Below are 144,179 nucleotides of genomic sequence, written 5' to 3'. Positions count from 1 at the left end.
TTCACACTATGTTGTTCAAAATGCTGCCTTTTTGTGGCAGAACTTTGGTCAAAAACTCAGCTTTGCAGTGCAAAACCCAAATGGCAAAAACAATTGACATGTTGCTTCTTTGAAAAGCTGAGTTTTTGACCAAAGTTCTGCAACAAAAAGGCAGCATTTTGAACAACATAGTGTGAACAAGAAACCCAAATTCCCATAGACTTTGCTTGAATAGAAGAACACATCCATTTTGGCATTAAACAGCGCAGAAGAAAAAGCAGCAAAAAAGCAGGTAAAAAGCAGGTAAAAAGCAACGTGCGCACATACCCTTAGTCCCATCCATCTCTCTGACTACTCGTAAACTCGCCCCTTGCCACGCCCTTTTAACCCTCTCAGAAATATATGTGCTGAAGTTAACTTCTGGGCTTACATTCAACACAAAGGATAACCACTACTGTGATACATATCTCCCCTCCATGACGTGCCATCTTACAACATATATGCCTAAATTGCAAAAAATATTTAGCCACGTATATACAGTATGTTGGTCACCCATAGGCTAAACTGGGCAGCACATGGTAAAAAAATACCTAAATAAGGTTTCTTTTTTCTTTTTCTTGTCAATAAAAGACTGAAATGTGAATCAGTATGTTTTGATACAGCTATAACATATATGTTGTAATGAATTAGCGGGAATGAAAGGTGAAGTCCATCCATAAGGTTGGATCTGTCTAAAAGTTGACATAGTGTAGGTGGATGTGGCGCATGATTGTATGAATTAGGAAGCGTATGTCCAACACATACTCCATATCCCTGCAGATGTACAAAAATGATCCTAGCATAATACTTTCTCTCTGTGTTACCATATACAAGGGTAAAGACTAGGTTTGAAAACAGTTTACAGATTATTAAGATAAGAATAAAAAATATGCAGTAGAGATGAGCAAATCCATTCACAAGTCACTGGTCAGTATTTCATGGCCACTGGACAGGAACCCTGGGAATCACCTCCTATCTGATAACATCCGAGGTCCTTCTTGTGATTAGCTGGCATGCCATGACCTACAAACTAGGCCTCTTAATCAAAAGAGGAGCTGCAGATGCCAGGAGATAGGAGGCCGTTGCAGATGCCAGGAGATAGGAGGCCGTTGCGGATGCCAGGAGATAGGAGGCCGTTGCGGATGCCAGGAGATAGGAGGCCGTTGCAGATGCCAGGAGATAGGAGGCCGTTGCGGATGCCAGGAGATAGGAGGCTGTTTCCAGTGTTCCCATCCGGTGGCGGCTATGGAATACTGACCTGGTGTTATGAATTGATTCACTCATCTCTAGAACTCAGCTGCATTTCTCTTATATCTATGAAATACTGTTATCTGTGACACAAAACCTACAACAATACTGTAATCAGCGTCATTAGTATTTAAGGGAAAAAATATTGCAGTCTGATGAAGAATCTGTGCTGTAAAACACTGAGCAATGTTTCTGGGTAAAGAGCTTTAATCCTTAGGTTATACAAATACAGCCCCTGCTATCTGTGGAGCAACACAAAGGGAGCTCTACTGACCCTGTCTGTCTGGAATGTCCTTATGAAGAAATATTAGCTGACGTAGAGCTGATATTATAGGCAGTTTCTGCAGAGACACTCTATATGAACGTCACAGATCAGTTCATCTTTAGGGCTAATGTACTAATCAAAGCTAGAAATCCTTCTTGCAAGCCTTAAAGGGGTGGTCCAAAGTCAAACTAGACTTCATTCTAAATCCCTATTTATTTAGTGCCGTAATCTAAGCTATTTTCTAATATACTTGTATTAAAACATTCATAAGTGTGGTATGGTCTGATGTGATCTTGAGGCGATCTGGGATCAGAAGGTAACAACATATTGTGGATCGCAGATTCGCTTTAGTGTCCACTCCCCATTTACCCTGAGTATTGGGATATATTTATTTCCATCTGATATTGAAGGGGTTAAAGGTTCATCATTTCTATTCTTCAGTGATTTAACACGTAGTTATCTCAGGTGCATTCACTCCCTTTTTGCTGAGTATCCACTCCTCACTCCTTTCTTTAGCTCACTCGTTGGCTGTTCACTTGAAAGGAAGCAGTCTCTAGAGAAAGCTGAGGTGTCAATTCAGTTGCCCCTGAGAAGTTCCTGCCAGAGTTTTATTTGTTGCGTCTTTATCTTTCCTACCAGGTGTTGTCTTCTGTCAGTAGCGAGACTACAGTTTTGCTGGGCTGCACAGTCAGGGTGAAGTTCAGGGCCAGTAAAGGCCTAGGCACATAATTGGTGTATGGAGGAGAAAGACTCGTCTAGGGACATTAGGGAGCACAGCCTCAGATCAGTGTTAGGACATTACTGCTCTCCACTGTCCATAGTGCCAGTGCCAAACATTATATCGTGTTCCCAGTGTACTCTGTGTGTTGTGTCACTCGGTGGGAGTTCCCTTACACAGTACCTGGCAGAATCCCGGTAGTCACAAAAACTTCCCTACCCTTCCCTAACTCAATTATCTAACTGCTATTCTATTTTTTTCCCTATTTCTTGTGTGAGGGTACTTTGTTTTAGAATCTCAGTGCATGTTGGGATACTCTAACAAAGCATCATAAGAGCAGAGGCTGCAATTACTATCACAGCCTCCGATGCTTCCCTGAAACGAAGTGTCATCAGTGACACTTATTTCAGGGGCTGTGTTCATCCCTGCTGTGTCCCTCTCTACAAACTGTGCACTGTGCAATCTGTAGAGTTACAATGTCTGATCTGTTGTCAGCTCATATCAGTAATAATTATCAGCCGGCAAACTCTCTCACCTTGGGACAAATGATTAATCAACAAGAAGTAAGTGGCCAGCCGCAGTTCTCACGGTTGATTAATCATTTATCCGAAGGCGTGGAGAGAGTAGCTGGTGGTAATTGATGTGTCGCTTGACCGACGTCACAACCTCAAGTAAGCCAAAATAACGCGAGTGCCATCATGGGAGCTGTATATAAGCTCTTTTTATTTTTATGGAGCCAAACATAGGGAATGAGAAGGGTTTATCCAAGTAGTGGACAACCCCCTTAACACTAGAACTACTGGATTCGTGACACCTATATAGAAATACATAGTGCAAAGTAGTCAAAATGACTACCTCAGTAGTTCTAGTGTTAACCCCTTCACGACCGGCCGATTTTTCGCTTTCCGTTTTTTTTTTTCGCCATTCTTTTTCTGAGAGACGTAACTTTTTTATTTTTCAGTCAATATGGTCATGTGAGGGCTCATTTTTTGCGGAACGAGCTGTACTTTTAAATGAAACCATCAGTTTTACCATATTGTGTACTAGAAAATGGCAAAAAAATTCCAAATGCTGAAAAATTGCAAAAAAAGTGCGATAGCACTATGGTTTTTGAGATATTTTATTCACTGTGTTCACTATATGGTAAAACTGATGTGTGGGTGTGATGCCTCAGGTCAGTGCGAGTTCGTAGACACCAAACATGTATAGGTTTACTTTTATATAAGGGGTTAAAAAAAATCGGAAGTTTGTCCGAAAAAAGTGGCGCACGTTTTACGCCATATTCCGTGACCCGTAGCGTTCTCATTTTTCAGGATCTTAGGCTCAATGACGGCTTATTTTTTGCGTCTCGAGCTGACGTTTTTAACGGTACCATTTTTGCGCAGATGCTACGTTTTGATCGCCTCTTATTGCATTTTGCGCAAAAGTTGTGGCGACAAAAAAACGTCGTTTTGGCGTTTGGAATTTTTTTGCCGCTACGCCGTTTACTGATCAGATTAATTGATTTTATATTTTGATAGATCGGGCGTTTCTGAACGCGGCGATACCAAATGTGTGTATATTTTTTATTTTTTTAACCCTTTAATTTTCAATGGGGCGAATGGGGGGTGATTTGAACTTTTAGGTTTTTTTATTTTTTTTTAATTTTTTAAAACTTATTTTTTTACTTTTTTTTATTTTACTAGTCCCCCTAGGGGGCTATTGCGATCAGCATTCCGATCGCTCTGCAGTATCTGCTGATCACAGCTGGAAGGCTGTAAACAGCAGATACGCTGTCTTTCTCTTTTGCTGTGCCCCGGGCACAGCGAAAGTGAAACCAATTCATGTGTAGTACAGGAGTCATCACATGACCCTGTGCTACCATGACAACTATAGGGAGTCACGTGATCGCGTCACGTGACTTCCGGTTTCGGCGGTAAGTAAAACTTTACCGCGATCGCGCTTATAATGGCGCTGTCATGTATTGACAGCGCCATATAAGGGGTTAATCGGCACGAGCAGATAACGATTCTGCTCGTGCCTAGCAGGCACACATCTCAGCTGTGAAAATCAGCTGAGATGTGTGCCGATCGCGGCATGCTGCCGCCGGAGGACCGCGGGCAGTAAGATTATGTCATTTAGGACGTAATTTTACGGCCCGCGGTCGTTAAGGGGTTAAAGCCCTCTCTGTCATAAAATTCATACTATAAAAAAAAATAAAATAAAGGAATTCTCCATTTTGAGAATTCAGGGGTTGGGGAGGAGGCAAATTTAGTTTGTGTGAACGCCATTTTCTGGGCAAGGTGGTTGGCTCAAGAAGTACTTTTACTACAACACCATAGTGTTGGTGCAACACTGGTTGCAAGAAGCTTTATTATCTTTATACAGTGTGTCCACCCATATCCTGTCCACCGCCATTAACTTAAGAATGGCGGCAGCTATAGTCTAGGTATAGTAAAGTAGCCATGCGCTACACAATGAAACCACCTATAGTGCCAACAACAGGGAGATAAATAATCGACCGCAAACAGCTGCTATGCCAAACAAATTCTTTTTTATTCAAACGTTCTTTTCATCGGTGCAGATAAAATTGCGGGGGGTGGCTTGGATCCTTTGGAGGGACTCGCATCCAAGCCACCCCCCGCAATTTTATCTGCACCGATGAAAAGAACGTTTGAATAAAAAAGAATTTGTTTGGCATAGCAGCTGTTTGCGGTCGATTATTCATCTCCCTGTTGTTGGATCTCCTAGCTGCTCACTACCGACCAGCACGCTGCGCCTGCAACCAGCGCTATATGGCAATCATCAGCTTGTGAGCCACTGGACCTGGAGGTAATCTGAGGGCAGGCGGTGCAGGACTTGTTCACTTTTTGCTGCACCTATAGTGCCTCCTGGTGGAAAACAACGGTGTTAGCATTTTTATCTCGAAAATGGAACGAGATAGAGAAAAGTGTGAATTATAAAGTTGTAGGGTATCATCAATTCAATATGAATCGACACCTTGCATACAGAAATGCTATGATATGAAACCCATGACCCCCCCAAAACATTGAATGCTGGTCACACATATGGCGCTCATTTAACTTTGATGCTCAAAGCGGCCCCCGTCAGCTGCAATGCACATCTGGACTCTGGACAGCATACTGTATCTTGCTGCACGTTGTGCAATATGGTAGGTGACACGTTTGCACAAGCATCTGTGATACGTCGTCGTAGGTCCTGCAATGTTGGTGGAGGGGTCGCATATACCTGCTGTTTGATGTGACTTCACAGAAAGAAGTCCAGTGGGGTCAGGTCAGGTGAGCGTGGAGGCCACTCCATGCAGCCACCATACCCAATGACTTGTAGGAAGGTCTCCATGAGGTATTGCTTCACGTCCGCAGCCTTGTGAGTTTTACACTTTCTAACCATAGCATTTCTCTATGCAAGGTGTCAATTCGTATTGAATTGATGATGCCCTACAACTTTGTAATTCACTTTTTTCTCTATCTTGTTCCATTTTCGAGATAAAAATGCTAACTCCATTGTTTTCCCCCAGCTGGCACTATAGGTGGTTTCATTGCATAGCGCATGGCTACTTTACTATACCTAGACACCACTTCTATGCCTATAGCTGCCGCATTTCTCAAGTTAATGATGGTGGACAGGATATGGCTGTTGTACACACTGTATACAATGCATCACAGGACAAAAAGAAATCCTCAGCCATTAGGTCTCCATATAAACATGGCAGTTCTTAGGTATGCAGGTGTAAAAAATGTTGTACCCCACAATCACAACTCTCTTGGAAGAAAATTTTCATGGTCAATAATTCCTACATATTCCTGATAGCCTCTATATTGTGTACCTAAAGGCAAATTAGTTGTTGTCAGTGATGCAGGAGCAGGAGCTGCTGGGCCTAGAATAGAGCTGAAGTTACGGAGGCTTCAGATCCTTAGCCTAATTTTTTTATCAATTCATATGCCCATTCCTCAGTAACAGACTGGGCATGTACCAGTATTTCTGGGCTTGTATTTGAAAAAACTACATATGAATATAAAAAGTTTGTAATTTAAAATTCTGCTGACAAATTCCGTTTAGGTCTCATTCACATGTCTCATACATTCCACTCCTTACTTTTACTAACAAATACTGATAAAACACTGACGTGTGAATGGGGCATAAAGGTTAAGTTGTCTTAAAGAGAACCTGGCAGTTGATATATGCGGTTTGATCTATATGGGTAGCATGTATTGGACAGTGGCTTTATGATTTCAACTTTGTATGTTTATCTGAAATGCTGCGGTGTGTCAGAGAAAAACAGTTTTATAGCCGCTGGGGACTAAGCCGCATGGGCAGGGCCAGATTAAGGTTGGTGGGGGCCCCTGGGCAGAAAATCTGGTGGGGGCCCCATAACGTTAACATTTTTAGCCATAACAGTAGAGCACGAACTGTAGCATTTAGATATAAATCCAATGAACATTTATCTTATCCTGTTCTGCCACATTCAGATTTACAGCACTACAATACAGATACAGTCCAGGATAAATCACAGCTGTCCACTTACACACAGAAAGTAGAGTTAGGGCTGCTTTACACATTTCGATCTCGTATGCGATCGCACACGCCCCCATCGTATGTGCGGAACAGGCAATTTGTTGCCCGTGTCGCACAAACGATTAACCCCCGTCACACGTACTTACCTTCCAAATGACCTCGCTGTGGGCGGCGAACATCCACTTCCTGAAGTGAAAGGGACGTCACACAGCGGCTGGCCAATAGAAGCGGAGGGGCGGAGATGAGCGGGACGTAAACATCCCGCCCACCTCCTTCCTTCCGCATTGCCGGCGGGACGCAGGTAAGCTGCAGTTCATCGTTCCTGGGGTGTCACATGGAGCGATGTGTGCTGCCTCAAGAACGATGAACAAAGAGACGTTCAATTTTTAGAAAATGAACGACGTGTATGCAATCAACGTTTTAACGCACAATCAGGGTCGCACGTAGCTGTCACACACTACAATATCACTAACGATGCCGGATGTGCGTCACTTACGACGTGACCCCGCCGAGACATCGTTAGATATATTGTAGCGTGTAAAGCCCGCTTTTGTCACATATTTTTTATTGATCCCAATGTTAAGGCAGCCCGGGCCAGCTCCAGGGTTTTGTGGCCTCCGGGTGAAAGAGTCTCAGTGGACCCCATCCACACACAGACACGCACATACACATACAGGCATGCGTATATACATATTTGAAGACAAATTCAGAAAAATACATATAAACAGACAAATATATGCACAGTCATATACACTGACATACATGCAGACACAGACGCATTAGGGCTCGTGCGCACGTTGCGTAATTACATGCATTTACGAAGCGTATAGCACTGCAGTGTAAATGCATGCGTCCTGCGTCCCCTATACAATCTATGTATATTGTGCATGATACGTGCACCCATTGCTTTTATGAACGCAGCGATTTGGGTGCTAAAATGTTGACCCAAATCCGTGCGTTCATAAAATGAGCATGTCAATTATTCCGTGCGCTATGGATGCAGCTCCCGCTCTGTCTATGGTGGGGGCAGCAGCCAGAGCGCATGAAATCGGATTTTCTGTACAGAATAACTACATCCATTATGCAGTGTTTCTGCAGCGATTTGACGCGCACATGTGCTGTCAAATCGCTGCAGAATATTCAGCAGTTACGTGTGCATGAGCCTTTACAGGTATTAATATGGGGAAATCGCCAGCAGCCTCACTCACCTCTCCCGCTTGTTTCCGTCCAGCTCCTTCAGGACATGTGGCTGTGTTTCACGATGGCTGTCACTAACACACATGACTGCACACTGACAGCACTGCTGTATATACATCACAGGAGGGGCTGGGGGCTACGATATATACATTACAGGAGGGGCAGGGGGCATAGACGTTACTGGAGTGGCAAACTGCTCTGGTGGTGTACTCATCACTGCGATGGGTGACATAGCGCTCTGGGGAACCCATATAGTTCGGGGGGGGGGCGCACAGACTGCTCTAATTCATATATACACACACAGTACTGCTTCTTACACACACAGCTCTGACACACACACACACTACAATGCACCCCCCATCACCCCCCACACACACACACACACAATACAATGCACCCCCCATTACCCCTACACACACATGCACACACAATACAATGCACCCCCCATTACCCCTACACACACACGCACACACAATGCACCCCCCATTACCCCTACACACACACACACAATACAATGCACCCCCCATTACCCCTACACACAATACAACCCCCATTACCCCTACACACACACACACAATACACCCCCCATTACCACTACACGCACACACACACACACAATACAATGCACCCCCATTACCCCTACACAGACACACATAATACAATGCACCCCCCATTACCCCCCCCACACACACACAATACAATGCACCCCCCATTACCCCTACACACACACACAATACAATGCACCCCCCATTACCCCTACACACACACACACACACACACACACAATACAATGCACCCCCATTACCCCTACACACACACACACAATACAATGCACCCCCCATTACCCCTACAGACACACACACACACACACACACAATACAATGCACCCCCCATTACCCCTACACACACAATACAATGCACCCCCCATTACCCCTCCCCACACACAATACAATGCACCCCCCCATTACCCCTCCCCACACACACACACACACAATACACCCCCCATTACCCCTCCCCACACACACACACACACACAATACACCCCCCATTACCCCTCCCCACACACACACATAATACAATGCACCCCCCATTACCCCTCCCCCCACACACAATACAATGCACCCCCATTACCCCTCCCCCCACACACAATACAATGCACCCCCCATTACCCCTCTCCTCACACACAATACAATGCACCCCCCATTACCCCTCTCCCCACACACAATACAATGCACCCCCCATTACCCCTACACACACGCACACACAATACAATGCACCCCCCATTACCTCTCCCCACACACAATACAATGCACCCCCCATTACCCCTCCCCACACACAATACAATGCACCCCCCATTACCCCTCCCCACACACACAATGCAATGCACCCCCCATTACCCCTCCCCACACACAATACAATGCACCCCCCATTACCCCTCCACACACACACACACAATACACCCCCCATTACCCCTCCCCCTACACACACACACACACACAATACAATGCACCCTCCATTACCCCTCCCCCACACACAATACAGCCCTCATCACCCCCTACACACACAAATTACACTGCTCCATCCCTACACACTCCTGCCTCCCTCCCCCCCTCCCTCCCTCGGAATACAGTGCTCCTCCTCTGCCTGTCACAGAGCTGTGTTCCTTCACAAATGTTCCCCGTTGTGTCCTCTGCCCCTCCTCACTCATCCCCATTAATTACACCTGTCTCTTCAGCTCCTTCATGGAGCGCTCGCTTCCTCATGTCCCCAGTGTGGCGCCGGCAGCACTGTGATGATGTCAGCAAGGTGCTGATCTCATCACGTTGCTGCACGTCGGGGGCGGGGCCCAGTCCCGGCGCGCTGTTCAAATGTATTTACGTCTGAAAGATGCAAATACATTTGAATAGGAACGGAAACAGGAAGCTGCGGTCATCGGCTCTGCTGCGCTCCTCTGCAGTGTACATGCCGGCACACAGCAGAGCCGGCACACAGCAGAGCCGGCACACAGCAGAGCCGGCACACAGCAGAGCCGGCACAGCTCGCTGCCTCCTGCTCCTGCTAGTGTGCCTGGCATGTAAGGAGCGCAGCGGTGACAGCAGACAGCGGCCCACCACACCGTGCCCCTGCTTCTAGGTACGGCCGCAGCACATAGCAGGGAGCATTAGCACACCTCTGACCCCGGAAGTTCAAGCGGCCGCTGGTACTTCCGAGATCAATCAGCGTCCTGTGCCCGCAGTTTGTTTTTGCGTCTTAAAGACGCAGATGCAAATAAATAGCGGTGCCACCCCCCCCCCCCCCCCCCGAAAACACAGCTGATTTATTAGACTGTCTTTACGGAGGGGGAGAGGGTGTGAAAAAAAAAAATGCTGACAGGTGCCTAGTGCTAAGTATGGTGGGGGCCCCCTTAGAAGCTCTTTTGGTGGGGGCCCCTGGGCTCCAGCCCCGCCTGCCCCGCCTATAATCCGGCCCTGCGCATGGGTGACTAGTCGGAACAAGCGGGTCTCCCTCGCTTTATCCTCACATACTTCCCTTGAGTTATACTGTAGGTTTCCCCCTATAGATGAATGCAGGAAGAGACCTGTCACTCCTGGTCAACTAGTGAGGATGACGAGAACAGGGTACGAGGATGTAACGACGCAGACAATGGGGAGACAGAAGTGACTGAACCAACAATGGTTTATTAAATTCAAGAATAAGTGTTTTACAGTTAAATCAAGGGTATCACACAAGAATTTGCATTAAAATAGATTATTTCACAGTGAAAATATAAATGACACACAATACAGATTATAATCACAATATTACTGACACGTTATTATAATTAGCACTAACAGTCACCATTGGCGTTATTGTACTCTAAATCTCTCTACCAGGAGAACATTACTGTCACTCTATTCGTCCTGGTTATTGTCATTGTTTTATCTAAGTGATGCTAAATGGTACCCAGTCCCTGGCATGGTTGGACACGTTACTTTCTAAGCTGTATGGTATCTTCCTGCTTGGTACCGGCTGGCCACCTTTGTGCCTCGAAGCCTTAATACTATACGTCTACACAGGAAGCAATGAACCATGTACACTCAGGCTCTCCTTTAGGAGCTGTGGTCGATCCTCAGCAGTCAGTAATTAGCATTCTGCTTTTCGTGCTTGACCAACAAAGTCTGGTTTTTGGTATTCGGGTTCCTTCATAAGTCAGTATCCGGTAATAGGCTCCTACTAGCACGGGTCATGGATACCCCTCTCTGCTTATGTCACCAATCTTCCGCTCAGCTTGCGTCACATATCTTCCTGTTAGCTCAGGTCCTCTCCAGGATCTAAGATAAGCTTGAAAGTTCCACTCACTGTGAGATGCAGTAATGACCCAAAATGGTTTCTAGGTTTTCAACCACCTGTCAGCTGGGTGAACAAAGTAAATACTCTCTGGGATCTAACCGCTCTCGTACACTTTTATGGCAAGGGCAGCTATAAAACCGCTTTCCTGCCACACAACCTTCCTGGCACCAGATTCTGGTACCAACTTCTCCTCTAATCGGCCCTGCTAGACCTTTTATATTTTACATCTGCAACACAACTGTACATTTAGCGCCCCTGAAGCCATCAGGGTGCTACAAGGTTCTGCATCCCCACCAGGGTACAGGGCCTACCCCCTTAGGGACCCAGAACCCCAGTGTCGGTAACACCAAAAACCCAGGTAATCCCAGTTTTCCCCAACAATCACTCATACAATGGTACCTAGCTAGGGTGGGACCATGGATGGCCACCTAGAGGTGAAGCCACTCCAGTCCACTAGTTGACCAGGTGGGAGGGTCAGACTGTGGCCAGAGAGAACAGAGAAAGTCAGTAGTAGTCTAAGAGAGTTGTCAGAGAAGACGTCCTGACTCGGGTTAATGGTTTCCTGGTACCCAGGAGAGGTGGTTGCCAGTGGAGTATGGTGAAGTACTCCCGGAGCTACACACCGACAGGATACAGGACCCTAGGACAGGAAAGAGCTTCAAGCCGACCTGTTAACACCTGCACAGCAAAGGGGATCATCAAGGACCTTGCTGTCCCTAAAGAATCTGAAGACTCAGTAGAAACGAGAGAACGGGGAACAGGACCAGAGACTCCAACCCCACAGGGTTCACGCTACCGTCAGGTGGACAGAAGTGGACAAACCACAGAACAGGGACCCCCAGTGTTCCATACCATGGGGACCCACTTACCAGAGAGACAGGTGCAGGGGAAAAAGGAACCAGAGAAACCAGACTGGCACTGGGACGAAGGGAACCTGGAGGAGAAACCAGCCGGCCTCGAGCCCCCTAGTTACCATCTCAAGAAAGTGAGTAAACCATTTGCACTGAATATCTGTGTGGACTCCCTTCTTCTGACGCCCACTGAGCCATACACATGCTGGGGAAAAACCCTACTTGCAGAGGGACTATCATACTAGCTGCCAATACCACCAGCCCCAGTAGAGACATTCTGCAGCGGCGGCTCCCTACACTTAAGGTGGTGTCACACATAGTGACGACGACAACGACGTCGCTGCTAAGTCACCATTTTATGTGACGTAGCAGCGACGTCCCGTCGCTGTGTGTGACATCCAGCAACGACCTGGCCCCTGCTGTGAGGTCGCCGGTCGTTGCTGAATGTCCGGCTTCACTTTTTGGACGTTGCTCTCCCGCTGTGAAGCACACATTGCTGTGTGTGACAGCGAGAGAGCGACGAACTGAAGCGAGCAGGGAGCCGGCGTTTGGCAGCCTGCGGTAAGCTGTAACCACGGTAAACATCAGGTAACCAAGAAGCCCTTTCCTTGGTTACCCGATATTTACCTTAGTTACTAGCGTCCGCCGCTCTCACGCTGCCAGTGCCGGCTACCTGCTCCCTGCCTACGTAGCTGGAGTACACATCGGGTAATTAACCCGATGTGTACTCTGGCTAGGAGTGCAGGGAGCCAGCGCTAAGCGGTGTGCTCTCACGCTGCCAGTGCCGGCTCCCTGCTCTCTGCAAACGTAGCTGGAGTACACAATGGCTAGGAGTGCAGGGAACAGGGAGCCGGCACTGGCAGCGTGAGAGCGGGGGACGGTAGTAACTAAGGTAATATTTACCTTAGTTACGCTTCCACGCATCACTGCTGGCTGGGGGCTGGTCACTGGTGAGATCTGCCTGTTTGACAGCTCACCAGCAACCATGTAACGACGCAGCAGCGACCCTGATAAGGTCAGAACGCTGGTCGTGATCGCTGCTGCGTCGCTATGTGTGACACCACCTTTAGCCGCAACACTACAAGTGGCGACACGTATAATAAACTTTATTCAACAATCCTCTGTAAATATCCCCATTACAAAAAGGGCTCAGGGCACGGAACCAGGTAGCGGCCACCACTGTAACATTCCCAAGACGTACACTGCCCAGAACAGAGTACCCCATATCCCTGGGTGCTACATACACGTGATCTGGCATTTCCGCCAAACTCTTTCCACTAGGAAACACACTTTTCTATTTAGTTCCGGCCTACTGGCATTATCTTCTGCTCTTATTACTTTCGGCCAGCAGATGGTGATTTTTCCCCGCAGACACTAAAAGATGGGTTAGCTGAATGTGTCTTCTGCTTTTCTGACTCTCTTACAGGGAGAAGCTTAATAGTTAGTGAACTATATTTGTCTCTGAAACACCGCAGTATTTCAGAGTCAAACCTGGCTAAGATTATACAAGATTATACAAACCGTGCCTAATACATGCTACCCATGGATCAGGCATTACAGGAGTGGACATAATATTGGTGCAATCTATGCAGCTGCAGAGTGACTTAAGAGTTGAGGGGGCTTTTTAAATGCCATTGTCAGTGATTGACAGCGGCACATAAATGGTGAACAGCAGTTAACAGAACTTAGATGCTCGCTTAGTAACAGCCTCCATCTGCTGCATATGAAGGGGACTAAGTTCCTGAGCTTGTTCCATACACCATACACACATTAGAGACATATCATCCAAACTAATTTCAACAGCACTGGCCAACAATCTTATGTGTGACGCCCTGGACTAGCCAGGTAGTCACAGATAGACCCCCACACAACACCAGTCCCCTAACAAGGTGTCATCAGGCAACCATTAAAACCCTAGTCACCTCTCTCAGGCTTGATGGACACACCAGGGGGCGGAGCCAGGTGGTTGACCACGCCCACCGAGGAGTTCCGAGGGCCTGAGGCAGGAAAAACAGTCATTTGAGTTTAGTACAGTTGAGTTGCAGTAAGTAGAGAGAGGAGTCTGACAGGTGCCAGGGTTGGAGCCCGGGCACCTTAGGCTAGGAGGCGAACGGTGGCCTTAGTCTGCAGGAGCCGGGAAGACGGCTCGGTGTAACAGTGGTGGACCGGGACAGAATAGTGGCCCGCCGGTACCGACCCGGGGAACTGACTCGGAAACCGGAGCACACAGGGGGGTACTCAGACCCTGAAACGAGGTCCGGAATCCACTGGACTGAGATAATTAACTGATTGCGGTCTGGACTATAGGTCCTTTCCCACCCAAGTCCCGACTGAAGACAACAACCCAACGAGGGGGATAGAAAGCCACCGCACAGGCAAAGAGATCCCACGGGCCAGCATCTGCGGGCAAAGGGGCTCTCCCGGCATCCACGAAGCTGGGGAACGGACTCCCGTTGCTGAAGCGCAGGCAGCCCAAGTACACAACACGGTGCAGGAGAAAGGCCAAGACCACCAAACCGGGTGGGGGACTAGACGCAGCCGGCTGCAGGCATCGACCACCATCAACTTGGTTTACCAGAGACTTGTGTGTGTCAATAACAGTGAGTACAACAATGCCATCCGGCTGTGCACCGCCCTGCTCTGCCCAGCTACCCCCAACGGGTCCCGGGCCATCATCCCTGCCCACGGAGGGGTTAACAACTTGCTGCATAACATCTCCCCCGGGTGCCCCCGTAACTACAGCGGTGGTGTCTGCCTTCACCACATCCCGTGGGTGGCGTCACAAACTCAAGTGCGGCTCCGGCTGTGCATCTACCTAACCCCCACCAAAAGCTCCAGCATCCCCTTTCAGAGCAAAGTGACCCAGGGTCCGGAGGCACTCGAGCCACCCACCAACGAGCTCGGATCCGAGCGGCTTGGCTGCAGCCGAGCGCGGGGCGGTACATATGCATATATAGGCATCTTAAAGGGAACAAGTCAGATACAATATGCACCCAGAACCACGAGCAGTTCTGGGTGCATATTACTAATCCCTGCCTAACTGTCCCTGTATGTAGTAGCATAGCTAAAGAGATCTATAGAAAAAGTATATCTAAAAATCCTTTATCATATGCTAATGAAGACAGTGACTAGTCACAAGGGCGTTATGTTCCCCAACTAGGCCGCCCTCTTAGCATGTTGGCAGGCCCACAGGGGCGTGCTAACATGCTATGCAATGTGCATTGCCCAGCATCATCGGCTGTGACGTGCGTACCTGTGTCCATTAAAGATAAAAATATATGGTCTGCACTCAGACTGAAGTACTGGACGTGCCAGTGACAATGGGTAAATAATAGTGATGAGCGAGTATGCTTGTTACTACTCGGTACTCGCACGAGTATCACTGTACTCGGGCTACTCGGCGGGTACCGAGTAATTTTGCAATACTCGTGCTTTACTCGTGGTCTTCATCCCTGCATGTTGGCGCTCTTTTGAGAGCCAGCCCTCATGCAGGGATTGGCTGGCAGACCACTGCAATGCCACAGCCCTGTTAGTTGTGGAATTGCAGTGATTGGCTGGCCTGCACAGCGTGACCGAGCCTTTATACCGGCCGGCGCGCTGTGCTCTGTACACAGCCATCTCATATTCCCTGCTTTCCACGCCCACAGGCGCCTATGATTGGTTGCAGTGAGACACGCCCCCACGCTGAGTGACAGGTGTCACACTGCACCCAATCACAGCAGCCGGTGGGCGGGTCTATACTGTGCAGTAAAATAAATAAATAAATAATTAAAAAAAACGGCATGCGGTCCCCCCAATTTTAATACCAGCCAGATAAAGCCATACAGCTGAAGGCTGGTATTCTCAGGATGGGGAGCTCCACGTTATGGGGAGCCCCCCACCCTAACAATATCAGTCAGCAGCTGCCCAGAATTGCCGCATACATTATATGCGACAGTTCTGGGGCTGTACCCGGCTCTTCCCGATTTACCCTAGTGCGTTGGCAAATCGGGGTAATAAGGAGTTAATGGCAGCCCATAGCTGCCACTAAATCCTAGATTAATCATGTCAGGCGTCTCCCCGAGATTCCTTCCATGATTAATCTGTAAATTACAGTTAAAAAACACACACACCCGAAAAATCCTTTATTAGAAATAAAAAACACTAACAAAGTCCCTCATTACCAATTTATTAACCCCGACAAACCCTCCATGTCCGGCGTACTCCACGGACTCCGGCGTCGCGTCCAGCTCTGCTGCATGGAAGTGACAGGAGCTGCAGAAGACACCGCCGCTCCGGTCACCTCCACGCAGCTAATGAAGGGAATAGCGCGATCAGCTGCTGTCAGTCAGGTAACTCCCGGCCACCGCTGGATCCAGCGGTGGCCGCGATTAACCTCAGTGACAGCAGCTGATCGCTATACTCACCTCAGTTGGTGCATGGAGCTGAACGGAGCGGCGGTGAGTAGCGCGATCAGCTGAGCTGTCACTGAGGTTACCCGCGGCCACCGCTGCATCCACCGCTGGATCCAGGTAACCTCAGTGACAGCTCAGCTGATCGCTATACTCATCTCATTAGCTGCGTGGAGGTGACCGGAGCGGCGGTGTCTTCTGCAGCTCCTGTCACTTCCATGCAGCAGAGCTGGACGCGACGCTGGAGGACTGTGGAGTACGCCGGACATGGAGGGTTTATCGGGGTTAATAAATTGGTAATGAGGGACTTTGTTAGTGTTTTTTATTTCTAATAAAGGATTTTTCGGGTGTGTGTGTTTATTTACTGTAATTTACAGATTAATCATGGAAGGAATCTCGGGGAGACGCCTGACATGATTAATCTAGGATTTAGTGGCAGCTATGGGCTGCCATTAACTCCTTATTACCCCGATTTGCCAACGCACCAGGGTAAATCGGGAAGAGCCGGGTACAGCCCCAGAACTGTCGCATCTAATGTATGCGGCAATTCTGGGCGGCTGCTGACTGATATTGTTAGGGTGGGGGGCTCCCCATAACGTGGAGCTCCCCATCCTGAGAATACCAGCCTTCAGCCGTATGGCTTTATCTGGCTGGTATTAAAATTGGGGGGACCGCACGCCGTTTTTTTTAATTATTTAATTATTTATTTCACTGCACAGTATACACACACCGGCTGCTGTGATTGGGAGCAGTGAGACAGCTGTCACTCAGTGTGGGAGCGTGTCTCACTGCAACCAATCATAGGCGCCGAAAAGCAGGAAAGCAGGGAATAGGAGATTGATTAATGAGCGGCCGGCTTTTTCAAAAGAGGAAAAGCCACCGGAGTTTGAACAGCTGTGCAGCGCCGCGGCAGTGATCGGGGAACGGTAAGTAAGAGAGAGGGGGGGGAACTGACCGACAGACTGTGAGAGGGGGACAGACAAGACAGAGAGAGACAGACCGACGGACTGAGGGAGATAGAATAAAAAAAAAAATGACCGACATCGCTAGTAAAAAGCACAAAACGTGCGTTTTGGACATCGGAGTGCCACACAAGGTTTTCATGTAAAATCTTTCATGTATTAATCTCAAAAAGTAACATACACCAGCTCTATCTCACTATTGGGTATGTGCCCTTAACATTTCCGCCATGAAAAATCATTTTGGTGTCATTTTGGAAGGTTTTCTGGTGAGTCCGTAAAAATGGCGTAAAACTTGGACAAAATTGTTCACAGCTGTGACTTTGGAGTGATAAATGCTTCAAGGGGTCTTCCCCATGCTGATGCCATGTCATTTGAGCACTCTCCTGAGACTTTTGTGACATTTTTAGGGTTTCTACATGCTGCCGGGGGGTCATTTCACAAAAATACTCGGGTCTCCCATAGGATAACATTGGGCTCGTTGCTCGGGCCGAGTACACGAGTATCTTGGGAGGCTCGGCCCGAGCTTCGAGCACCCGAGCTTTTTAGTACTCGCTCATCACTAGTAAATAACCCTGCAGCTATAGGTTTAGAAAATCATAGCACTCTCAGAAAATGATGCAAAGGAGTGATTTATTTAGAGGAGCGACTGTCAATTCAATTCAACTCTCCTGGCTCTGAACACTGATAGCAACAGCGCTTGTGTGCTTGCCAATACATATTCTAGACCTATATCCTCAAGCGACTTTTGACTAAACGTCGAATTGAATAGACAGTTGCTCCTCCTCTAAATAAATCATTCCTTTTTGCATCATTTTCTGAGAATGCTGTGATTTTCTAAATATTATATACCCGAGTCTGTTGTCTCTGCCTCAGACACAGGGCTTAGGCTTAGGCTCAAAAGTCCCCAGCACTTACGGTCATGCGCACTAGTGTGCATGCTGGAAGTGCCAGGACTTCTGATCATGTGCACGGAGCCTAAACCTGGCATCTGAGGTGGTGACAACGGATACAGGTACGTGTGTCACCACCAATGATGTTGGGTAATGTGCATTGAATAGCATGTTAGCAAGTCCCTGTGGGCGTGCCAACATGCTAAAAGGCGGACTAGTCGAGGGACGCAACGTTCTTGCGACTAGTCCACGCGCTCTTTATCATCATAAAAAAACTTTAGAAATACTTTTTCTAAAGATTTCTTTATCTATGCTAGTGTATACAGGCACCGTTAGGCAGGGATTAGCAATATACACCCAGAACTGCTTGTGGTTATGGGTGCATATTGCTCCCGACAGATTCACTTTAACTCTTCAATCTCCTATCAGCAAAAAGAAGAATTGGATATGTTCAATTTGAATTCCGGATCCTTTTGTTCACAAGGAAAAATAGTTTCCTCCATCGTGTCTGTCAATGGCTTACTCTCCTCTCTACATTGTAAACTTACTTGGCAGCCAGACTGGCTTGCAAAGTCTCCTTAAGGAGAATAGTGTTCCCCCGTGGTCCCCACATAGCTTTCTCATGAGCCAGATCAGACACCCCCATACTTTGCACTGACGAGGGGCAAGCACCCCGAAACACCGTGTCTGCAAATTGGGATTCTGATCTGGCTTATATATCCTGAGTCATATTGCAAAGGATTGTTAAAAATCCACTTGTGACTTTTAGGATCGCTACTTCCAATAGGTGGCGCTGTGCTAGAGTTTGTCTCCTTTACTGGAGAGACAATTTGTACATTGTAAACAAGCACATTCAGCATAATCAAGCTAGGTGGAGGAACCTGGAAAAATCAACCATTAAAAAACAAACACTGCGAGGAAAGATCTGTAAATTAACGGGGGTTGTTTCATCACAGACTTCCCCCTATCAATAACATGTCCTTAAGCTACTTTCATATGGCAGCATTTTTGCTAGAGAAAGCCAGATGTGGGTACAAAACCCAGATGAGGCGTGAATCTGCTCCGAACACTGATGTAATCTAAAATGGGGTAGGCCTTAACCACACCAGTTACTCGAGAAGCCAACATTTATTGTACGTTTAGTTAAGAAGGAATTGCTAGCAAAGGGTTAATATTTCCTCCTCCTCACTTGCGTCCAGGAGAGCTGCTGGGAGTCCGTCTACATAGGAGACATGGTGCCGTGAATACCCATGACAAGGATAAAATCCAGATGTGTCCCATGCTCCCTCCGCCCCCAAAGCTCAGCCTTCACAAATCCTTTTTCATTTCCTTTTTTGGCTAAAATTACAGAGCTCCCAGTCCATTTCAGGAGCACCCTGAAGCCTGTTAGTAATAAACTTTGTAGTTACCAACATTGTTTTAACCCATTCTTAACGGCTTTACATCCACACTGTAAGCAGAACTGTATTTCTATACAGTATAAACTGCCAATGTATACATAAAAGAAATAGCAGGCAGGAATTATTGCAGCAGTAAGACGTACACAATTTCTTATTCACTGCAATTCAAGGATCTTTTCATAGACAATAAGATAATTTTATTAAAAGATGTAATATTTGGGAAGTAAAATAGTTCAGAATAGAAGAAATGTGCACTTCAGTGTACTGATGTATCATGCAAAAGCAGCAAAAATATGATTGTTTTGTTACAAAATTCACGACCAATTATGTTCATTTATCATTTGATAAATTATTTAATATGGGTTCTAGGGATGAGCAAACCCGAACTGTAAAGTGCAGGGTACATACAGGACAAAAGTAGCTTGTGGTGGTAGTCGAGGTCAGAGTTTTGATGCTTTTCGTATGCTGAATATCGTTTGTTGATTTGGCCAGCCAGATTACGTCATCGTATCTATAAAGGACCTAGTGACGCAATGCTCGGCACACATTGTGCTCTAGAAGTTGACAAAAGCAAACTTTGCTCCCTCCATATTGTACACTTGCACCCTTGAGTGCCTTTCATGGGACACTAAAGGGTGTTTTTAACCTTAACAAATAATTTATAAAAAAAAACCATAGGGTCCACCCCCCATTTATGATAACAAGCTAAGGTAAAGTAGACAGCTGGGGGCTGGTATTATCAGGCTGGGAAGGCCCATGGATATTTGGCCATTCCAAGCCTAAAAATACCAGCCCGCAGCTGCCCCATTACAAGCATCAAGTCTGGTGCTTCACCCCGGCTATTTCCGATAGCCCTAGTGCGGTGGTAAATGGAGTAATATTTTTAGGTTAATAGCTGTGAATTCACAGCTTGCATCAAGCCCAGGGGTTAGTAATGGAGAGGCGCTTATCAGACACCCCCATTATCAACCCGGTAAGTCTAAAGTAAAAAAGACACACACACACACACACACACACACACACACACACACACACACACACACACACACACACAAAATAGTTTATTTGAATAAAGACTCCCCTACACTCTCTCATTCACCAGTTTAATGTAATGTCCCACGCTGTACATTGAATCCTATAGAGCCTCATTCTCAACATGTAGCTCTTTCAAAAACAAGTCCAGTAATACCTTTACATGATCAGTCCATCACTGAGAAAGCAAGCAAAGCTGAATCCTGACATTGTAATATATTACACATTGTTAGGATTGGGCAAGCTATAGTGCTTAATGTTCTATTTAAAATGGGACATCCAGGTTTGTGACCACAGATTTCAGAATTCTCAAAGTACTGCACACTTTCAGTATTTTACCTTGCTGCCTGCAAAAGTGGACAGTCATGTGTATGCAAGTATGCAATTTACATACTTATAGCAACATTACAACTAGACGTGTCCGACCTCACTCAATTCAACTCAAGTGAGCAGCACGTCTAGTCAGCACATAAACGCATGTAGGTAAATCACATATTTGCGGTTTCATGACCTAACTGCTGGCACCAGAGAATCCTGACGGTGTGAAAATTGACATCTTTAATGCTTCTAACAAACAAAAACTTAACATGTCAAATAGAGATGAGCGATCCTGATCGGCCAAGATTGGAAAATGTTAAAATCGGATTGGATCGGACATCCGAACATTTACCGCAAAAGTTCTTTTCAAGGATCGGTAAATGTTCGGGTGGCAAAAAAACAAACAAACATTCTCTCCCTGCCATCACACCCATGTCAAGTATTGGCATGGCTGTGATTGGCCACTATAAAAAAAAAAAAATTAAGCAAAAGGATTAAAAGGGAACTAAACATTAGGATTTTCGTCTAAGGTAAAGCCAGTGCAGTATTGGCACTATCAGGCACAGGCTGTACATACCATTAGTGGGCAGCTCGGATGTTTAGGCTTTGAAATCCAAGTTTGTGAAGTTTAAAAATTCATGATCTTTATGACTGATAGTTGCACCTCTGCTGATAATATCCAGGTGGGTTATGCACATGATTCCCGCCCCCTCGCTGCCTGTTCCTCCCTCTTGCTGGCTCTATGCAAATGTTTCTGTTCAGTAGCATGGCATCGCCGTTGGCGCCTGCGCATAGCGCTTATCTAGGGCGCCATGTTTCTGCAGCCCGAATTACCTAGTCTTGTGCCTGAGATGGCAGCGCATGCGCCCTCGCTTCTTCAGATCTCGTCGTGACCACAGGAGCGCGAGTGGTCACAACAGGACTGGAGAACAGCTGATCTTACAGATTATCTGCAGCACACATCTGCTACGATATTGTCTGCTGCAGCTAATCAGTAAGATGAGCTGTTCTCCAGTCCTGTTGTGACCGCGCGCTCATGACGAGATCTGAAGAAGCGAGGAGCATGCACCATCCTCTCAGGCACAAGACTAGGTAATGTGGGCTTCAGAAACATGGCGCCGGAGATAAGAGCTATGCGCAGGCGCCAACTCCGACGCCATGTTACTGAATAGAAACATTTGCATAGAGCCAGCGAAAGGGAGGAACAGGCGACAAGGGGAGGGGGGGGGGAACATCATGTGCATAACCCGCTCGGATATTATCAGCAGAGGTGCAACTGTCAGTCAAAAAGGATGATTAACTTTAAAACTTCACAAACTTGGATTTCAAAGCCTAAACGTCAGAGCTGCCCACTAATGGTATGTACAGACTGTGACTGATAGTGCCAGTACTGCTCTGGCTTTACCTTATAGACAAAAATCCTGATGTTTGGTTCCCTTTAACCATCCTTCTAGACTTGACCTGTTGTTATCAAAACGGCACAGGTAATTATGCTTGGAAATGAACTGTTCACTTGGTTCCAAATAATATGCCACCGTTTCATATTGTAATTTGTAACTTAAATAATAGTATTCACGTCGTCACCTGTCAGTAATGTTACAGCTGATTGATGTATACCTCCGCTTTGTATTCATATCGGTGTGAAGATATATAATAAACTAAAACGATCACAAACCTATAAAAAAATTGTTTAAAAGAACAGAGAGTCCTCAGTGGTTGATACCTTTTAATGGCTAACTGAAAAGATGGTAATAATTGCAAGCTTTCGAGACTACTCAGGTCTCTTCATCAGGCATGGTATAACACAAAATCTGAAGAGTCACATATTTATACACAACAGGACTTAGAATAGTGCAGTAAAAAAAAAAAAAAAAAAAAAAAAAAAAAAAGAACAAGTTATATGAAACAGAACTATCTCTATGGCAGGGGGACAAGCTGTTCTAGCCATAAATTTCAGAAGTGTCTTTAGTTCCATAAAGATGCGGTACATTCTGGTATCCTCCATTTTGATACAAGTAAAATATATCTTTGTACCGTGTTAGCCAGTAGAGATAAAAAAATTGTTTAAAAGAACAGAGAGTCCTCAGTGGTTGATACCTTTTAATGGCTAACTGAAAAGATGGTAATAATTGCAAGCTTTCGAGACTACTCAGGTCTCTTCATCAGGCATGGTATAACACAAAATCTGAAGAGTCACATATTTATACACAACAGGACTTAGAATAGTGCAGTAAAAAAAAAAAAAAAAAAAAAAAAAAAAAAAAAGAACAAGTTATATGAAACAGAACTATCTCTATGGCAGGGGGACAAGCTGTTCTAGCCATAAATTTCAGAAGTGTCTTTAGTTCCATAAAGATGCGGTACATTCTGGTATCCTCCATTTTGATACAAGTAAAATATATCTTTGTACCGTGTTAGCCAGTAGAGATAAAAAAATTGTTTAAAAGAACAGAGAGTCCTCAGTGGTTGATACCTTTTAATGGCTAACTGAAAAGATGGTAATAATTGCAAGCTTTCGAGACTACTCAGGTCTCTTCATCAGGCATGGTATAACACAAAATCTGAAGAGTCACATATTTATACACAACAGGACTTAGAATAGTGCAGTAAAAAAAAAAAAAAAAAAAAAAAAAAAAAAAAAAGAACAAGTTATATGAAACAGAACTATCTCTATGGCAGGGGGACAAGCTGTTCTAGCCATAAATTTCAGAAGTGTCTTTAGTTCCATAAAGATGCGGTACATTCTGGTATCCTCCATTTTGATACAAGTAAAATATATCTTTGTACCGTGTTAGCCAGTAGAGATAAAAAAATTGTTTAAAAGAACAGAGAGTCCTCAGTGGTTGATACCTTTTAATGGCTAACTGAAAAGATGGTAATAATTGCAAGCTTTCGAGACTACTCAGGTCTCTTCATCAGGCATGGTATAACACAAAATCTGAAGAGTCACATATTTATACACAACAGGACTTAGAATAGTGCAGTAAAAAAAAAAAAAAAAAAAAAGAACAAGTTATATGAAACAGAACTATCTCTATGGCAGGGGGACAAGCTGTTCTAGCCATAAATTTCAGAAGTGTCTTTAGTTCCATAAAGATGCGGTACATTCTGGTATCCTCCATTTTGATACAAGTAAAATATATCTTTGTACCGTGTTAGCCAGTAGAGATAAAAAAATTGTTTAAAAGAACAGAGAGTCCTCAGTGGTTGATACCTTTTAATGGCTAACTGAAAAGATGGTAATAATTGCAAGCTTTCGAGACTACTCAGGTCTCTTCATCAGGCATGGTATAACACAAAATCTGAAGAGTCACATATTTATACACAACAGGACTTAGAATAGTGCAGTAAAAAAAAAAAAAAAAAAAAAAAAAAAAAAAAAAAAAGAACAAGTTATATGAAACAGAACTATCTCTATGGCAGGGGGACAAGCTGTTCTAGCCATAAATTTCAGAAGTGTCTTTAGTTCCATAAAGATGCGGTACATTCTGGTATCCTCCATTTTGATACAAGTAAAATATATCTTTGTACCGTGTTAGCCAGTAGAGATAAAAAATATGTGACTCTTCAGATTTTGTGTTATACCATGCCTGATGAAGAGACCTGAGTAGTCTCGAAAGCTTGCAATTATTACCATCTTTTCAGTTAGCCATTAAAAGGTATCAACCACTGAGGACTCTCTGTTCTTTTAAACAATTTTTTTATCTCTACTGGCTAACACGGTACAAAGATATATTTTACTTGTATCAAAATGGAGGATACCAGAATGTACCGCATCTTTATGGAACTAAAGACACTTCTGAAATTTATGGCTAGAACAGCTTGTCCCCCTGCCATAGAGATAGTTCTGTTTCATATAACTTGTTCTTTTTTTTTTTTTTTTTTTTTTTTTTTTTTTTTACTGCACTATTCTAAGTCCTGTTGTGTATAAATATGTGACTCTTCAGATTTTGTGTTATACCATGCCTGATGAAGAGACCTGAGTAGTCTCGAAAGCTTGCAATTATTACCATCTTTTCAGTTAGCCACAAACCTATATACAGTGCTGGCCGAAAGTATTGGCACCCCTGTAATTCTGTCAGATAATACTCAGTTTCTTCTTGAAAATGATTGCAATCACAAACTCTTTGGTATTATTATCTTCATTTAATTTGTCTTCAATGAAAAGAAAAAAAAATTGTCACAAATCCAAATTGGATATAATTCCACACCAAACATAAAAAAGGGGGTGGACAAAAGTATTGACACTGTTTGAAAAATCATGTGATCCTTCTCTAATTTGTGTAATTAACAGCACCTGTAACTTACCTGTGGCACCTAACAGATGTTGGCAATAACTAAATCACACTTGCAGCCAGTTGACATGGATTAAAGTTGACTCAACCTCTGGCCTGTGTCCTTGTGTGTACCACATTGAACATGGAGAAAAGAAAGAAGACCAAAGAACTGTCTGAGGACTTGAGAATCTAAATTGTGAGGAAGCATGAGCAATCTCAAGGCTACAAGTCCATCTCCAAAGACCTGAAAGTTCTTGTGTCTACGGTGCGCAGTGTCATCAAGACGTTTAAAGCCCATGGCACTGTGGCTAACCTCCCTAGATGTGGAAGGAAAAGAAAAATTGACGAGAGATTTCAATGCAAAATTGTGCGGATGGTGGATAAAGAACCTCGACTAACATCCAAGCAAGTTCAAGCTGCCCTGCAGTCCGAGGGTACACCAGTGTCAACCCGTACTATCAGTCAGCGTCTGAATGAAAAGGGACTGTATGGTAGGATACCCAGGAAGACCCCACTTCTTACCCCGAGACATAAAAAAGCCTGGCTGGAGTGTGCCAAAACTTACCTGAGAAAGCCTAAAACGTTTTGAAAGAATGTTCTCTGGTCAGATGAGACAAAAGTAGAGCTTTTTGGGAAAAGCCATCAACATAGAGTTTACAGGAAAAAAAAGAGGCAAAGAAAAAAAGAACACGGTCCCTACAGTCAAACATGGCGGAGGTGCCCTGATGTTTTGGGGTTGCTTTACTGCCTCTGCACTAGACTGCTTGACCGTGTGCATGGCATTATGAAGTCTGAAGACTACCAACAAATTTTGCAGCATAATGTAGGGCCCAGTGTGAGAAAGCTGGGTCTCCCTCAGAGGTCATGGGTCTTCCAGCAGGACAATGACCCAAAACACACTTCAAAAAGCACTAGAAAATGGTTTGAGAGAAAGCACTGGAGACTACTAAAGTGGCCAGCAATGAGTCCAGACCTGAATCCCATAGAACACCTGTGGAGAGATCTAAAAATGGCAGTTTGGAGAAGGCACCCTTCAAATCTCAGGGACCTGGAGCAGTTTGCCAAAGAAGAATGGTCTAAAATTCCAGCAGAGCATTGTAAGAAACTCACTGATGGTTACCGGAACCGGTTGTTCACAGTTATTTTGGCTAAAGGTTATGCAACCAAGTATAAGGCTAAGGGTGCCAATACTTTTGTCTGGCCCATTTTCAGAGTTTTGTGTGAAATGATCAATGATTTGATTTTTGTTTCATCCTCTTTTGTCTTTTTTCATTGCAAGTAAAATAAATGAAGATAATACCAAAGAATTTGTGATTGCAATCATTTTCAAGAAGAAACTGAGTATTATCTGACAGAATTGCAGGGGTGCCAATACTTTTGGCCAGCACTGTAGGTGAATCCAGCCTAAGACTGCAGTTTAAAATATCTATATCAGAGGTGCAAAACCTTTTTGGGTCTGGGGTCCAAGGGCCACATTGTCAAATTGAACCTATCCCATAGCCTGCAATACTGTCAAAGTATTAGCACGAGACACTTACTGCATATTGAAATATCTAATAGCTGCTGGTTTGATATGTAGGGCTCCCACTTATCAGAAAGTTCGAAGTATCTGACTCGCCCACCCCAGGGCTATGGGACACCCGGTGCCGGGCCGGACTAGTCCGGTGGTAGTCAGTGGTGGCTGGGCCCGGCTCGGTGGCCCTGGTGGGTGTCAGTAGAGTATGTGGCTTGAGTTAAAGTTTGTGTTCGTGACGCCACCTGTGGTCTGCGGCTATGGAGCCGCCGCTGCTGTGTGAGGCCTCCGGGGGATGTTATAGCAGCAATGGTGGTACTGCTCCCCACAGGTGGAGCAATGCACGGGGCACTGTTGGTGCTTGTGAGTGTCTATGCAGATTAAATAACAGAGGCAACTTCAAGGGTGCAGTTCAAGTTCTTTACTCACAATTTTTGTCGGGGCCCAGGGCCCTTGGACTGCTGGGACCACTGTCAGGGACCTCCGCCGTTTCTGGGTGATTCTGAGAGTAAAAGCCGGTACCCTTCTCTTTAGTGTCTCTATCTTCTGCTGTCTTCCTTAGCCTTGCCTTTGATAGGATAAACCTGGCTTGGCCTCCACTACAGCCTCCAGGCTGGGGGGGTCACCTGTCGGCTGATTACCCCTTTTCTGAAAGGTCTGCTATGGGTTCTGGCCCGGGGAGTTTACAACATTCCCTGGGCCTCGGTTTTTACTGTTTGGAGATGATCTTTGCACTCCTCCAGTCTCTAGGGACCGTCCCCTGTTGCAGCTTGATCCCTCCACCGATGTTCTTGTGGAACAGGCCACCACAGCTCTAAACTGCCCTGGGCAGCTCTACAGACTACCCGTGGCCCTGCGACTCCTTCTGTTCTCTGCGTGGTGTCACCTGGACCCTCAGAGTCCCAGGATCTTCACCAGGAAGCGTCTCTTTCTGTTTCTCAGCTCCTGACTGACTTGGAGCTCTTTCTTCTACTTCTCCTCCTTGCCTGCCTCCTGCAGACCTCTTCCTCCTTCCGCACTCTCTCTCAGACTTCTGTTGCTTTCTCTGTGCGGACACTCTGAGCTCACAGAGCTCCTTTCTCTTTCACAGCTACATGCTGGCTCCTCACTCTCTCACTCTCTGAGGTAAACTGAAACTAACTTGACCTTCCTTTCTCTATCTGCTCTCTGGTGGCTCCTCCCACCTCCCCAGTTGCTAAGCCACCACCCTATGGGAGCAGGGATGGGTCTTACGGCCCCTCTCAGCATGCAGCATGGGAGGGTTTTCTGCCACTATCCCTGGTCCCAGTGTGTTCCTAGCAATGGGTGTAGTGTGGATTTACCAGGGGACCGGTGTTCACTCCCTTCCTCACCCAGAATGAGGCTTCACAGCGCTGATTGGGTGCAATGACCTGTGGCGCCGGAAGCCTCAGTGGTGCCACATATCCTTCACACAAGTGTGCAGTACAGGAGAAGACCACGCATTCAGCCCTCTACATTGTAGTATATGCCTGATGTTCTCTCAGACTACAATTGAATATAACCGCACTCATGCATGGACACCTTCGCCTCAACTACTCCTTCTGTGTTACAGGAGTCAGGACTGACCGATTCTGCCAAAATATGGCTGGCCCACAAATTCTCACAACACACCATTTATAATTACTCATCCCTAGAGGTGCTACACGTCACCGGTCTTCTCCACAAATATGGAAACCACATGACCATACACTAGGCAGATGGCTTAAAGCGGTATAAAAAGGTATCACATGCCAGTGGTTGAGCATTCCTGATCTATAGTGAAATAACTACAATATACTGTTAAACAATATATCATAATTCTTTCATTATAGAACTTTGCTCACTCACTAGATAACATTAAAGGGGTTTTCTGGGCTCCACATGTATTTCTGCAGTCATTTTGTGAATTCATACACTACAGTTAAAAAGTTGAGTCCTAGATATTTCCTTATTTTTGAAAGAAAAGCACTTTTTTTTTTCAATGAACCCAACATTAAATGAAACAGAAATACACTCTATACATTGCTAATGTGGTAAAGGACTAGTCTAGCTACACACGTCTTTTTTAATGCAATATCTATATAGGTGTATAGAGGCCCATTTCCAACAACCACCACTCCAGTGTTCTAATGGAATATTATATTTGCTGTGTTAGAATGCAAATAGATGTTTAGAAATCTCTTGAGAACCCTTGTGCAAGTATGTTAGCACAGCCTACAACAGTTTTGCTGATTAGAGAAGCTATACAACTGACCTTCCTTTGAGCTAGTTGAGAATCTGGATCATTACATTTGTTGGTTCCATTAAACTCTCAAAATAGCCAGAAAAAGAGAACTTTCATGTGAAACTCAGTCTATTCTTATTCTTAGAAAGGAAGGATATTCCATGCAAGTAATTGCCAAGAAACAGAAGATTTCCTACAACGGTGTGTACTACCTTTAGAGGAGAGCACAAACAAGCTCTAACCAGAGTAGAAAGATGTGGGAGGCTCCAATGCACAACTGAACAACAAGAAAAGTACATTAGAGTCTCTAGTTTGAGAAATTGATGCCTCACAGGTCCTCAACTGGCAGCTTCATTACATAGTACCCGCAAAGCACCAGTGTCAATGTCTACAGTGAAGGTGACTCCAAGTTGCTGGCCTTCAGGGCAGAGTGGCAAAGAAAAAGCCATATCTGAGACTGGCTAATAAAAGGAAAAAGATTAATATGGCCAAAAGAACACAGACATTGCACAGAGGAAGATTGGAAAAAAGTGTTATGGACAGATGAATCGAAGTTTCAGGTGTTTGGATCACACAGAAGAACAATTGTGAGACGCAGAACAACTGAAAAGATGCTAGAAAAGTGCCTGACACCATCTGTCAAGAATCTGGGTCTGGGGTTGCTTTGGTGCTCGTAAAGTGGGAGATTTGTACAAGGTAGAAAGTATTTTAAATAAGGAAGGGTATCACTCCATTTTGCAACACCATGCCATAACCTGTGGACAGCGCTTGATTGGAGTCAATTTCATCCTACAACAGGACAATGACCCAAAGCACACCTCCAAGTTATACAATAACTATTTAGGGAAGAGGCAGGCAGCTGGTATTCTATGTGTAATGGAGTGGCCAGCCCAGTCACCAGATCTCAACCCTATTGAGCTGTTGTGGGAGCAGCTTGACGTATGGAATGCAAAAGGTGCCCATCAAGCCAATCCAACTTGTGGGAGGGGCTTCTGGAAGCATGGGGTGAAATATCTCCAGATTACCTCATCAAATTAACAGCTAGAATGCCAAAGGTCTGCAAAGCTATAATTGCTGCAAAGAAGCGTTCTGTGACAAAAGCAAAGTCTGAAAGAGAAAATTATTATTTCAAGTAAAAATCATTATTTCTACCCTCGTCAATGACTGGAATATATTTTCTATTCATTATACAACTCCTTTGATAAATAAAAGTATGATTTTTCATGGAAAAGAAAATTGTCTGGGTGACCCCAAACTTTTGAACTGTAGTGTAACTCTGAGATGACATTGTGCAATACAAATGCTATTGAGAGAAGTGAATGAGAATTTGGTCTGTGTATGACCACTAGTTTGCAAATTTATTACTTGCAGTCATAGGACTGCCCACTCATGCTGGAGGTAGAGGAGAATCCCAACAGCATGTGCATTGCACACGGTTGCCATTTGGCAGTTAACAAGTGACTGTAGAAATTTATTTTGAGCCTGGGAAACTCATTTAGCAAAATGTAGTATTTTTGCACCATTTCAGCTATGTGAAGACAGGAGAAAAAGAGTTGCTGTATATAGGGATCAACCAATGCGTTTTTGTTCAATTCAAAAAATTATTTTATTTGTACAAAAATTTGTGCATACATAGAATCCACACAAGACAGTGAAAGGGTTAAAAACATTTAAAATATGTATAATCAACGAACACCCCAATACATGGTTCCATTTCAGGAACCTGACACCGAAATTCCGAATACCACTATACTAGATGTACCATGCAATAATAAAACCAGGTGGGATACAGAGCATAAATGTCATCAGTTACTGCAATCATATACCCAATAGTACATATACAATGTATAGCATACTGACACCACCATTGTTAAATACAGTGTAATAATTATAGACCACCAGCAGGACAAAAAAAAAAAAAAAAAAGACCTTATATAAAGGAAATCAGCGTACAACAGACACCGATTTAAGTAAGGTAAAACACCAGCTAACCAAAGGAGTCCGAGATGAAACACCAGGTTATATTACCACCTGCTGAGGTCCAGATTTAAAGCAGTGCAAGGTCCCAGGATCGGTGTGGTTATGGGGTGATGCCCCACGATTTTTTTTTTTTTTTGGCCCTTGAAGCCACATTCTCTGTGGCGATACGCGTGGGGCAACACCCCATACCCACACCGATCCTAGGACCTTGCACTGCTTTAAATCTGGACCTCAGCAGGTGGTAATATAACCTGATGTTTCATCTCGGACTCCTTTGGTTAGCTGGTGTTTTACATTACTTAAATCAGTGTCTGTTGTACGCTGATTTCCTTTATATAAGGTCTTTTTTTTGTCCTGATGGTGGTCTATAATTATTACACTGTGTTTAACAATGGTGGTGTCAGATATTATGCTATACTTTTATGTATTATTGGGTATATGATTGCAGTAACTGATGACATTTATGCTCTGTATCCCAGCTGGATTTATTATTGCATGGTACATCTAGTATAGTGGTATTCGGAATTTCGGTGTGATCTTCCTGACAAGGAACCATGTATTGGGGTGTTCGTTGATTATACATATTTTAAATGTTTTTAACCCTTTCACTGTCTTGTGTGGATTCTATGTATGCACAAATTTTTGTACCAATAAAATTTTTTTTTGAATTGAACAAAAACGCATTGGTTGATCCCTATATACAGCAACTCTCTCTCCTGTCTTAATTTGCCCTAATTTTGCTGATGGTGATCCCAATAGGGAAAAGGTGCCCCCTTATTCTATAAATCATTTCAGCTTTGTGGGCACCACTGATCCTGGAGAGTGACAACAATGTTACGTGCGTCCTGCACCTAAAGAACGGCTGCTGTTTGACTACCAGGCAGATGTCTGCTTTGACAAAATCACACCACTCACCAACAGTGTCACTGACATCACTGGAACGGAATTGACCAAGTTTAAAACAGATATCTCCCAGTTTCCCCAGTTTTCCCACTAATCTGCTCCAACATGCATATGAAAATTGGGAGAAAAAGTGACAGTCGTAAATCAAATAAATGCAGGGTTTCACAAACTTAACCAAATGGTTTATTGCATATGGTTTTAACAAACATTGATATGATTACATGATTATGTGAACATTAAAAAAACAAAAACACTTGATTATTGCTCATCTTTAAACTCTGATATGCCCGCATCAAAGTTTGAATAACAAAATTACACATATATCAAAAAACATCCACTGGGCCAGGTTCACTGTGCAGTATATAAGTGTTTGTTTTTGCTATTTTTCCTCCCTAAGGCACCATTCCCGGAATAGTCATCAAAAATTGCTCAAATCTTCCCCATGTAAATTTGACCTGTAGGTCCTAAAAATATTGTTGTGCAATACCACATGGCTTCTAGCAGTAAACACAAGAGTAGGACACATGAAAACTGGTTTACATAGATCATTTAGGTTAAGTCTGATCAGGTGACTTAGTTAAAACGGTATTAGCACAGAGTAACTAGAAGCCATGGGGATTAGGTTCAGTTCATTGGAAGGGCAACCTCCTAGTTTTAGGATCGCTCACCCTTGGGGGTGCATTTGGCAACAAAAATTCTTTTTAATAAACAATTAAAAAATAAAGCACAGTTTTCTTTTCCACTTATCATAAATGTCTAAGTGAGTTAGAAAAGGAAAAAGAAGATGTAAGGGGGAAAAAAGGCACAGGTTATATATGACGCACATAGAGGATACCATTTCACTGTATAACGAAACTGAACAGGCATCACATATGGTTAAAGTGATTTAAAGATCTCAATACAAATAAATAAAATTACAAAAGGGCCTGATTCATCCAAGTGATTCTGGTAGAAATTGTCTTTAAAAGTCGCCAAATTTTTGAGCAATGCTGATTCACACAAAATTTTGCAAATTTTAGTGTTACACAAGTTTTGCCCAGCTCCACCAAAACAGGAGGAGTTAGGCATGACACCACAGCTTGACTAATTGATAACGACCTTACACCACAAATCTTATCCTAGTCCATGACTGGAGTAAAATGTGTGGTAAAACGCATACCACTTTTTAGACTTGACAGATTCATTTATAGGTCTGTGCCTCTTAATTAAGAGAGTGTTTGACTCCAACATGCCCCCTCATCAAGATCGGCATGATCACCATTCTCGATGAATCTGGGCCATAGTTTTCCTATTTCATTAATAGGTTGGCATGCTCAGATTCAAATTTTTACTTGTCAAATCATAAGTAGACTATGTAGTATCCAAATCATATCGTTATTAGCCAGGGGGAAGCACATCCATATGTGTTGTCAAGGGAATGTCAACCATGTAGCGTATGTGTGGTAAAGAATCTATAATATGTAAAAAGGGACTATCATATGGAGACTAGATGGTGTCCCGATTCTAACGCATCGGGTATTCTAGTTATATGGAGATAGTCAAGAGATTTCCCACTACTAATTTAACTCCCTTTCATATGTCCTGACTTTCCTAATAATAATTTTTCCAATATACTTCTATTACCTGCCCTTCTTCTGTAAGCTCTTGTCTGGCTGCTATATTCCATTGTCATGTTGCAGCCACAACTACCTCCAATCTGAAAACCTGAATCCAATGAATTGAGTAGACCATATCACTGGTGGGGATGAGGAGATGAGTGAGTGACAACAGTGTGGGGACGCATGCTCCGATCAGACTTCACTCTCCTCCTCTGCCTTGTAGCATGGTCCCTTCAGTTGATAAGCGCTGCGATGTACTGTAATTAGAAACAAGTCACAGAGCTTGTCAGCCAAAGGGACGGCACTTCAAAACTTCAGCAGGATCCAAGCAGAGGAGAAGAGTGAACCTTATCTGAGCTTGGTCATGCATGGTACAGACAGACTCTGCCGAGGTTTGAATTGCCGTCCTTTCAGCTGTTCCAGAGATTGGAAGTAGCAGTGGCGGCATCACAATACAGAGTACTATATGACCTACATATAGATGAGCTAACAGAAAAAGGACAAGTAATAGATGTATATTACAAAACTGATTATTAGGAAAAGTTTGGAAATATGAAAAGGGACTGAAATTAGTAGAGGAAAACCTCTAAAGAGATTGTCCAATACGAACATGTTGATGACCCAGCCATAAGATCGGTCATCAACATCAGATCTGTGGAAGTCCGACATCTGGCACCTTCATCAGCATCTGATAATGGCAGCAATATTGAGGACTTAACCAAAAGGACAAGTCATCAATATGTTAATCCTGGACAACCCCTTTAAATCATTCTATACATGACATGATGAACACACACAATGAATATAGTTTGGAAATGAAAGATACATATAATACATAAGTCAATATTTTATATATAAAAAAAAACAAAAAAAAAAAACAAAATAAAAAACACATGTATATAGTACAAGACTGGTTTGAAAGAAACAAAAATAAATGACTGGCCAAAAGGCAAAGAACTAAATTTTATACCAGTTATGCAAGTTGATTGTTTTACATTGTTGGATTTTATTTTTATATATGGGCCTAAGAATTTGCCTATTCTGCCTGGCGATGGTTTCAGCCTGCTCAGGTGCTCAGGGTAGTTACGGACTGCTCCTGCTGGTGATTACCCAGTTTCCGCTAACGTCATCAGAGAAGCTTCTTCTCTCTGGCTCCGCTCTGTTGATGGGTAGTCTCTGCCGATGTCATGCTGATTGACAGCCAAATTCCCTTAGTTAGGCAGGTAGGAGCCAGATGTCAATCAGCGTGGCATCCAATTGATAAAGCAATACAGTAGAGCTGCTGTGTTGATGAGAGATGAAATGAAGTAGGAGAATCGATGGCTGAAATTATCCCTGAGCAGAACAGGCAGGTAGTAACGAACTACCTGTCTGTTGGGTCTTAAGGCCACGTCTCACTAAGCGACATCGCTAGCGACATCACTGCTGAGTCACGTTTTTTGTGACGCAATAGCGATCTTGCTAGCGATGTTGCTGTGTGTGACATCCAACAACAACCTGGCCCCTGCTGCGAGGTTGCCGGTCGTTGCTGAATGTCCTGGACCATTTTTTGGTCGTTGCTCTCCTGCTGTGAAGCACACATCGCTGTGTTTGACAGCGAGAGAGCAACGATCTGAAAGTGCAGGGAGCCGGCTTCTGCGGACGAGGATAACGAAGGTAAATATCGGGTAAGCAAGCAAAACGCTTTGCTTGGTTACCCGATATTTACCTTGGTTACCAGCGCCCGCATCTTTTAGAAGCCGGCTCCCTACACACGTAGCCAAGGTACACATCGGGAAACTATACGCAAAGCGCTTTGCTTAGTAACCTGTGTACTATGGTTACGAAGCACAGTGTCATTACACGGGTCGCTGGTGGCTGATCTCTGATCACTGTGGAGATCTGCCTGATTGATAGCTCACCAGCGACCATGTAGCGACGCTCCAGTGATCTCTGCCAGGTCAGATCGCTGGTGGGATCGCTGGAGTGTCGCTTAGTGTGACTGTACCTTTAGCCCCATTAACAAATATAAAAGTCCTGAATAACCCCTTTAAAATCCAAGCATTGTACAGCTGCTTATGTCTTGCCAATAAGTTTTAAAGAGGCCACTGATTTTCCAAATCACAAGAGAATATACAATGACTTCACTCTTTCATAACAAATCCTCTTATACACAGCATAACAGGCCATAAAGTGCAACAATCATAATACTGTATTACTGCTACTACAATTGTTGTAGTTTTATCATTTATATTACAGTCTAGAAGTGTAAATTAAATCAATAAATTATGAAAGACCCATTACTTGACATCACTATTTTAGGAAACTTGCAAGCATTATAAAAGCACACTTGTCTAATAAATGCATGTGATGCAGAGGAGACATGACAAAAGATGGTTACTGCCCTCGAGGAGTTGTCCAAGTTGGATCATATCTCTAAATGTGCATGTGGTTTTATATAAAAGGGAACTGTTACTTACTGGAGTAGTAAAGAGGAGACTAATAGCCATGGATATAACATTTGTTAAATCAGATACATCACTCTACAAATCAAGTTTATTTTAATAGTAAACTTTATATATCATAGAAAATGTGTATTACCAAAAAGCTGTTTGAAATGTCAGCCTAAAGTCCTGATTTGTTTCATTATATAACCACTTTACTTTACATTTTTATATAATATTATTTCAGAATATATAAATTACAAAGCTAAAGGTTCTTTAACTATTGAGAAATATCTACTTTTTCCTGCAAAATCCAAACTGAACAAAGAAATTTACTTGAGCAACGGAAAAAGTAAGCAACGCAGACAAATAATGGAGTGTCAAGAGCTGACATAAGGACACAAAGTTATGGTGTAGTCCACAAGCGTGATTTTGGGGAAAATAGCCTACTGCTCTATAGGCTACTGTTGATTCCTGACAAAGGGGTACATGCTGGCACCCTCTTGGGAACTTTATAGGTCACTGTTGCAGTCACGGCACAGAATGTCCTCGTTATCTGGAAAAAATCCTTTTCCTACCAGGGAACATGAGCAACGGGAGCAGTTAAAGCAGCTGTGATGCCAGTGCTTGTCTTCAAAGGAGACATACTTGCCTCCTCCAAAACCTAAACCGAATGAAACAAGAAAAAGTATTAAAGAGACAAAAAATAAATCTTATACAAAGTCAAAAGGCATCTTGAACTTTTAATATTGGGTACATATGTTGTGATTTTACTTCAATTCTAAAAGCTCACTGAATTGCCAAAAGGGGGCTGTGGTCAGTTTTCTCTCCTTAGGCCGGTGTCACACTTGCAATTGCCTCACCTGTATCCCACGCGAGTTTCGCGGTGTATCACCCGGCACGGATAAACACTCTTCACAGGAGCGGGTCAGTTGCATACATTTCTATGCAGCTGAGACGCGCCTGTGAAGAGAGTGAGTGTGACGAGTGATGCACCGCGAAACTCGCGCAAGATACAGGCGAGGCAATTGCAAGTGTGACACCGGCCTAACTCCTTCATACACGTGAATGTTTGGCTGAGCTTTCTTGTTTTCTCAAGGAGTAAGAGAAGGTTGTAAGCCATTCCTGGAAAACTGGCAGCTTATCCCCAGAGGAAAAAAAAAAAAAAAAGGATCCATCTTGACATCTGAAAGGAAAAGAGAAAAGCCTTGAGGCACTCAGACAGTCAATCACGTGCTCCTACCAAAATTGGAAGATTCGGTTGACTTTCATATAATACGTTAGAGGGGTTTAGTGGTTGGTTTGACAGGCATATGAACAAAAACAGTCAGACACAGCTCAATCATTAAATTTTGGTTTTACCTTCAGTCTCATTGTCAGGCCTCTTTCACATGTCAGTGATTCTGGTACGTATGTTGCAGTTTTTATAAGTACCAGAATCACGGACATACGCAGACCCATTAAAATCAATGGATCTACGTACATATCAGTGATTTCTCACTGACCATGTGTCTGTGTGGTGTACACGGGTGTCCGTGTTTCCGCACGGAGCCATGTCAGTTTTTTCTGGCATCACTGATGTCCCACGGAACACACTATTGTGTGATCTGTGAAACACGTACCAAGAAAACACGTACAAATGAAAAGCTTTTTAAACTCACCCGTCTCCACCGATGCGGTCTCCGGATGCTACTTTCTGCGGCTTCCAAGCCGGCTCATTCTCATGCATATGCATTTATGCACCGCACAGCCGACCCGGAAGTATCTGCAACTGTGAGAGAGACAGCGGCCGGACACAGTATCCGGGTGACTTCAGCACCACGGACAGCAGGAGCAGGGCAAGTGAGTTTGTCTCCATGTGCTATCATGGATCACACATTGAGAACACACGTGTGCAGTGAAAAACGTCTGTTTTTCCCTGACATGTAAGACAGGCCTCACAGGTGGATAATATCCAGCATCTAGCTATGCAGTGTACCTTTACTAACATTTATGAGACATGGCTTTTTTTTCCTGAAGAGCTCAATGAATTGGAGTGAGGTAGTATAATAGCATATTACCATTGTAACAAGTCAGTTAGTGATATTTCTTACTTTATAAATATTCCATCAACTCACCCGAGTTTTATTACTTAAAGTGAAAGCAATTAAGAACCACAACAACTGGGCCACAAAGTGGAGACCATACAGTTACCAAGCGGGGTCATAAAAGGCACCAACACCTTACCGACTAGAGCTTCAGCTGCAGGCAAGCCTTAGAACACAAAGGACAAAGCCAAGTTTTGGATAGTGTTGTGTAGTATTCCGACTCTGGAGCAGGAGCAGTGGAGTGTCAAATCAGGCTTCTGTATCTGGCAGTCTGATGGACTAGTCTGGGTTTGTCAAATGATAGGAACATTACCTGCCTGATGGCATTGTGTAAACTATAAAGTTCGGTGGAGGAGGGATAATTATATGAAGCTTTTTTTCTTGAGTTGGCCTAAGCCCTTAGTTCCAGAATTATTTTGTAAATCAAGCCAGATTGGACAATTGTATACTTGCAACTTTGTGGGAACAGTTTTGGGGAAGGGCCTTTGTGTCAGCATGACTTTTCCCCAGTGCAAAAAGGAATCTTTGTAAACGCATGATTGCGAGAGTTTGATGTGGAAGAACTTGATGGGCCCACACAGATGCCTGACCTCAACCCCATCGAACGCCTTTGGGAAGAACTAAAAAGGAGATTGCGAGCCAGGCTCACTAGTCCAACAGCAGTGTCAGACCTCACAGATGTTCTTCTGAATAAAAGAGAAAAGATTCCCTTATTTACCTTCCAAAAACTTGTACAAAGTCTTCCCAAAAGGATTGAAGCTGCTTTAGCTGAAAAGGGGGGTGGGGTGGGGGACCTGCTCCATACTAATGCCTATAGATTTAGAATGGAAGTTCCTAAATACTGGTTTAGGTGTTCCAATACTTTTGACAATATGGTGTATTTAAAATGAAGTATACTTCGTTAACTGCTAGTAGTCATAACTATGGATACCTTAGCTATTGTAATGCCCTACACATGAGGAAAGTTACAAAGCTAAATCAGGAGAACTATACTACATTTCTAATTGGAGGTATTTGCTAATATTTATTACACCAACTACATAAGGGGGAGAAGATCTTGTAGATGGGAACATCTCCTTAAAGAGAATCTATCAGCAGGATTTTGCTACGGAATCTGAGTGCAGCATGATGTAGAGACTAAGAACCTGATTCCAGCAATATCACTTATCACAATATCACTGTGCTGCTTGGTGCATATGTGACGCATTGGCAAAACGAGGTAGTCACAAAAGTTGTCCACCCTCCTTGTTACCACCAAAAACCGGCACTACACACCGCCATTAAAGCCTAGCCACCCCCTCATGATTATAAGGACACCAGTGAATGGGATCAGGCGGATGAGAACGCCCACCTAGGGGTCCTGAGGTGTCAGAGGCGGGAACACAAAGAGAACATTTGAGCAGTTGAAGTTGACAGTTGAGTAGTTTAGTGAAGTGGTGACTGAGAAGCCAGGGGCCCCTGGACTACCTGGCTAGGTGGCAGACATTGAACAGGGCCACAGGCGACGGAGATCCGGTCGCGGGAGACCTTAAGTGGACCGGGGCAGGGTCGTAGCCCGCCGGTATCGACAGCGGTCCGGAGGCCATGCACAGACGGGGTGCCTGGACCCTAGGACAAGGAAGGTTGCATGCCCCTTGTTAACCAGCAGAGGACGAGGTTTTAGGCCTTGTTCTCCAGAAGCCCAGAGAGTGAAACGGAAGCCCAATGCGGGGGATAGGGTGTCCGTCAGAACCCACAGAGATTCCAAGGGTCAGATTTCGCGGGCCACAGCTCCCAAACATACACAGTACCAGGAGTGGACTTCTCCATTCCATGCGGAGTCGTCCGACAGAAGAAACAAACACAGAGTGCAGGAGGAAGGGACACCTGTTCACTAACCTGGGTGTGGGACCCAAATACATCCTCCAACGGCAGCCGGTCACTGGCAACTTTGTTTACCACTGGACTTGTGTGAGATTACTGAACCATTGACCCCCGGTCCAATCCGGCACGCCACCTCCAGCAGCCATCACTCCCGTGTACCGACCACGGGCCCCGGGACTACGCCTCCCCTACCTGTGGAAGGGATCTCATCTTGCTGCCCCGCTACACCAGCCCCGGGCGCCCCATCACCAGGGGGCGACGGTGTCACCATCCCTCGGGTGGCGTCACCGACACAACAAACCCACTGTAAATATTACCCTTTGACGGTTGTGAATACGGGCAGCCGTGCGAGCCTGGGTCCGGTCACCACTCGAGCTGTAGCAGCGAACCCGGATCCGAGCGGGCCCAGGGAAGCGGCAGCGGCCCCCCATCCGCAACACATATCATGCTGGTGACTCGCACAGGTGGTAAGCGCTGCGCTACTCACTGTGGTTATCGCTCTGCTCTCCCCAACCTCAGATGATCTTTGAGCTGCCACCTATAGCCTTTCCACACTGCTGCTGAGTCACACAAGCGTATTCAAAATCTGTCTCATTTTCATGCAGAAAAGTAGGACGATTTTTTTCTTACTTGTCATCCATGTGCTTTCCATTTTTTTTTCTCAGCCACCATTATTCATTTACGGTGTTCTATGCTGCAGAATGGTAATTGTATCCCTTAAAAACAGATGCTAATAGGATGATCCATGTGGCGTCAATTTTTTTTTTCTCGCACAGATTGACTTGTGTTGGCAAATCTCGCATGATTTCAGCATCCGTTCGCAGCATGCTGTGACTTTTTCCCTTCCAGGATCTGGATAGTACAAAAAAAAAAAAAAAACACAAAAAAACCCCCCAAAAAAACGGACCATCTGCTTTAACTCACTGACTAACATCGGTCCGAGTACAATGTGAGATTTTCTCTCATTGCACTTGTCCAATTCATACGCTTGTGTGAGCAAGGCCTTCTAGCGAGTTTACACCTGTTTATAGGGAGGCGAGGCCAGATTCTTCACAAATTTAACCCCACTGTGTCTGGCAGAGTTAAGGGTCCCTGGCCTATCCCCAAGCAGGAGGGAGTTTATTAGGCAGCTCCTCACCTGATCTTCCAGTTCAGTTTCTGTCTAGATTCCTGCAAGGTGCTTTCTGGTATGGTCTCTTCCATTTTCTGACCTGGCTTGCCTAGTCTTTTTCCAACCTCTGTGCTCCTGACTTCGGCTGCTTATATTGAACCTGTGCTATCTGCCCTGACCTTGCATAGCCAGACTACGCCTTTTGCCTTTGTCCACCTCTACCATGCACCAGTGTCTCTGACTCTCTGGTCAGCTGCTGCAATCCCGGAAACTGCCCTGGGAGTGGTACCTGATGACAACCGGCAGCCAAGCCTATCCTCACCATCAGAAGCTCTAGTGAATACCTAGTAGTCAGTTACGTCCATCCAGGATAAGCCATGCCCATGGCGCAGTGAGTCCACACACACCAGCGTTACAGTGCAGTTTTGATATAATCCCAGTTTTCCCTGCTGTAGATATAGCAATGGTCAAAATGCTGAGCTGTATATAACCCCACCAACAGAACTTCCTGTGTACACTTGTATACTGTCAGCAAGCTGTCAGTGGCGGGAGGTGGGTTCACAGATTAGCTGGACTATCTGGCACAAAACACCTAGTCCTGCACTGTTTTTTTTTCCTGCAAATAAAGACTGATTGTATAGATACTACAGCTGTGAAAGTGACACGTCCCTGCAATCAGGGTCTCTATCTATATAGTATTCTGCTTTCAGATTACGGTAAATAGCAAAACCCTGATGACATATGTAAAAACATCATATTCAACCATACATAATTTATCGTTTACATATTACAAAATCAAATTAAAATAATATACCTGTGATTGGTTTAGTGCATCCAAAGCATTTTTTGGCATATAAATTTCCAAAACACTTGATACAATAAGGCTTCTCCTCCTGCGAAGTAAACTGTTGACCAGCCAACTGGGTTTTACACCCAGTACAGACAAAACATTCTTTGTGCCACGGCTCATCCCGGTAGGTTACGCCTCCTTTGGTCAATGACTGCAAGGTAAAATGATTGCATTAATGAGTCTGGAGGCATTTACCAAGTGAGTCACAAAATCAATCCAGATAATCCCCGGGATTGGATATATTAGTACAGGACTGGTAGCAGGTCTGTGCGTGTGTCAGCTTCTCTTACCTTCTTACAATGTGTGCAGCGTGGGGCAAACTTGCTCTCGTAACATGGGATGCAGTAATGGGCCTGGTTATCAGGAATAAACGAGCGAGATCCGATGGGTTGCTTACAGCTATTACATATGAAGCAGTGCTCATGCCAAGTCTGTCCATTGTATTCCAATTTGCGAGATCCTGTAGGAAAAAAAAAAAAAATATCAAGATGTACTTTCAGGCTCACAAATATCTTTACAGACATAATTCATCAGTATGGCGACAAACTATAATGGAAACTCAGCTTAAATGTTTTTTTTAGTTCACTTCTGTATTTTTTTCTTTGCTCTTATGTAAACTAAGGTCAGGGAGGCATAATTATCTGTTTTCTAGGAAAAGTCCACATGGGCTTAAGGCATTTTAAATATTTATAGCCTGAAGAAGCCTTTAATCCTATTACTGTTGTCCCAAGAAGACTTGAGTCCTGAGCCAAGGCACACACTGAAGAACGTAGCAGCTACAAAGGAGCACGGGAAGACTAAGATGTGAAAGATCACAATGTCATTTAAAGTGTCAAACCAAACATGTCAACTAATCCTCCTAATAATGTAACCTAACAGATTTTACCCTGGCTATAGCTGGACAGACAACGGACAGATGTACCCTCTGCAAATGCAGAAAGGTTAAACTTGCAAATTAGTGTTTTGGGATGGAGTATAAAGGCACCGTCACACTAAACAACTTACCAGCGATCCCAACAACGATACAACCTGATAGGGATCGCTGGTAATTTGCTAGGAGGTTGCTGGTGAGAGGTCACACTGCGACGCTCCAGGGATCCCACCAGAAACCTGACCTGGCAAGGATCGCTGGAGTGTCGCAACATGGGTTGCTGGTGAGCGGTCACCAGCAACCAGTGACCAGCCCCCAGCGATGCACTGAAGCGATGCTGCGCTTGGTAACTAAGGTAAATATCGGGTAACCAACCCGATATTTACCTTGATTACCAGCGCACGCAGCTACACGTGCAGAGAGCAGGGAGCAGCGCACACCGCTTAGCGCTGGCTCCCTGCTCTCCTAGTTACAGTACACATTGGGTTAATTACCCGATGTGTGCTGCAGCTACATGTGCACAGAGCAGGGAGCCGCGCACACCGCTTAGCGCTGGCTCCTTGCTCTCCTAGCTACAGCACACATTGGGTTAATTACCCGATGTGTACTCTGCTACACGTGCAAGGAGCAGGAGCCGGCACTGACAGCTAGAGCGGCGGAGGCTGGTAACGAAGGTAAATATCGGGTAACCAAGGAAAGGGCTTCTTGGATACCTGATGTTTACCGTGGTTACCAGTGTCCGCAGAAGCTGGCTCCCTGCTGCCTGCACATTTAGTTGTTGCTCTGTCGCTGCCACACACAGCGATCTGTGCTTCACAGCGGGACAGCAACAACTAAAAAATGGCCCAGGACATTCAGCAACAACCAACGACCTCGCAGCAGGGGCCAGGTTGTTGCTGGATGTCACACACAACAACATCGCTAGCAACATCGCTGCTACGTCACAAAAGTTGTTTGTTAGCAGCGATGTTGCTTAGTGTGACGGGGCCTTTAAACTGAAGGTATAAATAAGAAGGTAAAAACAATCATAGAATTTTGGGAGGGATTGTCACACAGTTATGACAGTCATTGAGGCCGCCTTCACAAGTCTGTGTTTTTGGTACATGTGGCGTCCGTTTTCACACCTACCGGAGACACGGATTCACGTAGACCCATTAAAATCTATGGGCTTTTACACTTGTCTGTGTTTTGACATGGTCCCTGTGGAGCACACGCGTGTCCATGTGCTCCATATGGCGACACGTCAGTTTTTCTCTGGCAGCACGGGCGTCACACAGGCCGCACACTGATGTGATCCATGTGACACATGCCGGAGAAAACACGTATCTTTGAAATAAAATGATTTTCTATACTCACCTGTCTCCAGCAATGCTGTCATTTGCTTCTGGGCCTGCTCATTATGCTCATGAATATTCACTGCACCACAGACCCGGAAGCAGCAGTAGCGTCCGAGACAGGTGAGTATAGAAGTCAATGCTGTCAGTGTGCTATGCAGATGTCATTTGAATGCACACTTACAGCACAAGCTGAACACACACCTACACTATGGACTGTGAAACGTGTGTGTTTTGCACAGACGTGTGAAAGAGGCCTAAACGGTCAGAAAATCTTGGAGGAATTGATGGGCTCTGCTTACAGCACTAAAAATATTTTAATCACATCTTTATTCGTATACTCAGACATCGGTACAATGGCTTCTGTGGTTACATATGTTATTACATGGTTTCAAATTTAATGTACATCAGCATAAATAAAAAAAAAAACAAAAAAAAAAAAAAACATATACTAAAAAAGGAAATGCAAGAATAAAAGAAGAGCAAAAACTGGCCAATTTTCACCCGCAGACCGTATCTCTAAGTCATTAATGGTCATATTGAATTGGAAGGAAGTTCCAGGCATGTCAAACAAATGTCCAAACACTCTCAAACATTTGCCAACAGTTTGGCTCACACTACAAATGATCCTATGCCAAGGAATTCTGAACATTAATTTATTTCCTTTTTCTTGTGAATTTCCCCTGCGATTTCTATGGTTTGTATTTAAGTCAGATGCCAAGTAGTTTTCCAGCCCTTTCATGAAAAGTACTAGTAAAGAATATAATAATAGACAATAAAGACAAGAAAAATGTCAAGACTTTTCTATACATGTGAAAAAAGCACTGCAATGTATAAAGGAACAGTAGCTAAAACTAATATCCTGCGTTATGCCTAGCACAGAACCCGAGAGGAAGATCTGGGATAGATTACTAGATTAATCAAGGTTCATATTTGTCTGGACTAAATGGAGTAGTATGGTCATGAGTCACCCAGGGTAATGGGGTACTCGGTCCCGGGCTGTGTATAACTGGGGGATGTCACTTTGGTGGCCGTTGCCCGCTTCCGTGCCATGTGTGCTTTTTGAAAAGTGGAATATTTACAGGGGATTTTGAATAAAGTTCACACATGACGCCACTTGTAGTTTTGCAGCTATAGGGGTGGAGTCGCCGCTGTACAGTTTTCACTACTGGGGCTGGTGTTAGTGGCAGCCTGGATGTTAGACCCTCCGCAAGCAGGGCCAGGCCCCAGAGGATAGGTGATGTAGATGGGTGGTGAAAGAAGGTAGGCCACACAAGGGATTGCAGTGTAACTGGTTCCTTTACTCACAGTAAGCTGGTAACTGGTCACATGAGGCCGACTGGTCTCAACCGCAGGTCCCTTAGTCCCAGGGTCGGTTTAGTGACCTGGTGGCTTCTTTCCCCTGCACCAGTCTTTGGTTGGTGGGTCCTTATGGCTTAGAGTGGCTAGGTGTCCCCTCCTGGTTGTCTGTTACAGCAGTCCGTATGATGGTAGTGTGAACCCTGTGGGGTTGGAGTCTCTGGTCCTGTCCCCGGTTCTCCCGTTGCAACTGTGTCCCAAACTTCAAGGTCAGTGAGGTCCTTGATGGTCCCCTCACTGTGCAGATTTTAATCAGGTCTGCCTGGAGCGTTTGCCTGACCTAGGATACTGTACCACATTTGTGCATAGTTCCGGGAGTACTCCACTGGCAACTAATCGCCTGGGCCCTCAGGTCACTGTTACACTCTTGACAGTCCTTCAGCTCTCTCTCTGCCACCGACTCACTCACTGACCGTCTCTGTCCACTGTCTGCCCCTCCCACCTGGTCATCTAGTGCAGAGGTCCCCAACTCCAGTCCTCAAGGCCCACCAACAGTGCAGGTTTTTGGGATTTCCTTAGTGTTGCACAGGTGTTAATGTAATTACCTGCCCAGGTGCTGGTTCCAACAGCAGTGCAATGCTAAGGAAATCCTGAAAACATGCACTGTTGGTGGGCCTTGAGGACTGGAGTTGGGGAACCCTGATCTAGTGGACTGGATTGGCTCCACCTCTAAGCGGCCATCCATTGGTCCAACCCTAGTCTGGTACCAGTCTATGGGGAATTTGAGGAAAAACAGGGGATTAACTGGAGTGTTTGGTTGGTACCAGCACTAGTCTTCTGGGTCCCTAGGGGGTAGGCCCTGCATCCTGGTGGGGATGCAATACTTTGTAGCTCCCTGATGGCTTCAGGGTCGCTACAGTCACACATGACTGATGCCACTCCATTCAGGTCAACAGGTTTATAGGAGATCAACAAGCTATCTCCCACAATCCCATAGACAACAAGGTCATAGACTGCAGTCATTAAGGGCCATGCAACTCTACTCAATTCTGAACAAAGTGAGGGGATTGAGACCCAAAGAGAAAACCTTCAAAACAGACATTTCCCACGTATCTTGGTTTATAGAGTATAAACTATGGTAATTTTCCCATGAAAGACATGGAAGCAAGCACTCTGGCACTTTATTGCACATATGAGAACTCAAGCATTCTTTGTACACTGTGCTTGGGTAGAAAGCTGCCAATCAGTGATGGAAACTATTTTATACAGAGCTCAGGAATATAAAAAGACTACATTGACAGCAGATTAGTCCTTTAGTGATAACATCACTGTTTTATCAGCAGGAAATCAAAACTACAACAAGCAAACTAGTAAGTGACACTTTGCGGAAACCAGCATCTCTGTATCACGCTACTCTCAAATTCATTGGCAAAACACTGGTAACAGATTGATTCCCTTTAATGATGTATTCACATATCAAGAAATACCAAAAAATGTTAGATACATGCGACTGTGACCTGCAACCTTCTTGAGAATGAGGCCTATGCCAACACTGCAGAGAATGGCGGGGTGGCAGGTGGCTCTCTTTTCTTTTTGGACCTATTTAGATCAATTTCGAGACGTGAATGGAGAGAACATGGTATGCATGACCACCTCTCCTGTCGGAGATAGAAATACTCCTTAAGGCCGTGTGCGCACTGGAAAACGGCAGGGTCTGAAAGATTACCGCACCTACGGTAAAAAAAAAACGCGGCAAACCGCACCCGAAAACCGCATGCGGTTTGCTGTGGTTTTACCGCGGTATTGTTCGCGGTATTGCCACGGTTTTGCCGCATGCGGGTTGGTACATGTGCTTTAATGCATTCAATGCAATAAAGCACATTAAAAACAAATAAATAAATAATTTCCTTCTGAGATAGATAGACAGATAAATAGACCGATAGAGGGATCGATAGAGGGATCGATAGAGGGATCGATAGAGGGATCGATAGAGGGATCGATAGAGGGATCGATAGAGGGATCGATAGAGGGATCGATAGAGGGATCGATAGAGGGATCGATAGAGGGATCGATAGAGGGATCGATAGAGGGATCGATAGAGGGATCGATAGAGTCCCTGTGAGCACACGCTGCATTTCTCCCGGCGGTAGTGTGTTCACATTACCGGCCGTGGGAAATGCCGTGTGGTTACCTCTCTGCAGTCTGTTTCGTTGCGGGGCTGCATTCATTCAGCGCTGTGTGTCAGTCGCGGCTGGATGCAAGCATCGCAGGACGTGGATTACGCCGGAGCTGTGTGTTTCGGGGGGAGGGGGGTGGGTTAATAAAGGGGTGAACCAGAGGCTTTGTGTTTTATTTAAAATAAAGGTGTTTGTTTTTTCACTTTACTTACGGGTTGATCATGTCAGCTGTCTCAGACGCTGCCATGATCAAGCCTGCACTATGGCAGCGATCCGTTGTCATTTAACTCATTATTACCTGGATAGCCACCGCATCACGGCATCTGGAAGAGCCGGGGACACTCCGGGACTGCCGCATAATGGATGCGACAGTTCCAGGGCAGCTGCGGCTGATATTCTCAGCTGCGAGGTGGGGGGGGGCATTAACCCTGCCCCTCGCCCTCCCCAGCCTGAGAATACTGGGCCGCCGCTGTGTGCTTACCTCGGCTGGACGTTAAAAATACGGCGGAGCCCACCTGTTTTTTTTTCTATATGTCCATTTGATTTGTGTGTGTGTTCTATGTCTGTGTCTGTGTGTGATGTGTGTGCATTCTATATGTCTGTGTGTGAGTGTGAGGTGTGTGTGTTTACTCACTGCTCCGCTTCCTCTTCCTGTCATAATGACATCACTTCCCTGCAAACCGCAGGGCAGCGATGAACCTTACCGCAGGTAAACTGCGAAATACCAGAGGGAATAACGCAGGAAAACGCAATGAACCGCACAGAATTTGCTGCCTGCGTTATTCCCTGCGGGATTTCACAATTACATGGCAGTCAATGGAGTGAAATCCTGCAGCGACGTGCGGAAAAGAAGTGACATGCAATAGTTTTTGTTGCGGGAATCCCGCAGCAAAACATGCAGCTGTCAAAATCCGCATAGTGCGCACAGCATTTTTTTTTCCCATAGGTTTTGCTGGTGAATCACTGCAGAGATGTTATGAACATAACATGCAGCAAAACCGCAGGAAATCCACGGCAAAAACCGGCAAGTGCGCGAAGAGTCTAAAAGTGAACCACGAGCAGTTCTGGGTGCATATTGCTAATCCCTGCCTAAGCGCCCCTGTATACACTAGCATAGATAAAGAGATCTTTAGAAAAAGTATTTCTAAAGATTTTTTACCGTCTGCTAATGAGCGAGGGCAGTAGCCCCCTGGGCGTTAGGTCCTCGGTAAGTCGCCCCTCATTAGGTGTAGCATGCAGGGATATGGGGTACTCTGTTCCGGGCAACGTCTCTCTTGGGGATTTCACGGTGGTGGCAGTTACCCCGTTCCGTGCTTTGGGCCCTTTTTGTAATGGGAATATTTACAGGGGAGATTAGGATAATGTTCACTGTTGACGCCACTTGCGGTTTTGCGGCTAAGTGTAGGGAGCCGCCGCTTCAGAATGTCTCTACTGGAGCTGATAATATTGGAAGCTAGTATGGTAGTCCCTTCGCAAGTAGAGTTTTGTCCCAGAGGCTGTATGGTGCAGTGGGTGTCAGAAGAAGGTAGTCCACAGAGATGTTCAGTGCAACTGGTTTACTCACTTTCTGCAGAACATGATGTTAGGCTAAGTTCACACTTCCGTTGTGTTGCATCAGTCACAATCCGTAGCCTTGAGGAATTACGGAATCCTGCAAAATATTTTGCAGGAATCCAGTATTTCCCCATAGACTTCTATTAGTGACGGATTGCGACTGATGACCCTGTGTTGCATCCGCTGCGTCGCGGTCCGTCGTTTTTGACTGACCGCCGAGCGGGGAGCAACGCAAAACGTAACGTTTATCGGGCCGTCAAAATTTACACGCCGCGCAGGAAGCAGTCACCATCCGTCAAGCTTGTAATGTATGACTATGGTGCTGGATTCCGTCGTAATCCGTCTTACAATGGAATCCAGCGCAGGATTCCGTCATGCTCTAGTGAGCATGCCCAGCATGTTTGGCACACCCACTGGGCTGTCCCAAACACAAACGGATCCGTCAAAAAACGGACGCACAGCGGATGCAACGGATCAGTTTTTTCACAGGATTCCTGTGAGAGGAATCCTGTGAAAAACACATCCGTTGCATCAGTTGCCAACTAAAAAACGACTGATCCGTTGCTGACGGACCTGACAGATCTACAACAACGGAAGTGTGAACTTAGCCTTAACTGGTTACCCGAGGACGGCTGGTTTCGCCTCCAGGTCCCCTTCATTCCAGTGCCTGTCTAGTTCTCTGGTACCTTCTTCACCTCCACATGTCTCTGGTAAGTGCGTCTCAGTGGTATAGAACAACTGGGGGTCCTTGTTCTGTGGTTTGTCCACCTCTGTCCGCCTGACGATAGCGTGAACCCTGTGGGGTTGGAGTCTCTGATCCTGTCCCTGGTTCTCCCTTTGCTACTGAGTCTTCGGATTCTTTAGGGTCAGCAGGGTCCTTGATGGTCCCCTTGCTGAGCAGGTGTTAACAGGTCAGCTTGAAGCTCTTTACTGTCCTAGGGTCCTGTACCCAGTCGGTGTGTAGTTCTGGGAGTACTCCACCGGCAACCATTTCTCCTGGGTACCAGGTCACCGTTAACCCAAGTAAGGATGTCACTTACCTTCTACCTCCACACTCCTGCGGTCAGACACTCAACAGTCACTTACGTTCTGTATCCTGTCTTTCAGACTACTCTCCACAGTCTGCCCCTCCCACCTGGTCAACTAGGCGGCCATCCATTGGTCCCACCCTTGCTAAGTACCATTGTATGGAGGAATGTCGGGGAAAACTGGGATTACCTTTTTTTGGTGGTACCGGCACTGGGATTCTGGGTCCCTAAGGGGGTAGGCCCTGCATCCTGGTGGGGATGCAGAACCTTGTAGTACCCTGATGGTCTCAGGGGCACTGCATTAGCATGTTAGTACGTCCCTGTGGCTGTGCTAACATGCTAATGAATACGCAGCGTCAAAGGATGATCTCACTCACCTCTCCGCCGACATCGCTGGATTTCGGCTCAGTGCACATGACGGTGGAGTTTGGGTCATGCGCACTATGAAGTCGGATGTATACGTCCTGGATTCAAACTGAAGTAGTGCAAACGACCCAAACTCCGGGGTCATGCGCACTGAGACGAAATCCTGTGTCGGGCGGCGATGGCATCGGAGAGGTGAGAGATCATCCTGTGACACTGCACATTCATTAGCATGATAGCACACCCACAGGAACATACTAACATGCTAATGAAGGGCTACTAATGCCCAAGGGACAAGTCTCCTCGCTCATTAGCATACGGTAAAAGATCTTTGGAAATAATTTTTCTAAAGATCTCTATCTATGCTAGTGTATACAGGGACGGTTAGACAGGGATTACTAATATACACCCAAGACTGCTCGTGGTCCGGGGGGGGCATATTGCGCCTGACAAGTTCCCTTTAAGAGGCAATGTAGCCATCAGGCTGCTAAGAAAGCAATTGAAACAGACTTTCACAATTGCCTACTCTAATATATTTCTGATTACATTATTGGGGTTTAGCTGCTTACCGTATATACTGGCGTATAAGACGACTTTTTACCCCCTTAAAATAATGGCTACAGTGGGGGGGTCGTCTTATACGCCAGATATACAGCGGTGACTACAATATGTTACCAAAAACCGCAGATTCGGGGAGGAGGGGACCTGTTCCTGACCTTAGGAGGGATGGTGCCTCCTCCCCGGACCTACGGAGGCTGTGATTGGCTGACGAACGCCGCTCAACCAATCACAGCCACTGTAATGTTCCAGCCATTTAAAATGACTGAAACATTAAAATCCAGCCCTGGCCAGTGCAGCTGTAGCACTGGCCATTGGCTGGAGCTGGGTGACCTCACTGGATCACCCTCCCCCAGCTCCAATGCTCTGATTGGAGAGATCGGCCTTGTGACCGATTTCTCCAATCACAGTGGACCTGTTGCCGGTGACCGCCCCCGTCACCGTCCCTGCAGCACGCCAGCACACACAGTGAGTGTACACAGTGCACTTCAGCCCAGATCGAGCATCAGCTAGATCATGCACAGCGCATAAAATCATTACAGAATCAGTGTAATCAATGACATTCCAGAATCTGATGCACACACTGCGTTATTTGTGATCATACAGGTGGTAACTCAGGATCAGTAATGTATTCTACTCCAGAGCTACACTCACTATTCTGCTGGTGCAGTCACTGTGTACATACATTACTGATCCTGAGTTACCACCTGTATTATACTCCAGAGCTGCACTCACTATTCTGCTGGTGCAGTCACTGTGTACATACATTACATGACATCCTGTATTATACCACAGTGCAATGGCAGGGCGACAAGCTCCGGTCCCATGCTGTTATGAGACCGGAGCATGGGACCCGGAAGTTGCCGCGCTGCCATTGCACTGTACGAAAAGCATCCCGATCCGCCGCCGCCGCTGCCCTCCGCGATCTGCCACCTGTCTCCCCGATCTCCTGCCCGCACCCTCACCCCCACACCTCCCGATCCGCTGCCGCCCTCCATCTGCCACAGTGCCACCGCTCCCCCCAATCTGCTGCCCGGCCCCTCACCTCCGTGCAGCAGATCGGAGGGAGCGGTGGCACTATGACAGATGGACAGTGAGTATATCCCAAATTCTATATTTTTAGGGCAGAAGTTGGGGGTCGTCTTATACGCCCAGTCGTCTTATACGCCGGCATATACGGTAATTAGTAAAACCTCTTTGTACACATGTATTTTATCTTCAGTGCTAGAGAAAAGTGACTCATTCCCAAGTACCTGGCATGACTGTCTTTTCACAGCTGACACACTTGGAGGAAAATTCACTGCAGTAACAATCATTACACAGCAGTTCTTCATCTTGGCACGTGAAGGGCTCGTCAGCCAGTGATCGCTCACATCGGAAGCATCGGAAACAGTTTTCATGGTAATGACGATCTTCATAATAAAGCTCCTATAATTCATAGATATGATGCATGATTAGAATGCTGCATGGCACTAGAAAAATTTACAGTATCTGACATATAGTAGGGTGGCACAGTGGCTCAGTGGTTAGTACTGTAGTCGTGCAGCGCTGGGGTCCTGGGTTCAAATCCCACCAAGCACACCATCTGCAAGGAGTTTGTATGTTCTCCCAGTGTTTGTGTGGGTTTCCTCCGGGGTCTCCGGTTTCCTCCTACACTCCAAAAACATACTGATAGGGACCTTAGATTTTTAGCCCCAATGGGGACAGTGTTGCTGATATATGTAAAGCGCTATGGAATTAATAGCACTATATAAATAATGAAAAAAATAAAAAATATTATACCATAGAAAAACAGCAGGAAATGACAACTTATTTCAATTACTTATACTTTCATGTTAAATGGGATTAACGCTTTATTTTAAAAATTGTTGAAAAATCATTCCAAAGTTTTTGGTAGGAGTTTCACTTTATATTAAAGGAAAGTAGTCATATCCATTAACGCCATTAATCTACAGATTTGGAGTTAATGTGCAGGTTAATAGTGTTATGAAGATGACTGGCTGTCATTCTGAATATGCGGCACCCATTAGAAAAGATGGCCTTAACACACAAATTGACTGACAGTGAACTGTACACTGATGCACTGCAGAGTCGGCTGTCATTCAGTAAAGGGGTGTGCTTACAGCTGCTGCTCAGCACCGAAAGTGGTAACTAAGTTACGCCTGCATGACTGAAAGCCAGCAACTCCTGGGACAAAAACTTCATTTTCTCCCTGGTGCAGTCAGGTAAATTCGTAACGCTATTAACCTGCAGATTAACCCTACATGGGCAGGTTAACAGCATTTTTGAACCTGACAGGTTCTCTAACAAATTCCCAAAAAACAGTCCCCTTGGGGCTGTTTGAAGCTGTCCAGTTCAGGTCAAGAGACTAACGGCCGGTCTGGATGTGTGAATCAGGCCTAAGGCTGCAGTCAAATGTCTGAATTTTAGTATCCATATTATGAAAGCAAGATGAAGACTCCACTACTGTTATACTGAACTGAGCTTTGATTATAAGGTTCCGATAGTGATTGAAGATTCCATTCAGTTCCACTGAACCAGTCGATTGTAGAAATAAATCTGAGAATCTGGTGTCTGAACACTAAATGTCACTAAATTAGCTTGTGATTTAATGAAAATTTTCTTTTTTTATTGAATATCTAAAAAAGCCACTAAATATTTGTACCCCTAACGCTTTCTTCTGGAGGTAGTAGAGTATTCTGATATCATAAAAGTAAAGTCAATTTTTATTTTTTTTTTTTTTTAATCAGGTTGGACTTTAACTGGCTCTATTATTTATACACTCATTTCTATTGTCTGCTCCAATAGTGGTTTTCACTGTTTGAAAAATTAGCCCTCAAACATTTGCAGTCATGTAAAATAAGGCCAGAAAGTACTCACCCTTCCCTAGTCCAGCGGAAAAGTGCTATTCTCATCATGATAAATGGTAAAAATTGCAAAGAGTTTGTAAAAACAAGGAGCTTTGCAATTTACTTGTTATTACAAAATCTCTTGGTCAGTGTCAGCTTCTTGAGATCTGGCGCGTGCGCGCTTGCCATTCCCGCAGCCTTGTTATCCGGGTGCTTGTCGGCTTCAGAGTGCTCTGCGCATGGTCGGAACCGAATGAATCATCTTAGCATGCGCAGTGCGCGTCTGAAGCTGACAAGCAAGCACCAGGTTAACACGCGGGATCTCAAGGAGCTGACGATGACGTCGCTCATGTATATCCATGGTATCACACCCACAGGGGCGTGATACCACGGAAAGCATGCAAACCCCCATTGGGGCGATGAGACGCCCAGGGGACTAGAGCCCCTGATCATTTACATAGGGAACATTTTTTTTTTTTTTTTTTTTTATACATTCATATAACACACTATTACAACATAGGAATGGGTAGGAAGGGGTTACTAGGCCATACATCACCCTGCTTGTAGGTTAAAGCGCATAAGGGACCTGACAGGTTCCCTTTAAATGAACTGCAACGCTATGGCAGGAGACACAAGAAGACACCACTGCTGACACAGACATAAAAAAAGCTACACTGTAGTTTGCCAAAATGTACACAAGCCAACATCCTTTTGGGAAAACATCTTGAGGACAGACCAAGATGGCGCTTTTTGGTAAAGCATATCATTCTACAGTTTACGAAAATCGGAATGAGACCTACAAAGAATAGAATATAGTAACTACAGTCAAAAAAGGTGGGTGGAGATTCAAAGATGTTTTGGGGGTGTTTTGCTGCTTCTGGCAATGGGTGCCTTGACTGTGTAAGTAATCATGAAATCTGAAGATTAACAAAAAAAACCTCTTTTGGTCGGAAAGTAGTGGCCAGTGTCAGAAAGCTGGGTTTGCGTCATAGGTCATGGGTCTTCCAGCAGGACAATGACCCCAAGCATACTTCAAGAAGCACCAAGAAATGGATGGAAACAAAGCGCTGGAGCTTTGTGAAGCGGCAGCAATGAGTCCGGATCTAAATCCCATTGAACATCTGTGGAGAGATCTTAAAATTGCTGTTGGGAGAAGACCTTCAAATATGAGAGACCTGGAGCAGTTTACAAAAGATAAGTGCTCCAAAATTCCAGTTGAGAGGTGTAAGAAGCTTGTTGATGATTATAGGAAGAGATTGATTGCAGTTACAGTTATTTAAAAGGGTGTGCAGCAAAAATTAAAATTGAGGGTGCCAACAATTTTGTCCATCCCATTTTTGGAGTTTTGTGTGAAATTACATCCAATTTGCCTTTTTCCTCTGTGTTACAATACACGCAAAGGAAATAGGTCAATAACAAAAACATGTGTAATTGAAATAATTTTCTGGGAGAAATATATTTCATTTTCTGGAACAATTTCGAGGGTGCCAACACTTTCAGTCATGACTGTATACATCGTGAGATCTTGCAGTGAAAGCCTTTCTGCACAAATTTCCTATGAAAACACGAAATCTTAGATAGAAAATTAAACAACTTTTTTTTACAAGGTTGACTTACCCTTGAATCATGGCCAATAAGCTCTTTACACTCATCACATGTGTTGGCAAACAGGCTGTCATAGCACGGTATACAGTAAGGACCTTCTTCCATTTGGATATACTTCCTTCCATATAGAGACTCCTTACAGCTATCACAGTCAAATGGTTCACTCATTTTTGTGCGAGATTCTTGAAAAGAAGAAAAAAATAGCATGGTTAAAACTACCATATTTATTACACTAATTCATTATACAAAACACACACACACACACACACACACACACACACACACACACACACACACACACACACACACACACACACTGGAATCCATCACCAAGTTTTTGCTATGTAACCTGAAGACAGCATATAGGCATCCACGCACATGAAATTGAGTGATCTAAAACAAAAAAGTTGCACTGTACACAGGGGTGAGTATATAATATGACCCAAATAAAATTATTTTGTATGGCATATATACAGGCTGTAAACTTTGAGTTACCTTCAGGTTATACTTATGTATTTGCTCAATATACCATCTACAAGCTGCAAAAAGACATGTGTACATAACCTTTATTTTATTCCATTATTAACATGCCTAACTCTAAAAATGATATTCTATAATTTCCTTTAGTATTGACATCAGTTTATATTTGTGGGTTTATGTCACACGCATAAACATATGTAGTCTGCTGATGAGCTACAAGTGGTATTCCAATATTTATGTAATTAAAGTCCTATCTCTCTACCTTCTATGCATATGTTATTCCAGATCATATTATTGCCAACTCAACACTGACCGTTGCAATATAATGCCACACAGAGCACCCTTAATATGTTTCACTTACTCTGAGGTGTCATCAGAAGTATGGGGTTGGGAAAAAAAAACCAAAAGAGCAGATACAACATATGCACACAACGCACCACAACAAAACCTTTGATCTGATTTTGGAGAAGTGAGAATAGAAAATAAGCATGTGAGAAGGCCTTGCCTAATCACTGAGGAAATGGTGTAGAACAGGGAGGAAATACCATTTTTAACCAAGGGGCCACACAAGAGAACGTAACTGGTGTTGAGGGCCCAACCAATAGGTTGAAATGAATTTTGCTTAATATATGTCTAACAATTATCTCAATATTAATTGTATCACTTAATATTGAGCAGAATGAAGTACTGTATGCCGAAATCTCCCCGTATACGCATGGGCCCCCCACACAGCCCATCCATACAGTATGAGCCCCAACACAGCCCATCCATACAGTATGAGCACCCGACAAAGCCCATCTATACAGTATGACCCCTAATATACCCATTATATACAGTGTGAGCCCCCACATAGCCCCTCTAGATACAATGTGAGCCCCACAGCCCCCTACATATATACACACACACACACACACACACACACTTGACCCCCAATGCCTCCAATATACATTTCTGAGCCACAATATAACCCCCTATATACATTAGAGCCTCACAATGCCTCCTACAGACATCACATCGGCTGATTGGTGGAAGACGGAGCCACCAATGTGTTCACAGCTGACTGCATTCTGTAGATGCAAATAGCGGGGACATCGGGAAGTGGGTGGTGAAGGAGGGGCATGTTGAAGCCTGTGGCTCACTGTTTTCAGCATTTGTCCATCTCAGTCTATGGGCTCGATTGGAACAGCCAGAGGGCCGGATGTAGCCCACTGGCTGAATTTTGCCCAGCCCTGGTGTAAAAAGACAAGCATTGCTTACTTCAACTGTAGGTAGTCCAAGGTATATGATCTATATATAAAAGCTTGTTTGTAAAAATTTTATACTAATGGTTTTCATCTTCATTTCAGTCTATTCACTTCAATTATGAGGTTTCCCCAGTATAAAGTAAAGCCACCACCTTTTCTCCACTTTTACCACAGTACAGCAATCTGTATACAAGCTCTCAACTCTCCCTGCATATCCAAAGAATAATTTAATAATTCTCCTTTGCCGAATGTTAATTGGCACCTTCTGGTCTGATGTGCGTAGCAGGTCTTTACCTGGCACTTCCTCGATTCTTTATATACCAATCTAGGATACTTTAAAAGTAGATATTATCATGAAACCCTTCTTTCTCTCCCCCTCCCTCTTTCTCCTCTCTCCCCCGCCTGAGAGCGGAGGACGCTCGTAACCAAGGTAAAGATCGGGTAACCGCGGGCTTAGTTACCCGATGTTTACCTTGGTTGTGTGTGCAGGGAGCAGGCAGCCCTGCTCCTAGCAGCTGCAGACGCTCATAACCAAGGTAAATATCGGCTATCCAAGCAAGTTACCCGATGTTTACCTTGGTTACGAGCCTCCGCAGCTGTCAGCCCCCAGTCTCACGTTCAGTTCCCCTCACTCCCGATCACATGACTCCAATGCCTGCCCATAAACTTCAAGTGACAGGATCCTGCAAAATAACACATGCGTTTTTCTTCGCAAAAACAGGATCCGGTTTTTGCAGCAAAAAAACGTTCATGACGCATGCTAAAAAAAATGTAGTGTGAAAGCAGCCTTACTTGATGTGGATGACGTGTCCTACATCATCCACACAGTGCTGCAAATCTTACATCTTTGCAGTTGAAGAACAGGCCTGCGCGCACTTTGCTCTGCTCTACGACAGTCATGTAATGTGCACCTGCCGGTAGTACCGTAGCAGGGAAAAGTGGGCCTGCCCAGGCCTGGGCTTCAACTGTGCAGGCGCGAGCTTACAATGCTATGTGGATAAATGAAAGACATGTAATTTAGGAAAAAAAAAATAAAAAATAAAATATAAAATAAAAACAAAACAGTAAAACGCAATTGTGAGGTCAGAGGGGCCCAGAGAAATTACCTACAATGCCCATGGGACTGGGTCAGGCCAATTATACGTCACTGAATAATTGCAAAAGATATTTTGAGGCATGCAAGGGAAGACTTGTACGCAGATTGCTGTACAAGAGACGTTAAAAGGTATCTAATCTTATATTGGGAAAACCTACTGACAGGTTTTCTTTAAAGAGAATCTGTCATTTGAGTCATGCTGCCCAGAGAATGACTGCACGATTACCTGCAGACAGGTGTAGTTTTCTCTGAAACGCTTTGGCATTTTAGAGAGAACATAGTTTGAAGGAAACCTGTCAGGTGTAATATGCATCTAGAGCCACGAGCAGTTCTGGGTCCATATTGCTAATCCCTGCCTAACCATCCCTGTGTCTAGTAGCATACATAAAGAGGTCTTTCGAAAAAAGTATTTCTAAAAATCCTTTAGGCAGGGATTCGCAATATATACCCAGAAATCCTCATGGTTCTGGGTGCATATTGCACCTAAGAGGTTCCCTTTAAAGGATTTGGCCAGGAGACTGAGACCAGAGTAGTCCAGCACCACCCACCTGCAGGCTTCTCCCAGTACTGCTGCAAGTGATTGACAAGTCTCTCTAAATATGCATATGAGGGAAAGACCTGTAAATCACATAGTAACACTAGGAAAAGCCGGTCAGTTCTAGAGACAGATTTTTCAAGTCTCCAAATATGGTCCCTAGTTGGACTCTTAAGAAATCGGTTTTCAAGAAACAAAAAAAGGATACCTGTCTTCAGCCAGGCTCGGATGCCTACTACCCATAGTTTGAGCAGCATGAGTCAGATGTCTGGTTCCCTTTAAATAACCTTTGCTCTGCTGCTGACATATCTTTGTCATCATGGTGCACTGATTCACAGCTCTATCAGTGCAGTCTATCTTTACAAAAGGCTGAAAAAGGAGTCCATAAAAATATATCCATGCCTAATGTTATGCTTATAAACCAGAGCCTTCTCTGAAAGCACATCCCAGAAGCAAATCTGGAACTCAAACACACCTTGCTCCTTTCTCTCTTTGGTCAAACAGAATAAAAACCACTCCTTGCACAATAAAAGTCATGAGGATAAAGGTGAAAGCCAATATGGTTTTTCAGTTTGCCTTAAAGGGAACCTGTCAGCAGAAATTTCGCAATAAAACTAAAAGATTTCCCCTCTGCAGCTCCTGGGCTGCATTCTAGCAAGGTTCCTGTTTCTATTGTGCCCCCTTTGAGACCTAAATAAATACTTTATAAATTCTTACCTTTTTGTATGCAAATGTCTTTTTATGGTCACGGGGGCGGGCTGTCTTGCGTCCGTTAGTCAACCTCCTGCCGCTGTTCGCTGTCCCCCATTGCTCATTTACATACAAGAGGACGCCCTCATCATGTAACTGTCCTCCCGAGGTCTCGCGCATGCCCAGTGCCACTCTCGCAGGACTGATCACTGTGCAAAGTGTGACTGCTGGTGAGATGATTGCGCAGGTGCGAGATTATGGGCAGCGCTGTGATTGTCATCAGCAGCGTCATCCAAGTACCCGCCCATAATCTCGTGCCCGCGGTAATAGACATATACTAGCCTGAAGTCAAAGGGTTGTGCTGCAATACAGGCATCTGCATTCATAGAGAAATAGCAGTCCACACTTTGCATCCTGACTGCCTGCAGAAAGGTTCACCTCTGGACAGCCCCACCTGTTGATCAACATTTGGATTACTTTTGCATTCAGATTCCATGTGCCTGGTTGTACGATTTCGCTACTCAGGAAGTCCACCTGAATATTGGTGGAGTCTTTTAGATTGTGTGTGTGACACCCTGGCCTAGCCAGGTAGTCACAGACACAACAACATCATACACCCCCCCCTTCCCTGGACAGGTCACACCAGTCACACATTACATCCTTGTTGCCACCCTCCAGGGTTGATGTCCACACCAGGTGGGGTGGAGCCAGGCGGTTGACCTCGCCTACCGAGGAGTTCACAGGCCTGGAGGCGGGAAAACACAGTAGTCAGTCCAGTTGTGGTCAGTAGAGAGTGAGGAGTGAAACTGTTGGTGTCTGGGTTGGAGCCCAGGCACTTCCAGCAAGGTAGGCAGACGGTGGTGGCCGTCTGTAGGAGTTTGTGACGGTCAGCGGAACCGTAGGACCGTGGTTGGGCGTTGGCCCGCCGGTACCGAACCGGGGTGCCGATTGGAGCCAAGCACCAGGCAGGGTACTCAGACCCCGACTAGGCTTGAAGCCATCCTTTAGTCAAATTTACTGATTGCGGTCTGGACCTCAGGGGTTCATTCCCACTCAAGTCCCGATTGAAGGCAACAGCCCAACCGTTCCGGATAAGCGCCACCGCCAAGGGCCAGAGATCCATAGGGCCAGCGTCTGCGGGCAAACGGGCTCCTCCGACACGTATACGCCGGGGAGCGGACTACCGGTGCTCAGGCATTGGAATCAAGATACAAAACACAGGTGCAGGGAAACGACAGCCACCATCAACCCATCCAGGGAGAACACTGCAGCCAGCTGCGGGCCCCGTCCATCCAGCCGTTTGGTTTACCAGAGACTCTGTCCATCTGTGTCTGAGTGAGTACACCTGTGCTATCCGGCACCGCGCTGCACCGCAACACTGCACCCTGCAAACCCATCCTACGGAACCCTCCCTCCTACCGGGCCAACAGCCCCTCCCCACAGAGGGGTCAACACCTAGCTGCTCCCCACCATTGCTCCCGGGAACCCCGTCACAAGCAGCGGTGGTGCCCACCATCACCACAACCCGTGGGTGGCGTCACGAACTCTATATATCCAATTCCCCTTTTCACTCGTGGGCGAGGAGCGCTGCTCGAGCCCAGGGTCCGGCCCACTCGAGCCACCGAGGAGAAGGCACCGGATCCAAGCGCGATCTCCCCGAGCAGCCCCAGCGACGGGGAAACTGGCCCCCGCCCCCGACAAGTGCAGACAGAGAGAGATGTTATTCTGCAAAAAAGAAGAAGATCTCCAATGAGTGACTTTAAATCTTCGTATTATGTGCTCCCCTGATGATGGATGTGAGCTCCTGTGATTATGTTGTCGGAATAGATTTTTTACATGAGTACCTTGTATGAAGAGATACTGCAGCTTTGAGGCCCTCCACTACGCCCTTCTTCCTGTAATCAGAATTTCAGAGATGGATATCCTGAGTCCAAATCCCATGAAAATAAGGCTATGTGCACACGTTGAGTATTTGGTTGCAGAAATTTCTGCACAATTTTTTGGTAGGAAAAACGCAGTGCAAAAAAAACTTTCTTGCACGCTTTTTTTATTGCTTTCAAATGGTGAAAAAAAACAAAACAAAAAAAAACAGGCAAAAATGCTGAAAAAAATTGACATGCTGCAGATTATCTGCAAGGAAAAAAGTTCATGTGCATTATACTTCAAAGTTTCTCATTTACTTTGCTGGCATAAGGATTTGTTTGTAGTTTTGTGACAAAACTGCACAAAACCCCAAAAAACCGCATTAGAAATGCAATAAAAAACACTGCACACAGCCTAATTCTGGGAGAACATAGCTCCCCAACCTTTTTTGCTGGCATTCACAGTAATGGTCATGTGAGGAATCAATCCAGGATACTCCACTCATCTGGTGGCTCCAATCCTAGAACCTAAAGAGGGAAGACTTCACCCGAATAGGCAAGGAGATCTTTCTGTTTAGGGACCTGGGAGATCTGTCCCAATATATAAGTATAAATAAATGTCTGCACAATTCTCATACGCATCTGTGACCAGGGCACTGCCTGAATACAAGAGGTCATGAAACCAAGGACCGATCTTGCAAACCTTATTGATACGCCCTTCTGACTCCACAGAGCGGCTATTCTGGATTTTACTTGAATTTGTTTTTCTTCTGGTAGGAAGGATTCCTGCTTCTGAGAGTCCAGTAGGATTCTTCCAAGAAAGGTCTCTCTGAAAGAGGGGACAAAGTCTGATTTCTGATGGTTCACCAGCTACCCCAGAGATTTCAAAATCTGAAAGGTTTTTTTTGCAGCTGTTCTCCGAGTACCTATATGGAGGGAGCTATCACTAAGAAATCATCGAGATATGGATCTATGCAGATGATCGAATTTTTGATGTATGCCACTGCTTCTGCCATAATCTTGGTAAATACTCGTGGAGCCTCTGAGATTCCACAGGGCACAACATTAAATTTACATGTTGATCTTGGATGACAGCAAACCTTAAGACCTTCCTGTAGTTTACATTAATAAAAGGAAATTATAATAGACATCTTGAAGATCTATAGTCGCCATAACAAAATGTTGTCCTATCGGGGGGATGGTAGTGTATCGTCCAGGGTTATGGTGCGCACTGTCCCGGGCAGTGAATATCTGGGGAATATCACTTTGGTGGCCGTTACCCGGTTCCGTGCCCTGGGCAAATTTTGTAAAGGGGAAATATTTACAGTGGAATAGAATAGTGTTCACACGTGACGCCACTTGCGGTGTTGCGGCTACGTGGAGGGAGCCGCCGCTGCCCAATGTCCACTATTGGGGCTGGTGTTAATGGCAGCCTGGATGGTAGGCCCTCCGCAAGCAGCGCCGGGCCCCAGAAGGTAGGTGAAATGACGGGTGTCAGAAGAAGGTAGTCCACACAAGAGTTCAGTGTAACTGGTTCTTTACTCACTTTTGTCTGGTGGTAACTAACTGGTTACCCGAGGCCGTCTGGTTTCACCTTCAGGTCCCATTTGTCCCAGTGCCAGTTTAGTAATCTGGTACCTTCTTCCCCTGCACCTGTCTCTGGTTGGTGGGTCCCTGTGGCGTAGAGAAACTGGGGGTCCCAATCCGGTGGTTTTCCACTGCAGTCCGTATGATGGTAGCGTGAACCCTGTGGGGTTGGAGTCTAGTCCTGTCCCCAGTTCTCTCTTTGCTACTGAGTCTCGGATTTTTAAAGTCAGCGAGGTCCTTGATGGTCCCCTCACTGTGCAGGTGTTAACAGGCCTGCCTGGAGCTTCTGCCCGTCCTAGGGTCCTGTACCCAGTTGGTGCGTAGTTCCGGGAGTACTCCACCAGCAACTACCCTCGTGGGCACCAGGTTACTGCTCACTCCAAGTCAGCATGTCTGCTCCTGATTGTCTGTCCCTCCCACCTGGTTAACTATTGGACTGGAGTAGCTCCACCTCTAGGTGGCCATCAATTTGTCCAACCCTAGCCTTGTACCATTCTATGGGGGATTGTTAGGGAAAACTAGGATTTTGTGAAGTGTGTGTGTGACTGGCACTGGTCTTCAGGGGCCCCAAGTCCTGCTGAGGATGCAGAACCTTGTAGATCCCTGATGGCTTCAGGAGGTGCTACAGTAGATCTTATGGATTCTATTTTAAAGCTTTTGTAAACAATGTGCCAATTTATTGGTTTCAAAATTTATGATCATCCTGTACTGCATTTGATGTCACTTTCAGTCCTTTGCACACAGGAGGGGAGAGGGGAGGAAAAAGGCTGGGAAACTATAGAAGGACCTCGGCTTGGCAGCCATTCCACTTTACCACCAGGGTGCACGAGGAATGGCACTCATCCACAGGAGATGAGAGCGGCATCAGATGGAGAAGGAGCAGAGATAGTCTTTAGCCATACGATTAGGCTGGGGCCACATGGAGCACTACTGCGATGCTCGCATGAGACTCGGCTCGCGCTGGCAGCACAGCAGGAGCAGAGTGTCATACGAGTGTGCCTGCATCTGAGCTCCGATCATGTGAGAAGACCTCAGCTGCTTTGGGCGGGCTGGCTCTCAGGAGGGGAGGGAGGAATTTCTCTCCCTCTCTCCTCTGTAGCCGGCTATTGCCATTCTCGCACTGCACTGGCAGTATACCAGTGTACTGCGAGTGCAGTGCAATTTTTCTCTCGCCCGATTCACTTGAATGGGTGCGAGAGAAAGACAATCGCAGCATGCTGCGATTGTTTTCTCTTGTCAGATTAGGGCTGAGAAAATAAATCGCTCATGTGTGCTGACACACAGGCTAGAATTGGTCCGAGGGGAATGCGATGTTTTATCTAACTCCACTTGCACAGATTTTCTCGCCGTGTGGCTTAGGCCTTAGCAAGGTACTAGAAAGGCGTGTCCATCTCTAGCCACAAAGTCCCATAGGAGCACCTCTTCGTGTCCCATAGAGACAGGAAACACTCGAGATAGATGGTGGGGAGGGGAGACCACTTCCTGTAGTGCAGCTGTGGAAGGTGACTAGGTAAAATGTTGTTTTCATTTTTTTATCATTTGCATATCAACATGTCAATTCTTTGATTTCAATAAATCCTATGTTTCCTGCCTATGTTGTAATTTCAATGTTGAGTGTATGAACAAACTAATACTAGTTACATCATAAAAATTGGTGACAGAATTACCTTAAAGGGATTCTATCAGCAAAGAATGACTGTTCACACTAAGTACAGGATCTTGCGCATCATGGCGGGGCCAAATATTTAATTACACGCTCTCACCTGTTTTTCCTCTGACAGTTCTGGCTTCATAGAGCCAGAACTGGCTCTTCCTAAAGATAGGAGGAAAACAAGCTGGTGGGAAGGGGTATATAAATGATTAGCCCCGTTGATGACTGTTCAAACCGAGTCCCTTTAAACCATAACATTATCACATTGGTCTTCATCATATACAACAACAATGTGGCATAACAGGAAATGTCTACCAAATGACACAGAAGTTAAAAGTTAATGTCCCAATAGACTTCTAATGAGTTACTCCATTCGAGATATACAGTATATCTTAACGATATTCAGCTTTGTGTTATTGACAAATGCTCATCCCTACTTCATACATTCTGTTTATCTCATACAGGAATGACCAGATCAAATTCACAATGTTGGTGAAACAATACAATTCAATCATGTAATTTCTTATTACCTAGATAATCTGTCAGCAGGCTTTTTCTACCTTACCTGAGAGCAGCATAATGTATGGGTCCAGAGCCTGTGTCTAGCAATGTGACATTACTAGGGTGCTTGCTGTAGTTTTGAGAATCTCCTGCTAATTACTCTTATTACTAAAGAACGTGCTCTCATGTAGTCCTCTGTAGTCCAACAAAAACCTGGTGAGAGATGGCTTTTAATTTCATTTTTCCATAATTACCATGCAGTAGACAGTCTTCTCTAATAAATACTGATCAAAGGTGACGAGAAAAATGACAATACAGCATCAACCATAAACTGGCAAACTACTCACTTATAAGACATGTTCACCACATATTCTTACTGTAGATCTAAAAAGATTGATGATTTTACAAGACTAGAAACAAACATGACAGAAGCACTATGAAATGTGATACATTCGAAAATACATGGAAGGATGTACCCTACTGCATTCACATGTAAATGTATATATCCGATGCCAAATAAGCTGGAAGCAGCTCAATATTGGCTTTCATGTGCACAGCTAACCGTTGCAGAATATACTAGAATCCCAATACGGTTAGTGACAGATTTCAATTTCATGTTAGACAACAAGAAAAGGACAATTTTTCATAAAGTGTAAACTGTATAGGTTTTAAAGGGAATCTGTAGGCTAAACCCTCTGTCTATATGGGCATGAAGGTAAAAGAGATAAAATAGGGTTTAATATCAATGGGACAAACGCAGATCGATGAGAATCTGTGACTCCAGAACCTATTTTAAATCAGAGGAGGCATTACCAGTGTGAGACGTGTAATGACTGACAGTCTGCGCTCTTGCTCTACATGTCTCACACATGTCTCATCCTTTCATTTAAAATAAGCTCTGGAGGCAGATTTTCAGGGAGATTTAAGCCCCATGGGAGAAGTGGGGACCCAAAGATCTTAGCTCATCTGCATAAAAAAAATATGGATTTTTCTGGATTAATAAACTGGATTGTAGATATCAAGGTGTCATTTTATTTAGCTTCCTTTGACCTACATGCCCATATAGACAGCTTAGGAGGATTGATCCTGCTGAAAGATTCTCGAACATCTGCCCAAACAAGACAGAAAACAGACCAAAATGATGGGTGAACAGGATAGAGCAACGTTTATGGTTGTGTTGGCACAAGTTTATTTCCACATTCCAAAAACTGAAAGGAGATAAGCCTTCATGTAACAAATTAATATTAGACTGAGTCACACTGATTACATGTAGTGATAATATCCCGTATTCACTCAGAAGCTCAAGATGGCTATATGCATGTTTCAATATACGCAAATTTCACATAGCTGCAATATGTAGATGTCCTGCAGTTCATGAACTAGACCTAGATCACCGTAGAACAAACAGTGGAAGATCTATATATTGGGGCCAATTTAAGAAGCTGTATCAAACTGTTCTAGCAAGAGAAGAAGGTTGAGTATTAATTATGAGCGAGTTTCAAAATACTCAGTACTCGCTATGAGTATCGCGAATCTGTCTAATACTCGCGTATGCATTCCGAATAGTGTATGTAATGCAAGTCAATGGGGAATACTCACAATGTAACGAGAAAGACGAATTATATACATATACGCACATTATATATATATATATTATATATATATATATATATATATTATATATATATTATATATATATATATATATTTTTATATATATATATATATATATATATATATATATATATATATATATATATATATATATATATATATATATATATATATATATATATATATATATATATATATATATATATATATATATATATATATATATATATATATATATATATATATATATAAATAATCACAGACGCGCGCGCCACTATATCTATCTATATGTATTTATTACAGTACAAACCAAAAGTTTGGACACACCTCATCTCTAGAGGAACTGTTAAGAGGAGACTTTGTGCAGCAGGCCTTCATAGTAAAATAGCTGCTAGGAAACCACTGCTAAGAACAGGCAACAAGCAGAAGAGACTTGTTTGGGCTAAAGAACACAAGGAATGGACATTAGACCAGTGGAAATCTGTGCTTTGGTCTGATGAGTCCAAATTTGAGATCTTTGGATCCAACCACCGTGGCTTTGTAGAAAAGGTGAACGGATGGGCTCTACATGGCTGGTTCCCACCGTGAAGCATGGAGGACGAGGTGTGATGGTGTGGGGGTGCTTTGCTGGTGACACTGTTGGGGATTTATTCAAAATTGAAGTCATACTGAACCGGCATGCCTACCACAGCATCTTGCAGCGGCGTGCTATTCCATCCGGTTTCCGTTTAGTTGGACCATCATTTATTTTTCAACGGGACAATGATCCCAAACACACCTCCAGGCTGTGTAAGGGCTATTTGACTAAAAAGGAGAGTGATGGGGTACTACACCAGATGACCTGCTCTCCACAATCAGCAGACCTGAACCCAATCGAGATGGTTTGGAGTGAGCTGGACTGCAGAGTGAAAGCAAAAGGGCCAACAAGTGTTAAGCATCTCTGGGAACTCCTTCAAGACTGTTGGAAAACCATTTCCGGTGACTACCTCTTGAAGCTCATCAAGAGAATGCCAAGAGTGTGCAAAGTAGTAATGAAAGCAAAAAGGTGGTTACTTTGAAGAACCTAGAAAATAAGACATATTTTCAGCTGTTTCACACTTTAAGTATCTCACTCCATATGTTTTAATTAATAGTTTTGATGCCTTCAATATGAATCTACAATTTACAGAGTCCTGAAAGTAAAGAAAACTCTTTGAATGAGAAGGTGTGGCCAAACATTTGGTCTGTACTGTGTAAAATATAATATAATATAATATAATATAATATAAAATATATATATATATATATTAGTGTCTCTCTCTCCCTTTCTCTGTGTTCTGTTTGTGTCTCTCTCTTTGTCTCTCTTTCCATGGCTGTCTATTTCCCTGTCTGTCTTTTTCTGTCTCTCACTCACACATATGCTTCTTATACTAACAGTTTATTTTGTTCCTATAGCAACCACTGACATTTGCTATTAATAGCCTGTCTCTTCCAGCTCCATTCACATTAATGGAGGCAGGATTTTTGAGAGTAACTAAAGCGCGGGGTTAATTTTTCCCATCAAAACAGTATGACGTTCCCTGTGTCACATGGGGTGTCTGTGCAAAATTTCATGATTGTAACTGAGACGGTGCGGATTCCTTGAGAGAGCGAGAGCTATACATACATACACACACACACACACACACACAACCTATAAACAGGGTTGTCCCATCAAATAAAACCTAATAAGATACAAATGCCATGTTTGTCAACAGATTCCCCAGGTTCTACCTTCAGCATACAGGTGACTTTGCTGTGGAAGCCTTGGCCTGCCAGGCACTTCCCTTGAATGGCTTAAAATACAGAGATGACTTCACCACTTTCATAATTAGTGTTAAGCGGGCTTTACACGCTACAACATATCTAACGATGTGTCAGCGGGGTCACGTCGCAAGTGACGCACATCCGGCATCGTTAGTGGTGTTGTAGCGTGTGACAGCTACGTGCGACTGCGATTGAACGTAAAACCGTTCATTGTATACACGTCGTTCATTTCCTAAAAATTGCACGGCAGGTTGTTCAATGTTCCCGAGGCAGCACACATCGCAGTGTGTGACACCCCGGGAACGATGAACAGATCTTACCTGCGTTCCGCCGGTAATGTGGAAGGAAGGAGGTGGGCAGGATGTTTATGTCCCGCTTATCTCCGCCCCTCCGCTTCTATTGGCCGGCTGCCGTGTGACGCCGAACGTCCCTCCCACTCCAGGAAGTGGATGTTTGCCGCCCACATCGAGGTCGTATGGAAGGGTAAGTACGTGTGACAGCTTTTAATTGATTGTGCGACACTGTCAACAAATTGAACGTGCCGCACATACGATGGGGGCGTGTCACATCGCATACGATATCGTATGCTTAATTGAAAAGGTGTAAAGCGGGCTTTATTCATACAGACTGGATCTCTCTTTCAAGTCCATAAACAGTTACAGGCCATTTAAACAGCCTTAGCCTTTCAGAGGATAATGCAGAGCTTCATAATGTAAAATTAGGAAGATATGTGTGTGTTCGGTATGCATACCAGACCCCAGGTTATCACAGAACATGGCTAATTCATTACTGCTTTCATCAAATGGTAAAAAGAGAAGCATGATGTCACCATGCTGCAATTATACTCTGTTAGCATTCCTGACAGGTAAAAACAGCTCATCTAATGGTGTAACATGTGGACTGTAACAAATATATCAAGCTTTCCCCCCAAAACAATGAGGTCATACACACAACATGATCAGTCAGGCCAACTAATGTGCTGGTATACGCCTGTTTAAAGTCTATATTCTCTCATCCTTTTCAGCTACTATTACAATGGAGGCTGTCACCAGATTTGGTGACTATAAGCTTTGGCCACCACCAGTGGGCTCTTATATAGCATTCTAACATGCTGTATATAAGGCTACATGCGCACGCTGCTTCTTTTTCGTGTTCACAAACTGCAGCCAAAACTGCAGCCAAAACTGCACCTTGTCAGAGAGCCTGGAAATGTCACAAAAAATGTAGGTGCTTTTTGGTGTGTTTTTGCCGCAGTTTTGTCAACAATTGTTTCATGTATTTTTCAGTTCAAACAAGCCCATAATGCTTGTCTTGATCCGGCAAAATTTGCTTGTCCGGCGGCCGGATGGAACGTTGAGGGGAACGTTTTTGTACCCGGCAAAAATACAGATCTGGTGGGGTGTTTTATAATGATAGCCTATGGACGCCGGATCATATGCCGGAAGCGCCGGTTTAGTTTTTTGGGCATGCCCAGACTGTGTAAATAGTCTGTCGGTCAGTCTCTCCCTCCCTCCCTCGTTTATGCTCATCAATCACGGGCGCGGCGCTGCACGGTTGTCACACTGCTCTGGCGGCTTCTCTTTTGAAAATGCCGGCTGCTCATTATTCCATCACATTTTCCCTGCTTCCCCCGCCCACCGGCACCTATGATTGGTTGCAGTGAGACGCGCCCCCCCCCCCAGAGTGACAGGTGTCTCACTGCACCCAATCACAGCAGCCGGTGGGCATGTCACTATGGCGCATAGAAATAAATAAATTGAAAAAAACGGCGTGCGGTCACCCCCAATTTCAATGCCAGCCAGATAAAGCCATACGGCTGAAGGCTGGTATTCTCAGGATGGGGTGCTCCGCGTTATGGGGAGCCCCCCAGCCTAACAATATCAGTCAGCAGCCGCCCAGAATCCATTAGATGCGGCTGTTCTTGGACAGTATCCGGCTCTTCCCGATTTGCCCTGGTGCGTTGGCAAATCGGGGTAATAAGGAGTTATTGGCAGCCCATAGCTGCCAATAAGTCCTAGATTAATCATGTCAGGCATCTCCCCGAGATACCTTCCATGATTAATCTGTAAGTTACAGTAAATAAACAAACACTTGAAAAAATCCTTTATTAGAAATAAAAAACACTAACAAATTCCCTCGTTCTCCCATTTAATAAGCCCGACAAAGCCCTCCATGTCCAGTGTAATCCAGGATGGTCCAGCGTCGCTTCCAGCTCTGCTGCATGGAGGTGACCGGAGCAGCAGCAGACACCGCCGCTCCTGTCAGCTCCACGCAGCAAATTAAGACAGCCGCGCGATCAGCTGATGTCACTGAGGTTACCCGCGGCCACCGCCGAATCCAGCGGTGGCCGCGAGTAACCTCAGTGACAGCTCATCTGGTGGCTCTGGCAGCTGAAAACATTGATTTTCCCCTCTCGCTGCTGCCGCCGCTGATAGTGACTGATAGTGTCCTCCACATCCGGGGACAGCGGTACTTCGGGGAACACGTGGAGGACGGGACTATCAGTGGAAATTTTGGAAATATACTTACCAATTCAATCAGCTTCCTTACATTAATCTGCATACGTTGATACCAGGTCATGTCTTCTGCTGCACTCCAAAGTACTACTCCTACACTATTTAGCATGGAACAATGGGGTTTCCACTTGCCTGTTACCTCACTTCCTGACAAATCACCTGCATTTTTGGTACCAAAAACGCAGGTAAAACGCAGGTAAAACGCAGGTAAAACGCACCACTTTTGTTAGCATGCATTTTTCCTGCGTTTTTGATGCCCTCATTGATTTCAATGGGTGACAAATGTTGACAAAAACGCAGGAAGAATGAACATGCTGCATTTTTTTTGTCACAAACTTTTGACAAAAAAACGCTGACAAACTGCAATGTGCGCATGACAAGTCTGACTTCTCATAGACATTGCTGGGAAGTCAAATGTCAAAGTTCTGCTGACAAAACTGCAGCCAAAAAAAGCAGCAAAAAAAAAAAAAAAAAAAAAAAAAAAAAAAAAAAAAAAGCGTGCGCATGTAGCCTAAAATCACTTTATAATACTAACCTAAGGGGCGGTGTGGTGCAGACTGATCAAATGGGCGTTTGTTCTCCGGGTGCGGCGCTTATTCTTTTGGCCATCTTTGTAATCCTTTTTCTGAAGCCTGGGTGCATGACACGTCCCAAGTCATACACACCAGCCAGCATTGAGATCCCTAGCAGGCGCACTACAATACTTTGCTCTGCCCTGCTCAGGGCAGATCAAAGTGCGCCTGCGCAGGACCCCAGTCTCTACTTGTGTGGATGACGTAGGACGCGTCATGCACCCAGGCTTCAGAAGGAGGACAAAGATGGCCGAAAGAGGAGGCGCCAGTACCGGAGAACAGAGACACCCATATGACCAGTCTGCACCGTTAAACCCCTTAGGTGATTATAATAAAGTGATCACAATGTAGTGACATAATTCCGCTTGCTGCGCTGAGACGTCAGATGCAGAATGATGGAGGAGGGAGCCAATGGCTCGCTGTTCCATTACAGTTTTCAACTGTATCGGCACCCAGGGGATACATATACATTGGATCTGAGCAGGGGGGAGGTTAAAGGGCAATGCTGGTTCTGGGTTCCCCCGACTCAATGGCACCATAGTGGCAGCATGGTCTGCGCTGTAGGTGAACACCACAGCCACCCATTTCTTATTGGTTTATACTCGCCAATTTTCATTGTTCATGATCATATTGCAGTATGTATAAATGTCCCTTATGTGTTTGTCACTTAGATGCAAAGAACAGTGTTGTGTGCTGAGCTATTCTGCCAGTTAAAATCAGGCATCGGTTAAACTCGGACATGCATATTCTGGTGCTGAAATGTGAGGCTAAACCTTGCATTTGTGCTACAGATGTGCCATGGATTAGCAGTTTTCATTGCCATAGATTCACAGGAAAATTAGATGGGTCACACATTCTGTGCAGAATCTATAGGAAATAAATAGAAAAGGCCTCATTTCCATTGTGGATTTATATGCAGCACCAAAACAAGGGTCTGTGAAACTTTCCATTGCCTGGGAATGGGCTTACAAAAACCCTATTATATGCATGGGATGCAGAATTTACACAGATTGTCACATAAAATCAAACCAAAAATCAGTGAAACACTGAGGGCCATGTCGACCCTGTTCACTTTCACCAAGCCCACCCACTTATTGGCAAAGGCCCGCACATACACAGCAAAAAGTAAAAAAAAAAAAAAATGCGATTGTGCAAAAGTGAATGTTTGATATGTTGTTAAAGCCCTTGATGAATGCCCCCATTGTGCCTCTAGTCTAGGCAGATCGTGTTGCACGCAGGCATAGAGTGAAATGCTATCTCTGCATTGTCACAGGGTTTTCCTATTGTAGGTGAAAAAACACATTAACCCCATTGGAGCGTATATGGCTGATAATGGTAGCAGTCACACAACGTCCACCTCCAAGTAACCGAACGCAGAATCCCGGAATACGTAAAGCTGGGCTTACAGAAGAAATCTGCACAGGTAACAACAGGCACATTCTCATTGTTGGCGAGGGATGTACCAGTATTTTAGATAGGATTTATGCCTTTGCAGTAGGCAAGTACAAAATGAATCTCGGGCAAGTCTACAGGAAACAGTATACCGATCCATGAAGGGCATTAGCACTTAAGAAGTGAGCAGCAATACGAGCTACATATAAGACAGGTGCGGGGACACAAAGCTTGGTTTGGGATGTGGGAATTCTGAATAAATACACCTGTGTACAAGTTTACATTTGTAGAATTGGGATGCGGACAAAGAAATATAGGCTCTACCAAGTATTGAAAGCATCTGCAGGTAGAAAGACCCCCAGTTTAGGAGATTTTAGACCTGGGAAAAGCTGCAGCCAAGTGCAAATAACCCAGAGGGTCCATGAATCTTCCTGCAGCAGTGAAGTCTATTCTGGTTATCTGCCAAGAATATATTTTTCTTGGAGCCTCTTCTTGCCGCTAGTTCTAAAGGCGGATAGTGTTAGATGACGTAATGCAAACGTTATTGCTCTTTATTTTTATTACTATTAGATCAAGAATATCATGTTACTAGAGATACTTACAAGCCAACAGATACAAAACAAGTGAAGTGAATAGTCTCTTAAAGGGAATATCACCAGGTTTTTACCAGCTACGGTAATCAGAGAGCAGAGATTCCGATTCTAGCGATGTATCACTTTCTGGGCTGCTTAGTCTAGCTTTGGTAATCTACTGATTAAATCAGCAGTAGATCATCAGAGGATTACTTGAAGTGCCGCCAGGTTGTCCAGCATATTCATGAACTCCGTATAATCGCTAGATCTGCAGCAGAGAAAACATTGATTGTATCAAAATGACGGCAAACAGCTCAGTAAGTGACACATTACTGTAATCAGGGTCTCCCATCTCTACATTATACTGCTCTCAGATGGAGGAGCAAAAACCTGGTGACAGATTCCTTTAAGGCCCTGCAAACACATTATCCAATGTCAGCATCTTTGGCTGACTTTAGACTAAAGGGTACTTTACACGTTGCGACAGCTAGCGATGCCGAGCGCTATAGTACCCGCCCCCATCGCGCATGAGATATGTGGTGATTGCTGCCGTAGCGAACATTATCGCTACGGCAGCTTCACACGCACATACCTTGTCGGCGATGCCGATGTGACTGCCGAACTATCCCTCCTTCAAGGGGGAGGTGCGATTGGCGTCACAGCGACCTCAATCAGCCGGCCAATAGAAGCGGAGGTGCGAGGATAAGCGGGACATAACATCCCGCCCATCTTCTTCCTTCCGCATTGCCGTCGGGACGCAGGTAAGGAGATGTTTGTCGCTCCTGCGGGTTTACACACAGCGACGTGTGGAGCTGCAGGAACGACAAACAACATCGTAACGGCGGTCGACCCGACATTATGAAAATGAACGACACTACACAGATCACCGATTTTCGACGCTTTTGCGATAGTTTATCGGCGTATCTAGGATTTACACGTTGCAATGTCGTTACCGGCGCCGGATGTGTGTCACTAATGACGTGACCCCGACGATATTTCGGAAGCGATGTCGCAACGTGTAAAGCCCCCCTAAGTGTATAGAGTCTCCTGACTCTTCCCCCAACAAATAGTGAAGGGAAAGAAAAGGATGTTGGAATTTTGATGGCTGATCCTTTTGCACTGCACGGATAAAAAAAAAAAAAAAAAAAAAAAAAAAAAAAAAAAAAAAAAAAAATCGCCACCAGGAGTTTGGCAGTGGCTCTCACAACACAGGATCACTTGGCTGAGGGTAGCCTTTCCGTGTGGGGGAAAGATCGATGAAAAATTGTAATATGTATAGGGGGGAAATAACCTCCCAAAAAATACTTAGTTCCTTAGTATAATTAGTGTCACGTCTCCACCTGAGTTGACTTCTGCTTCAATCACCAGACGCCACCGCGTCACCACTGTGGGAGGCGCTGGGGACGGGGAGCAGTCAGTGGCTCTGTTGGGCGCATGCTCCGCTCATCTATTAGGCTGGGTTTCACTAGGACATGCAGTACCACTGGTTGACTGTGGTAGTGTGTGCCTTCCGGCTGAGTAGCTACCTTTCAGCTAGGGCCAATGGGAAGGCACCACACCCCTCTTATGCTTTCTCCCTTCTGCTGGCAGGTGCCAGATATAGTCCTGTAAATCCCTGCTAGTCTTGTTTGTATTCCCGTATATTGACCTTAGCTTGACTACTGGACAACTCTTCTGCCTGTCATTCCTGTACTTTGCTGCCAGCTCCGGTTTTGACCCTTAGCCCGATATTTGACCACTCTACTGCCTGATGATTTTTGTCCCTGTTCTACCTTCTGGATTTGACCCTGCCTGGTTACTGCTCTTTTCAGGACTGCAATCTTCCACAGGCAGCGATCACCTGGGCCGTGTCGTAATTCCAAATCCCTGTATAGGGGTTAAAGAGTTGTGGGGTCCAGGGTCCTGCTTTGTGGGTGGTTGCCTCTATTCACCTGTTTCACCAATCCTGAGTCCGTGGCTCCAGGCAGGCGTCACAATTAGTTTCCTATAGAATTGGCTCTAAATCGGAGATTAGTTTCCCATCAAGGACAGGGAATAATTATCTGTGTGCGGCACAGGAAATACATTTTACATTAATACTTTACTGTGAATCAATTTAGGATTCATCTTTTTCCAGAAGGGTTGGACAAACATTTAGTATTTTAATGGTGCCTTAAAAGGTTGTCCCTATTAAAGCCATTGCCATCACATTCTTCAGTCTTTTAATACATTCCTAATAAGTCTACTATATCACCCAGACAACACCGTAAAACCACAGTAAAATAAAACACAATCCCCCACAAAATAAACAAAAATTTTTTTATTTTTTTTTAAGATGTCAATTGCTACATTCTAATGAACACCAAGCAGTTTAAAGGGCTACTCCTAACCATGCACGGCTCCCCTCTCTGCCTTGCAATGCCGCCCCTCCATCTAAAAAGATTGTGGAGGAGGTCTCAGACTTCAACCAAAGACTCAGCAAAGCCTCACACCTGCTCAAGTTTGTTGGCTGGATACATCAGTCATGGGTGGAGGGGCAGACTTACAAGACAGCAAGGGGCTTGTTAGGAATGTAATACAAGGCTGAAATAAAAGTGGTGCCAAAAGCTTGATCGGGATAATCTCATAACCGGTTCCCTTTAAAGTAAAACATCCACATTAATAGCAAATAGTAACCATTGGTATGGCCAAGTGCACTGCAGTGCTTGAACGTTTGTGAACCTCCATAATTTTCTGTTTCTGCATAAATTTGTCCCCAAACTACAGTCCCTGACTAAAGTTCTGTCGCTTATTATTATTATCATTATCCATTGTATGTAAATAAAATATTATAACCCGACTTTAAATTCATCCATTGGTTTCATAAATTACTCTTTTGAAAGCTGAAACCCTCCCAAATTTGGTTAAGGTTATGAAAATAAAGTTGCTGAAATATTGATCATTTAATGAACACAGAAAGGTCAGATTTTGGCAAAACAAAGGTTTTGTCGCCCTGTCATAATGCACCCATTCTTAGTTTACATCCTCACCTGTGCTCACTAAATGATTGCTTAATTAGTGGGTATGTATAAAAAGAAACCCAGTACCCCAGACCTTCACTTGAACTGCAACTTGACCTCTGACAACATCCCAAAAATCCACCCTGCAACCAAAGCCTTGATTCACAAGAGGCTGAAGAACAGATCCACTGCAGAGGTGGCTGGCACCTTTAATGTGTCTCAGGGTCAAGTACAAAGAATTAAAAAAAGATTTGAAGAGACTGGAGACGTTTTTGACAAACCCAGGTCCAGCAGACCCCACAAGACAACTGTTCAGGAGGAACGTTTGTTGGTTAGAAAATCCAAAGCCAGCCCCTCTTCCACTGCAGCAAAGCTCCAAAAGGCCTGGTCACCTTAAGTCCCTGTGTCAACTAGAACAGTTTGTAGGTTTCTGTCTTGAAATGGCCTCCATGGTCAAATCAGTGCCCAGAAGCCAGCACTAAACAAAAGGCAATTAAAAAAACCATGTGGCATTTGCCAAATCCCACAGCCTGATAAACAAATGGATTCTGGGAAAGTGGCAGAAGGTGGATTTCTCTGATGAATCTTCAGTTATATTACACCTCAGCCGCCGAAAATACTGCAGAGACCTACTGAAGCCTGTATGGATTCAGAAAACAGTTAAGTTTGGTGGTGGCAAGATCATGGTCTGGGGTTACATTCAGTATGGGGGTGTGCGAAACATTTGCAAGGTGGAAGGCAATATCAATAGCCTAAAATATCAAGAAGTATTAGCTACCTCTTACACTCCCAATCATAAAAGGGGTCAAATTCTGCAGCAGGATGGTGCTCCATCTCATACATCCATCTCTACAACAAAGTTCCTCCTGGCAAAGAAGAAGATCAAGGTGCACAAGGACAGGCCACCCCAGTCACCAGACATGAACATCATTCAGCATTTTTGGGGTAGGATGAAAGAGAAAGCTTGGAAGACAAAACCATAGAATCTAGATGAACTCTGAGAGGCATGCAAGACTGCATTCTTTGCGATTCCTGATGACTTAATAAATTGTATGAATTATTGTTGAACCGCATGCATGCAGTCCTTCAAGCTCATGGAAATCGCACAAAATATTAAATATGGTTCTAATAGCACCTTTATTCAACAATGTTATGCAACATATCTTTGTATTAGAAGTTAATTATTTGTTTGAATTTCACATTACTTTCTGTGGGCGACAAAACGTTTGTCTTTCCAAAATCTGACCTGTGTTCATTAAATGATCAATATTTCAGCTTTGCAGCAACTTTATTTTCATAACCTAAACCAAGTTTGGGAGGGATTCAGCTTTCAAAACAGTAATTTATGAAACCAATGGATGAATTTAAAGTCAGGTTATAAGCTTTTATTTACATAACATGGGTAAGTGACAGAACTTTTGTCAGGGACTGTACATCAGATTTTTAAGTTGTAAAAGTATATAAAAAACCAAGCGAGTCAAAATTAAGAAGTGTCATTAAAATGAACAAAATTGTCAATATATCATGTCAGAGTGGCAACATTATGTGAACCTTTGCTTTTTCGTACCTGGTGTAACCCCATTTTTTGCAATTACTGCATCTAAAGGTTTCTGGTAACGGCAGATTAGTCCTGCACATTAGCTTGGAGGAATTTTATCTAACACCACCCTATAAAACAGTTTCACCTTTGTTATGTTGGTGGGTTTTCTCCCACAAATTTCTCACACATGCCTTTCCACATTTTCGTAGAATTAAAAAGTCAGGATTTTGACTTCACCATTCGGAAACTTAGGGCCCAATTCATCATTGGTCACACCGGTCTTAATGAGGGGCCATGCTGGAATTCAATGCTTCGGATTCCTGAAGAGGTGTGTTACACCAGAGATCTCACTCCAATCAGGTACTGGAGTGAGATCTCTGGGGAACAGAACGGCACAGCTCAGCATGAATTAGACAAGCTGTGATGTCCTGCACCTTCTCAGCCCACGTCCCAGCGCCATTCATTTTTTCAAAGCTGCTGTCAAAATGCCAAAAGTTGCAAAATTTAGACACAACTCAGAGTTTTTAGTGCTTTAACACCAGAATTTTGTCATGAAAGCTTTGGTGAATCGGGCCCTTAATCTTTATTATTTTGTAGCCATTCATTTGTAGAATGACTTGTGTACTTTAGGTCGTTGTCTTACTGCATGACCTGTGTGATCTTAATTTTCAGCTCATACCCAGATGTCATGACATTTCCCTTAAGAATTCGACAGGGTCGCAGACAATCACTGAGGCAAGTGGCTCAACGGAACATTCTGTTGAATCGGGCAGAGCTATCGAACTGCATTATTTCAAGGGGTCAGTTTTTCAAAAGTGGAATCCCTTCAAGAGGGAATCTACGGTAATAAACATACTCCCCGATACATCCATTCGATGGGTGTTTGCCGGCCTATTTAGGATGCAGCATTGGTCAGGAACAAATGTTCCTAGGAACGCTCATTACAAGTTATCAGCGCAACAAAATGGGAGCGGAGTTTCTGTTGTTCAGATTCTGTGCAGCACATAAGGAAGTAGTGAAACCATTAGCCTCTTTCACATATTGATATAGTAAAGGAAACAATTAGTCAGCTATGTGTGCAGTCTCTTGTGAGGTATGCCAGCCTTTCTAACCTCACCTCAGGTTATGTATGAGTGATAGGTGAGTACAAGACATGAATATAGGTGAAATAATCTGTCTGCTCGGGGAAGAAAAAAAAAAAAAAAAGCAGACTATAATGACAAAAGCAGAAAATAGAAAAAGTAGTTCAGCTCACCCTTCCTAAAGTCCAGGTCAGGATCGGTGTTGGTGCACGGAGCTGCCCTGGCCTCAGGCAGAACACAGACAAGGAAACTAGAGTATGGGGACACATTAAGAGAAATGTGGGATTTCTCTTAATGTGTCCCCCCTCACTGTTTTCATGATCGATGGATCTTTTTTAATAGAACCTCAATAAATATTTTTAACCTTCTTTGAAGTGCTGGAGATCATACTCTAGTTTCCTTATAATGACAAAAGGAACCACCCTGTCTGCATCAGCCCGTCACTCAGGTAAGTCATCAAAATCATTCCAAGATCTGAAACTAGATAGTAAGCAAAAGAATAAACATGTCTTCCGTCCGCAAAAGGTATATCGATCCACCTGTCAAACAAGAAAACTTGCCTGTGGCTGTGAATCAGTCTGTGCTAAAAGAAAAAAAAAAAGTTTTGGTTCTGTGTTAGCCAGTTGAAAAATGATTGCTCTCAGTGACAGAAACATAATTATAATCTTATTGTTCTGATACCTTTCAGTGGCTAACTAAAATAAATTATGTTACAGAGCAAGTTTTCAAGACTGCTCAGGTCCCTTCATCAGGTAGGGTACAATGCAAGCTTTCAAGACTGCTCAGGTCCCTTCATCAGGTAGGGTACAAAGCAAGCTTTCAAGACTGCTCAGGTCCCTTCACCAGGTAGGGTACAAAGCAAGCTTTCAAGACTGCTCAGGTCCCTTCATCAGGAAGGGTACAAAGCAAGCTTTCAAGACTGCTCAGGTCCCTTCACCAGGTAGGGTACAAAGCAAGCTTTCAAGACTGCTCAGGTCCCTTCACCAGGTAGGGTACAATGCAAGCTTTCAAGACTGCTCAGGTCCCTTCATCAGGTAGGGTACAATGCAAGCTTTCAAGACTGCTCAGGTCCCTTCATCAGGTAGGGTACAATGCAAGCTTTCAAGACTGCTCAGGTCCCTTCATCAAGTAGGGTACAAAGCAAGCTTTCAAGACTGCTCAGGTCCCTTCATCAGGTAGGGTACAATGCAAGCTTTCAAGACTGCTCAGGTCCCTTCATCAGGTAGGGTACAATGCAAGCTTTCAAGACTGCTCAGGTCCCTTCATCAGGTAGGGTACAATGCAAGCTTTCAAGACTGCTCAGGTCCCTACATCAGGTAGGGTACAAAGCAAGCTTTCAAGACTGCTCAGGTCCCTTCATCAAGTAGGGTACAAAGCAAGCTTTCAAGACTGCTCAGGTCCCTTCATCAAGTAGGGTACAAAGCAAGCTTTCAAGACTGCTCAGGTCCCTTCATCAGGTAGGGTACAAAGCAAGCTTTCAAGACTGCTCAGGTCCCTTCACCAGGTAGGGTACAAAGCAAGCTTTCAAGACTGCTCAGGTCCCTTCATCAAGTAGGGTACAAAGCAAGCTTTCAAGACTGCTCAGGTCCCTTCACCAGGTAGGGTACAAAGCAAGCTTTCAAGACTGCTCAGGTCCCTTCATCAAGTAGGGTACAAAGCAAGCTTTCAAGACTGCTCAGGTCCCTTCATCAGGTAGGGTACAATGCAAGCTTTCAAGACTGCTCAGGTCCCTTCATCAGGTAGGGTACAAAGCAAGCTTTCAAGACTGCTCAGGTCCCTTCACCAGGTAGGGTACAAAGCAAGCTTTCAAGACTGCTCAGGTCCCTTCATCAAGTAGGGTACAAAGCAAGCTTTCAAGACTGCACAGGTCCCTTCACCAGGTAGGGTACAAAGCAAGCTTTCAAGACTGCTCAGATCCCTTCATCAAGTAGGGTACAATGCAAGCTTTCAAGACTGCTCAGGTCCCTTCATCAGGTAGGGTACAATGCAAGCTTTCAAGACTGCTCAGGTCCCTTCATCAGGTAGGGTACAATGCAAGCTTTCAAGACTGCTCAGGTCCCTTCATCAAGTAGGGTACAAAGCAAGCTTTCAAGACTGCTCAGGTCCCTTCATCAGGTAGGGTACAATGCAAGCTTTCAAGACTGCTCAGGTCCCTTCATCAGGTAGGGTACAATGCAAGCTTTCAAGACTGCTCAGGTCCCTACATCAGGTAGGGTACAAAGCAAGCTTTCAAGACTGCTCAGGTCCCTTCATCAAGTAGGGTACAAAGCAAGCTTTCAAGACTGCTCAGGTCCCTTCATCAGGTAGGGTACAATGCAAGCTTTCAAGACTGCTCAGGTCCCTTCATCAAGTAGGGTACAAAGCAAGCTTTCAAGACTGCTCAGGTCCCTTCATCAGGTAGGGTACAATGCAAGCTTTCAAGACTGCTCAGGTCCCTTCATCAAGTAGGGTACAAAGCAAGCTTTCAAGACTGCTCAGGTCCCTTCATCAGGTAGGGTACAATGCAAGCTTTCAAGACTGCTCAGGTCCCTTCATCAGGTAGGGTACAATGCAAGCTTTCAAGACTGCTCAGGTCCCTTCATCAGGTAGGGTACAATGCAAGCTTTCAAGACTGCTCAGGTCCCTACATCAGGTAGGGTACAAAGCAAGCTTTCAAGACTGCTCAGGTCCCTTCATCAGGTAGGGTACAATGCAAGCTTTCAAGACTGCTCAGGTCCCTTCATCAAGTAGGGTACAAAGCAAGCTTTCAAGACTGCTCAGGTCCCTTCATCAGGTAGGGTACAAAGCAAGCTTTCAAGACTGCTCAGGTCCCTTCACCAGGTAGGGTACAAAGCAAGCTTTCAAGACTGCTCAGGTCCCTTCATCAAGTAGGGTACAAAGCAAGCTTTCAAGACTGCTCAGGTCCCTTCACCAGGTAGGGTACAAAGCAAGCTTTCAAGACTGCTCAGGTCCCTTCATCAAGTAGGGTACAAAGCAAGCTTTCAAGACTGCTCAGGTCCCTTCATCAAGTAGGGTACAAAGCAAGCTTTCAAGACTGCACAGGTCCCTTCACCAGGTAGGGTACAAAGCAAGCTTTCAAGACTGCTCAGATCCCTTCATCAAGTAGGGTACAAAGCAAGCTTTCAAGACTGCTCAGGTCCCTTCATCAGGTAGGGTACAATGCAAGCTTTCAAGACTGCTCAGGTCCCTTCATCAGGTAGGGTACAATGCAAGCTTTCAAGACTGCTCAGGTCCCTTCATCAAGTAGGGTACAAAGCAAGCTTTCAAGACTGCTCAGGTCCCTTCATCAGGTAGGGTACAATGCAAGCTTTCAAGACTGCTCAGGTCCCTTCATCAGGTAGGGTACAATGCAAGCTTTCAAGACTGCTCAGGTCCCTACATCAGGTAGGGTACAAAGCAAGCTTTCAAGACTGCTCAGGTCCCTTCATCAAGTAGGGTACAAAGCAAGCTTTCAAGACTGCTCAGGTCCCTTCATCAAGTAGGGTACAAAGCAAGCTTTCAAGACTGCTCAGGTCCCTTCATCAAGTAGGGTACAAAGCAAGCTTTCAAGACTGCTCAGGTCCCTTCACCAGGTAGGGTACAATGCAAGCTTTCAAGACTGCTCAGGTCCCTTCACCAGGTAGGGTACAATGCAAGCTTTCAAGACTGCTCAGGTCCCTTCATCAGGTAGGGTACAAAGCAAGCTTTCAAGACTGCTCAGGTCCATTCATCAGGTAGGGTACAAAGCAAGCTTTCAAGACTGCTCAGGTCCCTTCACCAGGTAGGGTACAAAGCAAGCTTTCAAGACTGCTCAGGTCCCTTCATCAAGTAGGGTACAAAGCAAGCTTTCAAGACTGCTCAGGTCCCTTCACCAGGTAGGGTACAAAGCAAGCTTTCAAGACTGCTCAGGTCCCTTCATCAAGTAGGGTACAAAGCAAGCTTTCAAGACTGCTCAGGTCCCTTCATCAGGTAGGGTACAATGCAAGCTTTCAAGACTGCTCAGGTCCCTTCATCAGGTAGGGTACAAAGCAAGCTTTCAAGACTGCTCAGGTCCCTTCACCAGGTAGGGTACAAAGCAAGCTTTCAAGACTGCTCAGGTCCCTTCATCAAGTAGGGTACAAAGCAAGCTTTCAAGACTGCACAGGTCCCTTCACCAGGTAGGGTACAAAGCAAGCTTTCAAGACTGCTCAGATCCCTTCATCAAGTAGGGTACAAAGCAAGCTTTCAAGACTGCGCAGGTCCCTTCATCAGGTAGGGTACAATGCAAGCTTTCAAGACTGCTCAGGTCCCTTCATCAGGTAGGGTACAAAGCAAGCTTTCAAGACTGCTCAGGTCCCTTCATCAGGTAGGGTACAATGCAAGCTTTCAAGACTGCTCAGGTCCCTTCATCAGGTAGGGTACAATGCAAGCTTTCAAGACTGCTCAGGTCCCTTCATCAGGTAGGGTACAAAGCAAGCTTTCAAGACTGCTCAGGTCCCTTCATCAAGTAGGGTACAAAGCAAGCTTTCAAGACTGCTCAGGTCCCTTCATCAGGTAGGGTACAATGCAAGCTTTCAAGACTGCTCAGGTCCCTTCATCAGGTAGGGTACAATGCAAGCTTTCAAGACTGCTCAGGTCCCTTCATCAGGTAGGGTACAATGCAAGCTTTCAAGACTGCTCAGGTCCCTACATCAGGTAGGGTACAAAGCAAGCTTTCAAGACTGCTCAGGTCCCTTCATCAAGTAGGGTACAATGCAAGCTTTCAAGACTGCTCAGGTCCCTTCATCAGGTAGGGTACAATGCAAGCTTTCAAGACTGCTCAGGTCCCTTCATCAGGTAGGGTACAATGCAAGCTTTCAAGACTGCTCAGGTCCCTTCATCAAGTAGGGTACAAAGCAAGCTTTCAAGACTGCTCAGGTCCCTTCATCAGGTAGGGTACAATGCAAGCTTTCAAGACTGCTCAGGTCCCTACATCAGGTAGGGTACAAAGCAAGCTTTCAAGACTGCTCAGGTCCCTTCATCAGGTAGGGTACAAAGCAAGCTTTCAAGACTGCTCAGGTCCCTACATCAGGTAGGGTACAAAGCAAGCTTTCAAGACTGCTCAGGTCCCTTCATCAGGTAGGGTACAAAGCAAGCTTTCAAGACTGCTCAGGTCCCTTCATCAGGTAGGGTACAATGCAAGCTTTCAAGACTGCTCAGGTCCCTTCATCAGGTAGGGTACAATGCAAGCTTTCAAGACTGCTCAGGTCCCTTCATCAATGAAGGGACCTGAGCAGTCTTGAAAGCTTGCTTTGTACCCTACCTGATGAAGGGACCTGAGCAGTCTCGAAAGCTTGCTTTGTAACAATTTATTTTATTTTAGTTAGCCATTAAAAAGGTATCAGAACTACTAGATTATAATTTTGCTTCTCTCACTGAGAGCCATCAGTCTGTGCTGTAACAGCAACGAGCGTTTTCTTCAGCTTCAGCAGAAGACTTCTTCATCCAGCTGATACGGACACAAAGCCTGTGAGAATATAAATGTGTAGAGCTTTTGGGTGTCCAAAAAGATCCCCTGGATGGTTAAAAAGATAGAGAAAAGAAGTGCCTGGACGACAATCTTTATTGGCTTGTTTGAGGCAATCTGATGTAAACTCTTGTACAGAGGATTAATAGGCAGCAGTAAATTCTTGTTGGTCACTGTACGACTCAGCACGTTAGAACAATGAATAAGAGAAAATCAGAATGATAATTTCCCGACAAGAAGACTTCGAGAACCATTCTTCATGAGCACAGTCATGCTTAATGATGTGTATGCAGCAAAAGGCTTGCCAAAACGTATGGCATGTAAAACTAACTTCTCTTTGGCATGAGCTCACTGTAAAAATAAAAATAAAATAAAAAAATATATTATATATATATATATATATATATATATATATATATATATATATATATATATATATATATATATATATATATATATATAAATAAATAATCACACTTTGGAAAAAATAAGTTAGAGAACAGGAAATCAGAGGTTTTTAAGTGAGGGGTTGCATGCATTCTCTGGGTGAATCAGCTGTCACCATTATTTATGGCAAGTGGGGCTAGTTCCTATTCCAGCCCCCAACTGGAAATGCCACATTGTCAGCACAGCTGTGCAGCTGGAAGAGGTCAGCACAGACATGAGACATGTGGCAGCACATTGACTGGTCAGAGTTTCACCAGCTACAAGATCAGAGCATATACACGCGAGATGGAAGCAAAGATAGCCCACTATAAAACCCTCAACCTTTCTTGTGAGAGTATGAAAGTATGAACAATGAAGGAAAGGAGCGCAACATATAATGTGCCGCACTCTGCCTTACTGAACTCCACAGCTCCATCAGGGGCACATATGTATCCACTTTATAGAAGCTTGAGAAGGAAACCCTGGAAAGAGACATGAGCGGCGCACTGAAATATGCTGCGTGAACAGACCCTTAAGTACACGGAGCCAACACAGTAGTTAGATGAATAACATTCTTACATTAGTTACATAGGTTGGGGGAAAAAAAAAACCCTAGCTCCATCTAGATCAACCTTCCTCCACCAATTATACATTTTTGTCCTCTTTAATCCACAATGTTGTGTGTACTGAGGAAATCATCCAGCCCTTTTTTAAAAGTTGTTATAGTGTCTACCATTAGTACTTCTTACAAACAGTGAAAGAAAAGGGTTAATCTGCACCGCCAAACCAGTCCAGATGTAGATAAAATATGATTTATTGGTCAACGCATTTCAAAGCTCTGAGGCTTCTTCAGCAGGACAATCATATATAGAGATGTATCTGATTATCCTGATGAAGAAACCTCTGAGGGCTTTGAAACGCATTGACCAATCATTTTAGGTGTGCCTTTTTCACTACGAATCAAAGACCTCGAGCTGAAGTCTGTGTATGAAATATAGAGACGATTGATGTGCCTGGCACAATGACAACCTCCAAACCCTGGTGTTAGCTGCATTATGAACTCACTCAGCCCAGCTAACAATAGCAGATTCCAGGAAAGAGTCTACATTTTTATGGGCAAGTAAAAAAAAATCTGTTGTGCTGCGTGACTGACGGACAGACTTCTTGCCTCATAAACCTACAGAAAGTATTTTCTGACAGGCTGTTTAAAGGGAACCTGTCAGCAGAAATTTTGCCCAAAACCTAAAAGATTCCCCCTCTGCAGCTCCTGGGCTGCATTCTAGAAAGGTCCCTGTTATTATTGTGCCCCCTGTGAGACCAAAATAAAGACTTTTATAAAGTGGTACCTTTTTGTATGCAGATTCTGTAAATGTGACACGGGGGCGGGCTGCCTGATGGCCGTTATTCTGCCTCCTGCCGCTTAAGGCCGTCCCCCATCGCTGATTTCCATAGCTGTGGACGCCGCCCAGTTCTTCACAGGTCCACGCGCATGCCCAGTGCCCATCTCTCGTGGATGAGCAGTGTGCCCAGTGTCACAGCTGGTGACGTGCGCGCAGGCTTTAGATTATGGGCGGTGCTGTGATGTTTATTACCAAGCAACCGCCCATAATCGCGGGACCGCGCTTTCCCCCTCGGCGTCCTTCGTTCTGCGCAAGCGCAGTGCTGCTGACCCCACGTCACCTCCTTCCCATCTTGCCCTGAGGCAGGAAATAGATAGAAGGAGGTGACGTGGGGTCAGCAGCACTGCGCTTGCACAGAACGAAGGACGCCGAGGGGGAAAGCGCGATCCCGCGATTATGGGCGGTTGCTTGGTAATAAACATCACAGCACCGCCCATAATCTAAAGCCTGCGCGCACGTCACCAGCTGTGACACTGGGCACAGTGCTCATCCACGAGAGATGAGCACTGGGCATGCGCGGGGACCTGTGAAGAACTGGGCGGCGTCCACAGCTATGGAAATCAGCGATGGGGGACGGCCTAAAGCGGCAGGAGGCAGAATAACGGCCATCAGGCAGCCCGCCCCCGTGTCACATTTACAGAATCTGCATACAAAAAGGTACCACTTTATAAAAGTCTTTATTTTGGTCTCACAGGGGGCACAATAATAACAGGGACCTTTCTAGAATGCAGCCCAGGAGCTGCAGAGGGGGAATCTTTTAGGTTTTGGGCAAAATTTCTGCCGACAGGTTCCCTTTAATCTCCATCGGCTGCAGATTCAGTTTTCTCGCTAAATTGGGCTTATCAGAAACCATGAGGAAATACTATGTAATCCAAATGACCGGAAAAGATGGGATGTCCAAATCTCTAGTAGGAAATGTCTGCAATGATAAACTCCTTCTAGATGTACTTCTCAGAAACAAATGGGTTAATAAAAAAGCCTTGAGAAAGCAAATTACATAGGCTTGGTCGCTGTTCCAGCTGTGTCAGGATGAACCAGATGACATCATTGACCACAAGACGAAGCCAGACTAAATACCTACTACTCAACGCTACTGTTTTAGGTTCCACAAGCCTAGCATCAGTCAAAGCCCAGACGCCCTCTCACAGATGACAGAGGCACCTAATTACAGGCCAAACCCACCCATCGCCCCACTCAAGGAAAAGAAAAAAACTGTTTTCGTTTCATTAACTACACACCAGTCGTGAAGGCATAACATTAGCCAGATCGCTGTGAACATTATGAAGAGCGGTCTTTATGGATCACAGCACCAACCTGAAACCAATGATGAGGAGGGCTAGCTCAGTACTACAATTCTAATCCTGGGTTAGTCCTGATCTTAGGGCAGTGCTGAAAAATAACATGGGGTTTCTTTACAAGCAGTGGTAGCCCCTTAGTTATCTCCTGGAGTGACCTGATCTAGGTCCTAAAACTAGCTACCTCTGTATGGGGCTCATATGGTGGAGAAACTTTGGCTGTGTGTCGTAATGGCTCATAGTATAATACACATCATATACACACACATAGATAGTGGGCTAACCACAAGTGCACTTCAGAACCATAATTGTGTAGAATCATATGAAATGTATGACTATATATAACATGCTGCCGCCATAGCTGCGTCCTGATGAAGCACATACGCCAGGGGCTCTAGTCAAACCACAAACCTCAGACAGTTTCCACTTTCGCTGGAACAAAGCATTTTTGCAGGGTGAGGTAACATATCGCATCTTTCGACTGCTCTCCAATAAAACTAAAAAAAAGTTTTCCTGATGCAGAGTCCTGACTAAAACATGCGTTTTAATATCCCAAGAAAGCGGCATGGGATAGAATTACAGGCAGTGAGCTGTTTTTCACACCCTGAGTAAGAGTTCATACACAAAAGTAAGATTCGACATATCACTATTACATTTACTGGATTTCAAGCCAGAGGCTGATTAATGCAGACCTTTGTCACGGTTTTGACACTTTATGAGACCATGATGGCTTAAAGAATGGTTGGCTAAAGCAGAATTCAAGTGTATCATGTGGTTAAAATAGCAGCAATGCATAAACACCATACCATTATATAATGGGGAATAGAGCGTTACATTGTGGGGCAGCCCAGAGGCCAACCAAAATGGCATATCATTGTGCAAACACAAAATTAAGAAATTACCATTTAAGTACTACATTTTGTTTTTTTTAACGCTGCACAAACCTCCTTTAAAAGACACTACGTTTATACATAACATACCAAACAATCAGGGTATGTGCGCACGCTGCGTTCTGGCTTGACAAACTGCAGCGTTTTGACAATTGTAATCACTGCATTTGACAAAAAAAAAAAAAAAAAAAAACTGCATCCAAAACGCATTCATTTTGGATGCATTTTTGACAGTACATTCCCACTTGGCTCTGCTACATCCCCATAGAGCATGGCTGGCTGCGTGACAGAGCCGCACGATCAGAATAAATTCAGATGAACGTCACTCAACTTCATTGTCATTAAGCGGCTCTGCCTGTCTGCCACGGCCTGATTTGCAAATCCCCCGAGTGACTGAAGTGAGCGCGCCATCAGCGGTGCCCTCACTCAGGTTACCTGCGGCCAGCTGGAATCCTCATCCCGAGACTGCAAATTACCCGAGTGAGGGCACAGCTGATCTCGTGGCTCACTTCAGTCACTTGGGCAACTTGCTGTTACAGTTAAAGGATCCAGCTGTGGCCGCGGGTAACCTGAGTGACGTCACCGCTGATAGCGCGACTCAGTTCAGTTGCTGCGTGGAACTGACAGAGCGGTCATGGTCTGTGGCTGCTCGCTGTCAACTTCCGATGTAGCAGAGCTGGACGCATCGTGGGACCTCATGTGGATTACGTCGGGCCTAGAGGTGTTTGGGGATTAATAAAGTGGTGAAAAAGGTGTTTTTGTGTCTTTTACTCCAAATAAAGGATTTTTTTGGTGTATGTGTTTATTTTCTTTAACTTACAGATTAATCATTGGGGGGGGGGGTCTCAGACGCCTGCCATGATTAACCTAGGACTTAGTGGCAGCTATGGGCTTCCATTAACTCCTTATTACCCTGATTGCCCTGGTGCGGTGGCAATTCAGGATGAGCTGAGTAGTGTCCTGGAACTGTCACATCTAATGGATGCGGCAATTCCGGGCGGCTGCTGGCTGATATTTTTAGGCTGGGGGGCTCCTTATAACGTGGGGCTCCCCATCCTGAGAATACCAGCCTTCAGACGTGTGGCTTTTTCTTGGCTGGTTTCAAAATTGGGGTGGGGGAGGGTGGGACCGCATGTCTTTTTTTTTTTTTATTTATTTATTTTACTGCACAATATAGACCTGCCCACCGGCAGCTGTGATTGGTTGCAGTGAGACAGCTGTCACTCAGCGTGGGGGCTCATTTGAATGCAACCATAGGCGCCAATGGGCAGGGGAAGCAGTAAATACGAGATGGAATAATGAGCAGCCAGCATTTTCAATAGCGAAAGACAGACAGACCGACCGAGAGACAGACAGACAGACAGACCGACCGAGAGACAGACAGACAGACAGACAGACCGACCGAGAGACAGACAGACAGACAGACAGACCGACCGAGAGACAGACAGACAGACCGACCGAGAGACAGACAGACAGACCGACCGAGAGACAGACAGACAGACCGACCGAGAGACAGACAGACAGACCGACCGAGAGACAGACAGACCGAGAGACAGACAGACAGACCGAGAGACAGACAGACAGACCGAGAGACAGACAGACAGACCGAGAGACAGACAGACAGACCGAGAGACAGACAGACAGACCGAGAGACAGACAGACAGACCGAGAGACAGACAGACCGACCGAGAGACAGACAGACCGACCGAGAGACAGACAGACCGACCGAGAGACAGACAGACCGACCGAGAGACAGACAGACCGACCGAGAGACAGACAGACCGACCGAGAGACAGACAGACCGACCGAGAGACAGACAGACCGACCGAGAGACAGACAGACCGACCGAGAGACAGACAGACCGACCGAGAGACAGACAGACCGACCGAGAGACAGACAGACCGACCGAGAGACAGACAGACCGACCGAGAGACAGACAGACCGACCGAGAGACAGACAGACCGACCGAGAGACAGACAGACCGACCGAGAGACAGACAGACCGACCGAGAGACAGACAGACCGACCGAGAGACAGACAGACCGACCGAGAGACAGACAGACCGACCGAGAGACAGACAGACCGACCGAGAGACAGACAGACCGACCGAGAGACAGACAGACCGACCGAGAGACAGACAGACCGACCGAGAGACAGACAGACCGACCGAGAGACAGACAGACCGACCGAGAGACAGACAGACCGACCGAGAGACAGACAGACCGACCGAGAGACAGACAGACCGACCGAGAGACAGACAGACCGACCGAGAGACAGACAGACAGACAGACCGAGAGACAGACAGACAGACAGACCGAGAGACAGACAGACAGACCGACCGAGAGACAGACAGACAGACAGACCGAGAGACAGACAGACAGACAGACCGAGAGACAGACAGACAGACAGACCGAGAGACAGACAGACAGACAGACCGAGAGACAGACAGACAGACAGACCGAGAGACAGACAGACAGACAGACCGAGAGACAGACAGACAGACAGACCGAGAGACAGACAGACAGACAGACCGAGAGACAGACAGACAGACCGACCGAGAGACAGACAGACCGACCGAGAGACAGACAGACCGACCGAGAGACAGACAGACCGACCGAGAGACAGACAGACCGACCGAGAGACAGACAGACCGACCGAGAGACAGACAGACAGACCGAGAGACAGACAGACAGACCGAGAGACAGACAGACAGACCGAGAGACAGACAGACCGACCGAGAGACAGACAGACCGACCGAGAGACAGACAGACCGACCGAGAGACAGACAGACCGACCGAGAGACAGACAGACCGACCGAGAGACAGACAGACCGACCGAGAGACAGACAGACCGACCGAGAGACAGACAGACCGACCGAGAGACAGACAGACCGACCGAGAGACAGACAGACCGACCGAGAGACAGACAGACCGACCGAGAGACAGACAGACCGACCGAGAGACAGACAGACCGACCGAGAGACAGACAGACCGACCGAGAGACAGACAGACCGACCGAGAGACAGACAGACCGACCGAGAGACAGACAGACCGACCGAGAGACAGACAGACAGACCGAGAGACAGACAGACCGACCGAGAGACAGACAGACCGACCGAGAGACAGACAGACCGACCGAGAGACAGACAGACCGACCGAGAGACAGACAGACCGACCGAGAGACAGACAGACAGACCGAGAGACAGACAGACCGACCGAGAGACAGACAGACCGACCGAGAGACAGACAGACCGACCGAGAGACAGACAGACAGACCGACCGAGAGACAGACAGACAGACCGACCGAGAGACAGACAGACAGACCGAGAGACAGACAGACAGACCGAGAGACAGACAGACAGACCGAGAGACAGACAGACAGACCGAGAGACAGACAGACAGACAGACCGAGAGACAGACAGACAGACCGACCGAGAGACAGACAGACAGACCGACCGAGAGACAGACAGACAGACCGACCGAGAGACAGACAGACAGACCGACCGAGAGACAGACAGACAGACCGACCGAGAGACAGACAGACAGACCGACCGAGAGACAGACAGACAGACCGACCGAGAGACAGACAGACAGACCGAGAGACAGACAGACAGACCGAGAGACAGACAGACAGACCGAGAGACAGACAGACAGACCGAGAGACAGACAGACAGACCGACCGAGAGACAGACAGACAGACCGACCGAGAGACAGACAGACAGACCGAGAGACAGACAGACAGACCGAGAGACAGACAGACAGACCGAGAGACAGACAGACAGACCGAGAGACAGACAGACAGACAGACCGAGAGACAGACAGACCGACCGACCGAGAGACAGACCGACCGACCGAGAGACAGACCGACCGACCGAGAGACAGACAGAGAGACCGAGAGACAGACAGACCGACCTGCGTTTTGTCAAAGCATACAGAACGCAACAAAAATGCAGTGGAAGCGCACAGCTAAACATTTTGGTTGCGTTTTGACACCTCATTCATTTCAATGGGTGGAAAATACAACCAAAATGCACAAAAGTAGTGACATGTCGCTTTTTTTAAACACATTGATTTTGTCAAATATTTGGCATCCAAAATGCTGTGTTTAAAAAAGCAACGTGCGCATGGAATTTGCTGACTTCACAGACTTTGCTGGGGAAGCACAACGCATGCATTTTGACAATGACACGCTGCAGTATTAAACGCAGTCAAAATGCAGGAAAAAAACGCAACGTGCGGACACAGCCTCAATCAATCGTCAATTTCTTCAATGTAGCCAATTAAAAATATCAAGAGGCCAATCAAGCTAAATTTAGTTCTTTGGACATGTTTTTCCCGTTTCCCTTACTATAGAATATTCTTTCATATGGAGGAAGAGGAGATGTCGAAGGAAGCCAGAATCCCTATAGAGGAATACACATATGTAAGGAAATGTCCTCTATGTCACAATGGCTGCAAAACAAACTTTACTGCTGTCTGTAAAAGCACCTTATAAATGGAAACAATAGAGCTATGTGCAGATGGAGGATTCTGGAGAGGAAACGGAGCAGAAACTCTTTAAATTGTCCTCTTCTCAAAACCCCTCTACAACATTGAGCGTCTGCTCCGAAACTCAACAAAAAGACTCCGTGTGCTGCAATAACATATCAGGGAATTGGCGTTTAGCAGAATCCCATAACTGTGTGAATCTGGTGCTATGTACATTTTCTTTGAATATTAACTTTATAAAATTGAAGAAAAAAAAAAAAAACATTGCGCCCCAAGTGATAAAATGCAATGTTGTAAAAAACAGGAATGCATAATGCTTCATGGAAGGTTTGCTTGTTCGTTGCCACCTATAGGTGGCACTGGAGTTTCCTTCCTTCTGGGAGTAGAGCTATTTTGCATATCCCCCCCAAAGATCTACAGACGTTGAATCAGCGCTTGTTGGGACGCTTCGTACATGTTAATACATGGCCCAGCTTTCTCCTACTTCTCACGGACGTGTTGAGCCACGGCACCCTAGATTCCATGCTCTGCCTTTCTATGAAATCCTAACACTATAAAATAAAAAAGGAGGATTTGCTTTAACAATTAAGATCTTACATTTATTTAGCTGTATCCAGCTAAGGGAAAATATGTATTAATTTATCCTTGTGCTAGGCAATCATTACCATTAGTCCAAGGTATTAAACCTGAATTTAGTGTTCCCCAGAATAATGATCATGTCACAGAAATAAGGCTGGAGCATTAACTGTGATTAATCTGTCATCCAAGAAATATTTATTACATTTTATGAAGACACTTTATATACCCCTGTAAATCTGTCAATTTAATGGGTGTAAGATGTAAAACATGCGTCCTCAACCATTTTGGCCGGTGCATTTTATTTTTAATTCTTTGCAACTAAGATTTTTCTATGAAGTAATTAAAGCATATAAGCTACGACAGTAGCCTAGTCCTAAATAATATGCTAGCTTTCAGAGCACACTATCTTCATGTTCCAGAATTAGATTATACGCTCTGCAGGGCTGGGAGCGAAACAATTGCCGCCTGCTGCAGCTCCATACAGAAGACATATTAATATGATGCAGACATGAGGGATGGGAGCCAGGGATTTCCTGAGGTCATTGTGCTTGCAGCGGTAATAGCCTCTTCCACCTGCTGTCTCATGTTATTTTAGGAAGTCCTTGTCTATGGGCCCGCTGGTATTATTTCTTTGGCCGTGGCAAAACAGGATACACCTGTATATGTCACTCAAATGTGCCCAGGTGAGGCACAAACAGCCGTATGCCACTCAAATAGCTTTCCTAGAATCTAGGAATCACTAATGCTAATGAAAGAATAAAACATCTACAGCTTGTTCACAAAAGCAAACAACTTCATAAGGCTATGTGTCCACGGTAGAATGTTGCTGCGGATTTTTCTGCATGAAAATCCGCGACTTTCGCGGCAAATCCGCACCCTTTTTTGCCGCGGATTTTTTTATTTTTTTTCCCCATTCTATAGCCAAAATCCGGATCAAAATCCGCAACAATAATTGACATGCTGCAGATTTTTCCGGCAAAGCCGCCGCGGAAAAATCCGCAGCATGGACACAGCATTTCCAAAATGCCATTGAAATGGCTTGGAAGTGCCGCTGCTGCAGATTTTCGGAAAATCCGCGGCTTTTCCGCGAGAAATCCCCGGCAAAATCCGCGCATTTTCCGCAGCGTGGACACATGGCCTTAATGTTAGAAAAAACAGCATTGCTTATATTTAAGGGGCTCTCTAATACTTTGGCCACTTTAGAGCTCTTTATAAATACAGCTGCATCTCAATAAATTAGAATATCATCAAAAGGTTTATTTCATTAATTCAATACAAAAAGGGATATGCATACATTATATATATATGCATATCCCTTTTTGTATTGAATTAATGAAATAAACCTTTTCATTACAAAGTGATCTGTTTCAAAAGTTTGTGTTAATGTTGACGATTATGGCTTACAGCCAATGAAACCACAAAAGTAATCTCAGAAAATTAGACTAATTACCACAAAACACCTGCAGAGGCCAAGTGTTTAAATGGTCCCCGAGTCTGGTTCAGTAGGCTACATAATCATGGGGAAGACTGCTGACTTAACATGTCCAGAAGGCAGTCATTCACACACTCAACAAGGAGGGTAAGCCACAAAAGGTTATTGCTAAAGAAGCTGGCTGTTCAGAGTGCTGTATCCAATCATATTAATGAAAAGTTGAGAGGAAAGAAAAGAAGTGTGGTAGAAAAAGGTGCACAATTAATAAGCAGGATAACCACAGCCTTAATAGGATTGTTAAGAAAAGGCCATTCAAAAATTTGGGAGGGATTCACAAGGAGTGGACTGCTGCTGGAGTCAGTGCTTCAAGAGCCACCACACAGAGAGGTATCCAGGAAATGGGCTACAAGTGTCGCATTCCTTGTGTCAAGCCACTAATGACCAATAGACAACGCCAGAAGCGTCTTACCTGGGCCAAGGAGAAAAAGAACTGGACTGTTGCTCAATGGTCCTAGGTGTTTTCAGATGAAAGTAAATTTTGCATTTAATATTGAAATCGCGGTCCCAGAGTCTGGAGGAAGAGTGGAGAGGCCACAATCCAAGCTGCTTGAGGTCTAGTGTGAAGTCTCCTCAATCAGTGATGGTTTGGGGATCCATGTCATCTGCTGGTGTAGGTTCACTGTGTTTTATCAAGACCAAAGTCAGCGCAGGCGTCTACCAGGACATTTTAGAGCACTTCATGCTTCCCTCTGCCGACAAGCTTTTTGGAGATGGAAATGTCCTTTTCAAGCAGGACTGGGCACCTGTTCACACTGCCAAAAGTACGAATACCTGGTTAAATAACCACAGTATCGCTAATTTTCTGAGATAATGACTTTTGGGTTTTCATTAGCTGTAAGCCATAATCATCAACATTAAAAAAAAAAAAAAACATTTGAAGTAGATCACTGATTGTAATGACTATATATACAGGTATGCGTTTCCCTTTTTGTATTGAATTACTGAAATAAACTTTTTGATATTCTAATTTATTGAGCTGCACCTGTGTAATCCAATTAAGCTGCCAAATACCTTATGCACCATAATAGACACAATGCTGCAGAGTGTGAGTGGATCAAACAGTGTGTATGAACTGTACATGCTCAGTGTATATGTTTGAGCACTTCTGGTATACTAATAAATAGTACCAGTAATGTAGTGGCAGAATATCAGTGGAAGATAGGAAATCATATGGGAAGAAGGCATCATATGACCTGTACTCACTGTTCAACAAGGGTCAGTAAATAGAAAAGGGTATACTTATTATAAGTATGTGATTGAGCATTAGATCATTAATCCCTGGAAAGATACAAAAATAAAACTGCACTGGTGATGGCTGTGTTTTACTAGAATAATTAGGCATGAAATGCATGTAAAAAACTGTAGTAGGAGATCACTCAAAGGAATCAGTGTGTAGGATATATAGATCTAACGGGAGTGATCCATACAGCTATAGGTTGGATCTAATGTCTATACTGTTATAGTCAAGAGCAAAGAGTCTAGATCGAAAAGGGAGTAATTCTTAGGCCGGGGCCACACGGGGACTACTGCGATCCCCTTGCATGAGACTCGGCTCGTGCTGGCAGTACAGCAGAGCCGAGTCTCATGCTGGTGTCCTTGCAACTGAGGTCCGTTCGTGCGAGCAGACCTCAGCTGCGGGGGGCGGGCCGGCACTCAGGAGGGGAGGGAGGGATTTCTCTCCCTCTCGCCTGTGTAGCCGGCTATAGACATTCTCGCATTGCACTAGCAGTACACCGGTGTACCGCGAGTGCAGTGCGATTTTTCTCTCGCCCCATTCACTTGAATGGGTGCGAGAGAAAGTCTCGGATTACAATCGCAGCATGCTGCGATTGTTTTCTCGGTCCGATTAGGGCTGAGAAAATAATCGCTCATGTGTGCTGTCACACAGGCTAGAATTGGTCCGAGGGGAATGCGATGTTTTATCGCACTCCACTCGCACCGATTTTCTCGCCGTGTGGCTTAGGCCTTAGAGCTATAGTCAAGATCTAATGAGAGTGATCCATACAACTATTGTATTTATATATTTAAACATGATCACCTTCTTGTACAATTCGGGTTCCCTAGGTTTGGGTAAACTTTAGTTAAACGCTTGGGTTGGTACCCAGACTTGACCAAGGTCCCCATATAAAAAAGTCAATTCACAGCTGACATCAACCCCAAAATATTACTCCAATTGACACCGCACCAGGGCAATTGGGAAGAGCTGGGTAAAGCACCAGAATTGGGTGCACCACTTCTGGGGCAGGTGCTATTAATAGGTTGGCTGGGAATGGCCAAAAAAGCATGGGCCTTTTTAATCTGATAATACCAGTCCTCAGCTGTCTGCTTTACCTTGGGAAGGGGGGGGGGGGGACCCAGGTATCTTCCTAATATCGAAAACTGCAGCTTTCAAGCTTTCAACAAACTTTAATCAGCTTCCGAACTAGACCCCGACCTTCCGTAAAGTCCGGGTTTGAACGTATTCGATACGAGCCTCAAACCTTACCGTTCGCGGTCACTCATCCATACTTATGTACTTATGATGTTAAAAGGGTTTAGATAGTGACAGCTACTTTTCTGAGCTAGAAATCTGCCAAGTACTGTAGTTGTCATTATCCTTCCCTAACTTGGACAGTTCACACAAAAATAAAGTATACTCAGTAATCAGGAGTCTGAGAATAATGGGAAATCTGTTACCCATTGTGACTAGAAAATGAAGCCTGGTGACTATGACTTGCTTCCTGCCTTAATTGATTTAAAGTGGGCAGATGCTGCCATTAGGTTGCCACTGAAAGCCTCCAGCTGGAGCTCTCCCTGGAGTCAACTGTAAACTGCTTTGCTGGGTTAACAACATTTTTTTTCCTCCAGTTTGGATTTCCACTGATCTAGCAGTACTGGGAAGAAAGGGGGTGCCTATTGAGAAAAAGGTGATGGTAAGTATCGATGCAATTCCTGGAGGTGAGTGTGGATGGCGCTGTTGAGAATAGTAGACTGTAGCGGGTAGGGCATTTTGAGACGTTAAATTGTGACTGCTGGTGTACAGTTGTGGTGCATTTCCTAGGTACTGTTTTTTCCACCCCAAATTGGCTTCAACAACTTTTGGCTGGCTTTTGAACAAAGTTAACATTTCTACAAGCAAAATATGTTTTTTCTTAAGATCCTGATGTGAACATGACAGCACATTTAAGAAAAAAGCCTACTAAAAGTAATTTTTATTGGGCACTATACATTTCAGAAATCTGACAATTATTTACAAGGAAAAAAAATAAATAATCAGGAGTGCAGTTATAAAAGCAGCTACAATACAGTCTGACAGAAGTTCTGTCGCTTATCCATATTATGTAAATAAAAGCTTATAACCGGACTTTAAATTCATCCATTGGTTTTATAAATTACTCTTTTCAAAGCTGAAACCCTCCCAAATTTGGTTTAGGTTATGAAAATAAAAGTTGCTGCAAAGTTGAAATATTGATCATGTAATGAACACAGGTCAGATTTTGGCAAGACAAATGCTTTGTTGCCTTGTCATTACATCCTCGCCTGTGTTCACTAAAATGATCGGTTAATTATTAGTGGGTGTGAAAAAAAAAAAAAAAAGAAACCCAGCACCCTCACTTGAACTACAACTTGACCTCTGACAACATGCCAAAAATCCACCCTGTGACCAAAGCCTTGATTATCAAGAGGCTGAAGACCAGATCCTCTGCAGAGGTGCTTGGCACCTTTAATGTGTCTCAGGGTCAAGTACAAAGAATTAAAAAAAGATTTGAAGAAACTGGAGATGTTTTTGATAAGCCCAGGTCCGGCAGACCCCACAAGACAACTGCTCAGGAGGAACGTTTGTTGGTTAGAAAATCCAAAGCCAGCCCCTCTTCCACTGCAGCAGAACTCCAAAAGGCCTGGTCACCTCAAGTCCCTGTGTCAACTAGAACAGTTTGTAGGATTCTGTCTTGAAATGGCCTCCATGGTCAAATTAGTGCCCAGATGCCAGCACTTTACAAAAGGCAATTAAAAAAAAACATGTGGCATTTGCCAACTCCCACAGCCTGCTAAACAGATGGATACTGGGAAAGTGGATTTCTCTAATAAATCTTCAGTTGAATTACACTAAAGCCGCCGAAAATACTGCAGGAGACCTACTGGAGCCCGTATGGATCCAGAAAACAGTTAAGTTTGGTGGTGGAAAGATCATGGTCTGGGGTTACATTCAGTATAGGGGTGTGTGAAACATTTGCAAGGTGGAAGGCAATATCAATAGCCTAAAATATCAAGAAGTATTAGCTACCTCTTACATTCCCAATCATAAAAGGGGTCAAATTCTGCAGCAGGATGGTGCTCCATCTCATACATCCATCTCTACAACAAAGTTCCTCCTGGCAAAAAAGATCAAGGTGCTCAAGGACTGGCCAGCCCAGTCACCACACATGATCATTGAGCATGCTTGGGGTAGGATGAAAGAGGAAGCTTGGAAGACAAAACCAAACAAACAAACAAACAATCTAGATGAACTCTGGGAGGCATGCAAGACTGCATTCTTTGCTATTCTTGATGACTTCATCAATAAATTGTATGAATCATTATAGACCCGCATGGATGCAGTCCTTCAAGCTCATGGAAGTCACACAAAATATTAAATATGGCTCTAATAGCACCACGACTTCATTCACCAATGTTATGCACCATATCTTTGTATTAGAAGTTAATTATTTGTTTGAATTTCACATTACTTTCTGTGGGCGACAAAACGTTTGTCTTTCCAAAATCTGACCTGTGTTCATTAAATGATCAATATTTCAGCTTTGCAACAACTTTATTTTCATAACCTAAACCAAAGTTGGGAGGGATTCAGCTTTCAAAAGGAGTAATTTATGAAACCAATGGATGAATTTAAAGTCAGGTTATAAGCTTTTATTTACATAACATGGAGAAGCGACAGAAATTCTGTCAGGGACTGTATACAGTACAGACATACAGTAAGTGTGCCGTTATCAAACAATAAGTCTTACCTCCATGAACTTTCTTATTCAAACACTTTAAATAAAACACACCTTAACTCTAGATAAATATTACCATAATTCTGCACGTGTGTACTTCATACCACTCCGACATATGGCTTACAATGTGGAAAACAAATCATATACAAAGTTTTATTCTGTTAGGGTTCTTTGACAGTTGACATAGAACAGTGTTATGTGCACAGAGCTAGAAACGAGCACTGCAATGTATACAATGTAAAGCTAGAGGTTCTTTCTGAATTTGTTAGTCTTGAAGCTTTTGGTTATGACTGTAAGACACTGGAAGCAAGAGCCTAGCACCATGGTGTGGAATTTAATGAGTATATCATAGCTTTACATCACAAAAATCACACATTGATCTAATGCCGCTAGGCAAAAATGTACAAAACTGAACATGAAGCTTAACATTCTGATAACAGTGTATGAAGCTCACTACCAAGTCCTAGTAATCCTTTCAGAGAGTCCCAGTCCCAAAAGGCTTGGCACAATGGGCCAAACAGCGCCAAGCAACAGCACATGAGCCTGGGGGAAGAGACCTGGTGCCCCAAAGCCCCCATGGCTCCAGGCCACCCAACCCCACAGACCGCAGCAATGGGCACCACTGAGCCTCAACACCAAAAGAGAAAAAAAAAAAAACTAAACAGAGGATTGGCGTGACGAGGTTGTGGACTTCATAGAGTCTGGTCAAAATGATAAGTTAAGAACCTCATGCTCAGTTTTGTAAATTTTTACCTTGCCACATTAAATGAATGATTTTTGGATGTGCAGTCCAAGTCTTTTGTTCTACAATTATAGAATGTTCATTTTAATAGTAAGCAAGGAATTAGGGACCATTAGGGTTTGCTCACACCTATTTTTGGTCGAAGCGCTATCCAAGAAAACATTAGATGGCAGTAGTACAAATGTTATTCAATGGGGCTGTGATCATGACACTTTTCTTGAACCAAGCTCGTCAGAGGAAAAAAAAATAAAAAAAAAAATAAAGTAAATTGCAGCATGTCAGTTCGATCCAATTATTGGATTGCACTCAACCATGCAAGTCAATGAGTCCATGGAAAATATCGGGCTTTCATGGGGTGAAAAATCAAGAAATGTTTATTCTCATTCTCAGTCCTCAAAAGGTTGGTAGATCTTGCAGAAATGGAGTTTGGTCACCTTCTATTAAGGTGTGCAGCCAATCAGACATGTTACATGTACAGTGAGAAGCAAAAAGGCTAACAATGTTTTTTAACTTTTGACTTTCAAGCACCTTATCTCACCATCCACTACAGCTTCAAACAAGAGACTACCTTCATTTTATACACAATCATCTTGGCTATCTCCTGCATAAATTTGATTTGCAACTAATGAGCATATGAGTCATGCAGGTTCTGTTCCGGTTACTACATTGTTACCGTTTTGCTCTTGGTGTTTGAAATATCTTTCTTCCTAGATACTACAAATAACCTGTTCTCACATTTCCTAATAGTTCAGTGTTTCAGACTAATTCCCAAGTGAAAGGTCACTGGTTTGAATCAAGAACAGCCATGAAGATTTCAAAAGAAAAGAGAATCAGCATCATCCATCTCATCGATAGTGGTGTCTTGGCTAAGAAAATTGCATCATGTGAGCGTCAGGACAGTTGGAAGAATATGAACTGAAGTCCGTCCATCCATTAATTCAAAAGCCTAAAAGGTGGATGTCCATGCAAAATATCAGCGCCAACAAGTCGCCTCAGCGCCAACAAGTCACATCGTCACATCATCACATGATCTATCAGTTCTAGGGCAACAAACAGCAGCGGAGGTGGCTTGTATGCTTTGTAACTGTGATCATAGATGTCCATGCAAGCAATGCGCAACACACATTACACAAGTTTGTAATGGTGGCCAGAAAAGAGGGAAAGAAGCCTCAACTTCAATATCATCATAAGAAGTGAAAGCTCGAGTTTGCAAAGAAGTACAAAAAGTAGACAGTAGAAGATTAGAAACGGGGTGATCTGAGCCGATGAAATGAAAGTCAATAGACTAGGCTCTAATCAGTGCAAATGGGTCTGGAAGAAACAAGGGAAAAAAGGGGCAACCGGATCAAGTAATTGAAGGAACTGTCCAGATCGGTGGAGAAAGCCTGATGATATGGAGTTGTTTCACAGCCAAAAGGTATTGGACGCTTGACCAGGATCAATTGTTATCTCAATCCTGAACTCTATGTGAATATCCTACAAAATGAGTTACTACTTACACTAGAGTACCAGGAGTATGAAAAAAAGAGGGCAGTGTTCTAGCAAGACTACCTGAAGCATACATCAAGATTAATGAAGAAATGGTTCAATAACCATGAAGTAGAGGTGCTGGATTGGCCCCACAGTCCACAGATCCGAACCCAATCAATACACTTGTGGGTAGAGTTGAAGATAAAGCTGTATACATACTTGAGTGAGTCGACCAGTATGCACCAACATTGGGAACATGTACAAGAGACCTGGGATCAGATTTTGGTGGAGAACTGCTTGAATCTGATAGAGAGCATGCCCAGAACGATTCAGACAGTGTTGAAAGACAAAGTTAAATTTATAAAATACTAACAAAAAATAATAAAAATTAAAGTTAGATGTTTAGGAGCAAAACAGTAACAATGCAGTGACACAAGAAACTGCATAACTAATTATATGCTAAATAGTTGTAAGTTAAAATTATAGCCAGGATGATTGTCTATAAAATGAAGGTAGCCTCACTTTTGAAGTTGTAGAAGGATGGCAAGATATGGAGCCGACAGTCAAAAGTTCAAAACACTGTTACCCTTTTGCTTGTCAGTGTATATCAAGTTGATAAACTACCTCTATGGAGTTTATATAGTTGGTGTAAAGCCTAGAACGCTACTGTGTAGCTATGTAAACTAATTAATCATCCACACGAAAGATCATTTTCGTCAGCAGACGTGGAAAGCAGCAGTGATGAGAAGCACAATGATCCAACAATAGCAGAAGATTCTTTGCCATATTAAGACAAGATGCGGTTACACTGCTCTTTATTTGTACAGGCCACAAAGAACATCTGCCCTTGAGTAACCTTTACTGGGACTCCTGACTTCTTTATTACTGCTATTTTTCTCGTCATTACACAGGAGACAACCATCTGTTTAAAGCCATCCACTTCAGACAATTTGTAAGTGCCTGGAGACTCACCAGAGCCATTGGTGTAAACGCTGCCCACAATTAGGCTACATACATCTCTGGCTGACAATTTGATGTTTCTTTCCATGAGGTATTATGTTCTACTCTGCACTGACACTTTACCTTTCCCCTGATTGCTTAACCTCATATGTATATCTCCATTGGCCAACATCTAGTTTCTGTTAAGCTATTTCTTGCTATTAACATTTTTTGTAAATATTTATCAATAAAACATTTTTTTTTATGGTCACTTCTGCTGTCCCCTTCATATATAAAGAAAAATGAAACAAAAAAACAACTCATGGGCATGGTAATATCATACCCGCGTTTGTCCAAACATTTGAGCCCTCATCGATCAGCGATAGCTTTCTGTGCCAGTTACGCGGCAAGTTCATATCCACAATGGTATAGTAATGATTTCCGGAACAAAGCATGGTGAAGATGATGCACACAATGTTTTACTTTTGAAATGGACCTCTGGGTATATTGCGTCAAAGTGGTTGTCCGATCTAAAAACAACAAGTCTGCCATCACTCTCACATCACGGATTCTCCCGTGTCCATGTCGGGAAAGATTGACAAGTGACCGCAAGTATGCAATATGTATACTGCCAGCCAGAATCCGACTGGACTGTTTCCGGCCTCGGGCAATACCTTTTACATGGATCACACCGGAAACAGTCTAGTCAGATCCTGGATGGCAGTATACATATTGCATACTTGCGGTCACGTGACTGCTGTTTCCGTCGCAGACACCGGAGAATCCTCTCAGCGATGTGAGGATTCACAAGTCTGCAGACACAAACTGTCTGCAGACTTGTCCTTTAAGTTGACAGAGGAATGTGCCCCTCTGACATTACTGCTCAAAAATAGTGTGTGGTTTGGGAGACCATTCGCAGGATTTGTCTCTGCAGGGGACCACTGTGCCCCTTGCCAAATCAGCCGCCTCGGGATATGAACATGGAGGGTTGGAGTGAATTCAGAGACCATTTGTTAATACTCAAGTGGACTGTAAAATATTTATTATGTAAAAGCCATTCTACCAGCTATAAAAGAACAAAATGTACTGAGAGATTACGAGAAATCTACAGTATAAAAACAAAAAAATATTGCTTATTATATAAAACGTCTATCTAATGTTATAAGCCATAATGCAAAGAAATAACATTTTCTAGAACTGGAATGTCATGTATGCCGGGATGCTAAGGGTTCAACAGATATTAAAGGGAATCTGTCACCAAGTTTTTGCTACATAATCTGAGAACAGGATGATGTAGGAAATGAGACCCTGATTCCAGCGATGTGTCACTTACTAGTCTACTTGCTATCATATAGACACAATCATTGTTTTTCTCTGTTCTAGATCTAGCAGTGCTCAAATGCTGAAATGGTGTAGCCCCGCTCACATTAGCTGTTTTCTGTGTACACTGTATATTGACAGAAAGCTTCTATTCAATGTTAGGGACATGGTTACATAGAGCAGCCGACTAAGAGGAAAGTGACACCAAGTCTTGTGGTGATATTGTACTGGTGATAGAACAATTAATTTTATTGAAAGAGCACACAGCCCAGTAAGTGGAGCATTCCTGGTATCAGAATCTCAGCCCCTACATCATGCTGCTCTCAGCAGATTACAAAACAAAAGCCTGTTGACAGATTGCCTTTAAAAAGAAAGCTGCAGAAAGCTACATAAGTGGCAGAGGAACATACCTATGTGTATGGTTATGCTGGCCGCGAGATTCAGGAATCCAGCTAGAACGATCAGTGCCACTGTCCATTAGGTCTCCACTCCGCTCTGCTTTTGGAGACACAGATCTAGCGCTGTGGTTGGATGATACAGCCATCACCGATAGGGGAAGGGTTCAATGCCCAGGATACTGCACTTGAAGTGACTGTCCACACAGCATTTGTGATCACAATGAGAGTAAATTAAAAATGTGGCATCCTTGGTCCTGTAACTTGTATGACCAGGCACATACATCTGTTTCATCTGCTGTGAGATCAAAATTTGTGACTGACTCACTTTATTGAAATACTCCAGCCAAAACCAGCAAGGGGACAAATTTCTTTTCATGGCTTTGATACTGAATATTTTCTTTATCATAAATATAATAGAGAAATGTGTGGGCAATTCATTTTCCTGAGGGGCCACAGGAGAAACCATGCCTGGTGTGGAGGGCCAAATCAATACGCTGAAATTAATTCTGCACTATATTATTATTAACACATTACAAATTATTAAATTGTATCACTGAATATTGAGCAGAATTAAGTACAACAATATTCCCCATTATATAATGTACGAGCCCATACACAGCACCCTACATACAGTATGAGCCTCCACATAACTCCCACTATACAGTCATGGCCAAAAGTTTTGAGAATGACACCAAAATTATATTTTCACATGATCTGTTGCCCTCTGTTTTTTAATTGTGTTTGTCTGATGTTTACATCACATACAGAAATATAATTGCAATCATATTATGAGTACCAAAAGGTTATATTGACAGTTAGAATGAGTTAATGCAGCAAGTCAATATTTGCAGTGTTGACCCTTCTTCTTCAGGACCTCTGCAATTCTCCCTGGCATGCCCTCAATCAACTACTGGATCAAATCCTGACTGATAGCTGTCCATTCTTGCATAAGCAATGTTTGCATTTTGCCAGAATTTGTTGGTTTGTGTTTGTCCACCCGTCTCTTGATGATTGCCAACAAGTTCTCAAAGGGATTAAGATCTGGGGAGTTTCCAGGCCATGGACCCAAAATCTCTATGTTTTGTTCCATGAGCCATTTAGTGATCAGCTTTGCTTTATGGCAAGGTGCTCCATCATGCTGGAAAAGGCATTGTTGGGCGCCAAACTGCTCTTGGATAGTTGGGAGAAGTTGCTCTTGGAGGACATTCTGGTACCATTCTTTATTCATGGCTGTGTTTTTAGGCAAGACTGAGTGAGCCGATTCCCTTGGCTGAGAAGCAACCCCACACATGAATCGTTTCAGGATGCTTAACAGTTGGCATTAGACAAGACTGGTGGTGGCGCTCACATCTTCTCCTAATAAGCTGTTTTCCAGATGTCCCAAACAATCGAAAAGGGGATTCATCATCTGAGAAAATGACTTTACCCCAGCCCTCAGCAGTCCACTCCCTGTACCTTTTGCAGAATATAAGTCGGTCCCTGATGTTTTTTCTGGAGAGAAGTGGCTTCTTTGCTGCCCTCCTTGAAACCAGGCCTTGCTCAAGCAGTCTCCCCTCACAGTGCGTGCAGAAGCACTCACACCGGCCTGCTGCCATTGCTGAGCTAGCTCGGCACTGCTGGTAGTCCGAACCCGCAGCTGAAACAGTTTTAAGATACGGTCCTGGCGTTTGCTGGTCCTTCTTGGGCGCCCTGGAGCCTTTTTGGCAACAATGGAAGCTCTCTCCTTGAAGTTCTTGATGATACGATAGATTGTTGACTGAGGTGCAATATTTGTAGCTGCGATACTCTTCCCTGTTAGGCCATTTTTGTGCAGAGCAATGATGGCTGCATGTGTTTCTTTAGAGATAACCATGGTTAACTGAAGAGAAACAATGATACCAAGCACCATCCTCCTTTTAAAGTGTCCAGTGGTGTCATTCTTACTTAATCATGACTGATCGCCAGCCCTGTCCTCATCAACACCCACACCTGTGTTAATGGAACAATCACTAAAACAATGTTAGCTGCTCCTTTTAAGGCAGGAATGCAATGATGTTGAAATGTGTTTTGGGGGTTACAGTTAATTTTCTTAGCCAATATTGACTTTGCAAGTAATTGCTTTTAAGCTGATCACTCTTTATGACATTCTGGAGTATATGCAAATTGCCATTAGAAAAACTTAAGCAGTAGACTTTGTAAAAATTAATATCTGTAGCATTCTCAAAACTTTTGGCCAGGACTGTACAGTGAGCCCCAACATAGCCCCTCTATATGCAGCATGACACCCCACATAGCCTCTGAAATACATTATGAGCCTCACAATTTATGAGCACAACATAGCCTCCTATATACATTATGCGCTCATACACATGAAAAAAAAACCCAAAACATCACATACTCTCCTTACTAGTTCCCTTGGCGCTCTGCTGCACCGAGCCTCTGCACAGCTATCTCACAAGCTGATTGGTGTAACAAGGGGCTGGTGGCCTCTCCTACACCAATTCATTAACCACTACCAGTATCCTGCTGATAGTGGTGACATATGCCAGCGGCGCCCGGGTGGTATGGCATCGGGTGGCCTGCGGTCCAGTGTTATAAAGCCTTCATTTGTCTCAGCCCTGGATTAGAGGATGATACCTGTTTGATATGCCATATTGAGGACATTAGAAGTAAAATGTGTGTCCCTCCATCTAAAATTAGAAGCACAGGGCATGGGCCCAACGCAGACTATAGGTGCTGTATTACAGATCCAAACAGTATGGATCTGTAATAAAGCCACATGGAGACAAGTCTGCTTAAAGGGAGCTAATCACCAGGATTTTCCTATATAAGCTAAAGCCAGTGCTGTACTGGCACTATCAGGCTGATTCTCTGCATACCTGTAGCGGTCAGTTGATGTTTAGGTTATGAAATCCAAGAAAGTAAAGTTTATAAAATGAGCTGCTTGTTGAGTGGCAGTTGCACTGGAGCAGATAATATATTCACAGTTACCCCCTCCCCCTGTTAGAATTAGCATAAGTATTATACAAACGATTCACTTTGTCTGTTGCAGGACCTGTGGTGAGGTCATACCCATGTGACCTGGTATCCAGCTTTGGTGGCTGAGGCACCGCCCCTTCTGGTCACATGGGTATGACCTCACACAGGTCCTGCTAGACAAAGTGAATCGTTTGTATAATACTTATGCTAATTCTAAGAGAGGGAGGGGATAACTGAATATATTATCTGCTCCATTGCAACTGTCACTCAAGAAGCAGCTCATTTTATAAACTTTACTTTCTTAGATTTCAAAACCTAAACATCCGGGCTGACCACTACAGGTATGCAGAGAATCAGCCCGATAGTGCCAGTATAACACTGGCTTTAGCTTATATACAAAAATCCTGGTGATTGGTTCCGTTTAAACAACTATTCATTATCAATGAGAAACTGAACACTAATGAAATAACAAGTGTCTACATTGCTGCTAATGCAGGTGATACATTCTATTGCTTTCCATAAGTAGCCATTGGGAGAGGGAGATGTAAAGTGTTTTAAAGGAAAAGGTGCCAAGAAATCCAGACAACTGGATCTACATTGTTTATTTCTAAAAGAAGTGCCTGTAATCAGGTATGCATAGAATCCAACAATTGGAGGTCTAGTGACAACATACAAGACAGCTGGAGAACAGAAAAGGGCTTCTAAGAAGATAGAATGAGTCAGACATGTATAACATAGCGGAGGTACATATGTCACAACCTATTTCCTGAGAAGTCTGGGTTCAGGCATACAAAGCAAGCTCTTCACACCTATTACATGTTACAGCACTATAACCAAATACTCTTATGCATGTCAACCGCTTTCTCAACATTTCTAGGAAGTCCTATCAATGTCTGACCCTCCATAGGAGTTAATCCTCTCCTTGCCTCCCAGGTATGAAACAACCTTCAGGCTCTCTCAATGGAGCTTTTATATATGTCATCCAGACAAGATAATTACCATACTAAGCAATACAGAGTCACACTCATTTGTCTCTTATTGTGTAAAGTGACAGGCAGCAGGATATTCACAATAGGTGTATCAGCAGTTATTATAGAAAATATGATCTACAATAATCTGAAATCTTTATGCAATACATAGTAAAGATAAGAGCTAACTTCATTCTTCTGAAGTTACAATACGTCCAGCTTTAGATGTCCACATTTCAGGGTCACATATGCAGATGAGGCTGTTGGCTTGATCAGGAGATCCACAAAAGGCTGGAAATTGCAGTCAGCACCCAAGGAAATGTAGATATGTGAAAGTGGCATTATACCGAGTAGTCTTCCAAATCATGGGTAATACTAGAGGATTCGAAACAGAAAAATGATACCCTGACTACTGTGCATTAGACATCATTCACATGTCGAGTTTTCCGTGTAAGTTCAACCCATCTCCCCCACAATTGGTCTAGTTTGTCAGTAGTGGACATAGGCCCTGATGTTTTCAATGGTCTTGAGATGGCGTGGTGGATTCATCAAGAGGTAAACGCTTCTTCATGAAGCAAAAGCGTCTGATGAGTGGTGCCACAAATCTTACTCTAATCTCTAACTGGAGTAAGATTTCTGGAGCAGGGAATACCACAGTTGCTCATGAATTAGACTAACCCTTCATATTGCTTATTTTGGTAAAGTTGTGAAGAGCTGGTGTGAAAACACAAAAAAAAAAAAAAGCAATCTCCCCCCCCAACTCCAAGTTGTGCCAAAAATTTGCTGCTTTTCAAACAAATTTACTACAGAATTCTGCCGAAACTGCTTTGTTAAATCAAGGCTTTACTATACAACGTCACACTCCCATGCCATTTACTTTAAAGAGGTTGACCAATACTTTAACATTGATGGCCTCTCCTTAGGATAGGTCATCAGTGTATGATCGGATGGGGTACGACAACCTGTACCCCCGCTGATCAGCTGTTCTAGGTGGTGGCGGCAGCAGTAAATGCTCTGTTCTGTAGCTGCCCCGGCAACTAATAGTGGCCACGCCGGGTATTGCACATTCGTCTCCCATTGAAATCAATACGAAGCGCATGTGCAGTACCCGGGCACTATCAGAAGACGTGGCAGCTCCTGAACTGAGCATTTACGGCTGCCTTCTGCACAGAGAACAGCTGATCGGCGGGGGTGCCAGACGCAAGACCTCAACAGATCAGACATTGATGGTTTATCCGTGGGATAAACCATCAATAGTAAAGTAGTAGTCAATCGCTTTAACTTTTGCAATGTAATGAGCGAGTTTTAATGTCATCTTCATGCAGTCTGAAATTAGCATTGGTAGAATAAACTCATGAGATATCTATAGATCCTATCTATATGTCCCCGTCCATCTCTGACAATGGGTACTGTGAGAGCCTGCTTCTTGTCAGCAATCACAGTTCTGCAACAGTGTATGGTCTCTGAATATTTGCCACCTTACCTGGAAACAGTCAGCAGATTGTTATTTCCTTCCAAGACAGGTTAATCCTGTACAAGTAACAGTACACCGCTGTGAAGGAAACACGTACAAATTATCTGACAGATCTGCTGTATGGTGAATTAGGATACAAGCTGTGGATTCTTGAGGCGGTGACAAAATTCTCAACTCACTGCAATTTGGGTTCACTAAAGTACATGCAATGGAATCTATATCAAGCGTGGTCATGTCCTATGTATGTCTCACACTGGAGCGTGACAAAAGTATGGGTCAGGATCAGGAAAAAGGCATTACTGAATATACGGAGAGCGCTCTACAAACAAAACAGATCACATAAGCCACTGCAGGCCCTATGCACATTGTTTGGAAGAGTACACGATTTCACGGCAGTTGCCCAAATAAAAGATCTTGTCTTCGTTCCTACTAGGACACATTGCAGCCTGTACTGCATTTGTCTTTGGCAGCAGAGCATTCAGCACTGTGGTCACAAGACGTCTGTTCCAGGGGATTCAAGCTGCGGGGCTTGGGAGACAACAGGAAACCCAACCACTGACTGCGAGCCGGAATTCAGTGGAGTTGTTTACATCTTTGCCAAAGATACAGCCAGAAATACCAGTCAAAAAACCGTGCAGCATGGTATCTTTTGTTGGACACCATATATATTGGAATCCAGACAGACCCAACACAGATATATCATTTCCAGAAGTAGCAAGCTTGGCACTTACATTTAGGGGACTTGATTTATCATGAATTTAGCTCAAATCAGAGACCAAAAAGTAGACAAAAAAAAGGGGGTAAACAAGATAATGAATTGGGGACTTACTAAGTTTAATAGAAAGGTCAGTTTGAGAAGTTTGTGGGCCCGATACTCCAAGGTAGACGTTGAAACACTCCTACTTCATTCCATCCATGAGGCATACGCCTTTTCATGAATTAGGAGCGCTGGATGAATGTCAAACACCTCTGTGTGTGGCTCGACACAAAACCTACTCCCATCACTGCTGGAGTAAGATTGGTGGGCCATGTGTTCGGAAAAATATGTGCTCTCCAAGGCTATTTCTCCTGTAAATACACGAATTAGATTGGGTTATAAGGAGACTTTGGCTGTAAAACATCAAAAGTTTGCTAGGTTTCACGGATAAATCGCAGCTCAACACAAGTCAATGGGGTCTCATTGCTATCCTGAGGGTACTGCAACCATCACAAGGAACTTGGAAAAAGTCCAACAGAGTCACATCTGTTGCAAAATTATTGTTGGGGGTTGAAATGTGACTCCATTGACTTCTACTGCGCCGCATTGTAGCTGTGACACCTAGTGAACTTTGGCCGCACAACATGTGTCACAGCCAAAGTCACCAAGTAGCCCTAATCTAATTGGATAACTAAGGGTATGTCCACATAGATGTAAATGCTTTAGGTTTTCAGTGTGAATTTGCCACTGACTTCAATAGTTTTATTTTTTTTTTTACTGGGGACAGGGATCCTAGTGACTGCCAGACTCCTAACGCCAACTCATCAGCCGTGGTGAAATCCAACAAGCCTCATCATATATTCTTCCTGACATGTACTATTTTGAAAGTGTATGGTGAGCCTCACATACACTAAATGGTAGGCTGGAAAGGCTGACATGCATATATCAACCATTAGCGTGTACAAGGAACACAAACGAGGCATGGTAACACCCAATTCTCAACTCATTTATAAAATTACTACGGTAGGAAAAATTATAGTGGAACGGCACAATGCAGAGCTCTAAGTAAAGGTGCCCAGGAATTGTTTTTTTCCCATGGAGAATACAACTATTTACTGCAAAAAACATCAGGATTAGTGACCGATCCTCTAGGAGACTTCCAGACAACTGCACCATGTGCCGGACAGACTGACAGACTGAAATGGAGGCCATGCTGGTGTCTGGATGACCTCGCTAGAAGATAGCTGGGTAGTCTGGACGCTCATACAAGCCATGTATAGAACTGCTGAGAAAGGCACAGGACGTCACTGAAACAACATAGTCCTGACTGACAAGGAAACGGCACAATGCAAATAATGGATGTCATGAGGTTTCCTCCTTGTAATTCTCTAGTCAGCTATAATCCACTTCCTCGCTTTCTCATCATCTTTCCCATATCATGAAAAACAAGGGAGCAGATTAAGAGCTCTTATATTATACTGTATGTTGCACTGAATGTCCTAACTGGTCCTTACATGAGGAATGGTGGGATGCAAATTTGATCATCTATATTGTAATGTTCCCAGGCATCAAAATACGTGGCTCTCTAAAAGAATCTGTCACCACGTCTTCGCTGCCCTGAGTAGCAGAATCTAAGAACAAATACCATGACCCTGGAATTGTTGATTCCGGTCTTCTTTTCATACTCCACCCCTCCATTTCACCCATCTAAAATAACTACTCAGACACCAATTTATCATTGGATAATTTTGGCCATAGAAGCTAATTATTAAACAAAAGCATAAGTAAAATTGCAATATGGTAAGGTCCTTGAAGCTAAAACCCTGGCGATTCCCATAACCGAACCATAAAACCAACTTGCTCCCAGCCGTTACCCACACTGGCTCAGGAGCACCAAAACGGTAAGGGTTAGTTCCTCCGTTAACCCCAAACACACCCACAGGGGCCCCGACATACCCCGTTGGGATCCCCCCAAAAATCACTAGGTGACCAACCATTCTGCCAATGAGGAGATCCATGCCCAGATGGATTCCCCAAACCAATTTTAAACCAACTTCAAGGACCCATCAATAAACCTGTCAACAAGCCACTACGACCCGAGAAAAACTCCCATACCACCCCCCCACCAACTGAACAGCCCAATCATACAACAAAATATTAGGGAGGACGGGTGGGACTCTTTCTTCTGTCCCGTGAGCGGGAAAAGTGCCGCTCCTCCCCCCCAACTTGTCCCTTTAAGTTCTACCTGGACTCACACCCCTTCCCCCACCCATGACACCCTGACCTCTCCACCAAATCAGTGTCATGACGGCCTCCACACATGCCCCAAGGGGGGGGGGGGATTGCAGTGCTCCGGCCATTCTTGATTCCAAAGACCCTGGACTACTTGCTGACGTTTCGGTAAATAAAGACCGTTATCTGCTGCAGATCTACCAGTTCTCTGAATGCTGAGCTCTTTATAACTCCACCAACACCATTGATTGGCAGCTTTCTGTGTACACTGTGCAATGGCAGAAAGTTGATAATCAGTGCTGGGGGTTGGGAAAGCTGATGACTATATTGCTGCATGTTTCCTTGTCCTCAGTGATGAAACATTATTTTAACAGCAGGAGGTGATCAAAACTACAGATAACAGCCCAGAAAGCGAGAAAGGGTTTGAATTATGATCTCTGCTGCAATATTATTATGCTCTTAGGTGAGGTTACAAAGAGTGGGGACATTCTCTTTAGGCTGGGCGCACACAGCGTATTTTTGACACTGTGTTTTTGGCCACAAAAAACGCACCTACGGCAAACACGTATGCATTTTTACCGTGTTTTGGTGTTTTTTTGGCTGCATATTTGATCACTGCGTTTTTCCAATGCATAGCATGGGTGAAAAAACGCAGTAAAATGCAGGAAAGAATTGACATGTCAATTTTTTTTAGCTTAAAAATGCAGCTAAAAAAAAAAAAAAAAAAAATTTGTGTACGGACAGCAAAAATGAATAGAGTCAGACTTTGCTGGGGAAGCAAAGTCATGCCGCTTTGAGCCCAAAAACTGACAAAACGCACCCGAAAAACGCACAATAACGCCTAGTGCGCACATAGCCTTAAAGAGTTTTTCCCCAAAAAAAAAAAAAAAAAAACACAACAACGTTATCCCCTATCCATAGAGTAGTGGATCACTTACAATCTGCTAATGCCCGACTGTGGGACTCATACCCAGCCCAGGAACAGCCATCTTAAACGTAATGGAGACACGCATGCTCAATCTACGCTGCATTGACTGTCCAAAGCATGTCGGTAAAAGTCAAACACAGTGCTCTGCTATTTTCAGTTGCCCCAAGCCCTATTTCAGGATACTATTAGTACGATGAAGCACAACTAGGACTTATTTATGGAGTAGGATTTATTTAGCATACTCCAAAAACGTGCAAACTCCTGCTACGTATAGTTGTCAGGGTAAGTCTTATTTTCAGGGGAAGCACAGTACGTGTTACTCTGTAAAGTCTTTTCTAGTTTGTACATGTACCTTCTTAATTGTAAACTGCTGCGGAATACATTGGCGCTGGAGAAATTAATTACTCCAATGATAATGAGGAAACCTGTAGCTTTTTTTTTATTTTATTTATTTTTTTTTTTTTTTTAAGTAAAAATGATGGCAAAACGTTCCAAATCTGGGTGTCTTAAAGGGAACCTGTCAGGTGCAATATGCACCCAGAACCAGGAGCAGTTCATATTGCTAATCCCTGCCTAACTATCCCCCAGGCTATAGTAGTATACATAAAGAGATCTTTAGAAAAAGTATTTCTAAAGATCCTTCATTATATGCTAATGGCGCTAGGGACTAGTCGCAAGGGCATTAGTTCCCTTGGCTAGTCGGCTCCCTTAGGCTACTTTCACACATCCGGCTTGAGCTCTGCGGCTCAATCCGGCTGTGCAAGCTATGCAACGGATGCGGTGAAAACACTGCATCCTTTGCATAAGTTTTTCCCTTGCGGCCCGTCCGGTTTTTGCCGCTTGCGGCATGCTACTGAGCATGCGCAGTGGCAAAAACCGCATGCGGCGGCCGGATGCGGTTTTTGCCGCATCGCGCCGCATCCGGCCGCCATAGGCATGCATTGAGAGATGCGCCGCATCGGCCGAATGCGGCGCAATGCGTTTTTTTTGCCGCACGAAAAAACGTGCCAGGCAACGTTCCATCCGGCTGCCGCATCGGCTAAATCTGCGGCCATGCGGCACAATGCGGCACTAATTAAAGTCTATGCAGGAAAATCGCAACCGGCAGCAAAAAAAAAAAAACGGTTGCGATTTTCCTGCAAAGTGCCGGATTGTGCCGCAGAAGAAAAACCGGATGTGTGAAAGCAGCCTTAGCAAGTTAGTATGCTAATGAATGTGCAGCTTCAGAGAATGGTCGCGCTCACCTCTGCTGCCACCGAGTCTGATGCTGGATGTCAGCTCCGTGCACATGATCCCCGGACTTCCAGTCATGCATACTATGAAGCCGGATGTACGCCTCCTGGCTTCAAACTGGTGCAGTGTGCATGACCGGAAGTGCCGGGCATTCTAATCATGTGTACTGCCTGGTGTCTGAGAGGTGGTGAAAACTGACACAAGTACTACGCACATCACAGTTGATGACGCTGGGCAGTGGCCATTGAATAGTATGTTAGCATGCCCCTATGGGTGTGCTAACATGCTAAGGCGGCGGAATGAGTGCAGGAAATAAGGCCCTTGCAACTAGTCCCCTTGCTCATTAGCATATTATAAAGGATCTTTAGAAATACTTTTTCTAAAAAGATCCGTTTGTCAATGCTAGTGTATACAGGGACAGAGACTGTTAGGCAGGGATTAGCAATATCCACCCAGAACTGCTCGTGCTCCGGGGGGCATAGTGCACCTGACAGGTTCCCTTTTAGCTTTCCCACTGACTTGTATTGTACAGTACAGAGTGTTTTCAGAGCGGAAAACACCAGAATGGACAGGTCACTTCTTTTAACCCCTTGGCGTATTTAGAAACCCGAAGCAGTTTAAAGTCATAATTAAGTAGTTATTAAACAAAAACGGATAGGTTCTTTCTTTTGAGCGGTTTCTGATGGGTTTTCCAGGCAAATTCCACCTGAAAAATATGTATGCACATACCCAATAGGCATTTTCTGAGAGAGCTCTGGGTCATGCGAAGGGGACATCTAGTTGTAGCGCCCCTGAATACATCAGGGTGCTACAGGGAACTGCATCCTGTCACCCAGGGTGCAGGGCCTATCCCCCATGGTTCCAGGTTCCCAACAACAGTGTCACTTACACCCAAACTACAAATCCCAACCACACCTCACACCATGACCTGTACAGACACACCAGTGGGTTGGTCAAGTTGGAGCACGGCCGCCCACCTAGGGGTCAGGCAGACTGTTGGAAGGGGAGACGAGAGTAAGGGTATGTGCGCACGTTGCTTTTTACCTGCTTTTTTGCTGCTTTTTCTTCTGCGCTGTTTAATGCCAAAATGGATGTGTTCTTCTATTCAAGCAAAGTCTATGGGAATTTGGGTTTCTTGTTCACACTATGTTGTTCAAAATGCTGCCTTTTTGTGGCAGAACTTTGGTCAAAAACTCAGCTTTGCAGTGCAAAACCCAAATGGCAAAAACAATTGACATGTTGCTTCTTTGAAAAGCTGAGTTTTTGACCAAAGTTCTGCCTCAAAAAGGCAGCATTTTGAACAACATAGTGTGAACAAGAAACCCAAATTCCCATAGACTTTGCTTGAATAGAAGAACACATCCATTTTGGCATTAAACAGCGCAGAAGAAAAAGCAGCAAAAAAGCAGGTAAAAAGCAGGTAAAAAGCAACGTGCGCACATACCCTTAGCCCTCACAGAGTGAGGAGCTGGGGAGTTGTAGCTCCCAGGGAGGCGACAGGTTGGGTCGCAGACGGTAATCCGGGACTACAGGAGTCAGGGACCGGTATCAGGAACACTGGACAGGAGTTTAACAGGCGCAGTCTAGGACAACTGTTGGCACCAGAAAGCCCAATTACCTTAAAGGGAACATAGTACGGCGGGGTACAGGACCCTAGATCAGGGAAGAGCTTCAGGCACCTTGCTAATTAACCTGTGGAGGATAGTCTCTTTATGAACTTTCCCCAAGAGCTCAATTGAAGGCATCAGCACAACACGGGGGATAGGGTTCTCCAAAGCACACAACCCACTAAAATCCCAAGTGCCAGCCATCAAGAGCACAGCTGCCATACACACTGGTAACAGGGCCTCGAAAGCTTCAAGCCGAGGGGCCACAACGGTCAATCAATTTGTGCATGGAGGCAGGGCTCCGGACTTACCAAGTGACACCGGTGGGAGCGGGACCTGGACGGGCTGCCCCCGCAGAGACTGCGGTACCTAGAGACTTTGGTTTACCATCTGTGTGAGTGTCTGCTTATTCCACCTAATCCAGCACCACGACTACCGCAGTGAGTAATCTGACCCCTGCACCCTGTCTTCCCAAGGCCGTGCCGCCTGATCACCAACCCTGCTTTTCCCCCCACCATCCGTGGCCTTCCCTACCTGCGGAGGGACTGACACCTTGCTGCCCCCCACACTATCTGCCCCGGTACTCCCTTCAGCAGCTGCGGTACTCCCCTTACAGCAACCCGCAGGTGGCATCATGAACATTTATCCCCTGTAAATACTCCCTTTACATTTGAGGGTCCGAAGACCCTCGAGCCAAAGCAACCCCGGATCCGAGCAGTTCGACTGCTGCAGGGGTGACACATAGGGACCACAAAAGTGGACGGTCTTCTGATCTGCTGCATCACACTTGTCGCCCCACTCACACAGTAAGATAACTGTTCTTCGGATGTTTTCAGCTCTCCAGGACACGTTTTTTTTGAGATACCACAATAATCTTGTGTTTTGTAGTGCACTCATTTCTCTACATAACGACACAAATATAGACCTGACACACATGGCTCGGATTATAGATTCTGTCTGGGCCGCCCTCCCGGAGGAATGAGCTCTACAACTCCTGCACTTGTGCAGATAAACACTACAGACAGTGCCACATACACTTTCTGCGGCTGCCAATTTCCTGCCCATAGACCTGCAAACTACAGGTTATACACAAGAGAGGAAATGGCCTGTAACCGATATAGATGAAAAAAAAAACCTCAAAAAATAGATATTGTCCAATCAGCCATACAATGATCGCACACTCCGGTCACCTCTATAGAGGAAATAACGGATTACAAACAAGTCTCACAAATATTTACACACATTAACCTCTCACTGCGTAAATACCACAGATCGCTTCTCCGGCGCCCCGATATTGGCACATATACCAGAGGTTAGTATGGATGGGACAGGTATGGGGTGATCATTTTGTGAGATTGTCTTAGTCATCCTTGTCAGATTGGTTTATACTTGTCTGGAGCAACAGAAAAGAAAAAGAAATAAAACATTAAAGTGATTGTCTTGGCAGCGAGCGCAGCGGATCCAGCGTTCAGTTACATTACGAAGAGCTCCCCCTGTGGGCAGCAAACCTGTACTACATGGCTCAGACCTAAACCCAGATTACCTACAACTTTCCAGGAGACTCAGCGCTAACGTCTACACCCTTTGTTTTCCTTCTCTACAGAGCAATGACGACAAACGTTATTGAGCATGTTCTCTATGAGAATATACAAATCAAACTTATTATTGCTGCTTTGAGACCCGCAAAAGTTTTTATCGCAAGCTCCCTGGAAGGAAAAGTGGTATGTGACTCAATATTTACCATTAAAAGGGGCTAAAACTAGTGTTGAGTGAGTAGTTAACTATTTGTACTCGCTATGCTGTTAGTGAGTACCGTCCGCTAGTCGCATATTCGCTACAAGTAGCAGGCACAATCTAAGTCAATGGGAAATGCTCACTAAGTAGCGAGTAACCCGAAAGCCGTACTTTTCGTGCGAGTAGTGACTAGTACGGCTTTTGGGTTACCCGCTACTTAGCAAGTATTTCCCATTGACTTACATTGCGCCCGCTTCTCGTAACGAATATCCGAGTAGCAGACAGTACTCGCTAAAAGCATAGCGAGTACGAATAGTTAACTACTCACGCAACACTAGCTAAAACCAGTTACCAGGATAGGTGATAAAGTGATCTGAACCAATGTGCAGCTCGGATCCCCGACTACTGCTCCATTCATTCTCTATGGGGCTGTCAGACAGTGGTAAGCAGCGGGTCAACACCATAGAGAATGAATGTAACGCAGGACGAGCATACAGCTCCATTATATTGGGGATAAATGCACTCCGTCCTGGCGATTCGTGAGGGTCCCAGTGGTTGGACCCCTAAAAATCAGTAAGGCTAGTTTCACACTTGCGTTGTCCGGCATCCGTCGCATTGTGTGTGACAGATGTAACGGATGCGTTGCATATAGTGGCACAACTGATGCGACGGATCCTGAAAAACAACGGAATCTGTTGTAGCTTTTTTTTCAGCGATTTACTCAACTGAGAATGCACAGTTGAGTAAAGACGGATCCGACACAGGAATCTGTCAAATGAGGGATTCCGTCACCATAGGCTTCCATTATAAAAATGACGGACGCCAACGGAATCCTGCAATTGCGCTTTGACGCTTTGGTAAGCGCAGAAAAACGCTACATGCTGCGTTCTTTCCGGCCGGCAGATACAACGCAAGGCCATTCGTCGCAATGCGTCGTCAATACAAGTCTATTGGAAACAGCGCACATCCGTTAACAGATTGCACTGTTTCCGAAAGCGGTGGATTGCGCCGGCTGCCAAACAACGCAAGTTATCACCTATCCTGTGGACTACTTCCTTCAATGCAGTAACCCTTTAATGTCCACCACATGTGTCATAAATGTCTGACACTCCCACTTTTTGGGAGACCAGGGATCCCCTGACTTGTCCTACAAGCCAAAGTGGCTGCAGCACAGCGGCCCATATCCACTAAAGTCAAGAGAAGGCACAGAACCAGCCAAGTACCCCTGAGCCATCACCTATGCTATTAGTGGCCATATGCTACAGATCAGGATGTGCCATAGATGAGGGTCCCAGCTTCTGCCATCCCATCAGAAACCTATGGCACATACAATGAGGGAGGACACCTTAAAGGGGTTTCCCACTAACACGGTGAATTGTATTCCAGAGATCTTGGGATAATTTCCACACTTGGATGTGTTCCATTGTGTAATGGCTGTGTGTGACCATAGCACATCTCGTGGTATCGTGCCCAATACTCAATGGGCATTGTATGGCCGCTTACAAAGAGTGGCCGATGTCACATAGGGCAGGAGAGGACACTTCAGTCAGGTCATGATGGAGGTACACAGCCAGCTCTGCTACATCCCCATTCAGCAGGTATATAGCATGTAACACACCACACACGCTAGTTAATAAGGTTGTAACCCTGTGGTGAGTGCTCACACCCTCCGTGCAGCGCTGCAGAATAGGTGGTCGCTACATAGGTAGAAGACAGGTGACATGGAGTAAATAATAGAGAAGTGTCCCTCTCCATGGCGTCACTCACCTCTTCCCCGGGCTCCGGTACCGCTGGCTGCCCTGCTGGCTGTGAGACAGACGCGCGTGTAATGCGGCCACTCAGAGGAAATGACTAACAGCAGAGGACTGGCCTCATTCCTGAGGTACGGCTCATTAGCATAGGCCACGCCCCCTGTGCGCGCTGCCCGGGGCGGGGGTGCGTGGGCAGTGTCAGTGGGCAGCCTGGTACCTGGCTCCGACCTGTGTGGTGACCGTAGCATAGAGCCAGGCTGCTACCTGTGCGCACACTGCACACCCACCCGGCTTCATTGTCTTAAAGGAGCCGTGCGCTTTTTTACACCTCTTTGGTCAAAGTTTCCTTGTGATGTTTTCCAGCAGTTTTTGAACTTCACAGTATGTTTCATTATACTGTATGCCGTTTCAGCAAACAAGTGAATTATTTTTTTATCCGACCTTAAAATAAGACTGCGTTCACACACTGTGGCCCCAGGGCGTTTTTTTTATTGATAAAGTAAAATAGCAATGTTTTGCCACGATTTTTGAAAATCCAAAATCTGCCACAAAGTGAGAGCAAGTCTTTTGAGGGTTTGCATCAGTTCATGTGTAACATTGAAGCCATCAGGGTGCTACGAGGTTCTGCATCCCCACAAGGATGCAGGGCCTACCCCCTAGGGCCCCAGGAGACCAGTGCCGGTAACAACAAAAACCCAGGTAATCCCAGTTTTCCCCAACAATCCCCCATTCAATGGTATTTAGCTAGGGTCGGACCAATGGATGGCCGCCTAGAGGTGGAGCCAATCCAGTTCACTAGTTGACCAGGTGGGAGGGGCGGACTGTGGAGAGTAGGGAGTGTCAGAGGAGGGGAGTGGTGAAGGTAGATGTGAGGAGACGTTCTGACTCGGGTTAACGGTGACCTGGTACCCAGGAGAGGTAGTTGATAGTGGAGTACGGTGGAGTACTACCGGAACTTCACGCTGACGGGGTACAGGACCCTAGGACAGGAAAGAGCTCCAAGCCGACCTGTTAACACCTGCACAGCAAGGAGACCATCAAGGACCTCGCTGACCCTAAAAATCCGACGACTCAGTAGCAAAGGGAGAACCGGGGACAGGACCAGAGACTCCAACCCCACAGGGTTCACACTACCGTCAGGCAGACAGAAGTGGACAAACCACAGAACGGGGACCCCCAGTTGCTCTACGCCATGGGGACCCATTTACCAGAGACAGGTGCAGGGGAAGAAGGTACCAGAGAACTAGACTGGCACTGGGACGAAGGGGACCTGGAGGTGAAATCAGCCGACCTCGGGTAACCAGTTACCACCAACAAGCAGTGAGTAAAGACCAGTTGCACTATACCTCTGTGTGGATTAGCTTCTTCTGACGCCCATCACATCACCCATCCTCTGGGGCCCGGCCCTGCTTGTGGAGGGCTCCATACCTATAGCCGCAACACCGCAAGTGGCGTCACATTACAAAAAGGGCCCAGGGCACGGAACCGGGCAACGGCCACCCCACTGACATTGCCAAGACATATACTGCCCGGAACCAAATACCCCATATACCTGGGTGCAACACATGTAAAGAACATGCCTGCAACTGAACATTTAGTTTTCATTTTATTGTGAAACGGACACCTAGGACAAAATACAGTGGAACCTTGGTTAACGAGAACAAGCCGTTCCGGGAGTGTGCTTGTTAACCAAGTTGCTCGTTCAGCAAAGCAAGATTTCCATTAGGAAATCATTGCAATGCAGACAATTCGTTCCACAACTTGTTAAATGTCCCATCCTGGTCCCCTATTGTGCCATTCCACACGTGCACAAACACACACAAACTCACACACACACACACACAAGCACGCACACTCACATATTATGCTCACCTTACCTTTCGTTCCATCGCCGGCCTCCTGGGTCTTGTAGTTCACAACGAGGATTCCTCCCTCGTCGCAATGCACCAGCGAACTACAAGACCCAGCAGGCCGGCGATGGAACGGAAGGTAAGGTGAGCATTATACTGTATGTATGTGTGTGTGTGTGCGTGTTTGTTTGTGTGTGTTTGTGCGTGCATGTGTGTATTTGTGTGGACTGCAAGAGCGGGTCAGAGCGCGGTGGATGTAAGGAACCGGAAGTGTGTGTGTCGCGGGCGGGGAGGAGGGTGTCAGCACACCGCGCTCACCCCTTCTGCTCGGGTCCGGCAGCTGCTCAGTGGTGGCTCGAGCGGTGGGCCGGATCCCGGGGTTTCTCGAGCGACACTCCTCGCCCGTGAGTGAAAGGGGGGTTTTGGGATGTTGGGATAATGTCCGTGACGCCACCCACGGTTGTGGTGATGTGTAGCACCACCGCTGCTCTATGCGGGGATCCCGGGGATGGTGATGGGGAGCAGCCAGGTGTTGTGTTGCCCCTCCGTGGGTAGGGGTTGGTGATCCCGGGACCCGGTGATGGCTTGTGAGGTGCAGGGCCTGGTGGGCGCAGGGACGCGGGGGGCAGCGCTGTGCCTTGCAGCACTGTGGTACTCACTCAGCCTGAGACTTGGACACAGTTTGTACGGTAAACCAAACGGCTGGTAGGACGGTCCCACAGACGGCTGCTTTGCTTTCCCGGTAGGTGACGGTGATGTCCCTCTTCCTTGCACCTGTATGTACGGATGGTTGCGATGGGTCCCCACCGGTAACCCGCTCCCCGGCTTCAAGCTGGGCCGGAGGAGCACTACACTTTGCCCGCAGGCGCTGGCCCTCAGAGACTGGTGCCCTGGCGGTGGCGGTGCCTCTGTTGTACAGGTTGGACTGTTGCCTTCAATCGGGACTTGGTTGTTGGGGGAATCTACGTCCCCTTCACTGACGGATTCGGCAAATTTGGCGACTCCTAGCCTTGCCGGGGTCCGAGAGGCCCCTGCCCTGGTGCTGACTGTCTTTCGGAACACTGCTCCAGACCACCGGGCACACAGCCAACGGGGTCCTTCCAGGAACTTCCAAACGGTCCCCCTCCGGACAGTCACCGCCGTCGCTGACCTTGCTGTACTGGCCCTACACAAAGCTGGGCTCTCAGGCTTTGCACACTCTCTGCTCTGTCACCGCTTCTTGCTTTCCTCCTTTTCCACTTTTCCTTCCTTACTTTCACTTCTCTGTTGTTTACTCTTGCCCTCCCCGGGCTAATCTTGTTTACACAAGCTCGCCCTGAGCTCAACTCGATGTTTACTCAAGCCCTGCCTGGGCTAATCTGCCTGGTACTTCCTGCCTCCAGAGCTGTGAGCTCCTTGGTGGGCGGAGCCGACCGCCTGGCCCACCCCCTTGTGTGCATCATCAGACTCCTGGAGGAAGGCAACAAGGATTTTTGGTTCAGCTTAGGTGTGCCTACCTGGGATGTGGGGTGTGGTGGTGTTGTGACCTGTGTCCCCTGGCTTGCCCAGGGCGACACATTCCCCCTTAGCAAAACGCAGACCGTCCGCGGGCTGCCGTCCTACACCGGTTTTATTTTTCTGTAAAAGGGGGATAACAGGGTTAAACAACATGCATAACATTTTTAAATTCTTCCCAAGACGGGAGGCACATTTTACTTTTAACGTTTCAACGGTATACGGTCACGGTTTCCGCTCTCTCCCACCCAAGTAACCTGGCCCTGATGCTGCCCCTAAAACCCAGGCAGCACCCCTTGACCCACAGTCCAGCACACGGTACCCGAGCGGGATCTGTCCTTCCCTCCAGAGGGTAGCCACCGGTTCCTTTGGTGGCGGGGCCCTGGCCTGCTCTGCTCAGGGCCCTCCCTCCAACCTGCCTCTCCGGAGGCGGCCTGCGGAAACGGTAACGGTAACCAACATATTTACAAGCCACTAACGTTTGTGGTTGCCCTGCAAAGTTCACGGGCTTGTCCATGGATAGTTCCCATGCATTTTTAAACGGTCCCCACGGGGACAACGGTGCCGGCTCCAGCCGGTTTCAAATCACACGGTGAATCAGGTGAAAACTCGGATAATCATCTTTCTTATTATTGCAGAACTTTCAAAACTTTGCAAACAAACAGGTGGTCCCAACGGGGACGGTGCTGCGGGCCTTTATTGCCCTACTCCGGTCTTTCAAGCGCTGGGGTTGCCGGCAAGGGGTAGAGGTCTGCGCTCGCTCGGGCCTCTGGGCCCCTCCTGAGGTTAACGTCCAGCGCAAACCACCCTCGCTCCCCAAAGTGCCGGGTATACTGCACAATATCTCCCGGCATCAGGTTACGGCCGGGATGTTCTTCGGGCAGGTGAGCATGCACATCCCGCCGGGCTACAAACACTTCGGCCTCCAGGCCCGGCTCGTAGATGAACCCGTAGCCCCGGCGGACATCAAACCGCCTCACCTGTTCCTCGTACAGCGGTCCCCGGTCACGGAATGTCGCTTGTCGGAGATTCTCTTTCTCCCGGATCGCTCTGGCCACCAGCTCGGCCTTCTTCTTCTCCCTCTCGGCGATCTCGAGGCCCAGCGGTACCGGCTCCCTATCCCAGTACGGCGCTGCTGCCAGCGCCGGCGCACGGGTCGGGCCCCGCGGGACATCCTGGACATTGCCCACTGTTACGAATTTGGGTGGCATGTCCCGCGGTGTCTTGGCCTTGGGCGCTGCTTTACAACAACAACCCGGCGCAACCTCAGCCGAGGTGTGGGGGATGGGCCTAGGGGCTTTCCGCTGCTGGGCCTTCGGCCCGGAGCGGGTCATCGGCTCCGGCTCGGGGAGTGTCTCAGGGGATGCCTCCGGTTCGGTCTTCGGAGTCTTCCACGGCAACACCGCTGACCTGCTGCGGGCTCCGGCTACAGGTTGGCCCGCTTGGGCGGGGACGCTGGGTACTGCTACCGGTTGCGATGGTAGCAGGCCTAGTGGCGGGGTCACGGCCTCCGGGACGGGTGGCGAGGGAGGCAGCGAAGGGAGAGGGCTTGGACCGGGCCCCGCAGCCGCGAGGACCGGCCCTTCCTGGGCATCGGGACGTGGGTCACTCACCCTCCCTTTCTCCGCTTCCTCCTCGCGTCTCCGCACGGTGGCTACAACGTCCGCCATGTCGGTCTCCCACTCCTCCATGAGGAGCTGCATCTTTACCTGCAGCCGTTGGTAGAGCTGCGCGGTCCGGATCTCCACCCACGCCGCGGTTCCAGGCGCGGGGGGTACGGTGTCGCGGGACGGCATCCACATGATGGCTTTCTCTCTTTCTTCCAGGAACGGGATGTTTGCAGAGTCCTGGCGTCCCTGCTTTTATAGCCGCAGCTACATGAGTCCAGCCGCCATCGCGTCCCCCTTAGCTCTTTTCGGCCCCTCCTCTCTCGGGGCGGGGTTTTGGCCTTCGTGCCTCTACTGCTCGAGAAGACGCTCGAGCGGGAACTTTTCGCGCCAAAGATGGCGGCTTCTGCAATTTTTCTGCCGGATCCCTCCGGCGGTAACAAGGCGCACCTCTACCAGACGGCAGAGCGGTAAGATCCTGTTCGTGACGCCAAGTTGTCGCGGGCGGGGAGGAGGGTGTCAGCACACCGCGCTCACCCCTTCTGCTCGGGTCCGGCAGCTGCTCAGTGGTGGCTCGAGCGGTGGGCCGGATCCCGGGGTTTCTCGAGCGACACTCCTCGCCCGTGAGTGAAAGGGGGGTTTTGGGATGTTGGGATAATGTCCGTGACGCCACCCACGGTTGTGGTGATGTGTAGCACCACCGCTGCTCTATGCGGGGATCCCGGGGATGGTGATGGGGAGCAGCCAGGTGTTGTGTTGCCCCTCCGTGGGTAGGGGTTGGTGATCCCGGGACCCGGTGATGGCTTGTGAGGTGCAGGGCCTGGTGGGCGCAGGGACGCGGGGGGCAGCGCTGTGCCTTGCGGCACTGTGGTACTCACTCAGCCTGAGACTTGGACACAGTTTGTACGGTAAACCAAACGGCTGGTAGGACGGTCCCACAGACGGCTGCTTTGCTTTCCCGGTAGGTGACGGTGATGTCCCTCTTCCTTGCACCTGTATGTACGGATGGTTGCGATGGGTCCCCACCGGTAACCCGCTCCCCGGCTTCAAGCTGGGCCGGAGGAGCACTACACTTTGCCCGCAGGCGCTGGCCCTCAGAGACTGGTGCCCTGGCGGTGGCGGTGCCTCTGTTGTACAGGTTGGACTGTTGCCTTCAATCGGGACTTGGTTGTTGGGGGAATCTACGTCCCCTTCACTGACGGATTCGGCAAATTTGGCGACTCCTAGCCTTGCCGGGGTCCGAGAGGCCCCTGCCCTGGTGCTGACTGTCTTTCGGAACACTGCTCCAGACCACCGGGCACACAGCCAACGGGGTCCTTCCAGGAACTTCCAAACGGTCCCCCTCCGGACAGTCACCGCCGTCGCTGACCTTGCTGTACTGGCCCTACACAAAGCTGGGCTCTCAGGCTTTGCACACTCTCTGCTCTGTCACCGCTTCTTGCTTTCCTCCTTTTCCACTTTTCCTTCCTTACTTTCACTTCTCTGTTGTTTACTCTTGCCCTCCCCGGGCTAATCTTGTTTACACAAGCTCGCCCTGAGCTCAACTCGATGTTTACTCAAGCCCTGCCTGGGCTAATCTGCCTGGTACTTCCTGCCTCCAGAGCTGTGAGCTCCTTGGTGGGCGGAGCCAACCGCCTGGCCCACCCCCTGGTGTGCATCATCAGACTCCTGGAGGAAGGCAACAAGGATTTTTGGTTCAGCTTAGGTGTGCCTACCTGGGATGTGGGGTGTGGTGGTGTTGTGACCTGTGTCCCCTGGCTTGCCCAGGGCGACACATGTGCGGTGAGGATTTTGCTCGTACAGCAAAGCTTTCTCGTAAACCGAGTTACAAATTTACAGAAAGCTTTGCTTGTTAAGCGAAATTCTCGTTAAGTGGGTTACTCGTTAAGCGAGGTTCCACTGTATAAAAAAGCAAAAAAGAAAATATCATTACTTACAGCAAGATGGAATTGCAGCTGTATATTGCTCAGGCCAAAAGACTACTACTACTCCAGCAGGATACAGCTAAACCCCCACTAGGTGGAGGCAACACAGGTGCAGGTGGAGCCATTCACACTCACGGCTGGATGGTAGAACTGCACACTAGTGGCTTGCATAGAGCACTGTTCACACTAGCAGACGCACAGTCACAAACCCGCAGCCTATTAGGTGACGCCCATACTATTAGATCAGGCGGGCTGCCAAGCCGTACCCCCACTGCGCGCTACGTAGGGACAGAAACTCTGATAGCAAGGCCTAACAAAAAGGGGCCTGGCTGTATCCTGTACAAAAAAGTTTTTGAGGTTTTTTGATAGCGTTATGGCCATAAGACATAAGCCTACAACCCTCGTCACGGGAACCTCATGCTTGTAGGTCCCTACACTATCTATAAAAAAGCAAAAAAGAAAATATCATTACTTACAGCAAGATGGAATTGCAGCTGTATCCTGCTGGAGTAGAGGTTCCACTGTAACTGAAAACTTCAGTGTGCATAACTATTCACCCCCTAAAGTCAGTACTTTGTAGAGCCTCTTTTTTATGGCAATTACAGTTGCAATTAACTCTGGATAAGTCTATGAGCTTTCCACATCTTGCCAGTGGGACTTTTGCCCATTCTCCAAGGTTAAAGGGGTCTCCACTACTTGGACCCCCTTTTTCTCCTTCCCTTTGTTCGTTCCCGTAACAATACATAAGCCTATACTCACCTCCGTTGCAGCCGCTCTTCCAGCGAGTCCGCGTTCTTGGGGCCCACGTGACATTCTTATGATAAGAGAGCCCTGTGATCAATCAGCGCTGGCTTCTTTCTCCCTGCCTTCAGAAGTTTGAGCAGAATGTGAGCGCTGCGCTGACTTCCTGCTCAAATATCCAAAGGTGGAGAAACAAACGCCGGGCACTGATTGGTTTCGGGGTTCGCGGGTCATAATGTCACGTGGGCCCAGAGAACGCGACTTCAGACATCGCTTAAACCAGGGCTGCACCGGAGGGGAGTATAGGCTTATTTGTTTTTACTAAGGTGAACAAGAGGAATGAGAGAAGTGGGTCCATGTCCAAGTAGTGGACAATCCCTCTAAACTGCTCCAGATCCTTATAGTTAGATGTTTTTCTCTGGTGAACAGCAATCTTCTAGTCTGACCACAGATTCTCCATTGAATTAAGGTTTGGGCTTTGACTAGGCCACTCCAATACATTTACACTTTTCACCTAAAACCACATGAGTGTTGCTTTAGCGGTAGCTTTGGGTCATAGTCTTGTTGAAAGGTGAACCACTGTCCCAGTCTCAAATCACTGACAGGTTTAGGTCAAGAATATCCCTGTATTTCGCATCATTCATTTTCCCCTCAACTTGGACCATTTTCCCTGTCCTTGCTACCGAAAAACAGAGTTTTGGTTGGCAGCCCTCTTGGCTGGCTGGTTATGGTACCATGTTCTTTCCATTTGATGATAATGGATGAGATGGTGCTCCGGGGAGTCATCCGAGATTGGGATGGTTTTTTAGAACCCATCCCTTACTTGTTCTTCTCACCACTTTGTCTCTGACTTGTTGAGAGATCTCCATGGTTTTCAAGGAGATGTTTGGTTAATGAAGGAAAAGTAAACAGAAGAAATTCAGCTCACCTGATGCTGGGTTTTCCAGGGCTTGCAGGGTGCACGTGGTCCGCTAGGCAGGCCAGCCCAGTGTAAAGGCAACAAAAGGAGAAGAGTTGGACCTAGCACCAATTTCGATACCATAAAATATAACTCTCTTGTCCAAATGTGCTTTTGCATACCTCAGGCGAGTCTGTTTGTGGCGTGCTTACAGAAACGGCTTCTTTCGCATCACTCTCCCATACAGCTTCTCCTTGTGCAAAGTGCGCTGTATTGTTGACAGATGCACATTGACACCATCTGCAGCAAGATGATGCTGCAGGTCTTTGGAGGTGGCCTGTGGATTGTTCTTGACTGTTCTCACCATTCGTCTTCTCTGCTTTTCTGATATTTTTCTTGGCCTGCCACTTCTGGGCTTAGCAAGAACTGTACCTGTGTTCTTCCATTTCCTTACTATGTTCCTCACAGTGGAAACTGACAGTTTAAATCTCTGAGACAATTTTTTGTATCCTTCCCCTGAACAACTATGTTGAATAATCTTTTTGTTTTCAGATCATTTGAGAGTTGTTTTGAGGAGCCCATGATGCCACTCTTCATTGGAGATTCAAACAGGAGAACAACTTGCAAGTGGCCACCTTAAATACCTTTTCTCATGATTGAATACACCTGCCTATGAAGTTCAAAGCTCAATGAGGTTACAAAACTAATTTAGTGCTTTAGTAAGTCAGTAAAAAGTAGTTAGGAGTGTTCAAAACAAGAAATTGATAAGGGTGCCCATACTTTTGCACCGGTCAAATTTTGTTTAAATGCGGATTGCATATTTTCTGTTAGTACAATAAACCTCATTTCAATCCATAAATATTACTGAGTCCATCAGTTATTAGATATATGAAACTGAAATAGCTGTTGCAAAAACCCAAATTGTTATAAAGAAAAAAGGTTAACATTAATAGGGATGCCCAAACTTTTTCATATGACTGTATATGAACGGCCAATATGAGTAATCACATAATGTAACGTAGGTCAGATCGGTAGTTTAAACCTTTCGGCTGTCTCGTATCAAGACGTAAGATCCATTTGGCTTCAGTATAAATTAATGCCTGGAACCAGTTTCCCCCCCTAAGGGGTCTGTCCACATGTTCAATACCTGCAACCCTTAGGGCTCATGCGCACATTGCGTAATTGCATGCATTTATACTGCGTATAGCACTGCAGTGTAAATGCATGTGTCCTGCGTCCCCAGCACAATCTATGCAGATTGTGCATGATACGTGCGCACGTTGCTTTTTTGAATGCAGCGATTTGGATGCCAAAAGTTTGACCCAAATCTGTGCGTTCATAAAAGCAGCATGTCAATTATTTCGTGCGCTATGGATGTGTGTCGCCCGGGGACCAGGGGTACTCAGATCCGGGCCACGGGGTCACTTCTGTGGGTATCACGGTGGCGTGACCCGGTCTGTGATCCCAGGCTCCACAGTAAAAGGGGATTTGGTAAGGGAGATTGTCCGTGACGCCACCCGTGGTGTGCGGTGAGGTAACGGAGCACCGCCACTGCCGGTTAATGGATCCCGGGGATGGTGGTGGGCAGCAAGTTGGTGATTTCCCTCCACGGGTAGGGTGTTGGTCTCCCGGGACCCCGGTGAGGTGGTACGGGGAGGAGATGGAGACGGTCTGCGAGCTGTGCGTCCGGTTGGACCGGGGGATGTTCTTACTCACAGTTTGCTTTGCAAGAAAGTTCACACAGAGTCAGGAATTAACCAGAAACTGCCGGAGTCCGCAGCCTTAGGTACGGAGGGTATTAGTGTCCCACACACGGTGCAGCAGCTCCTGTTCTTTCCCTGCAGCCAGGTGCCTCTCTCTCCACTCTCTTCCTCTTTCTCCTCAGCCGGGAACGGGGAGTCCACTCCCCTGCAGTGATCCGGGTCAACCTAGGTACCGGCGGGCCACTACCCTGCCCCGGCTACCTCTGGCTTCTTCCTCACTAACAGCCTGTCCCGGCCCTTTCGGAGCACGCTTCTGTATCAGCCTGGGAGCTACAACTCCAGACTCCTCTTCTGTCTGTCTCTCCACACACTCTGCTCCAGCCCCTCCCTTCTGCTCTGTTTTTCTCTTACACTGGGGGATGTGGTTTGTCCTGCTGCACCGGTGTGGGATCAGGTTACCAAGGAGGATTAAATCTTTCTGTAACAACCTGGCTTTGCCAGGGCGTCACACACCCCCTTGGTAAAACACAGCCCGTCCTCGGGCTGCGGGGCACCAACATTTATTGAAACTGGAAAAAGGAAAAATCAACACATTACAATCATACATCTTCCCACATCGGGAGATACGTTTTCTTAAACTCTAAACTGTTCTGCCGCCCCCACCTGCTGTGCAGATGGCCTCCTCCTGAACTTGAGGGCGTTGAACAGGGGTGACAGTCCATAAAACAGTCAACTTTTTTTTTTTTTCACTTGCAGGTAGCCGTCAATGCTCCATTACCACTGCTGCTGCCGCCACTCCCAGTATGGGGCACGGGTTCCGTGCTCTGCCTCCTGCTCAGGAGCCAGGCCCACTCGGATGCCCTCGGCGCCGGCTTCAACCGGCCTCGCTAACTGCCGAGAGCCCCATTGCTCAGTGGCCTGCTCCTCCTCTCAGCAGGTGCACTCCGGCTGCTCCACAGCCGGGACGGGGTACCTGGGAGCGGCTGGCGCCGCATCTGGGGCAGACTTCCGGTCGGGTGTCGCCTCTGCTGTGGCCGGGCGGACTGCCGGGGCCGACGTCATCACCGTTGCGGCCAGGCGGACTGCCGGAGCCGACGTCATCACCGTGGCGGCTGGGCGGACTGCCGGAGCCAGGTGAGATGTCATCGGGGTTGCGGCTACTGCTTGTCCAGGAACGGAATTAGGCAAAGTCCTGGCGTACCTGCCTTTACAGTCCAAGTCACATGAACTGCAGTTCCTTCCTACTGCTCCCCCTTGGTACTCGGGAGCAGTCCTTCTAGCAACTTTTAAAGATTTTCTTTTGCTTCCGGTCCTCCGGAGCTTCACTTCCGCCCGCGTTCTCAGGGGGCGGAGCCTCTTTTTCGTGCCCACCGCTTGGGGAAGAAGGCGCTGGGTGGGAGATTTTCGCGCCCAAAATGGCGGCAAAGATGGCGACTGTCAAAAATTTTGCAGCGGAGCACCGCTGACAGTCCAGAACAAGGCGCACTTCCTCCAGGTAACTGGATGGGTAAGGATCCTGTTCGTGACGCCAGATGTGTCGCCCGGGGACCAGGGGTACTCAGATCCGGGCCACGGGGTCACTTCTGTGGGTATCACGGTGGCGTGACCCGGTCTGTGATCCCAGGCTCCACAGTAAAAGGGGATTTGGTAAGGGAGATTGTCCGTGACGCCACCCGTGGTGTGCGGTGAGGTAACGGAGCACCGCCGCTGCCGGTTAATGGATCCCGGGGATGGTGGTGGGCAGCAAGTTGGTGATTTCCCTCCACAGGTAGGGTGTTGGTGTTCCGGGACCCCGGTGAGGTGGTACGGGGAGGAGATGGAGACGGTCTGCGAGCTGTGTGTCCGGTTGGACCGGGGGATGTTGTTACTCACAGTTCGCTTTGCAACAAAGTTCACACAGAGTCAGGAATTAACCAGAAACTGCCGGAGTCCGCAGCCTTCGGTACGGAGGGTGTTAGTGTCCCACACACGGTGTAGCAGCTCCTGTTCTTTCCCTGCAGCCAGGTGCCTCTCCACTCTCTTCCTCTTTCTCCTCAGCCGGGAACAGGGAGTCCACTCTCCTGCAGTGATTCGGGTCACCCTAGGTACCGGCAGGCCACTACCCTGCCCCGGCTACCTCTGGGCCCTTCATCACTAACAGCCTGTCCCGGCCCTTTCGGAGCACGCTTCTGTATCAGCCTGGGAGCTACAACTCCAGACTCCTCCTCTGTCTGTCTCTCCACACACTCTGCTCCAGCCCCTCCCCTCTGCTCTGTTTTTCTCTTACCCTGGGGGATGTGGTTTGTCCTGCTGCACCGGTGTGGGATCAGGTTACCAAGGAGGATTAACTCTTTCTGTGACAACCTGGCTTTGCCAGGGCGTCACAGATGCAGCTCCCACTCTGTCTATGGTGGGGGCAGCAGCCATAGCGCATGAAATCGACTTTTTTTTCTACAGAAAAACTGCATCCATTATGCAGTGTTTCTGCAGCGATTTGAAGCGCACATGTGCTGTCAAATCGCTTCAGAATATTCAGCAGGTACGTGCGAACACAGCCTTAGGCTATGTGCGCACTAAAAAATGGACTTTTCTTAAGAAAAATTCACACTCTCTGGCAGAATACCGTACCTGTGGCAAAAACCGCGGTAAAACCTCAGCCGCATTTTTGCCGCATTTTTGCCGCGTTTTTTTCGCGGCTTGGTCCCTACGTTTTTTTTTTACCATTATCTATGTGCAAACCGCAGGTACCTGCGTAAAAGAAGTGACATGCACATTAATTCCGCAGCGGAAATTCCACAGGTAAATCCGCAGGTATAAAAAAAAAAAACTGTGCGCACAGTAATTTTTTATACCCATAGGTTTTGCTGGGGAACGACTGCAGCAATGTTAGACACATTTTCTGCAGCAAATCCGTGGTAAAATCCGCTGTAAATCCGCAGCGTGTGCACATAACCTTAAGGGTGGAAACACATCTATGCGAGTAAAATCGGTCCGACTGGGCTGAAAAAAACTCGGCTGATTTTAGTTCACGTTAGGTGCGAGTGCAACGCAAGTGCGATGCTTTTTCTGAATAAATTAATGATTTTACTAGCGTGTGTAATGCGTGTGTAATGCGTGTGTAATGCGTATTTTTTACTATGTCATCTGCCATTTAGCGCTGCTACATGGCCGCTGACAGCAGACACAGACAGCCATGTAGCAGAGCTGAATGGCAGATGACAGCAGACACAGACAGAGCCGCACGATCAGAATGAACTCGGGTGAACTTCACCCGACTTCATTGTCATGCTGCGGCTCTGTCTGTGCCGCGTCCTGATTAGCGGTCACCAGTGAAGGACTCACCGGTGACCACTAATCCCCCGAGTGACTGAAGTTAGCTGCCCTCTCTCATACTCACCGATCCCCGGCGCCGCGCTGCGCTGCACGGCGTTCACACTGCTCCGGCGGCTTTTACTATTTTGAAAAAGCCGGCCGCTCATTAAACAATCTCGTATTCCCTGCTTTCCCCGCCCACAGGTGCCTATGATTGGTTGCAGTGAGACACACCCCCACGCTGAGTGACAGGTGTCTCACTGCAACCAATCACAGCAGCCGGTGGGCGGGTCTATACTGTGCAGTGAAATAAATAAATAAATAATTTAAAAAAATGGCGTGAGGTGTCCCCCAATTTTAATACCAGCCAGATAAAGCCATACGGCTGAAGGCTGGTATTCTCAGGATGGGGAGCTCCACGTTATGGGGAGCCCCCCAGCCTAACAATATCAGCCAGCAGCCGCCCAGAATTGCCGCATACATTATATGCGACAGTTCTGGGACTGTACCCGGATCTTCCCGATTTACCCTGGTGCGTTGGCAAATCGGGGTAATAAGGAGTTAATGGCAGCCCATAGCTGCCACTAAATCCTAGATTGATCATGTCAGGCGTCTATGAGACACCCTCCATGATTAATCTGTAAATTACAGTAAATAAACACACACACACATGAAAAAATCATTTATTAGAAATAAAAAACACAAACAAATTCCCTCATTACCAATTTAATAAGCCCCAAAAAGCCCTCCATGTCCGGCGTAATCCACGGACCTCCAGCGTCGCTTCCAGCATGAAGGTAACCGGAGCTGCAGCAGACACCGCCGCTCCGGTCACCTCCAAGCAGCAACTGAGGTGAGTAGCGCGATCAGCTGAGCTGTCACTGAGGTTACCCGCTGTCACTGGATCTAGCGGTGGCCGCGGGTAACCTCAGTGACAGCTCAGCTGATCGCGCTACTCACCTCAGTTGCTGCTTGGAGGTGACCGGAGCGGCGGTGTCTGCTGCAGCTCCGGTTACCTTCATGCTGGAAGCGACGCTGGAGGTCCGTGGATTACGCCGGACATGGAGGGCTTTTTGGGGCTGATTAAATTGGTAATGAGGGAATTTGTTTGTGTTTTTTATTTCTAATAAATGATTTTTTCATGTGTGTGTGTGTTTATTTACTGTAACTTACAGATTAATCATGGAGGGTGTCTCATAGACGCCTGACATGATCAATCTAGGATTTAGTGGCAGCTATGGGCTGCCATTAACTCCTTATTACCCCGATTTGCCAATGCACCAGGGTAAATCGGGAAGAGCCGGGTACAGTCCCAGAACTGTCGCATCTAATGTATGCGGCAATTCTGGACGGCTGCTGGCTGATATTGTTAGGCTGGGGGGCTCCCCATAACGTGGAGCTCCCCATCCTGAGAATACCAGCCTTCAGCCGTATGGCTTTATCTGGCTGGTATTAAAATTGGGGGGGACCGCACGCCATTTTTTTAAATTATTTATTTATTTATTTCACTGCACAGTATAGACACGCCCACCGGCTGCTGTGATTGGGTGCAGTGAGACACCTGTCACTCAGCGTGGGGGCGTGTCTCACTGCAACCAATCAAAGGCGCCTGTGGGTGGGGAAAGCAGGGAATACGAGATTGTTTAATGATCGGCCGGCTTTTTCAAAATAGTAAAAGCCGCCGCAGCAGTGTGAACGCCGTGCAGCGCCGCGCCGGAGATCGGGGAACGGTGAGTATGAGAGAGGAGGGGAAAATGACCGACAGACTGTGAGAGAGGGACAGAGATAGTGACGGACCGACAGAGAGAATAGAGACCGAGAGGGAGAGACCGACTGACAGAGAATAGTGATTGACAGACATTGTGAGACATCGCTCGTTTCCAGTGTTTTAGGAAACATGCGAGAAATGTATTTAGAAAATCGGATGTCACTAGGATGGTGTGAGTGTCGTCCCGTGACATCCGATTTTTTACACGCTCCCATAGACTTGCATTGGAGAGACTCGCAGTAGAAACTCGCAAAAAAGCAGCATGCTGCGATCTTTTTCTCAGTCCGATTTGGACTGAGAAAAAAATCGCAGATGAGAGCTGAATCATTCACTAACATGTGTCCGATTCCAATGCGAGATTTTCTCGCATTGCTCTACTGCGAGAAACTCGCAAGTGAGAAGCAGCCCTAAGGAAGAAAAATCACCATTGTACTGATCCTGAAAGTCATATAATTAATTACCAACAACCTACTACACATGGTAGATAGTATACTGCTGCCCAGTACATGGATAGTACATAGGATTAGTGGATATATGAAAAAACTACCACTGTGCAGATATGGACTATTAAGGGCTAGTCGCAATATTTAACAGAAAACAAAAGGAGGACAAACGACCAAATGCCCAGATAATTTTTATATATAGTTTATTTTAGAAAAGTGCACATGTAAAGGGTGAAACAGGAATGATACAGGACTTAAAAGCCCCAAACAAGGTCACAGAACCCACATATATATAGCTGCTAGACATGCTAAATGATAAGGCACCTTTACTATGGAAATATCAGGAGCGTCCACTAGATGTCACTAGAGCACCCCGTGCCATAGCCCTGCGTGTACATATAACATAACTGGGAAGATTCCCACCATAATCAACATGGTCCCCCCCTCCTTCCTATTTGGCACCCAGCGTCCCTTCGTGTGGCTCCACAGTGAGTATATATACTGTTGACTTGATTATGGTGGGAATCTTCCCAGTTATGTTATATGTACACGCAGGGCTATGGCACGGGGTGCTCTAGTGACATCTAGTGGACGCTCCTGATATTTCCATAGTAAAGGTGCCTTATCATTTAGCATGTCTAGCAGCTATATATATGTGGGTTCTGTGACCTTGTTTGGGGCTTTTAAGTCCTGTATCATTCCTGTTTCACCCTTTACATGTGCACTTTTCTAAAATAAACTCTTTATATATAAAAATTATCTGGGCGTTTGGTCGTTTGTCCTCCTTTTGTTTTCTGATCCTGAAAGTGCCTGGTGAGTCCAGAGAATGAGCGTTTTTTCTTTGACGTGTCCAGATTCTGTGCTGTCGGCATCGGTAATGGCTTAATGTGCTCAGAGCACACAGAGCTTAATGTTCTCTTTCCCAGTGGTCTGGATGTGCAACCTTTATAATCTTTACTGTATGTTTTGCAAGTAGCCTTATAGATGACATGCGTTGTTGAACAGTTTATAAACTAGGAGATCTTATAAGTGCTGCCATCCTCTTTGGGAATGATTGTACTTTATACATGTACTTACATAGGCTACAATGTTGTGATCCACACTTATGAGAACCTGTTAGGCCTGTTTCACACGTCAGTGATTCTGGTACGTTTGTGCTTTTTTTTAAACGTACCAGAATCACTGACATACGCAGACCCATTATAATGAATGGGTCTGCTCACACGTCAGTGATTTTTCACTGCACGTGTCTCCGTGTGGCGTACCCGCGTGTGCGTGATTGCCGCATGTAGACATGTCCATTTTTTTCTGGCATCACTGATGTCTCACGGACCACGCAGTGGTGTGGTCCGTGAAACACGTGCCAGAAAAAAACGTACATTGAAAATAAAAATCATTTTTACTCACCCGGCTTCAGTGGCGCTCTCTGCAGCCCGTGCAGCTTGTGCTTCTGAGCTGGCTCATTACTGTCGCGCATATTCATGATGCATGACACAGCCGACCCGGAAGCAGCTGCTGCGGGGGTCAGCGCCGGCCGGATGCTGCACCGCGGGAGCGATCAGCACCATGGAGAGCGGGAGCGCGCACAGGTGAGTTAATCTCTAAGTGCAATCACGGGCCACGGAGAACGGAGCCCGGATTGCACTTAGACAACCCAGCCTAAGGCCCGTTTCACACGTCAGTGAAAAACACTGACGTTTTTCACTGGCGTGTAAAACACGCACATGTCCCTGCATGTGCCGTGATTCACGGCACACATGGGTTGTCTAAGTGCAATCCAGGCTCCGTTCTCCGTGGCCCGTGATTGCACTTAGAAAACAACTCACCTGTGCGCGCTCCCACTGTCCATGGTGCTGATCGCTCCCGCGGTGCAGCATCCGGCCGGCGGTGACCCCCGCAGCAGCTGCTTCCGGGTCGGCTGTGTCGCGCATAATGAATATGCGCGACAATAATGAGCCGGCTCAAAAGCAGCAAGCTGCACGGGCTGCAGAGGACATCGCTGGACGCCGGGTGAGTAAAAATGATTTTTATTTTAGAAGCACGTTTTTTTTCTGGCACGTGTTTCATGGATCACACCACTGCGTGGTCCGTGGAACATCAGTGATGCCAGAAAAAAATGGACATGTCTCCGTGCGGCAATCACGCACACGCGGGTACGCTGCACGGAGACACGTGCAGTGAAAAATCACTGATGTGTGAGCAGACCCATTCATTATAATGGGTCTGCGTATGTCAGTGATTCTGGTACGTTTTCAAAAAAGCACAAACGTACCAGAATCACTGACGTGTGAAAGGGGCCTTACACTGAGCCATGTTTTATTAGGTTCATTGGATACATATAGACTAGGGGAGACAGTGTTCCCAATGCTTCCTGCTTTCCTTGCCACAATGTTAATCCTGTGGGATATGATTTTAGCTAAATCTGTGTCCTGGTCAAGAAGGGGAATAAAATGCAAAATGGTCTCCTTATTGTCATTAAAGTCGTTGCTGAATGGAGTAGAGAAAGTACCGTAATCCGATCAGTATAATTATTGCTTCTGGTCTTATCCTGCAACAAATCCATGCGGGTTCTACTGTTGGCAATATTTAAAGCTCTATTAAGAGATCTATTTGAATAACCCCTTTTCTCTAGTCGTGCTCTTATACAATCAGCTTCAGATTTATAAGCCACAACCGCAGAACATAAGTGGCGAGAGCTCTAAAGAATTCACCGACAGGTAAATTTCCTTTCGTATGCACAGTATGGCAACTATCTGCATGTAAAATAGGGTTGCCACTAATGGGCTTCCGATAAAGAGCCGTATTAATTTGGCCGGTGTTGGAATTGGCAGTTAATTGTACATCCAAAAAAGGGGCTGAGCTGCCAAAAAATTCAACTGCGAATCAAAGATTCAAATTTATTAGTATTCAGATATGTATTGAAAGATTCCAAAAGCTCCTGTATGGGAACATCCTCATTGTTCTGCCAGACTATGACTAGATTGTCTATATATCTCGCGTACCATTGGATATTCTTAAGAAACGGATTATCCTCTGTATGCACGTATCTCTCTTCCCAGTATGCCATATATAGATTAGCAAGAGCACACGAGAAACTTGCCCCCATGGGGCAACTTGCTATCTGTAGAAAAAGTTAGTGATTAAAGGTAAAAAAAATATGTTTTAACAGAAAAGCTACCACAAAAAGAACATATTCCTTGTTGTTATCATCCAGAGAACTATATTTTTCAAGATGGAATGACAGAGCCCTAAGTGCTTCTGTGATGCACTGGCAAAACTAGGATGTCACAGAGCCTGCATAAATCCAGCAAAGTGCAGGCCATTCTCCTCCTTGGTTACCTGATCCCACACCAGTGCAGCAGGACAGACCCCCCCCCCACACCAGTGTAAGAGCTAAACAGAGCAGGAGGGGAGGGGCTGGAGCAGAGTGAGTTTGGAGTGTGAAGAGAGCAAACCAGGGGAGGATAGCTCCTGGCTGCCATAAGGAAGGGAAGTGTGAGGAAGGGGCCTGAGGTGGCCGGGGCAGGGTAGCGGCCCGCCGGCATCAAGGGGTGACCCGGATCACTACAGGGGGAGTGGGCTCCCCGTTCCCGACTGAGGAAGGATAAAGAAGCGTCTGGCTGCAAAACAAGAACAGGATCCTGCTGTACTGCGTGTGGGACCCCAAACACCCTCCACACCGAAGGCTGTGGACTCCGGCAGGTTCTAGTTTACCAGTGACTCTGTGTGGTTTACTTGTGAGTACAATAGTGCCATCAGGCACCGCACCGCAGCACTGCGCCCAGCAGCCCTCCAATCCATTCACCACCGGTCCCTGGGATCACCAACCCCTACCCACGGAGGGGACAATATCCTAGCTGCTCCCTACCATCACTCCCGGGATCCCCGTCACCAGCAGCGGTGGTGCCCATTATCACCACGACCCATGGGTGGCGTCACGAACTATCTCCCAAAACAAACCACCCCCTTTTCACTCGTGGGCGAGGGGTGCTGCTCGAGTCCCTGGGTCCAGCCCACCGCTCGAGCCACCGAGCAGCAGTAGCAGCCGTGGACCCGAGCGTAGCGAGCGCGGCCCCTCTGCCCGCGACACTTGTCCATGGGGAATACAGGGGTATAGGGCCATCACGTCACTGGTGACCCAAAAGGATCCCTCAGTCCATTCAATATTAAGAAGACCCTGCAGGAGATGCTTGGTATCCCTGATATATCCTATAGTTTGCTTCACCAGTGGTTGTAAAATATTATCGAGCCAATCCGATAACCGACTTGTGAGGAAATCAGTACTTGCAACAATGGGCCGAAGTGGAGGAGAGAATACACCTTTGTGGATCGTCGGAAGTTCCTGAAAGATAGGACAAATAGGGGTGTCATTCATTAGATATTCTTGCGTCTGTTTATTTAATATGCCCAAACAAAAACCATTCTGCAAGGTTTGGTTAATGGTGTCTCTTGCTTAATATGTTAACAACCACCGATATGCCTTTTAACTGTGGTCTTTCAGGGCCTTATTCCACAGCGCCGTTTTTTAATGGCGCTAAGTAATAAAGAGATAGCGCCACCTCCTGTGTGAAAATACAGAAGGTGACAGCTGTAAATGACAGCTGACACCTGCGGGCACTAGCCCTAACTGGTGCTAGGACCGATCGGGGTCAATTAACCCCTTACATATGACTATCAATCGCAACAATGATATCTAAGTGGTTAAATGGGGGTTTAATGACCCCCTATGGTAAGATCAGTTCCCCCATTATTATAATTGTGGGTGCCGATTGTTGCTATGGTAACTTGGGGTCATCTGATGACCCCAGGGTATGGTGGCCTGTAGGATCCTGTTATCAACAGTGTCTCACAGGCAAAGTCAGCAAATCACTGACAGGTCTCATGGGCTGCTGTGTACATGAGTACAGGAGTACATGAGATCAGTGATCAAAGTGAAAAATATTCATTTCACACAGTGGAACTAAGTGAAAAAAGTAAAACTAAAGTTAAATAAAATGTGTACAAATGTAAAAACAAGCAAACAAACAAAAAAGCACACAAATTACAGGAATCCGTTTCACCACTAAAAACACAGCTTTTTTGTTCAAACAAAAAGAAACACATGCACATAATTGGTATCACTGCGTCCAGAATGACCCGATCTATAAAAATGTCATGCTACTTATTTCAAATGCTGAATATTGTAAAAGAAAGGGATTGGAAGAGAGGAGAGGTCGGGGAGTAGCGGGGGGGACAGGTGGATTAGCCGGGCAGCATAGTTTAGAATAGATTGTAGGGGTGAGAAACTGTTAGAAGGGAGGCCACAGAGCAGGAGGTTACAATAATCCAGGCGGGAGATAATAAGGGCATGTACTAGGGTTTTTGCAGCTTCTTGGGAAAGGAATGTACGGCCCTCTTTGCCAAAAAATAAAAAAACTTACAGCTCTCAGAATATTGTGGCAGAAAACCTATCTACTAAAACAAGCAATTTTACTGTGTGATAAAAGCAGAACATAAAAAAACTATATAATCTGGTATCCCTGTAATCGCACCGACCCGCAGAATAAATCCGTCTTATCACTAATACTGCACGATGAACCATGTAAAGCTAAAAATAAGAATTATTTATTCACTGCTGTCTATTTCTTCATTCTGCCTCCCAAAAATTGGAATACAGCTCTGCTGATATTTATCCTGCCCTCTTTGATGAACACTTACATCGAAGTTTTTGTGTAAGGCTGGAAACACATCTATGCGAGTAAAATCGGTCCGAGTTGGCTGAAAAAAACTCGTCTGATTTTAGTCCACGTTAGGTCAGAGTGCAATGCAACTGCACTGCGATCCTGAGATTTTTCTCATGATTGCAATGCGTGTGCAATGCGTGTGTGATCCGTGTGTGATCCTTTTTTTTCTCAGCAGCTGTCATCTGTCATTCAGCTCTGCTACATGGCCGCTGACAGCAGCCACAGACAGCCATGTAGCAGAGCTGAATGGCAGGTGACAGCAGACACAGACAGAGCCGCACGATCAGAATGAACTCAGGTAAACTTCACCCGACTTCATTGTCATGCCGCGGCTCTGTCTGTGTTGCGTCCTGATTAGCAGTCACCCGTGAAGGACTCACCGGTGACCGCTAATCCCCTGAGTGACTGAATTGAGCAGCGCGATTAGCGCTGCTGTCACTCAGGTTACCTGCGGCCAGCTGGATCCTCCCCCCGTGACCGCAACTCACCTGTGACTTCATCGCTGTCACTCGGGCGACTTGCTGTCACTGTTGGAGGATCCAGCGGTGGCCACGAGTTACCTGACTGACATCAACTGATCGCGCTTCTCACCTCAGTTGCTGCGTGGAGGTGACAGGAGCAGCGGTGTCTTCTGCAGCTCTTGTCACCTTCATGTAGCAGAGCTGAGAGCGTCGCAGGACCTCCGTGGATTACGTCGGACAAGGAAGGGTTTTTTGCGTACTTAATAAAGTGGTGAACGAGGGTCTTTGTTATTGTTTATTATTTCAAATAAAGGATTTTTTCACTGTGTGTGTTTATTAACTTTAATTTACAGTTTAATAGTCATTGGGGGTGTCTCATAGATGCCTGCAATGATTAATCTAGGATTTTGTGGCAGCTATGGGCTGCCATTGACTCCTTATTACCCCGATTGCCAACGCACCAGGGCAAATCGGGAAGAGCCGGGTACAGTCCCAGAACAGTAGCATCTAATAGAAGTGGCCATTCTGGGCGGCTGCTGGCTGATATTGTTAGGCTGGGGGGCTCCCCATAACGTGGAGCTCCCCATCCTGAGAATACCAGCCTTTAGCCGTATGGCTTTATCTGGCTGGTATTAAAATTGGGGGGAACCGCACGCCGTTTTTTTAAATTATTTATTTATTTTAATGCACAGCATAGACATGTCCACCGGCTGCTGTGATTGGTTGCAGTGAGACAGCTGTCACTCAGCGTGGGGGCGTGTCTGACTGCAACCAATCATAGGTGCCAGTGGGCGGGTAAAGCAGGGAATACGAGATTGAATAATGAGCGGCCGGCTTTTTCAAAAGAGGAGAAGCCGCCGGAGCAGTGTGAACGCCGTGCAGCGCCGCGCTGGTGATCGGGGATTGGTGAGTATGAGATAGGGGGGAAGAGGGAAAGACCGACATGGACAGAGTGAGGGACAGAGATAGTGACCGACCGACAGACCGACCGGCAGAGAGAGAATAGAGACCGAGAGGGAGAGACCAACTGACAGAGAATAGTGATTGACAGACATTGTGAGACATCACTCGTTTCCAGTGTTTTAGGAAACATGCGAGAAATGGATTTAGAAAATTGGATGTCACTAGGATGGTGTGAGTGCCGTCCCGTAACATCCGATTTTTTACACCCTCCCATAGACTTGCATTGGAGAGACTCGCAGTAGAAACTCGCAAAAAAGCAGCAGGCTGCGATTTTTTTCTCAGTCCGATTTGGACTGAGAGAAACAAATCGCAAATGCGAGCTGAATCATTCACTAACGTGTCCGATTCCAATACGAGATTTTCTCGCATTGCTCTACTGCGAGAAACTCGCAAGTGAGAAGCAGCCCTTAGCCCAAAAACAGCAATTCAGACAAAGCCACCTTTGGAACCACTCACTAAAATGAGGCAGATGGAGACACTTGGGACTCCATCTGGTCTCTGTTACGCTGATGTCTCATCATTTTAGGTGTCTGTTTAGTTCACAAATGTGGATGACAA

At 45.7% G+C, this 144,179-nt stretch overlaps 1 protein-coding gene across 2 annotated transcripts; it reads right to left on the bottom strand.

The window, feature by feature from the left end:
- Positions 1-32,223: 32,223 nt before the first annotated feature.
- On the bottom strand, positions 32,224-120,986 carry FHL3 (four and a half LIM domains 3). Of its 2 annotated transcripts, XM_075336056.1 has the most exons (7): positions 120,771-120,838; positions 109,288-109,473; positions 55,615-55,784; positions 52,402-52,576; positions 42,255-42,424; positions 41,929-42,115; positions 32,224-36,717 (listed from the first exon to the last, which is right to left on the bottom strand). In XM_075336056.1, exons 3-7 carry the CDS (start codon positions 55,768-55,770, stop codon positions 36,566-36,568), a joined length of 840 nt encoding a protein of 279 aa, XP_075192171.1. In that variant the 5' UTR covers positions 55,771-55,784; positions 109,288-109,473; positions 120,771-120,838; the 3' UTR covers positions 32,224-36,565. The 2 variants fall into 2 exon arrangements, with proteins under 2 accessions (XP_075192171.1, XP_075192170.1); XM_075336055.1 differs by lacking the exon at positions 109,288-109,473 and having other exon boundaries at positions 120,771-120,986.
- Positions 120,987-144,179: the final 23,193 nt, after the last annotated feature.

This window comes from Anomaloglossus baeobatrachus, chromosome 2 (genome assembly GCF_048569485.1).
Source record: "Anomaloglossus baeobatrachus isolate aAnoBae1 chromosome 2, aAnoBae1.hap1, whole genome shotgun sequence".
Taxonomy (NCBI): Eukaryota; Metazoa; Chordata; class Amphibia; order Anura; family Aromobatidae; genus Anomaloglossus; species Anomaloglossus baeobatrachus.
This window is presented reverse-complemented; position numbering and strand designations above follow the sequence as displayed.

Bases quoted from the DNA above. Each gene is read 5' to 3' on its own strand.
- FHL3 (XM_075336055.1), bottom strand. From the start codon at position 55,770: ATGAGTGAACCATTTGACTGTGATAGCTGTAAGGAGTCTCTATATGGA. The intron at 52,577-55,614 runs GTAAGTCAACCT...TATGAATTATAG, and splicing joins TTATTGGCCATGATTCAAGG to GAGCTTTATTATGAAGATCG. The intron at 42,116-42,254 runs GTAAGAGAAGCT...TTTACCTTGCAG, and splicing joins GCTGCACACATTGTAAGAAG to TCATTGACCAAAGGAGGCGT.